General features: G+C 36.8%; 1 protein-coding gene and 1 non-coding gene across 2 annotated transcripts; both read right to left on the bottom strand.

Annotated features, from left to right (window-relative positions):
* Positions 1 to 73,606: 73,606 nt before the first annotated feature.
* Positions 73,607 to 73,677, bottom strand: TRNAG-GCC (transfer RNA glycine (anticodon GCC)). Its single transcript has one exon. It is a non-coding gene; the product is annotated as a tRNA-Gly (tRNA).
* Positions 73,678 to 87,787: 14,110 nt separating this feature from the next.
* On the bottom strand, positions 87,788 to 142,268 carry LOC149834658 (myosin-1-like). The gene is made up of 23 exons (XM_090011519.1): positions 141,094 to 142,268; positions 138,710 to 138,811; positions 138,453 to 138,596; positions 138,233 to 138,383; positions 138,059 to 138,086; positions 134,884 to 135,049; positions 134,691 to 134,754; positions 134,368 to 134,472; positions 117,372 to 117,475; positions 117,129 to 117,267; positions 115,581 to 115,699; positions 115,296 to 115,448; positions 115,120 to 115,209; positions 114,135 to 114,212; positions 113,090 to 113,248; positions 112,793 to 112,996; positions 107,055 to 107,260; positions 106,818 to 106,953; positions 105,704 to 105,833; positions 105,201 to 105,347; positions 104,995 to 105,110; positions 88,938 to 89,150; positions 87,788 to 88,678 (listed from the first exon to the last, which is right to left on the bottom strand). Exons 1-23 carry the CDS (start codon positions 141,679 to 141,681, stop codon positions 88,199 to 88,201), a joined length of 3,822 nt encoding a protein of 1,273 aa, XP_089867645.1. The 5' UTR covers positions 141,682 to 142,268; the 3' UTR covers positions 87,788 to 88,198.
* Between the last annotated feature and the right edge of the window lie 1,911 nt (positions 142,269 to 144,179).

Genomic DNA, 144,179 nt, shown 5'->3' with positions numbered 1-144,179 from the left:
GAGGCAATTTACTTTTGATACCCTTCGCTTGGTGAATATTTTCATCATAATCAACAATGTTCACTCCTAACTTGTTGAAGATGATGTTTACGCTTCAGCACAACTTCTCAGGAGTGTCAAGAAAAGCAGGATTTTCACCTATGTTGTTCACTCTCATTATCTTGGACTGATATTCATGCACTGCAATGGACTGATGGTGAATTAACTGCACATTTTTAAGTAACTCACTTGACACTTTTCTCATGCATACATAGGCTTCTTCACTTTTCGATGCCAAATTTGCAACATGCATAAATGACCTACACAGTTGTTGGTAACGGGAGGCTATGTGGTACTTCTCATCAACACCAGATTGACTGACATTATCCATATCCAGCAGTTTAATCTTTGCTTGTCTCCTTCATCTTCGCATTAAATATGACTCAGGTATTTCTTGTATCTTCTCTTGATTAAGTGCCTTTAATGCATGATGACATAAAATACCTTTGAATTCATACATTTTGCACATACATTCAACTTTTTTGTTGTCAACATTGTACATGACATGTGCTTTTTGCCTTTTCTGATGCTCTTCGCCCTCCCATAAAATATGGTATTTGTGCATATTCTCGGTTTGCATGAGTCATTCTATATTGCAATTCATGACATGTATAACATCTTTTTTAATCTATTCAAATACAGTTAGTGTATACAGATCTGCAAGTCGCATCAATATTTTCATGCCCAAAGTTACAGGGCGTGTATTGAAACATTTCAAATCTTGTTCAAGCTTATTTTGTCGTAAACCATCTACAAATAATTCATATTGTTCCATGAAGCGAAACATTGTTAAACATGAATACAAGGTTTTCTTCAGTGTGGCATGCATAGATTCAGCTCTTTGTGTGCTTATCATACCTGCACAAAAGTATTCTCTTCCATATGTCAATGCCCACTTCTCTTTTTTTGCATATAAATTTTGTAATCATAGACAGTCTTCAAGGTCGTATATCTGAATCATTTCCTCCTAATCTGACATAAATGTGACTTTTTCTATGCTCTCAAGTACACACCTTATAAACTTTTTGTCAAACCCTGTCTTCTTATTAAATATGTGTCATATGTTCTTTGCTGCATTTTGAAAGATATGCCATAAACATAGGCGATGATGTGCATCTGGCCACACATGAAACACTGCAGTCGCAATTGTGTGATCACCATCTGTAAGTACAGCTTCAGGTTGCTTCTCATTCGTTGCTTGTGTAAATACTCTGAACAACCATTCAAAGCTTTCCTTGATTTGGTCATACAAAAAAGCATCGCCTAATATATGACTTTGTGAGTGATGGTTCACTCCGACAAACTGTGCAAATAGCCACTGTTCAGTATTAATCTTCACTGTCGTATAAAAAATAAGCACATCATTAAAGCATTCATAATCTACTCTTGACTTTGAATCTGCCCAAAACATATTCACAGCATATCCATCTTTATCCAGTTGCATTGCACTAAAGAAACCAGGGTCAATGCTTGACTTCTTCTGTAAGTAATCAACCAAAGAACATATTTCTCTATTTTTCATGTTATCTGTCCTCTTCCTTTTTAAGTAGTTTCTTAGATCCATAGGTGAGAATGGCACATTCTCGCGACCACCATCTATGTGCGCAAACAAATTGTATGTCTTCCTTAGTGCAATGTCGGCGCTATCAGCTATTTCAGCCATTGCAGCATGCGCTACAGTTACTTTACGATGTGACCTTAACATAGGAGTCATAAATTAAGCAAATAAATCATGATTATGATCACTAATTAAAGTATAAACTACATATTTTCCATTCGGAAGTCTTCTTAACACCATTCTCGTTGGACATCCACATCTTGATTCTGGCATGCTCTTTGTTGGATTTTCAATTGATTTCTTCCAACCTTTTTTAGAACAAACATATGTCTTTCTCACCACAACACTCTGTGCATTTTTTGACCAAGGAAACCTTCTAACACTGAAGCCAAATTTTAAGGCGTAATCATTGTAACATTTATATGCAGCATCCTCAGTATTAAACTGCATTCCTTCTACGGGAACATAGTCAGGTGTACTATCATGTACATTCTCAGTGCCTGCACATTTATCAAGTGTATTGTTAGGATTGTCTACCTCATTATCGAATTGCATTTCTTCTGCTGGAGCATTCAAGTCAAGAGTAAATCCAATGCCTTCACCCTTGTTATCATGTGCATCATTAGTGAACGTGTTCACTTCTTTAGGTGTGTCATTAATACATATGTTCACTTCTCCATATCTTTCAAATGGTTGAGATAGATCATCTTCATTACAATCAGATGATAAGCTCACCACTGTTATAAACAAAATATCAATTTGTATTAGCAAGTGCATATGTTTACTACGATTTATTCAGGATGCATATAACAACGGATACCGATAAGGTTAAGCAAGTCAAAAAAATAATTTAATGAATCGCAGTATAAAAGCAACTACGGTTTGTTATTTGCTTATACTATGCATCGAGTTGTTGCTTACCATGCTAATAAAAGAAACAACATGTCATACATGTGTGTTGATGATAGCGCTTTAATTATATCTACGATGTTGTGAAGCGAGTTCAATAGAAATCGCTAAATGAGCAGTTATTTGAATACGAAAATCGCCACCGCAAGCGCGTAAAAATGTATTTCTACACGCACACATTTTAAAAGTCTTTCTATAAATATCTTACAAATATATACAACAAAACACATAATATCTTACAAATCGATATACATATTGCATAATATATTACAAATCGATACAACAATTCAGCATAATACCTTACAAATTGACAATACAAAATACATAATATCTTACAAATTGATAAATATATCGTAAAATATATTACAAATTGATACGGAAATTTAGCATAATAGCAAACAAATCAATATTAAAAAACAAAACAATATCTCACAAATCGGTAGTATGTTACTAAAACCGCGGTTTGAGATACAATGCATATACTGAGTGAATGGAGGATACCGGATGGGGTAGAGGCCCTTCCTCGCATTTGTAAACAAGCATTCTTGTCAACAGGTCCCAACGTTTTACAAATATCGATAAGTTTCTAAGTATCAAAAGGACAAGATCCACCTGTAATAACAAAACAACACTTTAATGGCACTCAAGATGACATACGTTTTTCAACGATAGCACAATGGCATGGAAAGGTACTCACGATGCCTTAATGACACTGGTTGGAATGTTTGTGCGTCGTTGCTTTCTTCCATAATGCCTAATGACAATGAAAAATAATAGAAAACTGTAAAAAGAGATTGCTGACAAATTTGCCTATGACGCCCACCAATGATCGAACCAGTCGATCGCGAACACAGGAATGTTTTGTAACACAAGGCAGGAACGCGAAGGCAACAATGTGTTGTAAAACAGGCTAAAAAACAAGGCGGGAACCTTGACTCGAGACGACGACAAAGTTTGCGTTGTCAAAGGGAGCTCCTGTTGCAGCAAATGGCGCAAAAGTTTACTGCTTAGGGCGAAAACGGAATGTTTGGACTTTGAAGAGTTCACATCATATTTTTTGGATTGAGGACTTTTTTTGTCCTTTTCTTGAACTATCGTTTCCCTTCTTTTGAATGGAGAATATTTTTGTAATTTTCTCAAATCGTCATTTCATGGCGAGTATAGCAGGAAAGGGTACTTAAGTCTTTGCAATCGCACCAGATTCTGATGCTAAGTGATGCCGACACACACAGGGATACGAGCTCCATGAGCTCTTATACGTGGCACTCATTGGGACCCCCGAACATGAGATGTAGCTAATAGTCGTCTTCGGGGGAGAACACACACCACCCTCTCTTCCCCTCTGGAACACGCACTGAAGCTACAGTGCGTGTTAAACATCAAGCAGGGAGCCCCTAAGGAACGAAGCTATTTATTCAAAGACATCCCTAGTCCAACATTCGGCCAACAGCCCTGGTAGTCGAATCTACAAGAAAACTCGGTTTGATGCTTGAAGCTTCAGTTCCATTCCAAGAATCCACTGGTGGGAGACCAAGGTGCATCCCACCACCTTCCAACAAGCTCGCATTGCATAATCTGCATCATCTCATCCATGTTATTCAATCTGATCAAGAACAACCCATGGTTGAGCCTAGAGAATTTGATTGGAGAAGCAAAACTCCATAGGGATCTGAGTTCTTGAAAAGCAAAGTGGTATTCCATGTATTTGTGGGGGTTGACGCCCAAAAAACCAGCCAACAAAGTCCATCGAAAAGGTTGTAGCATTTCATCATGCCTTACAGGAGAAATCTCCATAGACATGTGATCTCCATGCTTCACTAGCCTTAGGAGAGTTCCCTCCACCACACTGGCCCATGAACAGGGAGGTGTCGCTCCCGAACTATGGGAAGCATTGTGGCATTAATTGCCCTCCGGAGTGGGGCGGGGGTTGCTAGGGGAGTCACTCACTAGCTCTCAAATTCCAATCCGATGTATGAGTTCTCTAACGTTCTCCCATCTGAAAAACTTCTTTATCAACGTATTGTATGTCATGTTCATATTTTTTATGAGTGCCTAGAAATTTTAAATGATCTCGTCAATCTCAGAGGATTCCATATTTTGCAGAACAATGCAAACATTTTGACCATGATGACACTTCCTTTTTAGGGTGGTGACTTAGTGCCTCATCTTTCTTATAGCAATTCTCACCCACATGCTTTCTCTTCCTAGGCATAGCCAAAAACTTGATAGAGGGGAGGAAGATGGGATGGGGTCCAAAAATCATGCATGATTGTTGCATGTTTTATGAAGCTTTTACTAAGAACATAAAGTTTAATTAGTATGCCAATTCTCTTTCTATTTTCTCCCTCCACAAAGAAACACGATTAAGCATCACATCATCAAATCTACAAGCCAAACGATCTCTAGAACAACCAAATACAAGAAAGTTTCAAAAAAATAAGAGGGCATCTCTAACACAACAAATTGAAAACCAACATAAGCATGCATTCATAGCTGTTGGTTTGGGTACCGGGTCCACCCATGATGGGCGAGATCCGAATCCGGCCCACGTTAGAGAAAGGGGCGGTTTGAAAACCGGCCATTTTTCCCACTTCTAGGGCAATTTTTTCTAATGTGCGTAGAGTGGAGGGAAGGTAACACTGTAGCAGGATGTACACAGTAAAACAAAGAGAGAGAGGGGTTGTGTACGTTGGTGGTGATTAAGAGAAATCTCAACAAAAACAGAAAAACTGTGCACAGTGGGTGAATGTGCACTGTGAGTGTTTAAGAGAAAAGATCTCATTAGAGAGATCTTTGCACAGTGAAAAGAAAGAAGAAGAAGATGGTAAAAATTGTCTTTGTGGTGGTTCAACACAGTGGCCATTTGGACTCGTGGAATCGTCGTTCTCTCCAAGTGAGGGCATGCATCTGTTGAGCAAAAGCGAGCATCAACGATCCGATTTTTTCGCTTCAACGAAAAGGTATGTTTTCAAACCCTTTATTGGTATCAAAGCATTGGGTTTTAGATGTCATTTTTTTGCTTGCGAATATATCCTCTTGTGCCCATGGTTGGGACCTTTATGCGTTCATGGTGAACGCTTGCGACGGGCGTCATACAAGAATAAAATATATTTTTTTTATTGTTTTTTACTATGTGGGCATGGGATCGTCCGACTCTAATGCCGAGGCCAGATCCAATTTTTTGTGCCAGCCCTGTTGTAGCCAGACCGCGGACCTAGTCGGCAGGCCAGGCCATGTGGATTGCTAGAGCCGCTGGTCCCGCGGCTAGGCCATATGCCTGGCCTCTAGCCAAGCGGTCTGCTGCAAGCATAGCGACTAGGTCGCAGACCTGGGCTGCAGCCATATGGGCTGCTACGGCACAAGCCCGACCTTGGGCCAGGCCCTGCGGAACAGGTCGCAAGCCTGCCCAAGTTCTGCGGCGCAGGCCGCAGGCCTTGCTTCCAGCCCTGCGACACAAGCCGCAAGCCTGCCCAAGTTCTGCGGCGCAGGCCGCAGGCCTTGCTTCCGACCCTGCGACACAAGCCGCAAGCCTGCCCCTTCAGCCAGGCATATGCCCCCGACCAAGGGTCGAGCACTGCGGCAAAGAAAAAAATATATTTTTTGGGGGGGCCAGACCCTGGTTTTCGGCCAAGGTTCATGTGGGCTGAGAGGTCCATGACCTGCGATTGCCGCAGACCAATTTTTGTTGGGCCTTGACTGGGCTGGGAATACCCAGACCGGGTTCGGGTAACATTATTATTATTATTATTATTATTATTATTATTATTATTATTATTATTATTATTATTATTTTATTTTTTTTATTCATGAATGTGAATGACAATGATATAATCATGTTGATTATATGAAGAGTTTGAAGTACTTTGGAAGTACTTGCTCCATGTGTTAATATCTTATTTATACAGTCATAATACAGTTTAGGTAAATATAATCATCTTAGGGAAAGTGGGAGATGATTGTGAACATAGTGAGCTTTCGATTCCATGCCCTACAAAAAATTATATGTTATCTAATCATGTGATTATGACTGCATATAGATGTGCTAATTATTAGAACATAACGTGCATGAATAACATTGTTGTGCATATTTTTTATTTTTTTTAAAAGGACATGGCTGCACCAAGTAAATCCATAATGGACTTAGCACGGATTGAGAAGATGAACGGCGATAACTATGATATATGGCATAGAAAGATTCAGTTTACACTGGAGGAAGCTGAGGCCTTAGAGGCTCTCAACCATATTGTGGAATGACCTAAAATTGGTAATGGGGCACAATCTCGTAGGGACATGGAGACCTATGAGAAATGGAAGTGCATGAATACTGTTGTGTGTGTCACCATGTTGTGTTTTATGCAAGATGACATCATGTGTCAATTTGAGCATTATAAGACTGCTCAACAGATGTGGATGGCCCTTAAAGATAAGTTTGTGAGAACATCAGTCACAAAGCTTAGAAGGCTGACCATCAGGTTTGATTCCTACAGGAAGTATCCTCAGCACACTATGAGCCAGCATCTCAGGGAGATGGTGTTATCATCGCAAATTTTTCCCCCCTCTCTCTGCGAGAGTGAGAGAACGATTCTGCGAGTCAAACTCGACCAAAGTTTTGAAAATTGATTTTTGAAAATTACTCGCCTCCGTTTTGAAAATTTGTGGGAAAATTCTGTGGAATGGGATCCGCTTGTCGGTACGAGGTTCAACCATTCTTGGCGCCTTTACTAGGGGTAATTGAACCAAGGATCAAATGTGTGCTTTGACTAAGTTTAATTATCTAAATTATGCTCTATTTTTCTAAAATGCACAAAGAGTCAGGCATGTGCTATGGAATTTTAAAAAGAATGCACATTTGAGAAATATGATGTTTGCTTTAGAAATTTAAGATGTACTTGGAAAATGACTGGAAAAGTGCTTGAAAATGGAATTCTTGGGAAAATCATTGAAATTCATTGGAAATAAAAAATTTGCATTGGAAAATGGATTTTCAGAAAAACTTGAACTTTGGGAAAATCGTTTTTGAGATTTGGATTGCTTTTCTAAGGAATTGGATTTGAGAATCTTGAGAAAGTCAGGAAGTTCATTGGAAAATGATTTTTGAAATAGAAAATGGGTTCCCGGGAAAATCAGATCTTTGAGAGAATCGATTTTGGGATTTGAACATGAAATTGAGAATGTGAAAATCTTGGGAAATCATGATTTGAACTTGGAAAATACTTGGAATCTCATTTGAAAACCCAGAATTCTGAGAAAATCAAATCCTGAGAAAGACTTGGAAATTCTTGGAAAAATTGATTTTTCTGAAATAGAATTGGAACATGATTTTGAAAATGATGCAAATTGAATGAAGCAATATGAATTTGAAAGATAATTCTTTGAGGAATTGGGAAATCCTTTTGAAATTTTGAGAAATGCAGTGCATTTTTGAAGTTAGCCTAAGAGTGTAGGCTGAATGTGGCTAATACGAAGATCACAAATCTTGGTTTTCTTCATATTCTGACTATGGCCATAAATACGAATCCCACCAAATTTGTGAACTCCCTAAGAGCTTGTGCACGTGTCATTCGTGTCAACCATAGTGATTTTGGAAAATATACATATGCATCATACATCAGATATTGAATTTTTCAGAAATCAAACTATATGTAATACAATCCTATTCTAAGCTGAAAAGTAACTTTTATTCCAAATTATTACGTCTGATATTACATTGAATTGAAATAAAAGAAAATAAAAATCTTCTTCCTGGATATTCTTGCAAAACTAAAAAACATGTTAGCACAGAAATGTAGGTTTATCTGGATTTATCCAAAAATATTGGAAATTATCAGATATTGTTCAGATATAAACCCAAATTCATACCCCCTTTGATATAAACATGATAAATAAGTAATAAAATTTGAAAATAAACTTGAAAATTCGAAATTAGGGTCAAAATGACCAAAATGCCCCTGATGACCTTGAAATCAGGGTTTTCTGAAAGAATTTTATAAAATTTAAAAATCAAATGAAATAAAATCAAACTCAATATGATAAAATATGATAATATATATAGAAATTTGGAAAATTAGAAATTGGAATTTCGAAATTGAGGTCAAAATGACCAAAATGCCCCTGATAACAAGACTATGGCCTTGAAACCAGGGTTTTCTGAAATAAATTTTGCAAAAATTTGAAATATGAAATGCAAATGACATTGAAATTAATCTTAATGTGATATGATATGATTATTCACATGATAAAAACCCTAAAATGGCAAAAATATCACAAAATATTAAATTTGACTTGATTTTTGCCTCATTTTTTCTTTTGAATTTAAAAGCAAACTAACATACAAAGCAAATGAACTTGGATTTGAGCCAAATTTGGCATGGACACCTAGACTAACCCTAAAACCAGAATGAAGCTTGAAAATCTATTTTTTGTTATTTTTTTAATGTGAAAAAATAACTAAAAACTCTAAAAATCAAGATTTTGCCTAAAATGCTAATTCTAAATTGGATTTTGGATACTAAACTTTCATAAAAAATTTCTAAATTTTATGGGGTGATGGTTAGGCAATGATTTTTTCCTTTTACAGATTCTAGTTTTGACCTATGGTCGGAGCTGGACAGCTCCGGCAAGTCGGATCGGAATTCGGAGACTCTAGGATTTAGGGCAGACAGACAGGTTTCGAAAAAACTTATGGGAAAAATAGCAGACAGATGATAAAATGGCTGAAATTCTGGGAAAATGTCTCTAACAAACAGAGGCAAATTTCCTCTTTTTACAGTATTGGGATTTGGATTATGGTTTGAGAGAGAGCAGAGGATTATCAGAGACCTGGATCTCTGAAATTCTCAGAAATGGGAATTTGATAGATAGGAAAATTAATTCTGGGAAAAATACTTAGGTTATTTTAAAAATTCCCAAATTTCGGGAAACGACAAAGGGAAAGGTTAGGAACAACTTTTATATTGTAAGTTTTGACATTCGACCTATGTATTGGTCTCCATAGTCATCTCAAGTTGGTCTAGGGCTCTATTAGATTTGTAATAGGTCCTGTAGAAAGGTACAGAAAGCCTGATTTTTACAGAATAGGATAATCCATGGAAAAATCCCAAAAAATCCTATTAAACACTAGATTTAACAAGGATCACCATACTATTTTTATATTTATAATTGGATCTTCCATCTGGGAGATATCAGTTCTGAGATTCTGCAATTAGTACTTCTTGTATTTTTACAGAATCTAAAATAGGGACTAGTATTTTATTTTCTTTATGATGATAATAATTTCAAACTGACTCAAATCTTTTGCAGGAATTCTACGACACACAAACCTAATAGTCACAATATTTACAAAATTTATTGATGCAGAAACTCACATGAAATAATGTATGGACTTCGCACACAAAATCAAAACTTGTGAACTCTTAAACGAAATACTAATAAATCTGCATTATATGAATAAAACAACAAAATGAACCTACATGAACCTAAATGCGATGCTTTGAAAATATAAAAACCTATATGAAAGCTAAAAATAAAAATGATCAGGGGTATGACTTAGATCTAATATTGGCCATTAAGGTGAGAGATCCGATCCATCTATCAGACGGATCATCTCACCTACATAGCCTTAATCATAACAATTTTCAACCATGTAAAACTCAATTTTTGAACTGGTTTCAAACTATGTTCATGAGAGCATCACACGAGACATCTTATTGCTTCAGGATCACCTTGGAGTTTAACGAAATCAAGGGTGAAGATGAGGGTTTTACCTTGAAGGAGCTTACACTTGAGTCGATTGAGGGAGATGGTTGTGGTAGCTGTCACAAAAGGGGCTGGCTGGAGGTTCCCTTGTGGTGGTTGCTAGAATCTGATCCGGAGGTGGGTAAGGAGGCTGGACTTGAAGGGGCTGCAACAAGATTGGATGTGTTGGTGGCGGCTGTAGCAAGGTAACATCGATGGAGGCTACAACTGGTTTGAAAGATGGCTGAAGTGGCTGGAGGTTGCAGCCGATGGTGATGGTGTTGAATCTCCTTGGTGAAGGTGCTGGAGATTGAGGGTGCTGCTCCAAAGAAGGCTGAAGGAGGTGAATCGGTGGTTGCTGAAGGCTGACGGTGGTACTTCCAAGGTGTGGCTACAACTTGGTTGGAGTTAGAGCTTAGAGAGGAGAGAGGGAGAGAGAGAAGAATAGCTAGGGGCTTAGAGAGGTTCCAAGGGAGGGTAGTGTGAGATGTGTGTTCTCAATTGCCTCAGTTGTATGACATCCTCCTTAATTAAAACCCAAAACTTAGGTTTTAATCAAGGAGATAGTTAGGGCTTGAGAAGAGAATGAGAGGCTAAGGGAATGCTCCAGCCGTATATGGTCTTAGGGGTTTGGAAAGAGAGAAAGAAGGAAAAGAGGAAAGAAAAAAGAAAGAAAGAAAAGGAAAGAATAAGGAGAAGAGAAAGGAGGAAGAGGAAAAGAAGAAGGGAAAGGTGATACGTGAGTGGGCTGGACCAAGGAGATAGGGAAGGAAGGAAGAAAGAAAAGAAGAAAAGAGAAGGAAGAAAGGAAAGAAAGAAAAGAAAGAAAAAAAAAGGAGAAGGAAAAAAGAGGAAGAAAAAAAAGGAAAGAAGAGGAAAGGAGAGGGAGCTGGTTGACCCCTCTTGTGGGTCCCACCTCCAAAAAAAAGGAATAAAAAAAAAACAATGAAATAAGGCAAAAGAATTGTTTATATTTTTTTTCTAAAAAAAAATGTAGTTAGATAAGCTATCTCAGAGTGGGCTCACTTTCCAAATTTGAAATTCATTTTGAGAATCATAGGGGTAGAATGGTCTTTTTAGAAAATTTCTGGACGAAATGAGCTATTTTTGGTAGTTTTTTAAATGAGCTCAAAATTTGAAGTTCAATACCCCGTTGTGAAGCAAATCTAGTGTAAAATTTGAAATTTTGAGTTTGAAAGAAATCCATATTGTTTTTCTCGGAAAAATATTTCCAAATTTAAAATCATGGGGGTAAAAATGTCAATTTTGGAAACCCAGGATTTGAAATTGATTTTTGAAAACCTTTAAAACTCAATCTGGATTGGAATTTATAAAACTGGAGTTCTGGACCTCCAAAATGAAATGAAATGAAATGAAATGTGATGAAATGTTATGAAATGTGATAAAATGATGAGAAATGACATGAAATGTTATGCGAAATGCAGACCCTGAATGAAGAATTTTGGATATTGGACTTTGATTGACACTTGTACCAGTTTAAAAGTGTTAAAATTGATAAAATTTGCAAAATGGTTCGAGAAATGGTTTTCGGGTTCTACCGGGCCAAAGTGACACTGAAAATTGGGGTGTGAGCTGGATTGAACTTGAAATAAACTGGATTGAGCTGAGTTCTAGGGTTTCAAAACTTAACTGGACTGACAAGACACTGACTCAACTGAACTCCCCGAATAGATTTTCAAGAAAAACTAACATTTTTAGAGAAATGGTCACTAGAGTGAAGTGAATCACAGACCAGAGCTCGGTTTGAGCTAGAACAAATATCAGTAATACTGAGATGAACTAAAATTGAAGCTCAGACACTAGCTCAACTGACTGGACTCAACTCAATTTCAGTTGAATGAGCTGAAATGGGCTAAAATGGGCTCCTGGACACTTGGAAATGGTTCTGAACTAAAACTAGAGCACTTGAACTCCTGGTGAGCTCAAACTAGACTCTAGAGAATAGGATTGACTGTGAGTGGTTGTCTCAAAGACAATTGGCTTGGATTTAAGTGAGAAATGAGCTCATTTTTGAAGAAATGATCTCATTTTGGCAGGAATTGTCAGAAATGAAAATGACCTTCTCATTGTGAGCTCAGGTGAGATAGAAATTACTGACATCCTAACTGTTCTGAGTTTATAAATGAGCTTGGTTGACTCGAATGGCTAGGATCCGAGATGACCTAGAGGTAAAATGGTAATTTTCTTAGTGACAATGGGTAAAATGGTAGTTTTCTGACACAAACTTGGGGTTTGACTCCTACACTTGACCTACCAGGGTTGGCACTGCACAAGGGGTGTGTTCGAGAATAGATGAGGAAAAATTGGGGTGTTTATAGATGGCAAATATGATAAGAGAGCTCAATAGTGCAGGACATACCCTTACAGATGAACAACAAGTCCAGGCTGTAATTCACTCTCTGCCACACAGTTGGGAGCATATGAAAATTAATATGACTCATAACGAGAGTATTAAGACTTTTGATGACATTGCCTGTCATGTAGAGCTAGAAAATGACCGCCTTAAAGCGACTCAACAATCTAGCATGAGGGCATTGTGATCATCGCAAAATTTTTCCTCTCGTAATATTCTCTCTCTCCCTTCTCTTTTTCTTTCTAACCTTTATTCTCTCCTTTTGAAGGGAGAAAATAAAAGACATAAAGAAAGAGAGAAGAGAAATGAGAAAAGGAAGAAGAGAAGAGGAACTATTTTGCGCGGTCTCACTTGACCTTGATTTGAAAAGTTTTAAAAGATTACTCGCCTCCGTTTTTGAAATATTTGCGGGAAAACTGGGAGACGGGATCCGCTCGTCGGTACGAGGTTCGACCGTTCCTGGCGCCTTTACCAGGGGTAATCGAACCAAGGGTCGAATCTATGCCTTTTGCTTTGCCTAAATATTATCTAAGGATTTATTCTAAATCTAAATGCACAAAGAATCATGTTTGTGCAATGCAAGGATGTATGCTCTTTTTGAAAGATGTTTTTGAAAATCTCCAAGTATTTTGAGATGAACTTTGATAAGGGAGTGAAGAAATGTTTGATTTTAACTTAGAACTTGAGATAGATCAGAGGAGTTCTAAGTCTTTGAAGTTGAGAAAATGTATTTTTGATTTTGAGAATGACTTGAAGCTTTTGAAGATGAAAGGAAATGAAATTTCAAAGTTGGAAAATGGACTTTTGAATTTGAATTTTTGAATTTTAAGAAGGGAAAATGAATACTTGAAATGGAATTGAATTTGGATTTAAGTTCGGAATGGATCTGGGATAATCAAATGGTATTTAAGAATAGAAATGGATTTAAGAGATTCAGATTAGATCCGAGAATTTGAAATCTAAATTGGAATTGGATTCCGGCTCCTAAACAGAGTGGGATCCGAGATTTGGATCTAAAGTCTAAGATCCAATAGTGAATTGGGTTCTGGATCCTAGAATGGATTTGGATTTGAAGTCTGAGATCCAAAGTAGAGTTGGATTCTGGATCCTAAGAATTGGAATTTGGATCTGAATCTGAGATCCAAAGTAGAGTTGGATTCTGGATCCTAAGAATTGGAATTTGGATCTGAATCTGAGATCCAAAGTAGAGTTGGATTCTGGATCCTAAGAATTGGAATTGGAGTTAAATTCAGAAGATGAATCAAGAACTTCCAAGTTTAATTTAAACTTGGAAAATAATTTTTTAGAATTTGAATCTTGAATATACAAATGGATTTCAAAGTCAAATTGGATTTTAAATTTAAGGTAGAATTTGGAATTTGAAATACAAGATGATTCTGAAGTTTCAAAGTCAAATGGGACTTTGAAATTGAATTCTTGAATCCTTTTGAGAAATAGAATTGAATTTGAATTTATGAATAGGATTTGATCTGAGAAGTGAAGGAAAGAATTTACTTGGATTTTATGAAAAGGGATTTAGAAATATGATGCAATTCTACCTAAATAATGAATGAATTTAAATTTTTGAATTTTTGGATTTTGAAAAGCTATTCCATTCTTTAAATGAATTAAAACAAGATTGAAGATATAATACATCCTTGACTATGGTCATGTATTATATTATATAATAATCTATATTTAAATTCAAGAGAAGAATAAAATACATTTGGTGCTTTTATAGAATTCAAAATGAAATTAACTCTCAATATACCCCGACTATGGCCATTGGTATATATTTTGAGTCAATTTTAAGTTAAATTCTAATAAAAAAAGAAAATATTTTTAGGAAAATATGATGAATTTTGAAAACGGATCCAGTGTGGATCCAGTGTTATTTCGTAAAAGATAAAAATCCTAAGTTTTGTTTACATCCTGACTATGGTCATTGATGTAAATCAACTTAGGATTAATTTACCTTTTACGAAATGATGCACGTGCCATTCGTGTTTCACCATTCGTGAATTTTGAGAGAAAAAAAGGGGGAAATGATATGAAAATGAGCAATTTCTAAGATGCATGTTCATACATTCTAATCTAAAGCTGGAATATAAAATTTCCATTATATTCTAGTTATCACATTATTGAATGGGAATTAAAATCCTAGCCTAGTAAAGAAGGTAGCACTTTTCACAAACTTCCTGAAAAAAAAAAAAAAAGATTAGTATGAAAGTAGATGGAAAATACTTATGCTAAGAACTAACATTCTTATGGCTTGAGTATGACGCATATGTTAAAAGAAATGCATATGCTTGAATGATTGTACTTGGGCTAACTGAGAGACATCCATCGATAATCCAAATGATATGCTTAGGCTAACTGAAAATTACATATGAAAAACCTAGGTTATAATGGAGATGGGTGGCAGCAAGAGTTGTTGTAAATAGATGAAGGTAAGCTGGAGGTGGAAGGCTGCGATATGCAGCAGGTAGATGGTAGGTAGTGTAGTGATAAAAAAAAGTGTGAGTGTACAGGGGCTGGTGACAACACAATGAAATATGTTGGAGGTGGTCAGCACCTTGGTGGGTATTTAAACAGAACCACAAGAGTACCTATGTACTGCTATGAACCTCAAAAGGATGAGACACAGCAGTGCATCGGCACTGCTGTGAACATGTGAGAAGCTGATTTGGCATCACTGTTGTAGGCATGTTGCAGAGGCCACAGGGGATGGCCATGGAGCCGTGAGCACGGGCCACTCTTGGATTGCTGGGAATGTACAGTGGAGTGGAAATATGCAGAAAAAGTGTTGGGAAACAGGGGGTGAAATGTATACAGTAGATTGGAATGCTACAAGAAATAGAAACTACATTCCTAGGTCCAGCAAACTGGGCTAGGATGACATGCCCAGCTTAATCCTTCAATGACCAATCTAGTAGTCGGATAAATGACTACCGACATTCCATCAATTGCTTCCATTTAATGTCATCTCTTAGTTGAAATTATTTAACACACCAGAACATGAGGACAATGGTTTAATTAAATCTGTTTAATACTTAACCATAAATAATTTTGGCAGTCATGACAGTCATGGAGCAATGTAACCGTAAGAATGAATCACTATTACAGATATACATTTGGAATTTAAATAACAGGTTACAGTTTTATTTACCTGTCAAGATGACTGTTGATCTTGGGTTTTCAAAAAAAACTTTCAAGATATCTATTGTGAGCCCACCGGTAAAGAATATTTCAATCTAACTGATAAAACTAAATACAGAAACTACTCTGAATGAACAGAGTACCTTGTATTTGACAGATATTTTTTTTTTTTATCAGTAAGAATCCTTACGCAAGGCAGCAACCCCTGACTTTATGGGAAATCTCCTTTTCCCCAATTTAATGTTACCTCCAAATCATAATTACAGGAAGGAGAAAGGATCATTTCGCCAATTCATATGACACAAGATTTTCAGCAGATTTATTTCTCAGATATAAGGTCTTCAAATTCTCATAGAATTGACTAAAACAAGCATGCAGAAAGAAACAAATTGAAGATGAGCCTCTTACCGTAGATGCAAAAAAAATGGTGATCGCACACTGTCAATATGATGGTGTACTATAATGTCCTGCAGCAAACAAAGGTAGATCAAAATTAGAATGAGAAACTGGAGCAAGCAACCTGACAACAACAAAACCTTTGGTTGAGTAAGACGAGAGACAGCATTTGGCCTTGCTTCTGATTGATCCAAAACCTTCCTTGATATTAGATCGCAAAATTGTTTCACGCTGAACTTTGGTTTTCATCTAGTGAAACATGTAGTGAATCTTACACTGTTAAGGAATGCAACTTTCGTTTTCCCTATGATAGGCAAACCAAAAAAAATGGGGACCCTCTGTAGTGAAGCAAGTAAACCAACAGAGTGAATGATAGCCATTTTCAAGGCAGCAAGATCGTAATTGAAATATACAAATATACATATAGGCGTGACTTTGATTTCTCAAAACAGGAGAATAGCTTAATCTTCTCTAGTGACTAAGATAAAGACTGAAACTAAAAATAAAATTCATGTTCAATCTTGGATGATCGCAACTTAAATCCCAATCCCTTGAGTTCTTGGCAGACTGGTTTGATGTTCAACTTAGCAGATCATCTTAGCTTATTATCCAGCCCTCACCGAGAGCTTAATACCTGATTTTTAACAGGAGGATTTCCAGAGAAGTTGTACCCGATTCATGGTGAGGATTGCAGCAGGGTGATCGTGAGCATCTCTGTGCTATTCAAACAGGGCTCATGTTGGTCGCCCGTAATGGAAAAAGGGGCTGGGATGGTTTCCTATTCTAATTCCATTGGGGAGATATGGTACCCCGCAAAAACCCATTTGAAGTGCAGAGGTTAACAACAGAAGATTAAGACAGATGAATCCAAACAAAACTGGAAAATAAAGGAAAACAACTATGGGAAATTCAACTGGAAATGAAGCTGGAAACAACAGTTGGATACATCTTGTGATATTAAAACAGAGATGGAATCAAAACCAACTAATATAATCAAAATTAGATAACAATAGATGGAAAGCTTCAAAAGAACCGATTGCCAACCAATAAGATGCTCCGTTGTGCCTGTCACATATGGAATATATTCGCAGCTACCGAGAAATCAAGCAGTGAGGATGTCTTGTAATATTGAATCACAAAGTAAACACAGAAAAGACAAATCGAATGACACAAAGACAACTAGTGATGCTAGAAAATGACAATAAAACAGAGAGAACGACGATGATTGTATACAAAGCAACATACCAAAAGGGAACCAGAACAACACAGATGAACCAGAATGGGCATATATATATCAAAAATGATTATTATAACGACAGGAATGCAACTAAATTAATAAGAAAATGCGTGGTAACAAGAAAAACAAAAAAAAAAATATAACTGAGGAAAAGAAATGTCGAGATCTTCAGACTCCATTGATATTGCACAAAATGTGTGGGTCGGTATTTGCTATGTGCAAAACCGACGTCACAGTGGTGCTCTGATGAGATGATAAAAAAAAGAAAAAAAACTAAAAAAAGAAAAGAAGACAAAATCAAAAATAATAAAGAGAAATGAGAGGGAGAGGCTCTTACCCGCTTCTTGTAGAGAAGAAAATTCAGGAAGGAAAGGGGAAGGATGAAGTCAGAGCGGCAATGGAAAAACTCGATGCCAGAGAAGTTGATCCCCAGAAGAAACTGATCGATTGAGTAGATCGTGGATCGGGTGGTTCCTCTGGAGGCTGAAGATGAAAGCTCCTTTGGTCGACCCAGGAATGAAGAGATTAGCTTGCTTCACTATGTTGCAGAATTCTCCCCATTTGGTCCAGTGATGGGAAGAAGGGAAGTAGAAGGGGAAAACTCGGTGGTGAAGGAGGTCTGGGTTTGGCAGATGATGGATGTCAATAATAGATTTTGCAGGGAAAAGCTCGATCGATAATGGGGAAAAGAAGAAAAGAGGGCAGAAGCAAATGTAAGAAGGGTGGAGGGGTGAAGGCGATGGCTGGAATGGGGCTTCCTGCATGCCCTTTTAAGGAGGAAGGAGGTGATTCGAGAAGGTGGTCGGTTAGAGATTGACGGGAGGAAAGGGGGGCGATCGGTGGAAATGGAAGGTGAAAATGGAGAGAAGAGGATCGGTGGATCTCTGGAGATGGGTGGCGATGGAGAGAAGAAGAGGTATTCGTTGAAGATCAACGGTGGTCGAGGAGGTCGCACATGGAGGAGGAGGGTTTTGGAGAAGGTTTGTGAAGGCTGAGCCGAGAGTGGAAGAAGGCGGCTGGGCGATAAGGGTTTCGAGCGTGAACGAGAGGGGGGCGATTAGGGTTTACTGGGGAAAACCTTTTTTTTTTTTGTTTTTTCCAAAAAGAGGCTCCCTTAACAAAAAATTTCATAAAAAATGGTTTAAGAAGGAATTTTTTAGCAAAATCGACTTTAAAAAGTTTACACTCATTCATTTTTCTTTGAAATTTTCCATTTTTTTTTGTTTTTGTTTTATTTTTCAATTTTTTTTTGTATTTTTAGAATAAAATCCTAAAGTTTGTGAGAAAACAAAGGTTAAAACTAATTTTTTGTGTTTTTGCAAAAATATTTACAAAAAAAGAGTTTTCTGAGAATTCGGGTTTTTATTTTTGAAATTTTTCTCCAAGAGGGGTTCGGATCCGATTCGGATCAAAACTGGGTCGGAGATAAGATTTTGGGTCCGAATTCTAACGAATCCAAGAAATGAATGGAGTTTTTGGTTAAAAATTTACCCGGTTATTCAAAAGGCGGAGGTCAGGGGCAAAGAAGGAATTTTTGGATTTTTTGGAAAATTTGGGGTGTTCACAGGCATATGTGGCAGAAAGTTCAAAGAAGCAAAAATCTTTTAAGAAGAAATTTTATGGACCAAGGAAGTTCAAGAAGGGTGACAAGAAGGGACAAGACAAAGAGAAAGAAAAGAAGCCTTATCAACGCTCTGGGAAGCGTGGCAGCAAGAAAAATAAGGTGAATGCAAAATGTTTTAAGTGTGGCAATTTGGGTCACTATGCTCGTGAATGTCATGAGCAGGAGAAGGTACATTCTCTTAAAACTCCTGTGTTATATGCAAATGTTTATAGTTGTGCACTAATTATTGAATCTAATCCTATGTGGATTGTAGACTCAGGAGTCACTGACCATGTGACCAAAGACCGCACAAACTTCGTTGAATATAGGAAGATGTCATCTGGTTCGAAGTGGTTGTTTCTGGGGAACAACACTAAAGCAGAAGTCAAAGGGATCGGGACTTGCAAATTGGATTTGCGAGAAGAGCGATCCTTATTATTACATGATGTTCTGCATGTTTCAGAGATTCGACGAAATTTGATTTCAGTTTCTGCTTCATCTATGTTAAACTATAAACTTGTGTTTGGAGATGTCAATGTTGACATCTTTTGTGGACATACTTTAGTTGCTTCTGGTTTCTTGATGAATGGTTTCTAAGTGTTGGACACTGAACTTAAAAATTTGAATGTGGGTATTGAATGTTTTTCTCTTGTTTCTACTGCTAGTAATATGAATGTGGATGTATCTATATGGCATGCACGACTTGGACATATAGGGCAAAAGAGAATGGAAAGACTCGCACGAGAGGGTCTTTTGGGATCCTATGCGAAGATTGAAATGCCTATATGTGAGCATTGTCTTGCTGAAAAAGCAACTCGATTACATTTTGAAAAGGCAGTTAGAGCAACCTATCCTCTTCAATTAATTCATTCTGATATATGTGGACCAATGAATGTGGTTGGAGGCATGGGGCCTCTTATTTCATTACTTTTATTGATGATTATACACAATTTAGCCATGTGTATTTAATTTCACATAAATCTGAAGCATTTGATTGTTTTAGATCATTTATGAACATGGTAGAGAATCAACTTGATCGTAGAATCAAGGCCTTGAGAACAGATCATGGATGTGAATATCTATCCAAACAATTCAAGGAATTGTGTGATGATAAAGGGATAGCTAGACAATTGACTACTCCTCAAACTCCACAACAAAATAGTGTTGCAGAAAGGAGGAATAGGACCCTCTTAGAGATGGTCAGGTCCATGATGGCGTAAGCAAATTTACCCATTTCCTTTTGGGGTGATTGTTTGTTGACTGTAGCCCATGTATTAAATCGTGTACCAACTAAATCTATTTCTTCAACTTCCTATGAATTATGGATAGGTAGAAAGCCTGATTTGACTTATCTCAGACCCTAGGGGTCTGCTACATATGTCCATGATATTTTCCATCAATATGGAAAATTGGGTCCTAAGGGAAAGAAGTGTATCTTTATAAGATATTGTGAACATTCAAAAGGATATGTATTCTTAGGAGAGAATACAGATGGGAGTATTTCTGAGATAGATTCGAGAGATGCCACATTTATTGAGAGTGACTTTCCTAAAAGAGGAGAGATAGAGCATAATTTTTAATTCTATGAATTGGATGATATTGATCAGTCTAAAGAGATTGATCATTATGTTTTAGAGACACAAGAGGATGTGTTTATACCACTATTGGATAGTGGGAGTAACACTTAAATGGATATCGACTTTGAAGAAGATCTGGCAACTCGAAAGAGTTTAAGGAAAAGAATTCATCCCAGATATTTCAAATCGAAGGGGAAGCCTTTGTGGTCATGCCCTAAGATGATGAGATACCTAAGAGTGTTAGATATGCTCTGTCTTGTTCAAAAAAGGATGAATGGTGTAAAGCAATAGAAGAGGAAATGAAATCCATGGCATCAAATGAGGTCTAGGATCTTGTTAATCTTCCAAAAGGAAGAAAACCTATAGGGAGCAAATGGGTTCTTAATATTAAAAGGAAAGTCGATGGATCTATCGAGCAATATAAAGCTCATTTGGTTGCTAAAGGATACACACAGATGGTAGCAATAGACTATGAAGAAACATTCTCTCATGTGGTCAAATTGACCTCTATTAACCTTTTGTTAGTCATAGTGTCACATATGGATTTAGAATTACATCAAATGGACGTTAAGACAACATTCCTAAATGAAAAACTGGATGAAGAGATATATATGGAATAACCCGAGGGGTTTGTTACTGCTGGATTTGAGCGCAAAGTATGCAAACTCAAACGATCCATTTATGGATTGAAGCAGTCATCCAGACAGTGGTATTTAAGGTTTCATGAGACCATCATGTGCAATGAATTTGCCATGATTGATGAGGACCATTGTGTTTATCTTAAGCGTCAAGATCAAAAATTTGTAATTTTAACTCTATATGTGGATGATATTTTATTGGCCAGTAATCATTTAGAGTTTCTGAAAACCATTAAAGAATGGTTGTCTATTCATTTTGAAATGAAAGACATGGGTAAAGCATGCTTTATGTTGGGCATAAAGATTAAAAGAGATCATTCAAAAAGACTTCTTTCGATTATACAAGAGTCATATATAAAGGTCTTAGAACGATTTCATATGCAAGATTGTAAACCCATAGATACTCTTGTTGCAAAAGGGAATGATTTAAGTCTTAAGATGTGTCCAAAGGAGTCAAAAGAAATAAAAGCTATGTCCAAAGTCTCTTACTCCAGTGCAGTAGGCAGCCTAATGATGCCCCTCTTTGCTACTAAGCCGGTTGAAAGCCGAGCTTAATGGCAAAGATAACACTCCAAATTTTGAAAATGCCCCAATCAGCAGGTCTGAACTGGGTGTGGAAGAATTTATTTGAAAGATGGCTTCTCAGGCTTAAAACCTTATCCTGAATGGTTTTGGGGAGATGAAATCCTAGAAAATGATATGACTAAATAATAGAAATGAGGAAATCGTGATGGGACTTTGGGTGAAAATCCTGAAATGGTAAAAATGAGAATTTTGATCAAGTCTCATGGGTGAGACAAGATAAGCTTCTGGAATGATTCAGTTTTAGCCCTTAACCTGGATGGGACAAAAATATATCAAGATGTATTGGAAATGAGGAAAGGAATACATGAGAACCTTGATGGGTCATTTTTGAAAAATGCCTCATGAAATGAAACTCGAGTATGATCTTTTCTCAGATGGATATATGAAGCATGGATTCCTCGATGGGAAGAACCATGATGGGAGTGGAAGAAAACACCTCGTCAAAACGAGGAATCTCGTTGGAATGAGACTCAGGTTTAATCCAAACCTGAAAAAGAAAGATACCTCGCGAAGCGAGGTTCAGGCTTAACCCTTGACCTGAAGGGGACGACCAAATGGAATCCTCGAATGAAGAAACCATGATGGGACATTCGTAGTTTGGACGAACAAATCCAAATGGGGTTTGCGAAAGGAGGAAGATGGGGTTCCCTAAAGCTTGGGAAAAGGGATGATTTTGGGCGTCTCATTGTTCAGACTGAAATAGCTTTTGAAATCAATGACCTCTCGCAGAAAAAATCAGGTTTTGACCCTTATCCTGAGTGGGTACAACCATACGAAATTCTTAAATGAGAAAACTGTGATGGGACAGGAAGAGATACTTCTTTTGAAGGAGGCAACTCTTTTGGAAAATATAAACAACGCTAGGTTGCATCAAAATGGATATTGAATTTTTAATTCATTCTTGGAATAGTTAGAAAATTTTGCCAATAAGATAAAATTGTAGTTGACTCAAATGCTTGAAAATGTGCATGTATGTGCAAAAGATATTTTCTCCTTTTACCTAGAGTATTTCCTCCAATGATATTAACTCCTCGGTTTTAAGAGTCAAATTCAAAATTTTAGCGTTGATGATTTTCTTCAAGGAAGATATCCATTTTCTTGACATGAGAAGAGAAGAAATATTCTTAATTTCATAAAAACAAGTAGTGAAGAGATATTGATAAAAGAATTTTGCATAGAAAATATGACTTTTTGGCAACTTTGGCAGTATGATATCTGGGTGTTTTCCCGTGATAATCTTTTTGCACTCTTTTTGAGTCATTGGGATTTTACATCATCCTTTATTTTGGAGATGTCCTGACTTTTCTCTCTTTTTCGGGAAAGGGCACGTCACAAACTCCTTCATCTTGGAGATGTTCCGATCGTTCTTTTGTCTCAAGCATTATATTGATGGTATTGGCTCAAAAGGTCTTTATATGATAGCAGAAATCAAATATCTTTTAGGGTTTGTTGACAGGTTCATCACACTCGCCTTCATCTCGACGGTGATCTAAACTTTTCCTGGAAGGATCCTTCACAAACTCCTTCATCTCAGAGATGATCTAAATCTTCTTTGGCCCTGGGGGTCTAGCTCGCATATTCGTCTTCATCTTGATGACAGTTGAGAGATCCCTTTTGCCGATATTTAATTGCAGCTTAAAACGAATAAGAAGATAGTGATTGAGTGGATTTTAATAGCTCAAGATATTTCCACTGCCTGATTGCCATCTAGTCGTCTTTAAACATGCGCCATAGCCATGAGCAATATCAATTCGCTTCTGGCTTTTCAACATCATTGAAGATTTCTTTCATTGATCATATCGAGGACATTTCTTACATTCTTTGGGTTGATCAACAGGAAAAGATTTGAATTTTACCTTTTTTTGCAAAAAGTTTCACCCTTTTGGAAAGAAATACTAGAGGTAATCTGAGGTAATTCTTTCGTGTAGTAAGAATATTGGAATCAACAAGTGTTTTTAGCAAATTGGCATAATGTTCTAGAATTCTTTTGTGAAATAATCACTCAATATGAATTTTGATGAGACCTTTAGTTGCAATCTTCGATTTTGAAAATACATGACCAGCAAAAGTTGGAACCTTTGAAATACATGACTAGCAAAAGCTAGATCCTTTGAAATACATGACCAGCAACAGCTGAATCCTTTTGAAATACATTACCAGCAACAGCTGGATCCTTTTGAAATACATGACCTGCAACAGCTGGATCCTTTGAAATACATGACCAGCAAAAGATGGATCCTTTGAAATACATGACCAGCAAAAGCTAGATCCTTTTGAAATACGTGACCAGCAACAGCTGGATCTTTTGGAAATACATGACCAACAAAAGCTGGATCCTTTTGAAATACATGACCAGCAAAAGTTGGATCCTTTGGAAATACATGACCAGCAAAAGTTGGATCCTTTTGAAATACATGACCAGCAAAAGTTGGATCTTTTGAAATACATGACCAGCAAAAAGCTGGATCCTTTTTGAAATACATGACCAGCAAAAAGCTGGATCCTTTTGAAATACATGACCAGCAACAGCTGGATCCTTTTGAAATACATGACCAGCAAAAGTTGGATCCTTTGGAAATACATGACCAGCAAAAGTTGGATCCTTTTGAAATACATGACCAGCAACGGCTGGATCCTTTTAAAATACATGACTAGCAAAAGTTGGATCCTTTTGAAATACATGACCAGCAAAAGCTGGATCCTTTGGAAATACATGACCAGCAAAAGTTGGATCCTTTGAAATACATGACCAGCAATAGCTGGATCCTTTGAAATACATGACCAGCAACAGCTGGATCCTTTTGAAATACATGATCAGCAACAACTGGATCCTTTTGAAATACATGACCAGCAACAGCTGGATCCTTTGAAATACATGACCAGCAAAAGCTGAAACCTTTGAAATACATGACCAGCAAAAGCTGGAACCTTTGAAATATCAAATCTTGGGAAGTTCAAGTCAGAATTTGAATTTTTAGAAGGAAAACTTGGATCAGAAGGTTGAATTTAGGAAGTTACTGGTGCGAGGACCGGATTTTGAAAATGAGCTCAATATATGATTAAAGAATTCGAGAAGTAACCAGTGCGAGGACCGGGTTTTAAAGATGAATTCAATTTTCAAAAAGAATTTAGGAATCAAAGATCTTTGATGAAAATTCTGAATTCAATGGACCATCATACTTTAACTGTATGTGGTCTGCTTTCAGGATTTATCCTCTTATCCTGAATGGGGAAAAATAATAAAATGAATACCCCTTTGAAAGGAGGCATCAGGTTTATCCCTTAACCTGAAAGGGAAGGAAGGAAAGAAATACCTCGTTAGCAGGAGGCATCAGGTTTATCCCTTATCCTCAAAGGGTACAGAAGGATTTTTAAAGAGAATAAACCCGAATCTTGAAATTTTGAGATGGATTAGCCAGAAGGCTGGATTTTGGGAGAAGGTCCCACCTGGCAATTGGGGTTTTTTTGGAAAGAAGAGAGTTCGTTTTGGAACTCGTGTATTTAAAAAGGAAGATGGCATATATAAAAAGGAGAACCCAAGTCAGAACCCAGATGTTCAAGATAAAAGATAAGAGAGAAATTTTGAGTTTGAAAAACTTGAATTCTTGACGCAACGATTGATCCCAACATGAGCATTGGATCCAAAAGGAAGTCTTAGTCGGAACTCGGAACTTCAAACGAAATAATAGAGGGGAAAACTCGAGCCGAAACTCAGAAATATAAGAGATAAAAGAAAATTTTGAGTTTAAAGAATTCGAAATTTCGACGCAACGATTGGTTTCAATGTGAGCATTGGATCCAAAAGGAAGTCCTAGTCGAAACTCGGAACTTCAAACAAAAGATAAAAGAAAATTTTGAGTTTTGAAAAATTCGAAATTTTGACGCAACGATTGGTTCCAATGTGAGCATTGGATCCAAAAGAAAGTCCTAGTTGGAATTCAGAACTTCAAACGAAATAATAGAGGAAAAAACCCGAGTCGAAACTCGGATCTTCAAAAAGATAAAAGAGGAACCCGAGTTTTGAAAACTCGAATTTCTGAAGAAATGATTGGTTCCAACACGAGCATTGGATCCAAAAAGAGAAGCTCGAATCGAAACTCGGGTTTTGACAGAAAGTTTTTAATCAAAAGAGTGTGTTTTGAAAATTTGCCATTGCGAGCACCGGATCTAGGATTGAGAATGACCAGCTCGAGGACCGAATTATTTGCTTGTGATCTAATTGCCCCCTTATCTTGACTGAGGAGGAAATAAAATTTGAAAAGAATTGACGAGAAGAGATAGAAATTGATGGAAGATTTGACAAAAGAGAAGCATCAAGGAAATTTTATGGAAATTATCTTTGTAACAGAATTCTCACAGGTAGCATTGTTGCTCCTATGAGTGTTTTCAGGTTTATTCCTTATCCTGAATGGGAAGGGAATGAAATTTTGGCAAAAATTGATAAAAGGTTTGATAAAGAATCAAAAAAAAAATTGATAAAATTTGATAAAGGATAAAATTTTGAAAAAGATTCGGCAGAGATTAATGAAGCTTTTAAAAGATGAAGAAAGACATTCAGGACTATCCCTTATCCTGAAGAGAGAAGGACCTCGTAGGATGAGGTTTCAGGTTTATCCCTTGTCCTGAAGGGGGGAAAGAAAAGAACGAAAAGGAAATACCTCATGGGAAAGAGGCATCAGGTTTATCCCTTAACCTGAAAGGGTAATTTTTGAAATAAGAATTGACAAGAAGAATGAACAAATAAAATTTAACAAAATTTGATAAAGATGAATAAAACTGATAAGACTGAAAGAGGATTTGATAAATGAAAAATTTTGATAAAAGTTGAGAAAAAGAGTTTGTTTGATCCTGCCTGCATGTGGGATCTTTAAAGTAAGAGAGGAATATGAGAAAATCATTTTTGGAAAGAGGATTAACCATGAGAAGAATGATCAGCGTGAGAGTTGATCTTTAAAAAAGGAATCAATCACGAGAGATCATCATGAGGGTCAATTTTTTGAAAGCATGGACTTGAAAACCTAACACGATGGTTAATTTTTTAATGCAATGGTTCAAAACCAATTTTTTTTTTTTTTTTTTGAAAATATGATCAACACGAGGGTTGATCTTTAAATGCAATGGTTCGAAACCAATTTTTTGAAAAATGAGATCAACACAAGGGTTGATCTTTGAATATAATGGTTGAAAACCTATTTTTGGAAAATATGATCAACACGAGGGTTGATTTTTTAATGCAATGGTTCGAAACCAATTTTTTGGAAAATGAGATCAACACAAGGGTTGATCTTTGAATATAATGGTTGAAAATCTATTTTTGGAAAATATGATCAACACGAGGGTTGATTTTTGAATGCAATGGTTCGAAACCAATTTTTTTGGAAAATATGATCAACATGAGGGTTGATCTTTGAATGCAATGGTTCGAAACCAATTTTTTGGAAAAGATGATCAACACAAGGGTTGATCTTTGAAAAAGGTTGGAACAGAAATATTTGAACTTTTTGGTTATTATGATGAAGATTTTGTAGAAACTAAAATTTCATGATTTTTGAAAGACCCTCATAGATAATATCATTTCTTTCATGAATGATGTCAGGATTGTCCTGCATTTTGAAAAGAAAAGGAATTTAATGCCCCAGTATGGCAAAAAGAAGGAAGTATTGAATATCAAAGATATAAAGAAAATTGGCATTCCATTGATAAGCAAAGGTAGATAACAAAACTGAATATTTACAAGTATTTTGACCCAAAAGTCACAAAATACTGGGCTGACTTGCCCCTATAAAGTGACTGACAAAAAGGGGATGAAAGCGAAAAAAAACTTTTGGCATTCTCAATTCTCTGAGTGGTCTGAAAATGGTTCAGGTGGAACGGCAGGCTGCTCCTCTCCTTCCTCTGGTACCAAAAGTTCTTTGTCAATGTAGTCCTGCACAATATTTTTGAGGACGAAGCAGCGTTCTGTATCATGCCCCCTTGCTTGATGAAACTTGTAGAAGCGATCTTTCCATTTCCCCTTGGTGACAAAAGGATCATCTTTCCTCGGGAGTTTGATCATGTCTTTCGAAAGCAAATATTGTAGAACTTCTTCGATTGGATGACCTAGAGGGGTAAGCTTGCGATCATAACCTCAACCATCACGCTTTCTTTTCTTCGGCTTGCTTGACTTCTGCTGAGTGTTGGCTTCTGTCTGGGAGCTGGACTGGGCTTGCATGGTTAGAAGATCTGGATGCTTTTCTCCTTCGATTTTGACAAAGAGATTCTTATCAAGGTAGTCTTGAACTATATTCTTGAAGACAAAGCAATGCTCAGTGTCATGCCCTGTTGCCCTATGGAACCTGCAGAATTGGTCTATATATTTTCCCATGATTGTGGAAGGGTTGGCGGCCTTTGGGAGCCTGACTAATTCTCTAGACAACATGTATTCAAGGACTTTGTCTAGCGGCTCATCTAAAGAAGTGAAATCTTGATCCCTGCTCCAATCCTTGCGCGTTGATCCTTCCTTCTTCTTGCCTTTTTACTGAGGACTGTATTAAAGAAGTCTATCACGACTTTCACAACATTTCCCATTCTGGCCTTTATACTCTCCCAAGTTGTTGCCCTGGTTGCCTTGGTTGTTGCCCCTGCTGACTTTAGAGTTTCTTGCACTGATATCGTTGTGTTCATTCATGGGAAAGGTGACAGGTGCCTCTCCTTCGGTGGGAGCTTTTCCGCAACTGGCTTCAGCTTGCTCGGATAATATCTCAACCATCATCTTTTTGAATAACCGATATATAGTGGGATCAATCTCACTCTTGCTGTCCTGAACTCCCTCTCTGACAAACTTTTGAGAATCCATTCCTTACTCTCTGCTTGTAACTGGGATGTTAGAGCAGTGCAATCTTTGATCTTTGCCTGAATCAACTGACGATGCCAATGCTCCCTTTGTAGGGCAAAATGGGGTTTTAGAAAAGATCTTTGGAAGAAATTTTAATAAAGGAAGAAATCACAAACTGACAATGAAAATATCCCATTACAAAGGATCGGGTTGTCACCAAAATTTGCGACAACCGCATTGTTTTTCTATGAAAAGGATAAACAAAAAATATGAACAGATATTAATTTTGAAAAGGACATCTCCTGACAAAAGATATTTTATTGCAAAAGAGGGTAAGGAATAGAATATATCAGAGAAAAAAAGAATTTTGAAAGTAGATGGCAAAGATTTAATATTTGAAGAATTTGCAGGCAGGATCAAAAGAATTTGAAGAAATCAGAAGAAGAAAAGGAAAGTACACCTGGGTTTTAAAAACAAAGAGAAAATTTTGAATAATATATACCCAGGGTTTTGGAAAATATATAAGGAAAATATAAAATATTACATAATCACATATATACAGACAAAGATGCACAAACAGCACTCCCTAAAGGCTGACTCTAAATGCAATATTTGAAATGGCTGGTAGGACCTTAATCCTAACTCTAAGGTTTAGATCATCTGATTCCAATCAAGACATGCCGATATACTCAAGCCGAAGCTCGAAGTACGTGGCATAGAAGTATTTCTCTGGTTCTAAGGTAATGGCTTCCCAACATCCTTGAGCACCTACTGATATACCTCAGACTATGGCCTTTAGGTAAGTGGTAGGGATTACGTGAACCCAAATAAGTGGTCCAGTTGTGAGGCTCTCTCCCGAACTATGGTTCAGTGAGACAGCCCAGCAACGTGAAGACCGAGACAATATAGGTAGGGATGTTTTCAAAAATATGCTCAACATGCAAGAAATCAGATGGCTCTAATGCAAGTCCTAGAAGAGACATATTAAAATGAAAAGAAGCATACACTTGCATACATTGTTTATATTCAATCCCTAGAATTGAGGAGAGTTGTATTTCAGACATAAGTCTAATGTGAGCATGGAATAATCTCCTCAATATGGTTCTATCAAACCATACTTAAATCCTATATGTAATATTGTCAGCTTTAGGACAGAGTCTAGGCTCCTAAGATTTGCATGGGAATGAAGCTGACATTTGTAGAATAAAGACTTAGATAATATTAAAGCAAAGCAAAAGGCAAAAATTTGACCGGACGAAGACGGGTCCCATCACGATCACCAAAACTATGATCATCGCAAAAAATTTCCTCTCTTGGTGTTTCTCTCTCTTCCTTCTCTTTTCCTTTCTGACCTTTATTTCCTCCTTTTTGAAGGGAAAAAATAAAAGACAGAAAAAGAAGAGAGAAGAGAAGAGGAATTATTTTGCAGGGTCTCACTTGACCTTAATTTTGAAAACATTTAAGAAAATAACTCGCCTCCATTTTGAAATATTACGGGAAAATTGGGAGACGGGATTCGCTCGTCGGTACGAGGTTCGACCATTCCTGGCGCCTTTATCAGGGGTAATCGAACCAAGGGTCGAATTTATGCCTTTTTGTCTTACTAAAAGATTATCTAAGAATTTATTCTAAGTCTAGATGCACAAAGAATCATGCTTGTGCAAATGCAAGGATGTATGCTCTTTCAAAAAATGATTTTGGAAATCTTAAGTGTTTCTGATGAATAAAGTGAAGAAATGGTTTAGAACTTAAGATTTAAAGTTCTAAGTTTTTGGAATAATCAGAGTTTGGGAAAATAAATTTGGATTTCGAAAGGAATGATTTTAAAGTTGAGATAAAAGGAGAAGAAAGGAAGTTTCAAAGTCATAAATGGACTTTGAATTAGAATTTTGAACCTGTATGAATGTTTGAAAATGGGATTGAATTCTAGTTTTGAAGTTTGAAATCAGAATGAGATTTGAGAAATCCAAATAGAATTGAGAAACGGAATTGGTTTTTGGAATTTTGGGAATCAAGATAAACTTGGATTTTAAAATCTGGAATGAAATGGAATTGGGTTTGAAAGTTGGAATTGAGAAGAGAATTTGATTTGAAATCTGAAATTCAAGATGGAATTTGAATCTAAAGTTTGGATTCTAAACAGAAATTGAGATCCAAGATGAGATTGAATTTTGGATTTAGAATTCTAAATAGGAATTGGATCTGAAATCTGAGACCCAATCATGAAGTTGAATTATGGATCTTAAATGAAATTGGATCCAAGGTCTGAGATCCAAGATGGAGTTGGATCCGAAATCTAAAATCTTAAATGGAATTTGGATCTGAAGTCTGAGATCCAAGATGAAATTTGAATTCTGAATCCTAAATGGAATTTGGATCTGAGGTCTGAGATCCACGAGGGAATTGGATTCTGGATCCTAAAATGGGTTTTGGATCTGAAGTCTGAGATCCAAGATGGAAATTGGATTCTGGATCCTAAAATGGATTTTGGATCTGAAGTCTGAGATCCAAGATGAAATTGGATTCTGGATCCTAGAATGAATTTTGGATCTGAAGTCTGAGATCCAAGATGAAATTGGATTCTAGATCCTAGAATGGATTTTGGATCTGAAGTCTGAGATCCAAAAGTAGAGATTGCAATTGGAAATCTTGATCCAAGTTGGGATTGGGATCTAACTTTGGATTTGGATTTTGAAAGTCCAAATGGGACATTTGAAGATGGATCTGGGTTTTGAAAACCCAGATTGAATTTAAATTTTAAGAAGAGTCAAATTTTGAGATTCAGAATCAATCTCAAACTTTGATTTTGATTTTGAAGATAGGAAGATAAACTTGATTTTGAATTTGAAATCAGAAGGTGGATCAGAAACTTCGAAGTTAAATTGAATTTTTGAAGTTTCAAATTGTAAATTGGAATTTGAAGTTTTGAATACAAAATGAATTTGAAATTTCAAAGTCAATTTGGACTTTGAAATCAAATTTTGGATTTTAAAAAGGAGATAAAATTGAATTTGAAGATAAATAAGATTTGATCTGAGAAATGAAGGAAATACTCAAAATCACTTGGAGTTTTAAAAGGGAATTTTGAAAATATGATGCAATTCTATCCTAAATGATGAATGAATTTTTGAAATTGGATTTGAAAAGCATATTTCATTCTTTAAATGAATGTATATAAGATTAATGATATAATACACTCTTGACTATGGTCATTGAATATATTATATAATGATCACATTTAGATTCAGGTGAGGACTAAAATATATTTTGGTGCTTTTACAGAGTTTAGAATGAAATCAATTCTCAATATATCCTGACTATGGCCATTGATATATGTATTGAATCAATTTTAAACTAAACTCTAATAAAAGAGGGAAATATTTAAAGAAGATATGATAAATTTCGAAAAGAATCCAGTGTAGATCCAGTGTTATTCTATAAAAGATAAAAAACCTAAGTTTTGTTTACATCCTGACTATGGCCATTCATGTAAATCATGAACTTAGGATTAATTATCTTTTACAAAATGGTGCACGTGTCATTAGTGTTTCACTATTGTGAGATTTAAAAAAAAAAAAGAAGAATGACACGAAACAAGCATTTCTAAAGAAATATGCATACTCATATATTCTAATCTATGCTTTGGAAAGATAAAAATAATATCTGACTATTAAATTAAAAACAAAAAGTTCCTAATCTAAGAAGGGAAGCAGCATTTTCACGTATTTTCTGCAAATTACTGAGTTAGCATAAAATGGTAAATACATATGGCAAGAAACATTATCGTGGACAAGTGAGGTACTAACCGTGTATGGCCTAAAATGAGGAACGCATTTGATTATACCTAGATGATATCTGAAATGCTCTTTTGGAAAAAAAAAAAGAATGCATATACAAGATGAAGATACAGGAAGTAAGTATGATGACTGCTTTATAGAAATGTATAATCTACAGCAAAGTATCTAGTAATGATGATGGCATGCTATATACTGACTAAGTGTGCCTACATGATATGTTGCTACAGCAGTGAAAGGAGTCTTAAGTGTTCTGAGGAGATGGCTATGAATTACAGCAAGTAAGGCAATTATTGTGAGAGTGTCAATCAGCTACAGGGAGTGAGGTATATACACTATGGTTGGGAAAAGATTGACAGTAAGTATGCAGGTAGAGGGTAAGATGAATATCACAGGGAATGAATAGTGCAGCAACTTAGTGTTATAATGGGTTTGAAACAACAAATCACAAAAAAATGCAATAAACATTGACAGTAAAATACAGCTGCAACGTACGAAACATGCTATATAATATGTGGTGAACAGGGAATATGAAAGATACGGGAAAAGGGGCATACCTCTACTGGAATTGCAGCAAGTGCAATGGTGGGACAGCAGATGTGTTGTTGTTGTGCTATAACAGCAATAGGGATGTTAAACTTACAACCTGCTGCATTGGGCAGTGGATGATCTACAGGGCACGAACTTGTAGTGAACCTCGCTACCGCTCCAATATGACTACGATCATCTGTACTTTCTCAAACGTAAGCACACACATTCTTGTAAAAGGAGGAGTCCAGCAACTTCTAAATCTGCTGAAAGTAGGCACAGTGCCGTAGCAGTGAGGATGGTGGGCTGCTGTGAGGGTAGGTGCTGCTGAAGTAGCAATGCAGTAGTGGATGGCAAGGTTGGTGACGCATGTGGGTATTGTGATGAATGGTAATGGTGGTTTGACAGAGATTGGTTCAGCAGTGAACTGTCTCCTGCTAATGGGAAGTGGTGCTGATTTGTAGCAAGGGATACAGCGAGGTGCTGCTGGGAAAAATGAATTTGTTGTAATAGTTGTAAGTAGCACATGGTGGAAATGGACATGGTGGATGCCTTGATTATGCAACAAGATGAAGGGTGTTGTGCTAATATGATGACAATACTGTGTGTCGCTGCCAGTGCAGTGGTAGTGAAAGGGGGTACACCAAACGATGTTGGTGGGGTAGGTCTATGACAGTAGGTAGCGGGGACTGATTGGAGCTACAGTAAGGTGTAGGTATGATGCTGCATCAGAAATGATGAGGCCCCAATAACATTGATTTTAACAGTAAATTTTTACCAACAGACCTAACAATAAGCAAATTCATTAAGCAGATTAACAATTAAAACAGGTGAATGGGTTGGCAACCTGTTGGGAATTAGCTACTAACAATGAATATTTCTAATGATCAGCAACATTTCTATTGTTATTCTCTAAGGTAATGTTTAAAAGAACATAAGCCATGATGAATGAAACTCAATGAAAGGACATAACGACATTTATTTGAAGGAACTCAGTAAAACTCACAGATTAAGCTTTAGATATGAAATCCAGTAGACCACAGTCGCAATGCTTCTTGAAAACTTGCAAGATATCGACTCACTGATCCAGGTGACTGATCTTAATATTAATAATGCTCAGAAATTTCTGAGATCGCCAACAACATTCACTAATCCCCCATGATTTAAATGATCCCTCTGCCATTATACTTTCCAGATCGTCGTTTCCAATCAGGACTGGAATGATTCAGCTATGATGGTGGAGGTGCTAAGGGATTGGGAATCTGTCGCAGCAGTGTGGTTCTTCTGTCGAGGAAGAGATGGTTGGTGACCTTGTTCATCTTGGTGTCATTTGTCAACTCTTTACAACCCTTCTACACTCCAGATTTAGAATATTTCATATGTGGATCCAATTGAGATCACTGCTGGGGTGATCTGCAGTTACATCCAGCACACGACAGCTGAGTTTCAGCTTTCTCTCACAAACCTAGAGCTACAAACACCTAGCACAACGAGGTGGTCACGGTGACTCCTGCCAATGGTGCATCCAGTTCCAATATTCCACTGCAATATCGAAACCCACTTAAATACAGAAAATTTCTGGAAAGTAGAACAAATCTTTGGAAATTTCAACTTCTATGCGTATATATGAAAGAAAGCAAATTAATAGGACAATTATTACCAGAAACCAATTGCCTGGGAGAGGCTGCTAACCCCCAAACTTATGCAGGAAGCAGGGGCATGAATCAAAGATAAATTGCAGAAGAGGGATTATATGTACCTATGTTATCTGGTTTCAGACCATTAGAGACTGAATTCACCTTTGGATCAAACATAATAGGTCGATTCTGGCTACTTAGTGCACAGCAGATCGATCTCTCAAATTTCGGCGAATCACTAAACATAATCAACCAAAACGCAGCATAGGACTCGAAAATATTGACAAATCAATCAAAGCCATAAATCAGGGATTTACAAGAAAGCAGAAGGATCCCAGTATGATGTATTGAAGCTATCAACACAGGGAAATGGAGAATATAGTCGTTCAGTTAGCATTTTGTGCCCCGATTTTGGACAAGACCATATCTCTTGATATTCACTTGAATTACCAAAAAAAAAAATCTATTCAACTGTTAGCACACACAGAGATCAGATCCTACGAGCAATGAAAGTTTCATCACGTGGGGACTTCCAATTGATGTCATATTAAAAAAAAAGGAGCTAACCACTGCAGATGTTGTGACATTAAACACAGGAATGATCAAATGCTAATATATAAAGAATATCACCAACAACTCAACATGCAAGTCATGAACCATAGAACCTCAAATAGATCGGTGTGGATGAGACCAAGAGAGAAATATTGAATCGCATCAAAAGCACATAGATCTGGACTGGATCACAAGACACATTATATGACTAAAATGCATTGCACAAAGCAAAATAAAATGAAATGATGAAGAATTATCGTATCTAATACCTAAACGAGGACTTGAAGTAAGAAGATCAGAAGTAATTTGCAAATGAAAATAAGAAATCAATAATATCGACAGAAAATTTAAGATCAAAAGATAATAAAAACATGAAAAACTATGAACAAAGAAGATCGTAAATGGAAGATTAAAAGAAGGGAAAATCGGATGTAGGAATATGTAGATTCCACCAATATCGCAATGCCTAGGTCGATTTTGCTAGAGGCAAATCGATACTACGCATGCTGCTTCTTGGAAACAATAACAGGAAAATATAACAAAACAGAAATATAATGAGTGTCAAATCCTAACAAAGAGGCGTGGATGAAGAACTTTCGTTCAGAAGGGAAGAAAGGGGCGAAAATAGGAAAAATCAAGGTGGAAATGGAAGGGAAAAGGAATACCTATTGTGGTTTTACAGAGGTTCTGAGGGAGAGTCGAAACTTCTTCCCCCAACTCTTGAAGGGAAGAACTAGAGGAGGAAAGGGATCGAGAACAAGAAGGAAGACAATGGGAGGGTGAAGCGCGATTTCCCTTTTTTTCTTGCAGGACCTCCTCCTTATTGCAGGTTTTCTTTTATTCATTCGAAGGTGGGAGACGATGCAGACGAAGAATAGGGGTGCGGGGGTGAAGAGGCAGTGGAATCGGATCCGTGAAGGAGGAAATGGGGAGGTGAAACGCGATGGGTGCTTCCCCTGCGTGCTTCCTTTTTTAAAGAGGAAGAGGAGAGTTTGAGAGAGAGGTTTGTTGGGGATGAACGGGAGATGGAGGCCATGGAGGATTGAAGGGCGATGGAGAGGAGGTCACACATGGGGGGGTTGGCCATGGAGGGTTCGGGCGAGAGAGGGAGAAGGCGGTAGAGGGTGTGCTTCTGCAACCTTCTTTTTATGAAAAGTCGATTTAGGGTTTTCCTTTTTTTCCAAAACAAACCCTTCAATATTTATAAAATTTCCAAAGAAGGCTCCTTTATGAAAAAAAAATTCAAAAGATAGATTTAAAAAAAATGATTTTCAAAAAGTGGTCTCAAGAGTTTATTTTTTTTGTATTTTCTTTGTTTCTATATTTTTTGATATTTTTAGAATAAAACCCTAAAAAAAAGAATTAAAACTAATTTTTTTGTATTTTTTTGAGAAATATTTACAAAAGAGGGTTTTTCTGAGTATTCAAGGCTATTTTGGGAAATGTCTTCAGAAAATGAGTTTGGATCTGGATTTTGAGATGATATTTGAGTTTCGGACCTCGAATCGAGAAAATATCAAGTAATGAATCCAAATGAATACGAATGAGCTGTTTGAGCCATTCAGAAAATGTTTTTGGCATTTTATAATTCTAATTTGTAATTTAAGTAACGAGGCTCAAATTTGGGCCTAAAACACTGGGTTCGGCTCCGAAATCGAGTTTGAATGGAATTCAATCCAAAAAATCTGAAGAATAACTTAAATTTAGCTTTGATTTTCTCAAAAGATAGAGCCAGGGGCAAAAAGGACATTTTTACAAAACTTTGAAAAATTTGGGGTGTTCACATATACCTAATGATGTGCATCCGACCCGACATATGTTATGCAGTAGGGTTGGTGAGTAGATATCAAACTAATCCAGGACAAGTGCATTGGAAGGTTATCAAGAGGATTATGTGATATCTTAAAGGCACATCAGATTCAGTTCTTTGTTACCATGGTGGTAACATGTGTGTAGTAGGCTATATGGATGCAGATTGGGGCGGGGACCCTGATGAGCGTAAGTCTACGTCTGGCTATGCGTTCTTGATAAACAATGGTGCTATATCTTGGTGTAGCAAGAAGCAGACATATGTAGCCTTGTCCACAATGGAAGTTGAATTTGTTGCAGGCCCGTTGGCAGTGCAAGAATGTGTTTGGTTAAGGAGATTCATCAAACATTTGGGAGTCACTTCTGATGCAAAACTGCTAGTGACTTTATTCTGTGATAATCAAGCGACAATTGAGTTTGCTAAAGATCCCAAGTTTCATAGTAGAACCAAACATATAGACACGATATGCAAGTATATGTGCAACATTGTATCTAAAGGCAAGGTTGCCTTGACATATGTTAATACCCAAGATATGGTGGCAGATCCCTTTACTAAGCCAATTAATAGGGATTCTTATGTTAATCATGTAAAATCTATGGGTATTTGTAAGATTTGATATGTTAATGTTATTCATATTTCTTTTTATAATTATTGTATAGCATGTTGCACACCTATATGAGTATGCTACCAGGTTTGAGATAAATCTTCTCACACGAATTTATTGCCTCAAACGCTGCTTGTGGGCGGGCTGAGATGAGATATAACAAAATCCAAGGTTATTGAATTAATAAGCATGTCGGATTTTGAAGATATCATATGATAATAACTCAAAAGAGTGGGAGTACAATGAGTTATTATATTCGCCATATATACATATATGGGATACATCGCCCTAACTGGGTTAGGATGGGGTCTCATGTATATTTAACTATATGGAGAGACCTACCTTGCTATCTAAAAATGTCAAGGATAACCTGGTTGACCAGATCTGAGGACCTGGATAGACATTGCATGGGAATGTGCATCCTGAAGGACTCAAGTTAGTTTCTCGGGATGGAACTGAACTAGTATAGATCTGTACGACAGAGAATCTATGATGTATGCATACACTCACTGGAGTGAGATAGTCTTGCCGTAATATGTGAGTCATACTACGTATGTCGCATCATAACTATAAGTCGACCACAAAAGGAAATGAAAAATGATTTTTGCTTCTTCATTGTGTGAGTCCTTAATATATATATATATATATATATATATATATATATATATATATATATATATATATATATATATTGATGTCCTTATTGAATTTTGACCATATTTTAAGAAGAAAGATGAGTGTTGCTACTTTAGCATATTGCTTAAGGTCATGTTTAACTCGATCTAAAAGTACATGTCTGGGAAAGCAACTTATCTTGATTCAAAGAATAAGAGTTGGAAAGGAAGAACGATAAGATCCAGATCGTCACAACAAAATGCTATCATCCTTTCTTTGCCTTGATCAAGCTGAAAAAATGTGTTGAAGGATAACATATTGTTAGTTTGATCACGATGAACGATAATGACTTTGCCAAGAATGCAATCATGATGAGAGAGAGAGAGATTTAGGGATCGATTAAGCACCTGCTTATGTTTCCTTCAAAAAAAAAAGTGCCGGCTTATGTGACACAAGACAGCATTTCATGGGCCCACAGCAATTGGAATGCAAGCCCCACTCAGAATGCTGTCATGTGATCGGCATGTGTCACATAGGCTGGCATTTAACGATTTGTGTATTCCCTCTAGCAATCATGAGACCAATTTTACTCACGGTGTTCACCACCCAGGGTGAGGCCCAGTGTGGCGCAATCTTAGATGGGTTCTTCATAATCAGAGAAAAAAACTCTTCACGTTATATGCAGCATCTTTGCACGGTGGGCATGCAGTGGCTTGCCGGACAACCACTGCATCAAAAATGGCCTCAAAAGAAATTCATGAGGCTGTTCATTGATAGGGGGATTCATGAATGTCGCCAAGTTGACAGGACAACCAACCGGGTGTGCATCCCTTACTGGGAGACACAAGCAAGGTGTACTCCCTGGCGGGCAAGGAGACTTGGGGTTTTACGGAAGCAGATCCAGTGTTGGGGACAGAACACCTTATAAAGTGTTCTGCCCAACTAGGGGGCGCCACGTAGAGGCTGCCCTATAAAAAAAGTGGTGCCCGAGTATACTGCTCCTATTCAAAGGGCCGAACACTAGAGTGTTTGGCCCCCGAACACAGAACCACGCCTCGGGTTTTATGCTAATGAACTCGTTGAGCAAAGTAGTTTTTTCCTGGTTGTTCAAAAAAGAAGAAAAAAGAAAGGATAGTGATAAAAATAGCAGCAAAAGGAGAATTGTTGAGGACCAGTGGCAAAGCGACGGTGGAGGGCGTATTGGGCAGGGCTGAAAAGGTTATTCTTGTTGTTGCCTCCTCGAACAACCAAGGGGTGCAAGGTTCCGGGACTTGGATAATGTCTCTCTCTTAGCATAAGCTCCATTTGATAATCCAATATCCCTTTACATTTTCATTTTCGATATTAGTATTTCAAAGGAACCCAAAACAAAAAATTATCATCGGTCGTTCCAAGAGAACTGCATCAGTAGAAGTTCATTGCCAAATGTCAGTTGTCTATTGAGCCATTCCAGGCCGCCCAGTGGTTAGGGCAGTGCTAGGGAAGGCACTGGAACCCAAGTCAGTCACCCAAGCTTTACTAAATGACGGGGGAAGCGAAGCAGGTTATATGTCCCCCCCCCCCCCCCCCGAACACGCAGGTGCGTGTTCTCAGCTCTGATTGAGCGCCACGCATGTAAGCACGTGGGGCTCATTTCCCCGTGTGTGTCTGCATCACTTAGCATCGAAGTTTGGTGCGTTTGCAAAGATTTGAGTACCCTTTCCCGCCATTAGCGCCATGAAACAACATTTCGAGTAAAGGACAAAAATGTCCTCCCGCCAGAGTTTGCAAATACTTAAGTATCCTTTCTCGATATTGGTGTCATAAAATGATGTTTTGATTAAAGGACAAAAATGTCCTCCCACCAGAAAGAGTTAAAACCATCATCGTTTTTGCCCTAAGGAGTAAACTTATCTGCTTTAACAAGAGCTCCTCGTAATATGTCACCATAAATGTTCTGGATCACCCTTTAATGATGCACCATCTATTGTAACAGGAGCTCCCTTTGATGATGCAGCCTTTGTCGTCGTTTGCTATTGTCGAAGCACCCTTTGTCATCGTCTGCTGTCGTCGGAGCACCCTTTGTCGTCGTCTGCTGCCGTCGGAGCGTAGTCAAAGCATCGTTGTCACCATCGGCTGCATCTACCTTCTAGGTGTTTTTCCTCCACTGTCAGATTAGCAAAACTTGTGTCCTAAAAGGTGATTTTTGTGTAAGTTTTTGTTATGTAAACAAATCGATTTGTAAATCCGAATGTTAAATCTTACAAGTGGTTGTACTATACATGCTAAATAACACCTATTTTTATACTCAAACAAGAGTCGTGAAAGGCAACGATATGTACTTATGGAGGCTAAATTTCTACAATAATTTGTAAGTTTGAAATTAACAAAGAGTTATACATTTAATACAGTAGCAATTTGTTCGATGCAGCAACGATTTATATATTTGAATCAGTAGTGATTTATGATTTATGATTTATGATTTATGATTTATGATTTATGATTTATGATTCATGATTTATACATTTAGAGTTGCAACAATTTATACATTTAATGCAGTAGCGATTTATGATTTACAACGATATGTACTTATGAAGGGTTCAATTTCTACAATGATTTATATATTTGAAGGAGCGCTTTGTACGCTTGATGCACCAACGATTTATACGTTTGAAGCAGTAGTCATGTGTATTTATGATTTATGAAGTTACCACGATTTGTACTTAAGTTTGCTAAATCGTACTACGATGTTTACTTAGGAAGCAAAAATGTTACAATGATATGTACTTATGAAGGGTGTGATTTGTACAATGATTTGTACGTTTAAAGCAGCAACAATTTATATGTTTGATGCAGTAGCCATGTGTAAATATGAAGTTACCTCGATTTGTACTTAATTTTGCTAAATCATACTACGATGTTTATTTATAAAGCCAAATATTACCACGGCTTCTAATGTTGGTGATTGTGTAATGAATGTGATAATTTGTAATAATATATACTTGGGAAATAACATACAATGATGCAGTTAAATTTATGTGTTGTGCAGGTTAGCAATGTCTACAATTCGTAAGACAAGAAAGCCTTCGTTGTTTGAGGGGATGACTCTTGGAGAAATCATCCGCCAATCGGATATATATGAGGGTTATGTAAAAAACATTGAAAATGAAAAAGACAGGGACAAATTATTGGATATTTATTATACTGAGACTGATCCATCAGATATTAAAGATGGAAAGCAAACGAAGAAAAATGAGGAAGAACTAAAGATGAAGAAGATGAAGAAGGATGACGAAGAGAAGGAAAAGCAAAGGAAGAAGGAGGAGGAGAATGAAAACTATGATCACTTATGAGGCAAAAGGATTTCTTCCTGCCGACCATGTAAAATTAAATCTATATGCACATCATTCTTCATGTTATCTATCATGATCATCAGTTGTATCGCATTATACTTTGCATCAAGTTGTTATTTACCGTGCCAATGAAAGAAACGACTTAACGTATATGTGTGTTGACAATAGCGATTCAAGAGACAACAATTTAATGATATCTACGACGATGCGAAGCGATTTCAATTTTAATCGCTAAATGAACAGTGATTTGAATACGCACATCGTCACTGCAATTGTGCAACAATGTAAATGTCGCACGCACATGTTTCAATATCATAATACAAGTATCATACAAATTGACACTAGCAAACCCATAATATGTTACAAATCGATATACATATTGCATAATATATTACAAATCGATACAAAAATTTAGCATAATAGCTTACAAATCGATATTAACAAACAAAATAATATCTCACAAATCGATAGTATGTTACTACAACCACGATTTGTGTTATACTATTCCAATATTTTCTATACAAAGGCAAATCATTGTTGCTTACATAGATGTCATTGCTTAAATCCCAAACATCACAACCGGAATCCAGGTCTCACAAGGCATATCGATTTTTTACAACGAGCGGGATGTGAAACGACATTTCTTTTACAAATGAATGACACATATTTTCATAATAAAGGCAAATCGTTGTGGTGATTTATGATTTATGATTTATGATTTATGATTTATGATTTATGATTTATGATTTATGATTTATGATTTATGATTTATGATTTATGATTTGTGATTTGTGATTTGTGATTTGTGATTTGTGATTTGTGATTTGTGATTTGTGATTTATGATTTATGATTTATGATTTATGATTTATGATTTATGATTTATGATTCATGATTTACACATTTAAAGCAGCAACAATTTATACATTTAATAAAGTAGAGATTTATGATTTATAAAGTTAGCAAGATTTGTAATCAAGTTTGCTAAATCGTACAACGATGTTTAATGTCAAAGTCCAAACTTTACAACTATATGTACTTATTAAGGGTATGATTTTTACATTGATTTGTACTTTTGAAACACTGATTTGTACGTTTAAAGCAGGAACCCTAAAACCCTTAATGCCTAAAACCTAAAACCTAAATCCTATACCCTAAACCTAAACCCTAAACTCTAAACCCTAAACCCCAACCCTAAACCCTTAATATCTTACTAAACCCTAAACTCTAACCCTAAACCCTTAACCTAAACCCAAACCCTAAACCCTAAACCTTTAATATCTTACTAAACCCTAAACCCTAAACCTTAAACCCTAAACCCTAAACCATTAATATCTTACTAAACCCTAACCCTAAACCCTTAATATATTACTAAACTGTAATGTTAAACCATAAACCCTTAATATATTACTAAACCTTAAACCCTAAACCCTTAATATCTTACTAAACTGTAATGCTAAACCATAAACCCTTAATATATTACTAAACCCTTAACCTTAACCTAAACCCTTAATATCTTACTAAACCCTAACCCTTAACCTAAACCCTTAATATTTGACTAAACCCTAACCTTAAACCCTTAATATCTTAATAAACTATAATGCTAAACCATAAACCCTTAATATATTACTAAACCCTAGACCTTAAACCCTAAACCCTAACCCTAAAACCTATAAACTAAAACCTATACCTAAACCCTCGATTATGAAGATGATTCGTTATATCGATTTATAAGCTATAAACAGGAATTTCTATATCGATTTGTATGATATTTGATCATCGATTTGCATTATATTATGACAATATTTTCGTAACAAAGGCAAATTGACTAAACATTACAACGATTTTTATGATATCAATAGGATCTGCCATATCGATTTAAGAAAATATTTTGATTTTTAATATCAATTTAAGATATTGTTTTGATTCAAAATATCGATTTTTAAGATATCAAAACAAATTGTTTAAATCGATTTAAGATATTGTTCTGAATCTTAATATTGATTTTTGTGTTGATTCTTGATATCGATTTAAGTTATTGTTTTGATTCTTAATATCGATTTATAAGTTATTGTTATGATTCTAAATATTGAGTTATATGTTGATTCTGTATATCGATTTATAAGCTATCAACAAGAATTTTCATATCGATTTGTATGATGCTATGACAATATTTTTGTAACAAAGGCAAATGGACTAAACTGTTGTCACTGAACAAATCGTTATAATGATCGGCGTTCATAAATAAAAACCAAACATTCGTTTAGCGTTGTGTATAGTGAAAATGCCACTAATTTGCTTTTACGAGTTGTTTCTGTCGTGATTTACATAGTTGAGTTAATAAATGTCTGAAACAGTGAATTATGAAACGTAAAAGCAATCTACTAGTAATGAATCGCTTTGCATAAATTTTGATAAACGGCTAAAACAATTTGCACGAACATGATTTGTACTCATGCACCACGATTTTTATCCAGATGTGGTTGACATAGATGTCATTGTGTAAATCGTTATACCATCGTGATTTACACAATGACATCTGTCTTTTAGACAAAGAGCTTTGTCTAAGTGAATGACACGTACCATCACGATTTACACAATGACGTATGAAGGCTACGTGCTATTGCGATTTGCTTTTACAAACATATATCGCTCTCGCCGCAATTTCGTAACTACAAATCCACATGATTTAAAACCACATTCATATACAAAAAAATATTAGAATTTAGATACAATACATCATGACCAATGGTTTGACTTAGATACAATACATGACCATCATCAAGAAAGAAAACAGATATCATCACAAGTATGAAACCCATGTCCAAATTAGTGATGAGCTTCTAATGCAATTCAGGTGCGGGAATGTGGAAAGCTATTTATGGGAGGACATTTTCGTCAAATGCATATCTATCTTTATGAGACTCTTTTTTACAAAAGCGATCACCAAAACAACTGTATCGTTCATCATCGAGTTCATTTACTACTGCAAAGCGACTCTATTTGTAGTTGCAGATACATCCTCTTTAAGAAAATGAGCTCATTAGTAATCGCATGTCACTGCACCATTTCCCTCAGGCTGAGGCTGATAGAGACTCGAGCAATTGCAATTTTCATCCAGTTGTAACCGACATAAACGTTATTGTTTAGATCGCGATAGAACAATACATGGTATAACAACTTACAAATTGATACTAGAAAATACCTAATATCTTACACATCAATATACATATCGCATAATATATTAATCATCGATACGGCAATTCAGCATAATATTCTTAATATCGATTTAAGATATTGTTTTGATTCGTAATATCGGTTTTTAAGATATCAATAGGAATTTTCATATCGATTTAAGATGTTTTGATTCTTAATATCGATTTAAGATATTGTTTTGATTGTAAATATCGATCTTTAAGATATCAATACGAATTTTCAAATCGATTTAAGATATTTTTCTTAATCTTAATATCGATTTCTATGTTGATTCTTAATATCAATTGAAGATATTGTTTTGATTCCTAATATCGATTTAAGACATTGTTTTGATTCTAAATATCGATTTTTAAGATATCAATAAGAATTTTCATATCAATTTAAGATGTTGTTTTGATTCTTAATATGGATTTAAGATATTGACTTGATTCTAAATATTGATTTTTATCTTAATTCTGTATATCAATTTATAATCAATAGTAATTTCCATATCGATTTGTATGATATTTGATCATCGAATTGCATTATACTATGACAATATTTTTGTAACAAAGGAAAATCTTTGTGGCCGACAACGATTTCATTATAAAATCTTTTATTATAAGACGTGAACCGCCAAAAAATCTTTGGCGGGTCCCATAAGCATTAAACTCCTCGGCTATAAAAGTTCTTCGCAATATTTCCCCCTAAATGTTTCACAAAAATTCTAATGCTTCATCTTCTTTTGTCGAAGCACCCTTTGCCATCTCGGTAAGTTTTTGTGTTATGCAGGTTACCAATGGCTTGCATTCCTAAGAGAAGAAACGCTTCGTCGTCAATGGAGAAAACTCTTGATGAAAGCATCCAATAGTATGCTTTATATGAGCAATTAGAAGCGTACTAAAGAATAATGAAGATTGAGAATGATAAAGAAAGGGAGCAATTGCTAGTAAAGTATAGAGCGGAGCCTAATTCGTCAGATATTGAAGATGATAATCTAACGAAGAATGATGAGAAATAAGTAAATATGAAAAAGAAGAAGAAGGATGACGAAGAGAAGCAAAATGAAAGGAAGGAGGAGGATAACGAAAAAAAGCAAAAGAAATCAAGGCAAAGGAAGGAGGAGGTGGAGGATAGGGGAAAGCAAAGTAATAATAAGGAGAAGGAGGAAGAGAAGCGAAGGTAAAAGGAGAAAGAGGAGGAGAGGGAAAAGCAAAGGAAGAATAAAGAGAAGGAGGAGAAGCGAAGGCAAAAGAAGGAGGAGGAGAGGGGAAAGCAAAGGAAGGAGTAGGAGGACAAGGAAGAGAAGGAAAGACAAAGGAAGAAGCAGGAGGAGGAGGAGAGAGAAAAGCAATTAAAGATGAAGAAGAAGGAGGAGGAAGAGAAGGAAAGGCAACTAATGAAGCAGAAATATTTAGAAAAGCGAAAGGAGGATATGGAAAATGAAGAAGGAGGCGGAGGAGTGGAAAAAGCATAAAAAGAATAAGGAGGAGGGAGAAAGGCAATTGAAGAAGAAGAAGGAGGAAGAGAAGGAAAGCCAAATGATGAAGATGGAAGAGGAAAGGCAAAGGAAGAAGCACCAGGATAAGGAAGAGAAGGAACGGCAAAGGAAGGAGAAGATGGATGAGGAAAAGAAGGGAAGACAAAGGAAGGAGAAGGGGGACGAGGAAGAGAAGGAAAGGCAAAGGAAGGAGGAGGATGAGAAAGAGAAGGAAAGACAAAGGAAGGAGAAGGAGGACGAGGAAGAGAATGAAACAGAAAGGAAAAAGCATACAATGGACGCAAAGGATGGAAGGAAGGAAGAAGTACAAAAGCAGAGGAAAAAAGGGGATGGAGAGGAGAAAAGTATGACCAAGGTACATTAATCGCTATTGTATGTCGCGGTGTACTATTGTAGGTATTATTATATATAGCGATTACTATGAATAGTGATTACTCTGTATAGTGATTACTATGTATAGCGATTATTATGTATAGCAATTACTCTTTATAGCGATTATTGTGATAGTGATTAATGCGATAGCGATTATTTTGTATAGTGATTATTGCGATAGCGATTACTATGTATAGCGATTAACTGTGATTTGATATTTTGTGTTATAGGCAGCTCATAAGAGAAGCAGAGCAACAGGTGAAAAGCTGAGAGGGCAGTGTCAGTGGCCTGTAGTTCTTTTGTGGTTCAGAAAGCTGAGTGAATATCAAAATGATCGATTACAAAAGATACACTTTGACGGCCTTCTGGACCAACATTATTTTAAAAATTGTTGGAACACCATGACCCATCTGGTCAATAAGTGGAACCTAAGACGAACACGTTTCAGTTTGGGGTTTTGAAATCACCATGACCCTAGAAGATATGGCATGGATTACGGCTCTTAAGTGCCATGAAAGTGTTGTCCTAACACGGGATTAAAACTATAACCTAAGGGACAATTGCACGACCCTTCTAGGAATGGCGTGAGTGTATTTCTAGTGGATGCAAATCCTCAATGATGAAAGTTTATCTTTCCCGTAATAAATAGGAAGGTTGGTCTGCTGCATGTGCATCTGAAGCAGCTGACCAAGAGTTGTGTGGCTTCCTTCTTTATTTTTTTGGACTTACTTTATTTTCTGATTGTTCTGGTTCGAGAATAAGTTACTTGTGGTTGCAGTTTCTGGACGACTTAGATGAAGTCGACAACTGGGCATGGGGTGCATCTATGCTCGCACACTTGTACAGTCAACTTTACCATGCGAGTAGGGGTACAAAAACCGTCGGGGAGTTTTGGCCATTTGTTCAGGTATTTGTTTATTACATATTTAGTGCTTGTAGACTAAGCTCGTTGAAGGTTGTAGTCTTACTAATATATTGTTTTTGTAGGCCTGGACGTGGGAGCATATTGTTGCTTTGCGTCCTCATTGTGGCTCTACGGTTTGTGGTTTTCCCAAGATCGGTGAGTGGACTTCAATAAATGTCACGAAAGATAATGCTCAATTCATTTTAGATGGGTTGCAATTAAATGTCGTAAATGGTTTAAAATCGTTGTAATGTTTAGCATTCTTAAGTAATCATCACTTTAGAATTTTGTCTTCCTTAGTACAAATTGTTATCTCCTTTGCATCTAACTTTCATTAGCGTAAATCATTATATGGTTTAGCATTCTTAAGTAATCACTGCTTTAAGATTTTGTCTTCCTTATTACAAATTGTTATCGTATTTGCATCTAACTTTCATTAGTGTAAATCGTTGTAATGTTTAGCATTCTTAAGTAATCATCGCTTTAAAATTTTGTCTTCCTTAGTACAAATCGTTAACGCATTTGCATCTAACTTTCATTAGCGTAAATCATTGTAATGTTTAGCATTCTTAAGTAATCATCGCTTTACGATTTTGTCTTCCTTGGTACAAATCATCATCACATTTACATCTAATTTTTAGTACCATATATCATTGTAATGTTTAGCATTCTCAAGTAATCATCGTATTCAGCATTTTGTCTTCCTTAGTACAAATCGTTATCGCATTTGCATCTAACTTTTATTATCGTAAATCATTGTAATGTTTAGCATTCTAAACTAATAATCACAGTTAGCATTTTGTCTTACTTAGTACAAATCGTTATAGCATTCATCATTTTACATGAATAATTAAGTTTATATCTAAACCACAATCTTGATTGTACAGGTTGTGTAGAGACCTGATGGGGATGGAGACGATGAGGATGACGAGGTTGTTGCCGAGGTTGCGAGATTGTCTGTCTGCGATATTTGGCTCTTTAGCAAATGTGAAACTGAGTTACAGCATGGTAGTCGAGTACTCCTACAAGCTCGCTTGGGACAGTCGATACCAAAATTGCTTGTGGCATTGAAAAGGAAGATGAATAGTGGTGGGGCCATGTAAACACCCCAAATTTTTACCCTCATTCACAAACAACTACCCTCTGCCACTGGGACCCACTCTCTGCAGTCTTTAGGAAACCAGCTGGTCGAAATTTGAGCCAGGGCTATTCATAGCCCAAATTTGACAAAAAAAAATTAATACTTCATCCAACAATCAAGATTCAATCCTTATCTTGGCTCAATTTCAATTGCCAGCTCTCATCCTCAGATGAGAAACTCTAAATTCTTTATCTCTGCCACGGGTTCGGGATTTCGAGTCCCTTATCCAAGATTTACATTTCATGTATCATTGAATATCACTGCATACATTTGGCATATCATCTCATGATATTTCATATTATTTTGCAGCATCTTTCATATCATTTCATGGCATTGCATCTCATTTTTTAGATTTAGCACTCCTGTTTTCAAAATCTTTCAATCCAGATTTGATTTCAAAACAGTTATTTTAAAATCAATTTCAAATACCTGGGTATTAAATTAACATATTCGCATTTGCCAACCCCCCAGGATCTTATATTTCAAAAAAAAAATTAGAAAATGATCTGGATTCATTTTAAACTCAATTTTAATTGATTTTAATCCTCAGATGAGATCCATCTAGGTAGTGTCGCTTCTGGATTCCTTCACTTGTCAAATTTCTCAAAAATTTCAGAGTCTTACTTGAATCAGGACTCTGTCTTTTCATCTTTTAAACCCTTTCAAAACTCCATTTTGATTTCAAACCAGACATAACTTTATCCCTTGTCCATTTCTGTCATTTTGGCCAAAATCCCAGAGTCCTAGTTGGATCAGGACTCTTTTTTCAGAGTCTCAGTCGGATCAAGACTCTACCTTTCACTTCTATTTTCACCCATTTTCGAGAAAACCATTCAAAATCTTTTGTTTTGGCCAAAATCTTAGAGTCTCAATCGAATTAGGACTCTTTCTTAGAGTCCTAATTGAATCAGGACTCTATCCCGATTTTATCCTTTACTCTTGTTTTCGAAAACCTTCTCACCTGATTTTCAAAAGAGCCAAAATCTTAGAGTTTGAGTGGGATTAGGACTCTATCACGGAGTTTCAGTCATACTAGGATTCTGCTTTTTATCTCTATTTTTACTTATTTTCAATAAAATTTTGTCAAAATCTTTCATTCTGGTCAAAAGTCTAGAGCTCTAGCTGGATCAGGACTTTTCCTCAGAGTTTCAGTAAGATTAGAACTCTATCTTTCATTGATATTTTACTTATTTTTAACCAAATCTTTCAAAATCTTTCGAAAAGATGTCACAAAATCTCAGAGTTTTAGTTGAACCAAGACTCTATTCAAAGAGTCCCAGTTGAATCAGGACTCTGACCGTGATTTCAATTTTGAGGGAATCTTTCAAAAATCTCATTATCTGCTTTCTAGAAAACCAAAATTTCTCAGAGTTCTAGTCAAATTAGGACTCTTTCTTAGAGTCCTAGTCAGATCAGGACTTTGAACCTGACTTTAATTTCTACCTTATTTTCACTTGTTTTTTAAAATCCTCTTGTTTGTTTTCTCAAAAATCCAAAATTTTAAGAGTCCTAATCAAATTCGGACTTTGTCTCCAGACACCCAGTTGGATCAGAACTCTATTCTGATTTCATTGCTTGTTGCCATTTTCACTGGTTTTAAGGAAAATCCTTCATCTATTTTTCAAAATTGTCAAAAAGCTAGAATTTTAGTCCGATCAGGACTCTGTCTCAAAGTCCTAATCCAATTAAGACTCTATTTTGAATCTTGTTTTTACATCCATTTTTATTTTCTCCACTTGTTTTTTCCAAAATTGGTCCATTTTACAGAGTTCCAGCTGATTCAGGACTCTATTTCAGAGTTTTGGTTGAGTTAGGACTCTAACACATTATCGCCCCTCCATTATAGGATTTAAGCTTGGTTTTCATCCAAGAACCTCAAAATTGGTTCAAGAAGATGATCTAACTCTGTTTTATTGTATTTTTCAGGATTCTAATTTGTTAGAATCATTTATAAATACATTTTTTATGTTCTTAACCAATGAAAGATGTGATTTGTCCGTTAAATGGGCTAAATCCATCTTTTCAAACGTCAAATCAAATTCAACCATGAATTTTCTGTTTTTTTTTCTATCATATTAGTGTTTATTTTATATATTCTAGCATCAAATCAAATTTTGTCATGATGTTCATTTTTTTATTTCCCATGTTTAAATTAGTTTTTTAGTGTTTTATTGGATATTCGTGTGTTTTGATTCTAGGTCTATAGAAATCATGTTATTTCGTGCTTAAATATCCGTTTAAAAAATTTGTTTTTTTATGGTTGGCCCACGGATTTGTCAGTAACTCCCTGCAAAAGAATCAGAGGGTTTTAGCTTCGGGAACCTTGTTAGAAAAATACAAAGTCAAACCATGATTCTTGTTCCTTAAAATCGCTATTGAGATTCAGGTGTAACTTGCAGATGTGATATTTTTGTCATCCGAGATCCGATTCATGATCTGTAAACTGCAGTAGCTTTGTATTGGTGTCTATCATTTTATGTAATTTTCTCATAATTTTTTGTCTTTTTCTGCTTTTTTTCTTGTGTCAAAAGATAGGATCAACTTCTTAAAACTCGTTATGCTTCATTCAAACCCTAATTCAACTTGTGTAAATGTTGTAACCACACACAGTCTTCAAGGTCGTACATCAAAATCATTTGCACTCAATCAGACATAAAGGTGACCTTGTCTATGCTGTCAAGTATACGCCGTCTAAACTTTTTATCAAACCTTGTCTTCTGATTAAAAATGTGTCATATGTTCTTTGTTGTATTTTGAAATATATGCCACAAACATAGGCGATGATGTGCATATTGCCATACATGAGACACTGCAGCTGCAATTGCATGATCACCATCTGTAAGTACAGCTCTAGGGTGCTTCTCATTCATTGTCTGTGTAAATACTCTGAACAACCACTCAAAGGTTTCCTTGGCCTGGTCATACAAAAAAGTGTCGCCTAATATACAACTCCGTGAGTGATGGTTTACTCTTACAAATTGCACAAATGGCCACTGTTCTGTATTAATCTTCATTATCGTATCAAAAAGAAGCACATCATTGAAGCATTCATAATTCACTCTTGACTTTGAATCTGCCCAAAACATATTCACAGCATACCCATCTACATTCAGTTACATTGCACTAAAGAAACCAGGGTCAATGTTTAATTTTTTCTGTAAGTAATCAACCAAAGAACATATTCCTCCATTTTTTATGTTTTCTGACATCTTCCTTCTCAAGTGGTTTCTTAGATCCATAGGTGTGAATGGTACATTCTCGCGACCACCATTTATGTGCGCGCAGAAATTATATGTCTTTCTTGGTGCAATGTTGACGCTATCAGCTATTTCAGCAATTGCAGCATGCGTTGCAGTTACTTTACGATGTGACCTTAACATAGGAGTCATAAATAAAGTGGCTAATTCATGGTTATGATCATTGATTAAAGCATGAACTACATATTTCCCATTCAGAAGTCTTCTTCACACCATTCTCGATGGACAGTCACATCTTGAATCTGGCTTGCTCCTTATTGGATTTCCACTTGACTTCTTTCAACCTTGCTTAGAACAAACATATGCCTTTCTCACCATGACACCCTGTGCATTTTTTGCCCAAGAATACCTTCTAACACTGAAGCCAACTTTTAAGACATAATCATTGTAAAAATTGTATGCAGCTTCCTCATTATTAAACGACATTCTCTCTACGAGAACAGAGTCAAGTGTACTATCATGTAGACTTCAGATGCCTGCACCTTTGTCAAGTGCACTGTCATGATCGTCTACCTCATTATCGAATTGCATTTTGTCTGCTGGAATATTCAAGTCAAGAGTGAATCCAATGTCTGCACCCTTCTTATCATGTGCATCATTAGTGCACATATTCAATTTTTCAGGTGCGTCGATAGTACGAATATTGTTCCTTGCTCCATGACTTCCCGATGATCGAGATACATCATCTTTACTGCAGCTAGTTGATATGCTTAACACTGTCATGAGCAAAATATCAATTTGTGTTAGCCAGCATATACGTTTACTATGATTTATTCAAGATGAATATAACAACGGCTAGGGATTAGTTAAACATAATAGATTACAAATTGATATTAACACACAAAATCATATCTCATAAATTGACACAAGAAAACACATAATATCTTACAAATCGATATACGGCAATTCAACATAATATATTACAAATCGGTATACGACAATTCAGCATAATATCTTACAAATCGATATACGGCAATTCAGCAAAATATTTTACAAATCATAGTAACAAACAAAATAATATCTCACAAATCGATAATAGAAAATACAAAATATCTTACAAATTGATATACGACAATTCAACATAATATATTACAAATCGATATTAACAAATAAAATAATATCTCATAAATCGACAATAGAAAACACATAATATCTTATAAATCGATATACGGCAATTCAGCAAAATATATTACAAATCGATAATAACAAACAAAACAATATCTCACAAATCGATAATAGAAAACACAAAATATCTTACAAATCGATATACGGCAATTCGACATAATATATTACAAATCGATATTAACAAACAAAAAATATCTCACAAATCGATAATAGAAAACGATAATATCTTACAAATCGATATACGGCAATTCAGCAAAATATATTACAAATTGATAGTAACAAACAAAACAATATCTCACAAATCGACAGTAGAAAATACATAATATCTTACAAATTGATATACGGCAATTCAATATAATATATTACAAAACGATATTAACAAACAAAACAATATCTCACAAATCGATAATAGAAAACACATAATATCTTACAAATCAATATATGGCAATTCAGCATAATATATTACAAGTCGATATTAACAAACAAAATAATATCTCACAAATCATCATTAGAAAATACATAATAGCTTACAAATCGTTATACGGCAATTCAGCATAATATATTATAAATAGATATCAACAAATAAAACAATATCTCACAAATCGACACTAGAAAACACATAATATCTTACAAATCGATATATGACAATTCAACATAATATATTACAAATCATTATTAACAAACAAAACAATATCTCACAAATCGATATACATGTTACTACAACCGCGATTTGGTACATGCATATACTGAGTGAATGGAGCATCTGTAACCAAGCATTCTTGTCAGGAGATCTCATCGCCTTACAAATATTTTCAAGTTTCCAAGCGTTGAAACCATATAATCTACCTGCATTAACAAAACGCCTTAATGACACTCACGATGACATACGTTCTTCAACAATAACATGATGACATGGAAAGGTACTCACGACGCTTTAATGACACTTGTTGGAATGCTTGTGCGTCGTTGCTTTTTTTCATACTGCCTAACGAAAATGAAGAAGAAGAGAAGACTGTAAAAAGAGATGGCTGACAAATCCCCCTTTGACGGCCACCAATGATCAAACCAGTCGTTCGATTTATAGTTATCTCCACAAGGTAGGAACGAACCAAGAAAAGTTTTCTATCTAACACAAGGCAGGAACGAGAAGGCGGCCATGTGTTGTAGCACAAGCTAAAAACAACGGCGGAACGTGCAAATCTATATACGGGGAGCGGGAGGACATTTCCGTCCAACGCATATCTATCTTACAAGAGGACATTTCCATCAAAAGCATATCTACCTTTTTTATATGTTATTTTATTATAAAGTCAGCGTGGGCAACATTGGCATATGAATTATCGTGGGTCCCAAGATATTTCTTCGTACACACCGGAACACGCGAATTTGTGTTTCGAGGAGAACACACAACACCCTCTCTAGGGGCAGGTTATATGTTCCCTCCGGAACATGCATTGTAGCTACAGTGCGTGTTCCGGGGAGAACACGCAACACTGAGGCATGTTCTATTTATATGCAATGTGGCACCTCTCATCTGGTTTCTCATGGTTATAAAAAAAAAAGGTCCATGAAAATACCGTGTTCAATTTCATTGGCTCTCTTATTTCGGTGCATCTGCATGGAGAGAGAGAGAGAGTATATTAATAAAAAAATACATAAATTCTCTAATAAAATAATCTTAATTATTGATTGTTAAGAAATTTTCACCGGCAAATGACTCTTGACATGGCTGATACACACTCCTTTGACATTCATCACTTTCAAAATCGACTTTGTTGTGGCCCCTACACATGTAAAAAACATGATAATCATAGAACTATTTCTTTCACAAAAAAATGATAATCGTGGAATTATGAAATACTTCTTAATGAGAAACAAAGTAGAAATGACATGCATTTTCTTACGCTCTTGGCCACTGAGTCTTGCAATTGCATGAAGGAATTGAAGGTGGAGGCCTCGAGTCCACCGAAGCCTAGGCAGCATAAAACGTGTGTATTGCCTTGCAGACATAACACGGAAAGGTCTTTTTTCTTCTTCCACCATTCTGCTATTGTTACTCATCCCCTCCCCCCCCTTATTCTCTTCCACATCCTTCTCCTTTTCTTCTCCTCCTCCCAACTCTCTTTCTTCTTCTTGTGCACCACTCTTACTGCTTGATATTGCATCTCTCTTCTTCCTTCCTTGTGCTTCCCCATGCACTTTTTCCATGGTCGTCTCTCCTTTCTTCTTTTCCTCTTACTATGCTCTCTCTTTAATACTCAGCTTGTCCAACCTTCTCTCTCTCTCGATTTTATATTTCTTCAAAATAAGCGATAATGGCAGAAATGGGTCAGAATGACATGACATGCATGAGATTTCATAGTCTAAAGAATTTCTAGAGAGAGAGAGAGGAAGAGGGAGAGAGGGGGATGGTTTAAGACACGGGCATTAATGGAGTGCACTAGAATCACGGTAATTGACACTTCCCATGTTTGCTTTATATTGAGGGAGACCCTGTGCTCTTGTGCATTATATCATAAGTTATTCCATTCATAGACTATCAGTGATCTCCAAAAGATACTGCATATAATTCCATACCCATTATGCATGAAACTTCCAACCACCACCTTTCATCCCACAAAGGAACAGTGCACAATTAAAGGGTATAGGCTCAGACCAACCAACCAAGTCATCCCTCACTCATCGTCTACCGTCCATCTCTATGTATGGGCTACATTTCCAAGTCCAAGTTCAACAATCTTATGGATGTCCCTTATGTCACATGGATACGATTGTGGATACAAAGAGGACGCGCCCGTTTTTAGGAAGTTTCCATTATAACTAGCATATAAGTGGATAGGGGACGGGATCTAAAATGGAGCATATGTGTGATGTGGCCATCTTCACTCGCCTGAGTAATCATCAATCACCAAGACTTGCTCTCCAAAGATTGACCTTGTTACCTACCAAAAGGATAGCATTCTGTCATATATTCTACTGCCTAACAATGAACTAAATGCATATCTTATTTATAATAAGAAGAAATCCTGCCCCATACTGACATGTATCGTATATATATATATATATATATATATATATATATATATATATAGTTCTATGAAGTTGTTACATAGTAATGAGCAGCATATGGTACCAGAATCTTAAGAGAGGGGAAGGATTCGAAATATTAAGGTGGGCATGAATAAATTTAACTGCAAGATATTAAAAATCTTTTAGGGTTATTTTGAATTCCACCAGTCTTAAATGCCCTAAACCCCTTGTTGGAAGTTTTTGAAAGAGGTTTCCCACCATATCTGAGAGAGATCTGCTTAAGTGCCTGCCTATATGACACGGGCCAATCACATGACAGCATTTTATGTGGAGCCTACATTCTGTTGTTGTAGAGCTATTAAGGGATCAATGGATCAGACTCAATCAGATTCACCTTCAGATGGTAAAGACATCAACCACCTGGAAAGTCCTACTCAGACTACACTTTGAGAAGATAAGCACCCTGCAAAACAATTAACTTCAAGCAAGCTTAACAGAGTTCTGTAATTAATCAAGATGTTCTTACTATTTGAGAAGAACTTTATTAATGTAAATTTAGAACCCTAGGGGGTGTGTGGGACTCCTCCTTAGGGGCGTGTAACCCGATTATAAATAAATGTATAATGGAACCTCTCATCTCAATTGTGAAGAAAGAGATAGAGGGAGAAGACTTGTTTTGTCATGGATGTAGATCTTTCTTGGATCTAACTAAGTTAAAATTCATGTCTTGTGTTTACTGAGTGCTCTCTTTTAGGGGGCCATGGAAGGCTATCATGTGTTTGGCATGTGTCACATAGGCAGGCACTTAAGTGATCCTTTATCCCTTAGATTGTATCAAATATAAAAAAGTAAAAGTATTAAATAAATGACAAAGTCCAAAGAAGAAAAAACCTTAGCAACTAGAATAGTTAGAAAGTAATGTCTACATAAAATACTTCATTTAGGATGTTTTCAATATTCCTTGGCATCTAAGAACATTGATGTAGCATATGTATAAACTAGAAAACTTTCAAATAATTACGAACTCATTAACAACATTCTAAAAATGTGTTTAGTTTGATATTTAAAAAGAAAAGGTTTGACATTGGCTAGAGTTGTTGGTACTCGGAAGACTATGGAGTCAAAGTTGGCATTTGTAAATAGTATTTATTATATGCACTTTTGTTTTTTAAACACCTGAGTTTTCTTATAACTATAGTCTTGATAATGTGTTATGAGTGCCTACAAACTTAAACAAATGCCAAATAAAAGAAATCTTAATAAGTTGGTCTGGAGTCTCTGGACACAACCTATACTAGATAAGGTCGGACCTACAACTACCCACAAAGAAAGGGTGTCTTTAGAATTTTTGTCATGAGCATTATATACGAAGAGATTTGCGCGGGAGTATCGTGATTGGACCATCAATCTTGGGACCTTAAGATCTTGTAAAATTCTAAAAAAAGCACAGAATTTTTGGACCATGAACAAAAATGAGTTGAGGTGATATATGAAATTGTCATTTTTAGCTTTTTCATAGGCACAGGATCTCCTAATCTTTTTATCTCATTCTGGTTCCCAAGTATCTTCTTTCCTCGCTCTCATCCAGACACCTTTTTGGACTTTGACCCAGTTTAAGAACTTCTTACCTAAGATTCGGAAGGACTGGAGCCCAAGCTAGGTCCATCGGACACATTTACAGTACTTTCTTAAAACAATAGGGCTTTCCCCGTAGGGTCATCCTCTACTGAGCAGACTTGAATTAGACCCTGATACTCCTATACTCTATCCCGCCAAAATTGAATTTGAATATCATGTGTCATAAATTGTTCCCAACTTATCGATAACCTTTTTTCTCAGTCTTGATATAGACTACCTGTTTCAACATTGAACCAATGTAGAACTGCAAGGAACAAATTCAATAGCCATGACTCTTTAACCGCGACAAAAAAGTCGCCGCTATTGACTTAAAAATAAGGGCAACGTTAGATATCCCCGTGAGTGCCTTGGCCCTGCACAAATGTTGTCATTAAAGACATGTCTACAATGATGCCTTCATATATCACCATTATAGTTATGTTTATAACAATGACATTATATGGTCGTTAAATGTCACCATTATAAACAAACTTATATTAAAGACTTTAGATATCATAGTTATAGGCATGTTTATAATGGCGATATTATATGATCATTAATTATTGCCATTAAAAAACTTTTATGACAATATTTAATGGGAATATAATATTACCTCTATTCATATATAACGACGAGATAAAAAAGGCTACCGTTATAGCTTTTCTTTATAACGGTGACATGCTAGTCGCTTTTATAGCCTTTATTTTTTCTATAACGATGATATTTTTGGCGTCATTATAGCCTAGCATTTTAAAAAGGCCTGAAGGACTCTTTTTCTTTTTCCTCTCTCTCTCTCTCTCCCGCTCTATGCAATCTCTTGCCATCGGACAGCCATCCTCTCCTCCTTTGACTATAAGTGCAGGCTATATCTCTCTCTTTTCTTTCTCTTCATTCTCTTCTCTTTTCTTTCTTCTTTGTCTTCTTCTTCTTCTTCCTTCTGGTCTATATACAGTATTGAAAGGGTGCTTCTTTTATCTTTGCTTCTTGGCATGAGGGGTTTTAGGTGTATCTTTGCTTCTTTGATTGTTGTTGGTTGAGGGTGTAATGGAAAGGTGTGGTTCCCAAAGGTTTTGTTGGAGAATTGGGGTCATTTAGGTGGTTGATTTTTGTGGGTGCATGGTGGATTTTGTTGGTTTCTTTTGTTTTTTGGTGGGTTTGGCCTTGTTTGAGAAATTTTTACCAATTGGGTTATTTTATTTTTTCTTTTCTTTTGCTTTCTTTGGATTTTTGTGGGGTTTTGGGAGGTGAGTGTTGATTATTTCTTTGAATTGATGGTTTGCCAATATGGATGTTGATTCTAAAGTTGGGAAGAAAAAACGAAGCTGAGAATGGTGAGAAGGATGGGAAGGTTGTTGGTGAATGGATGAGTTTTGCAATGAAATACATGCGCTTGAGGAGTTGGGGAAGTAGAGAGATGTTTTTTAGGGTTGATCAGATTGATCTAAAGAGCTTGGATTAACAATTGGAGAAGCATTTGAGCAGGTTTTGGACAAGAGATAAGGAATCGCAGTGGCCCAAGGCCGAGTGGGAGATTAATTTATCGAAATCGGATGTGAAGAACATAATTGCACATGGCACGCACGGAATTGTTTATTGGGATGTTTATGATGGGCAAGATGTTGTAGGTGATCTAATCACTTGTTTGATTGTTCTGCTCATTGTAGTTTTATCTGGTTTTGAGAGTATATTTTAGATGGTTTTGTCAGATTTTATAGGTTTTGTGATCATGTGAATTGGTCTAATTTCATGATTCTTTGGCAATCTTTTTGTTTATATGTTTGTTGAATTTCATATGCACATGAATGTCATCTTGTTGTTGTTAATTTTGTGCAAATGATTAATAATTAAGAGTTGTAGGGATTTACGTATTATGGTATAAATTTTGCATAACCTGATATGTACCCCTAATTAGATCTTGTACAACCCAATTAATAATTAAGAGTTGCAGAGATTTACATAGTGTATTTATTGCAGGTTTGGAGAGGATGTAGGGCAGGGCGTTGGAGAGAATGTATGTTTGTTTTTTGAAGTATGTTTATTTTTTAAAGTATATGTTTATATTTGAATGTATGTTTGAAGTTGAATGTTTGAGAGAGGTTGGAGATGATGAATGTTTGAGGAGGTTAGAGAAGTGTATGTTTATATTTGAATGTATGTTTCAGAATTTATAAACACTTATACTAGTGGTTATACATCCTGGAACATACATTTAAATATAAACATACAGTTCAAATATATATTTAAATTTTTGTTTGAAGTGTATGTTTATATTTGAATTGATTTAATTCTCTCCGTTAACGGCAAGTTAATTCTCCCCGTTATAGGCTATAAAGGAAACACAAAAATGTCATCGTTATAAGTGGGTCACCGCTATTGGTATTCTCAGTTCCGACAAGATTCTTCACCAGTGTTGGGTCACACATTAACGATGACCTATAAATATTGTGATTATTACTCAAATGAGGCCAAAAATTGATAGCCATTTAGCGATGATAAATAGGGCAATAGTGGCTAGAAAATTTGTTGTTATTGACCTTCATCCTTGTAATATAGACAAGCGACTCAAGTAGATCAGCGAGTCAAAGTTGGACTACCTGAGAGATGTAACTATGTATCTAGAAAGTTAGCTAGCTTAGGAGTGATAGGGAATGATAGAATTTGGAAGGACAAACCTTGGAATGATTTTCTAGCCGATGTATTTCGTAATTGACTGTAATATGCAAAAAAGGAGAAAATGAGGAATCATTAGACAGCAAAGTTTCTATGTTGAAAAAAGGTTTCTTTTCTTCCGCACCTAAAAAAGTGGGTCATCCAAGAAAAGTCAAAACTCCATGAGAAACCTACACTAAGTCTTGGATCTCTTAATCTTAGATCTAGACCTGTAAATAAAAATCCATCTCGACTGTAAAACAATACTATTGGGTTTGGTTTTTAGATTTTCGTTGCGGGATTAACTCTTGAGATTTTTTTATTTATGTTCTATGGATTAGCTTCCAAATAAGAAGATCATTGTAAATTGATATTTTGATCAATGAACTGATAGGGACCTGCCTAACCCCAGCTTGCCTATTAAATAAAATTTGATTGTAATATAATATGTTGTATTCATCGTTCATAGGAGTCTCCCTAACCTTGGCTTCAAAAAAAATTAAAAATAATAAAATAAAAAATTGGCCAAGTCTTAAGTTTAGGTTTAAGCTTAGACAAGCCCCTAAGTGAACCAAAGCCTTAAGTTTTGGGCCCCCCAATCTTTGGCTCAAATCACTCACAATTTGTGACATGAAGGAAGGGGGCTTGTTTTCCATCAGCCTGTCTTTGGTGGGACCCACATTTCATTTCAAGTAGCATGACCTCACAAAAGAGTAATAGGAATGGCAACAGATTTTTGCCAATCCATGTCACGGGAGTTTCAAGCTATACATGAGAACAATTGTCCTTTTGTTATAATTCAACTGACACTAGAAATTCTCCTTAGAAAAGAAGGTGCATGACAGGTGAGCTTGGTTCTTATGCGGTTTCATTAAGCCCATCAATCGGCTCATTTTCGTACATCAACTCAAAATTTCACAATGGTACCCACACATATCCATGAGAGGTTCATGCCCATTAATTAACAAAAGGGATTTTAAAAAGAAATAAATAAAAAATGAAATTGATTTTTAAGATCAGGAACGTGGGCTCAAGCAAATTACATGAACATTGTTCATTCAAAATTTAGAGAATGAATTGATGGACCTCTTTCTTAATATTCAAAATTTGGAGAATGAGTTGTTGGACCTCTTTTTTAATATTCAAAATTTAGAGAATAAATTGTTGGACCGCTGTCTTATAGCTGCTCTTTTCTGCGGGTTTAAATTGAGATTACCTTTAACTTTTTTATGTGTATGCTTGTCTTTCTCTGTTTTGTTGTGGTGGTGACTCAGAGAGAGAGAGAGAGAAACCTTTGTTTGTTCATTGTCACCACTTTGATCCCATTGAAGAGAAACATGGTTTGGGGGGCATAATCAAATTCCAGACGGCAACCTTACTTATAATGCCAAAACCATAATCTTTACACCCATATATCAAACTCAACTAGCTAAGCCAATGGCTTGGGTGATGCAGAGCATCTTGAAGATCCGAGCTTTGAAGATGAATTGGATCCAAATCCAATTCTCAAGATCTAATCCAGGATGCGATCCAGGGCAGATCCAATTGTGCAGGACTATCAAGGTCCAATTGAATCTCTGCCAACCCAGACCCATTTTAATTATCGTGCTACAATATCTGAGATATTTTGCATCTTTCTCAGAGATTATATTTTTATTATTCGATTCTATTTTGGCATGTGAAGAATCCCGGTAAATATGTTTTTATTTATAATTTTTTTTTTTTTAGGTGTTGAATTCTACGAATCTGGATAGTTCTGGTGCCCTGTATGATTTTTTTGTGGTACTAGAGGGTGTATGGAGAACGCGGGTAGTTTTTATTTTTTTGCATTTGCATTTTTCTAATGTGTTTTGTGCAAGATTCAGTTCATTATATGTTTTGGATCTAGATCAAGATCCATTTCCAAAGTGGGTCCTAGTTGGCACCATTTTGGAGTGGACCATCTTGAACCTCATTTAAAATTCAGCATTGACTAGTCCAAGTCAAATATGTCAGTTGGTCCCTTAATAGCCTTAGCCAAAAATAGTCCAGTCAAAATTCTTTTTTTAGAGCATGGCTTGGAAAGGCCATTTGCCTCTTTAATGTGGCCTTTCCTTATGCTCTAGAGCTTTTATGAGTGGAGGTCGACCAAGGGGGAGAGGCTGCTTCTTTATTTTTGAAATTTTGGCAGTGTGGTTGATGCTTGAGAAGAGACTATCTTGGTGTGAAAGAAATCGATTTACAGTGGTGCGTGGAAGGTGATCTTTGAGAAGAACGACCTTGTCGTGGTTGTGCAAGCTTTGGTTCGTAGTTGCTGATCTTCAAAGAGGGTGTTCACCCCGCTGTTCGTGAATCTCCATTTGATGTCGATTGCTTCCCAACGACATCCCGTCGTTAATATCTTCCAGATAAAATTGTTGGTTCTTTTTTTTTTGTTATACTACATTGAAATTTTCCTGTGATTTTCTTGAAGATTACTCTTTAAAAGTTGCAAGTAAACCATTTGTTGTTTAATTCGAATGAATGTTTGAAGTATTTTTATTAAGAAGTGATTCTATTGTTCACAAAATATCTAGTTCTATCGGTTATTATATAACTCAGACTTTCTGTCAAAACCCGGATTCCTGAATCCTGAGTTGTCAGAAATGACCCCAAAGAAATGATTGTATCAGCTTTGATAGTGGTCGGTTTCTGGTGTTCTTTATCTTTTTGAAAAGCTAAGACATTTATCTACAGCTTTGTAGTTGAGACCATTTCATGAATCGGTCGTTTGAGTCCTTGAAAAGTATTGTCCAAGTCTCAGACTGACAGGAATCCATTGTCGTTTGTTTGTTTCAGAACACTCTTAGTGGTGTTCAGTATTTTTCAATTATCTAGAGATTCCCTGCATGAAAAATTGATTTGTTTAATTCTGTGGAAAGCTAGAACCTAGATATAAAACTTTCATGTTTGGAGTCTTACCTAAATATTTGTTTAACTGTCTCAAAAACATCAATCTTTGTTGTTTTTGTCGAATAGTGGAAAATTTAGTTCATTCAACAATAACTCATATTATTTCCAGAATTCAAAAATTTGTAGAGCCTCATAGAAAACTCAAAAAAAAAATTAGTTCGTTGGAAAGGTCTAGAACTGACCTTCGATTTCTTAGTTGGGAGTTTTTGCAAACTCTACTGTTTGTAGGGTCAAAAACCCCTTCGAACAGACTATATGCAGGATCCGAAAGTCTGTCATAGCCTTATCCGTCTGTCCCAGACTTGAGTTTGTGGAATAGACACCGCTAATCTAATTCCAGTTATTTTAGATTTGCTAGAAAGACATGACAGTCGCGCACAACTTTCCTTTGGACCGCCTCTATCGAAATAAAGTGCACAGGTCCTGAAAAGCCTATTTCCTCGAGTCCTATTCAGTCTCATTTTCGTAAATAGCTTCCGCACATGTCAAGACCCATTTGGATCGTGGATCAGTGTTCACCGAATTCACATCATTTTGGTATGAGAGCGAGGGTTGCCGGATTTTTCAATCTAACATGATTCCCGGTGTTGTGGGGAGTCCAAAAAAATTTAGGAACCATGGCGGGTCGAATGGGTGGTCGAGGTCAAAATAATTTTAATAGAGGAAATGATGAACGTGATCATCGATATGAGGTGCGAGATTTGCAAAGACAACTCAACGAGGCTAATCATCGAGTTAAAGATTTAACTTGTCAAATGGCCGAAAATGCTAGAGTTAATGAATGGTGAGCTGAGCGGAGTCCACACAGTTTTCGAGAAATATGTGATACTCATATGATTCTGATGAAGACTTTGAGTCACATCGATGAAGTCCAGAGAGAAGAGATAACCTAAAGCCTAGGAGATCCTATTGGGATTCGGGTTTGCGTTTTGATATCCCAGAATTCAAGGAAACTGAAACTCTTGAAAAAATTCTATATTGAATTAACGAAGTCCACAAAATCCTTGAATTTAAGGAAATCCCTGAGGATCGACGTGTGGGATTAATCTCTCTCAAATTAAAGGGTCGAGTTGCAGCTTGGTGGCGACAGCTCAAGCAAACACGTAGACATCAAGGTCGTGCCCTAATTAAGCGTTGGGAGCACATGGAGCAAAACCTCTGTGCTCAATTCCTTTCTTTGAACTATCACCGAGAACTTTATCGGAAATACCAAAGCCTTAAGCAAGGAACTCGTTCGGTGGATCAATACATCGAAGATTTCTATGATCTCATTGCACGAAATGACATTCGTGAAAGTGAAGAACAGTTAGTATCGAAATATATTGGAAGTTTAAACTTCTAATTAAAGGATATGCTTAACTCCATTAAGTGTTGGACTGTGTCCGAGGCTCATCAGAAAGCGCATCAATGGAAAATGTCTACTCAGTGAAAGACCTTGGTAAAATCTAGTCAGACTACTAGACCTCCAGTGCGGACCCCAGTAGTCCTAAGTGGAACGGTCGACCCACCCTATTGTCACCCTAATGCTTCAAACCCACCTAGGGTTATGAGCCAGAATGGTTCGATAGGAAATCAAGCAAGGACGTCTAGTTCAAGTACCCTCATCAAGTGCTATACTTGTGAAAAACTCTGTCATAAGTCCACAGAGTGTCATGGCAAGGCCCTCTTCATCGAAGGATCGCAAATTGAGGATGATTTGAGATTGGATTCAGAATCTAATCCTATATATGTTGAAGAACAAGAAGATTTTGAGAAAAATCCCCAAGAAGAGTATGTGGAAGAAGTGTTATTGCTTGATAGAGGCAAAATACTCATCTCTAGGCAGCTTTTTTTAGCCCCGCATCAAGAAACGAATGATTGATGGTTAAGAACTCACATATTTGAGTCTGCTTATACCATCAATGGGAAAGTATGCAGGTTCATCATAGACTCTGGTTGTTGTGAGAACGTGATTTTGGTCGAAGCCATGACCAAGTTAGGTTTGAGTTGTAAGACGCATCTCCGTCCATATCAGATGTCTTGGCTCCAAAAGAGCATCGATGTTCATGTCGACCGACAATGCTTGGTCAAGTTTTCTATTGTAAATACCTACTTCGATCAAGTCTGGTGAGATGTGCTCCCTATGGATGTGAGCTATCTTATTCTCGAAAGATCTTGGCAATATGACTGAAATGTCATACATCATGGTAAGTCCAATGTCTATTCCTTCACTTTTGAGGGTAGAAAGATCAAGTTGCTTCCTTTAAACGATTTCCTTCATTTGTCTTCCACTTTATCATCCGTGGTCCAAGCCACCATTCTTGTTATGGTTCCTCCATCTTCTTTTGTCATCCTCATTTCTCCTCTTGAGTCCCTTAAGATTGTTGCATCTCAAATCAAAGGACCCAGTGTGTTCATCGTCAGGCATGAACCTCAGCAGTTATTGAAATATCATGCTATCGCATAGGATTCCCTAGTGGATCCTTCTCCCAAAGTCGGTAGTGATCCTATCATTGAAGTTAAAGAGAAAATCGTGAAAGAGTCCTCACCTGTATTTGAGAATGTTCCTATGAGTGCATTCATTATTGATCCAGTCTTTAAAAAGATGTATGAAGAGATGCCTTACATCTCGTCATTTTGGGAAATAGCACCACTAGAAGACCCATCCTATGTTAGTCTTGACAATCCGGTCTTTAAAAAAATTTATGAGCTCATAGAAGGTACAATTTTGCCTCGAGATGTGTTTGACATGATTGTCAACATTGATCCATCAAGTCTCATTAGTGCATCAATTTTCGAGGATGATTTCAAAATTGAAAAGACTAATCAAAGTATTAGAAATTCTAATGAGCACTTAGATATTGAAAATTCTCTTACTGCACCATTAGAAAATTTTGAGCCTCATGTAAACCCTAAATGTGATTCGGGTAAAGCTAAATTGACAATCATGCATACCCCAAATTTATTTTGGAAATATCAAGATTTAATCGATAATGTTGATTATGTATCCTTCATAAATCCTCCTAGTAAGTTTGAATTAATGCTACATTGTCTTGCTTGTGACTTGCCTTATAATTGCCAAAATTTTAGTAAAAATTTTGAAATATTGAAAAACATGATAAATAAGCAAATTTTATCTCTGGTTGACCAAAATTTGTTATTATCTGAAAAGTGTTGATGCAAGGTAAGATTATTAAATATAATGTCTTAGATGCTTTTGAAATTCAATTTTATTATTCTGCTTTGAATTTATCTGAATTACATTTTATAAAGCATATTGCATTACATTGCATCAAATATTCTTGTCATTCTTATATAGAATTTTATGTCTTGTTTAGTTCTATTTTATTTGCCTTGAACAGATTCGGCGTTGATTACATTTTGAATGTGTGCAGGGATTATGGAGTGGCATTTGAGTAAAAATAGGCTCTGAAGATGAAGCCTTTAGACCAAGGAGGGAATGATGCAAAGTATTCTGAAGATTCGAGCTTTGAAGACGAATTGGATTCAAATCTAATTCTCAAGATCTAATCCAGGATGTGATCCAACGTAATCCAATCGTGCAGGACTATCAGGGTCCAATTGGATCTCTGCCAACCCAGAACCATTTTAATTATTGTGATACAATATCTAAGATATTTTGCATCTTTCTCAGAGATTATATGTTTATTATTCGATTCCATTTTGGCATGTGAGGAATCATGTTAAATATGTTTTTATTTATTATCTTTTTTATTTTTATTTTATTTTTTTTAGAAGTCGGATTCTACGGATCCGGATAGTTCTGGTGCTCTGTAGGATTCTTTTGTGGTACTAGAAGGTGTATGGGGAATGCGGGTAGTTTTTATTTTTTCGCATTTGCATTTTTCTAATGTGTTTTGTGCAGGATCCACTTCATTGCATGTTTTGGATCTGGATCAAGATTCGTTTCCAAAGGGGTCCTAGTTGGCACCATTTTAGAGTGGACCATCTTGAACCTCATTCAAAATCCTGCCTTGACTAGTCCAAGTCAAATATGGTTGTTGGTCCCTTAATAGCCTTAGCCAAAAATAGTTCAGTCAAAATCCTTTTTTTAGAGCATGGCTTGGGAAGGCCATTACTCTCTTTAATGTGGCTTTTCTCCATGCTCCAAAGCCTTTATAAGTGGAGGTCGACCAAGGGGGAGGGGGTTGCTTCTTTATTTTTGAAATTTTTGTTGTGTGGCTGGTGCTTGAAAAGAGACTATCTTGGTGTGAAAGAAATCGATTTACATTAGTGCATGGAAGGTGATCTTTGAGAAGATCCACCTTGTCGTGGTTGTGCAAGCTTTGGTTTGTAGTTTCTGATCTTCAAAGAGGGTGTTCACCCCACTGTTCGTGAATCTTCATTTGATGTTGATTGCTTCCCAACGACATCCCGTTGTTAACATCTTCTGGATAAAATCGGTGGTTCTTTTTTTTTTGTTATACTACATTGATATTTTCCTATGATTTTCTTGAAGATTACTCTTTGAAAGTTGCAAGTAAACTATTTGTTGTTTGATTGGAATGAATGTTTGAAGTATTTTCATTAAGAAGTGATTCTATTTTTCACAAAATATTTAGTTCTATTGGTTATTATATAACTCAGATTTTCTGTCAAAACCCGGATTCCCGAATCTCAAGTTGTCATAAATGACCCCAAAGAAATGATTGTATCAACTTCGATATTGGTCAATTTTTGGCATTCTTTATCTTCCCAAAAAGCTAAGACATTTATCTACAACTTTGTAGTCTAGACCATTTCATGAATCGGTCATTTGAGTACTTGAAAAGTACTGTCAATGTATTGGACTGACAGGAATCTACTGTCATTTATTTGTTTCAGAACATCCTAGTGGTGTTCGGTATTTTTCAATTATCTGAAGATTCCCTACATGAAAAATTAATTTGTTTGATTCTATAGAAAGCTAGAACTTAGATCTAAAACTTTCATGGTTGGAGTCTTAGCTAAATATTCGTTTAATTGTCTCAAAAACATCAATCTTTGTTGTTGTTGTCGAATAGTGGAAAATTTAGTTCATTCAACAATAATTTATACCATTTTTAGAATTCAAAAATTCGTAGAGCCTCATAAAAAACTCAAAAAAAATCAAATTTTAATTCGTTGGAAAGGTCAAGAACTGACCTTTAATTTCTCAGTTGAGAGTTTTCACAAACTCTATCGTCGAAAACCTCTTCAGACAGGCTATCTGTAGGATACAGAAGTCTGTCATAGCCTTGTTTGTTTGTCCCAGACTCGAGTCCGTAGAACGGACACCGCTAATCTGATTCTAGTGATTTTGGATTCTCTAAAAAGGCATGCCAGTTACACACAACTTAATTTTCTTTGAACCGCCTCTATCAAAACAGAGTGCATGGGTCCCGAAAAACCTATTTTCTCGAGTCCTATTCGAACTCATTTTTTTTTGAAAAGCTTTCGCGTGTGTCAAGATCCTGTGAAATGTTTCATAGTTATGATCATAATATGCATTGCTCATCTTCTCACATGATTCATAGTTATGCTCATAATATGCAATGCTCGTCTTCTCACATGGGCATGTTCTTGCAGGTCAAATTTAGGTGAAGAATATATAACACGCACAAAAGCATTTGAAGCATCTAGGGTACTTGGCCTAAGCCTATCTATGTCGCATATCCAATAACCAATATGACCCAGGTGGGGATCCATTCACCCTAGACCATCATAGGCACACTTTAAGGACCCTAGTGTAGGGCAGGGAAACGACATGAGTTGTTGGTGTTCAGTTCATAAGGAGCTTGTTCAAATTCATGAACAAGGCTTCACAAGCCAATTGTTCGGTTAATGGTATAGGCTTGTTTTTTTTAAAGAAGGTTGGTATAGGTTTGTTAACTACAACAACAACTACGCCTTCATCCCAAAACAATTGGGGTCGACGATATGAACCAAAAAAAGAAAATCATTTTAGGTCTTCTACATGAATCCTTCTCCTCCAGTCATTTCTATCCAATGCCATGTCCTCGGTGAGGTTCAAAGCATTCATATCCTTTCCTATCATCTCCATCTAAGTCTTCTTAGGCCTACCCCGACCTCTTTTAACTAATATATTTTCACATTTCTCCATCCTTCTAACTGGAGCATCGTTAGGCCTTCGCCGAATATGTCCAAACCACCATAAATGATTCTCTCTCATCTTATTTTCAATGGGTGCAACGCCTACCTTTTTACGTATCTTCTCGTTCCAAATCTTATCTTTTATTGTATTTCCACACATCCATCTAAGCATACGCATCTCAGCTACGCTCATTTTTTGAATATGATGTCTCTTGGCAGCCCAACATTCTGTACCATATAGTAAAGCAGGCCTAATAGTCGTTCTATAAAACTTTCTCTTCAACCGCAATGGCATTCTACGATCGCACAACACTCCAGTTGCACTTTTTCATTTCAACCACCCAACATTTATCCTATGATTTACATCTCCATCAATTTCTCCATACTTTTGAATGATAGATCCCAAATATTTGAAACAATCATCCACCGGTATTTCTTGCTCACCAAGCTTCACTACACTCCCATCACTACTTTGTTGCTTACTAAACTGACATTCCATATATTCTGTCTTACTCTTACTCAACTTAAAACCTCTTGCTTCCAATATCTGTCTTCATAATTCTAACTTAGCATTAACCCCAGCTCTAGACTCATCAATCAAAACAATATCATCAGCAAACAACATACACCACGACACATTTTCTTGAATTGATCTCGTAAGCTCATCCATCACTATAGCAAATAAGAAAGGGCTTAAAGCAGATCCTTGATGTAACCCAACCGTTATAGGAAAATTGGTTGTCACCCCTCCATAAGTGCGGACATTGGTTACTACTCCTTCATACATATCTTTAATTATACTAATGTACTTGAGAGAAACACCTTTCTTCGTCATTGTCCACTAGAGAACATCCCTAGGTACTCTATCGTATGTCTTCTCCAAATCAATAAAAACCATATGCAAATCTTTGTTACTCTCTCTATATCTCTCAATAAGTTGTCTAAGAAGATGTATAGCTTCCATAGTTGATCTTTTAGGCATAAAACCAAATTGATTCTCCAATATCATGGCAACCTTTCTCAACCTAGACTCAATCACCCTCTCCCAAAGTTTCATAGTATGACTCATGAGTTTTATACCACGATAGTTTGTGTAATCTTGTATATCACCCTTATTCTTATATAGAAGCACCAAAGTACTCTTCCTCCACTCATTAGGCATCTTATTTGTCCGCCAAATCTTGTTAAAAAGATTTGTCAACCATTCTAAACTTTTATCTCCCAAGCATTTCCAAGCCTCGATAGGTATACCATCTAGGCCAACTGCCCTTCTTGATTTTATTTTCTTTAAAGCCTCTGCAATTTTTTTCTTTTGAATCTTGTGCATGAAGTCACGATTCAGCTCATGAAAAGGAATAGAGAAGTCTCCAAGATCCTGAGCATGACTTCCATTAAATAGCTTATCAAAATAATCTTTCCATTTCTCCTTAATCTCCTCATCTTTGACTAAAACCCTTTGTGTTTCATCTTTGATACATCTAACCATACCCAGATCCCTCGATTTCCTATCTCGCATCTTTGCAAGCCTATAAATATCCTTCTTGCCCTCTTTGGTATTCAACTTATCATAAACCTCCTTATATACCGTATTCCTCGCATTTCGAACAACTTTTTTAGCTTCCTTCTTTGTTATCATATACTTCTCCAAATTCTCATTATCATGACTCTTACTTAGATTTCTATAACACTCTCTTTTAACCTTGATATCTAATTTGACATCCCCATTCCACCAGGATGTATCCTTACCTAGCGGTGCACTGCCTTTATACTCACCCAATACCTCCTTAGCCACCTTTCTCATGTCACCCGCTATCTTATTCCACATTGATTCAGAATCATTCTCGAGACACCAATCAGCGTCCTTAACTACTTGCTCTATAAACATTCCTTATTTAGCTCCTTTCAGTGCCCACCACTTAATTCTAGGATCTATCTTATGTCTATCCATTTTTCGGCATTGTCTAATCGTAAGATCTAAAATTAAGACTCTATGTTGTGTAGCTACACTTTCTCCCGGTATAACCTTACAATCGATGCAGCAATCCCTATCTCTCTTTCTAAGTAGAAAAAAATCTATCTGACTCATGTTAACCCCACTTTTAAATATTACTAGGTGAGACCTCCTCTTTCTAAACCAAGTGTTTGCTAAGATCATATCATAGGACAAACCAAAATCTAAAATCCTTTCTCCACTTTCATTTTTTTCTCCTATACCATAGCCTCTATGGATACTCTCAAATTCATCCCTATTAATGCCTACATGTCCATTAAGGTCACCGTCGAGTGGCTAACCTAATTTTATGTTCCAAGTAGCTAACCTACTTTTATGGTCTTGGACTAACTTATTTACCCCCACTCGTTCAACAAAGTGAGAGAACCCTTGCCTATTTGACACCACACTCGGGCGTCGGTGTGACGCGTCGCTTCTGGGCGACGACCTAGCAACCCTTGCCCATTTATCACTGCTTCCGGGCCTATAGAGTACAGCGCGTCGCTCAGTAGAGAACGCCCCAACGAAATTCTCATATTGGTTCAGATTCATAGGGTATGACTAAGTTTTTATGTTGGCTGTGACTGACCTACCGCAACCCTCCTCCTTTATCCGGGCTTGGGACCGGCAGTGTATAACTAAAGAGTTATACACAGGCGGAGTTGCTTGTTAACTATTAATAAATATGTTTTACATACTGTCTTATATCATACAGTGTAGATGGTAAGTTCCAAGTTCAAGCAATATGTTTAGAGTTTACAGCTTTATTAAGACATTAATGCATTTATTTTGTAAAAGAGCCAGTTTGAGCTTCGCTCGGTAAGTTCCAAGTTCAAATTTTGTTACTTTCAGTTTTGAAAAATGCACATTTTTATATAAGCTCGCCAGCTTGAGCTTGGCCCATCTAACTCAAAAATGCACTGAGCTCGAACTCAGCTTGGCTCATCACAAGAACAAGCCAAGCTTGAACACCCTGTGTTCGGTCTCTTCTTCTTTACCAACCCTACCCTAGTGGTTAAGGCTCTACTTATATTCAGCTTGTAAAGCGCTCGTAGAAACTTGTGAAATAAGCTCAGAAAGTCAACCGTGAACAATGTGTAGTGTTCGGCTTTATTCAACTCATATAAACTAGTAATAAATATCTTTTAAATTTTTTATATCATAGACTTTAGGTAGTTGAAGGTTTGGCTTGCAAACAATAAGTTAAGTCTTATTGTTTACAACATTGAAACAATCTATTTAATTTAGTAAATGAGCCAGTTTGAGCATAGCTCAGTAGGTTTGGAGGCCAAAATTTATTATTTTCATTTTTGAAAATTTATTTTTTATAAACACGACAGCTTGAACTCAGCTCATTTAATTCGGGCTTGCCATGAACTCGAGCTCAGTGGGCTCGAGGTAAAAATGAGCAGAGTTTGAATGCCTTTTGTTTGGTTCCTTCAGCTCGTTTACCAGTACTATGCGCACCCAGGTCACATCTGAACACAGGCTTATTGCCAACTCTGGATGGGCCAAGAACCACTGTGACTTCTATCCAATCCGATTGAGGACAGAGGCACATGGTAAAGAGAGGACCCAAATCTGCCTAATGTGTCAGATTGTTAGGATCGACTGTCCAAGCATTGGCAGGGCCGAAACCAATTTTGGTAGAGTTTAAATGTGCAAGGGGATTTGCCCAGCCAGGATTAGGGTTGCAAATGGATCGGATCGAAGTCGGATTGGTTCGGATCCGGGACAGACAATTTTTGCAAAGTTGGCTTACTGTATCCGACCCATTTGCAACCCTAGTCGGGATCCACCAGGTCATGCCCTATGTCACAAAGACACTGTCAGAAACTGTGACTCAACACAAGTTTGGCACATGAATTAATTTGACAAAAAAATCCGAATTAGAATGCAGAGACATATAAAAATAGGTATTTTAAAGGCTTCAAAAATCAACAGTTCACGCCTACGTACGCCTCATATCATATGGCTGCAGCGGAAACATAAATTGCACATGGACGGAAGCTATCATGATCATATCTTCATTGCTGAAGCTCGCTTCGAGAACTTATTCATTGTAAATTCAAATGGGATAACCTGAATGTTCCATTATTGCAGGTCCTCTTTGTTTTTACACTCAGTGACATCTAGTCACTCCATATTGTAATACTTCCTATCTGAAATGAAATAGGATCACCGGCAGGCACACGCTGTTTTCCGGTGAGAGGAGACGGCGTTCTCCGGCGGGCAAGCCACGATGGAAAAGGAGTCAACAAACGCGGACGAGTTTAAAGTATCTAAAAACCACATGCAAAATTAAACTTTTTAATAATTGCAAAATAAATGCACCAGCCGGGAATCGAACCCGGGTCTGTACCGTGGCAGGGTACTATTCTACCACTAGACCACTGGTGCTTTCCGTTAGTAGATAGTCAATTTAAATATTTATAAGTTTTTTATTTTTTCCTCTTAAATAAATATTAGTCATATGCCTAAACCGGATCCCACCATGGACCCGGTAAGGGTGATTAAGGTTAGACAAGGTGTTTTGTAGTCCTACATGGACACGTGCTAAATATGGGCATCTGCAACCCAACAAAAGAATGCATTGTCTAGATGTCATCATCATGAACCATAAGAGATGGATGCAAAACTATCAAAGATCCAGATCCGTCAATTGTTATTGTTGTCAAAACATAGATCCAACTAAATTTTCTTTCTAGGAAGGGAAACGAAAATGAGAAACGTGTTGGGAAACTAGACTTTTTAAAGTTCCTGTGAAACGGGATATATATATATACACTACCCGACTCCATCCATGACCCATACCAGATGGGGGGTTTTCAAAAAAATTGGTGTTTTTTCGAAATTCTAACCTTACATGTCTTTTACGTGCTTGTTTTCATTGAAATCGGGTCTTGGATTGTTTGTTTCCGATGCGTGGATAGGTTTTTATAAGGTTCAAAGATCAACGGTCTACCATTTTTAAATTTTTGAGGATGCAAAAACCATTTTTTTCATCCAAAATTATTGATCCAAGAGTCGATGTCTAGTGAATCAATCATGCAAAACACATCCGTGATCTGGTAGGGTTGTGTGGGGGTATATTACCACTGCTATATAAACTAGCAAAATATGTAAACTGGTATGAACAGATATTTTCATAGTTTTTTTTGCAAATCTAACCCTTTGAGTGCATTCGGCATGGTCCATTTGCTTGGAATCGACTATTGGATAATCGTAATCGGATCAAGAAATGTGATTTTTTATGCTTTGCATATTTATAAAAAATTTGAACCATTGATTTTCAAGCCTTAAAAGATCTTTCTTATACATCATAATCGGATTATCCAAGAGTCAGTTTTTATGAAACCATACATGTAGATCGCATCCGTACGGTGAAATTTTAGAAAAAAAACAAAAAAAACCTATGAAAATCTCTATTCATGCCAGTTTACCTATTTGCCTTGTTTATATATATATATATATATATATATATATATATATATATATATATATATATATATATATATATATATATATATATATAGTGTACGTGTGTGTGGAGCAAAAGTGCAATTGTTGACAACATGGATGAAAAATATTATAAGTTTACATAAAGTTTACTTTTTTACTAATATTATGATAAATAGTAAGGATTAATAATAGAATTCATAAAGTATATGAATACATTGATTACAACTAAAATATGTAATTAAAAATTTTAGTAACATATATATCTCAACTTTTGTTTGAAAAAATTCTTATTTAAGAAAAACTTGCAAAAAATGTACTAAAATATGTTTCCAAAATAAATGAAACCAGTTTGCCATATAAAGTAAGTAGGTTTCTCATGTGATGTGAAACGGGTTTCTCGCTCAATGGAAAATGGGTTATTCATGCTTTCTTGGATGTTTTTCACAAGTTCCGAAAACACGTGGTTTTTATTTCAAAAACGAGTTTCTGACATGTAAGTGGAGTTTTTGGTAACCCTAAATTGAAGGCCTTGAATCTAGTGGCACAAAAATGTTGCTCTTCCCTTTCCTCTTTTTTTTTTGTCAATTAAACTTGTTTGTCAATCAAACAATGCCTAAGTAAAGCACCTATTTTTGGATAACCAGGGAAAATCACCTCGCATGCCAACTCATTGGTGTGAAAGCCCCATGTCCCCCTTGCCCACTAAGAAGCAACGCCTAGTTTCAGACTCACTGAAAGAGGCGTTCACCCAGGTGCTTCGAACTCACGATGTTCCAACCAAATGAGGGGAGTGTTGGGATTAACCACCACGTTGGTGGTGGTTACCCACGATGTGGGTAACGCTCCCCATGAGGTGCTCCCTTCCGTTAAACCTGCATTGAAATCAGAGGGAACGGTTACTCAATCGTTCCCATTTTGAGCTTATAAAAGGGTTTCATGAGCAACCCTTTGTAATGCGAAAATACAGAAGTTCAAGGAGGGAAGAGGTTGACTTACCGTCCGCATACAGTGGTATGCGCTTGTGGTGGCTGCGGACAGGCTGAGTTGAAGATTGTCCCTCTCCGGCAAGCACAGCAGCTTCAGTAATGGCCTCCTCAGGTATGTAAGCTCTGCTTTTCTGTTTGTTATGCAGGGCCACCGCTACAGGGGATGCCGATCAGTTGCCGTCACCGAAAAATCCCCAGCCGCACCCTACATTGGGTTATGGGATCCAAATAATCCCGGGTCCGACCTGGATCCAACCTGTATCGGGTCCGACCCGGATCCGGCCTGTACCGGGTCTGACCCGGATCCGGCATGTACCGGGTCCGACCCGGATCCGGCCTGTACCGGGTCCGACCCGGATCCGGATAACCCCGGGTCTGACCCGGATCCAGTTTGCAGTCGGGTTTGACCCGGATCCAGGAGGGTCCAGGCACTATTTGGCCTAAACCGGATCAGGGACTGACTCAGCCCCTTTCCGGGACCGGTTCGGAGCCATTTTTGGCCGGTTCCTTCCAGTTTCTCACCGGTTCCGAGATGCTAAGATCCTGTTTTCTTAAATATAAGAAAATACAGGGATTTTGGCATACGGTTATAGGGTTTTAATGAACTTTTGTTCATATTTGACCCGGTTCATAAGGTTCAGAACTGGTTCGGACCCTTGGATGACCGGTTCGGGGTTGTTTCAGACTGGTTCAGAGTGCTTTAAGACTGGTTCGTAGAACATATGACAGGTTCATTCAGTTTTAGAACCATTTCAAGAGTCATATGTCTGGTCCATTCGGTTTACGGACTATTTTAATATATAATTTTGCATATTAGCATTAAGGATAGTTAGATGAATCAGTGTTTTCATGTCACCAAAGTGACTAAATACACGTGAGTCATAAATGAATTTTACACTATCATACAGTTCCTAAGCGGATATGCACATTGTACTTATATTCATGAAACGATAGACGACCCAAAGGTAGTTTTATCGTGTTTGGAATTTAAGTAGGGTAGAATAAGGTAAATGTGTCGAGATACATCACACATGTGTATCCAAAGATACCTTGTGTTGATGGTCTATCTTCACAAGAACCTTAGTTTTACCGGATATGGTCGGTAGGCGAAGTGGTTTCGCGTGTCGGAGCTCTTACCAAAGTAGGACTCCGATGACCCCCTTCACTCGCCTGGAAAGAAGCATATCAAGGGCCTTTATTATTTTGCTTTTTTCACTAAAGTTTTAGTCTCGTATGAATGCTTCCTGATACGTGTCTTTTGTCATGCAGTTTCTAGTTCTGTGATTTTAGATGGCTCTAGCTCTATACCTTTTCTAGATGGATCCAATTTTAGTGATTGGAAAGAAATTGTTTTATTTGCATTAGGGTATATGGATCTAGATATGGCACTAAGGATAGATAAACCCACTGCCCTCACTGATCAGAGTACTGCTGATCAAAAGATTGCTTTTGAGAAGTGGGAGCGCTCGAATAGACTTAGCTTGTTGCTTTTGCAATCTAAAGTAGCTAAGAACATTCGAAGTGTTATCCCACAATGCAGAACAGTGAGGGAATTCATGAATGACATTGAGGCATAGTTTGTGAGTTCAAACAAGGCCAGAGCCAGTACCCTGATGTCAAAACTGATATCTATGAAATATAATGGAGAGGGAAACATTCGTTAGCATATTTTGGAGATGAGAAACATAGTGTCTCAGCTGAATGACATGAAGCTCACTATCTCTGATTCTTTCCTAGTGCATTTAGTCCTAACATCCTTACCCTTGGAATACGGACCTTTCAAAATCTCGTACAACACACATAATGATGAATGGATATTTAATGAACTCATGTCCAAGTGTGTTGAAGAATAAGAGAGGATGAAAGGTGAGAAGGTGCAGAGTGCACATATGGCTTCTCATACGTCCAAGGTAGGACCAAGGAAGAATGCATTTAAGAGAAATGCTAGGAAGAAGTCAACTAGGGATAAGTCATCCCAAGATAAGCAATCCAACTCTGCTCCCATAAAGTGCTTCTTTTGCAAGAAGAAGGGACACATAAAGGCAGATTGCATAAAGTACAAGAAGTGGTTGGAAATGAAAGGTAATTTGTCATTTATTTCTCATGAATGTAATTTATTACAAATTCTTGAAAATAGCTGGTGGATTGATTCTGGTGCTACTGTTCATATTTTCAACTGTCTACAGTTGTTTCTGAGCAGAAGGGAACCAACAATGCATGAGAAAAGCATCTATTCGGGAAACAAGATGTGTTCACATGTGAAGGGTGTTGGAACCTACAGGATTACTCTGGATACGGGCGTAGTTTTAGATCTTCATGATGTCTTTTATATTCCATCGTATAGTAGAAACTTAATTTCAATTTCAAAGTTGGATAAATTTGGATATTGTTTTAAGTTTGAAAATTCCAAATTGTTCATATTCAGAAATTCAATTGAAATTGGTTCTGCATCAGTTTATGATGGTTTATATAGATTGAATGTGAAGATCCAAACTCAAGAGTCTTTGACTTCTGAATACGCATTGGTTGGAAATAAATGTAGCATGACAGATGATAAATCTTACATGCTTTGGCATCGAAGGTTAGGTCATATCTCTGAAAAGAGAATAAAGAGACTAGTAAATGAAGGGATCTTGCAATCTCTAGATTTTACTGACAATGACCCATGTGTTGATTGCATAAAGGCTAAGCATACAAACACATATAAAGAGGGTGCCAAACGCAGTAGTGAGATATTAGAAATAGTCCATACGGATGTATGTGGACCGTTTTCTCCCTGTTACACAGAAGAAAATTATTTCGTCACCTTTATTGATGACTATTCTCGGTATATGTATCTCTACTTGATTTTTGAAAAATCTGATGTTTTCAGATGTTTAAAGAATTTAAGAAAGAAGTAGAGAATCAAACTGATAAGGTTATTAAAATAGTCAGGTCTGATAGAGGTAGCGAATATTATGGTAGGTTTACTGAGATGGGGTCCACCATTCATTTCTATCTGACTTTTTTATACTCGGATATGAAGTATAATAAACTTGTTGAGCTTGCGAGGCTAATATGAATGGTTCATATGTTCCAAACCTGGATTTATGATTCACCTCCACAATGCCTGAAGCTTTGTCGAGTCTTGTTGCAGTTGGATCAAACCAATGACACTTGAATAAAGTTACCCTGTTATTTATGCCTAAGTAAGTCAACTCCATTATTTTCTCTATAACACTGTAGTAATCATGTTCATTTTCGTCGTAGCTGCTACCCTTGACACACACGCCACTATTCATCGTTGATTTATTTGTACTGTAATCTTTTGTATGAAATCGATAACCATTTACGATGTACCCGTTGTAGCATTGCACAATTTTGGTTGGACCATTTTCTAAATCACATATTCTTTGATCTTTAACATCACCATGGCGAACCTACGCATAGACATAAACAATGATTGTGATCACGATCAATTAAGTAACTTAGTGTTGTTTATAAGTACAAAATTTATGTTAGCTTCTTTACCAATTGTTTCAACCACTCCACAAACTTAGTTTCACGTTCTTTTTGTACTTCTGCATCAGTGAGATGTGAAACTTGTCTTTGCAACTCCAGATCAAATCGTCTGCAAACCACAAATACTTATATTACCGAGCCATGTATCCACATATAGAACATAAAAGGATTCATAATTATGTTGCGTCTACATATACTTACCCGATGTATGAGTCGATCGCTGAGCAATTAAAAAGAATATAGATGTGTGCTGCGTCTTGCTCTTGATCTGTCAAGAGCCTTGATCGACAACTACCAAATGCATGCCCAAGTGGTTGAAATATCGACAGCTCGTCAGCTACAATTACTTGTTCTCCATCATTGTTACGGGGCGGGCATGTGTAACGTGTTGGAATATGAGGTTCGAAGTACATAGATGAGAAATTTGAAATCTCTTCTAAAGTGTACGCCTCACAAATAGAGCCTTCTACTCTTGCTTTATTACAGACCTTTTTTTTGAGGTCGAATATGCATCTGGCAAAAATATATATTTCAAATTTTAAATATCTGTCATTAAAGAGACAAATATAAAAAAACATATACCTTTCAAATGGGTACATCCATTGATATTGCACAGGGCTACCAACCCTTAGTTCATATGGCAAATGTATGATCAAATGTTCCATAACATCAAAAAATGCTGGCGGAAATATCTTTTCTAACAGACAAACAATGGTGATGACAGAGTTCTTGAGATTCTTTACATCTGATACTACGACCTCTGATGCGTACAATGTTCTAAAAAATCCGCTCAACTCAGAGAATATCCCCCATATAGGTTTGTCTAACATATCATGGAATGCTAGGGGTATCAATCGTTGCATAAAGATATGACAATCATGGCTCTTCAACCCATATAAATGTTCATCGTCAATCTTCACAGCCCGAGCAATGTTAGAGACATATCCATCTGGAAATCTCAATTGTCTCAACCATTGACATACATGTTTTATTTGATCAGGTCCGAGCACATATTTGCCTTTGGTTTCAGTACTTTGCCATTATACTCTTTGAGTTCCAATTCTGGTCGTTTACATATTAATTTTAAATTCATATGAGCCTTCGGATTATCCTTTGTTTTTCCTTTAACATTCATTACTGTATCAAACACATTTTTGTCCACATGCATCACATCCAAATTATGTCGTATCAATAGGGTCGACCAATATGGTAGTTCTCAAAAAATAGATTTCTTCGTCCAATTGTGATCCTTCCCAAATCCACGGAAGGGTGTAGGACTGCGGGCATCTGTTAATACATCTGGAAAGTATTGCAATCTTCTTAGAATCTCTATGCCAGACAATTTTGAGGATGGCCCTTCCATTTTAGTTGTGCCTGTTTTAAACGTATTCTTTTATCGTCGGAACGGATGGTCGCTGGGTAGAAATCGATGATGGCACTCAAACCAGCAAGGCTTCCTTCCATGCCTCAATCTAAAAGCATTTGAATCCTCCATGCAGTACGGACATGCCAACCTCCCATGTGTGCTCCAACCAATTAGCATACCATATGCAGGGAAGTCACTGATTGTCCATAGAACAACGGCCTTCATGTTGAAATTTTGTTTTTTTTGGGCATCATACATGGTAACACCGTCATCCCATAGTACTTTTAGTTCATCAATCAATGGCTTTAAATATACATCAAGATTTTGGCCAGGTGAGGTCAAACCAGGGATCAACAAAGACAAGAAAAGATTTGAACGTTTCATACACAAGCTTGGTGGAAGGTTGTATGGAGTTACAAATATTGACCAGCATGAGTATGGAGTTGATCTACCCCCAAATGGATTAAATCCATCTGTACATATACCAAGTCTAACATTTCACACTTCCATTGCGAAGTTCTAATGAGTACTATCAAAGTGCTCCCAAGCTTCAGCGTCAACAGGATGCGTGATCTTGTTTTCATCGTGTCAAACTTTATTTACATGTCATCTCATGTGTTTAGCTGTCTTTGAAGATATATACAATCGCTGCAATCTAGGAGTGATAGGAAAGTAGTAGAGCGACTTGTATGAAACTTTATTTGATCTCGTGCTACCATTGTCTCTTGTCTTTGGCTTGAACCGAGGATGTTTACATGACAGGCATGATATGCTATTTTTCTGCTTCTTGAAATACAACATGCAGTGATTTGGACAAGCATCAATCTTTTTGTAACCCATACCTAGAGCGTTGACCATAACTTTCGCACGATAGAAATTTTGTGGCAATTTCTCATCTTTGGGCAACATACTCTTCACAATCATGCACAAACAGTCAAAACATGATCGACTCAAATTATACTCGGACTTCAAATTCATTAGTTGAATAACTGCAGACAAGATAGTGTGACTCTCGCAACCGTTCTAAAGTGGCTCATCTGCATCTGTAAGTAAATCATAAAATCTACTAGCTGCATCGTTTGGTGATTCTTCATCTACGGCAGTTTTTACATCACTAGAACTCATAGCAGAACCCAGTTCTGTTCCTGCGACATCAAATATCAAATCCGTATATGGATTATTGTGCACCACATTCACCCGTGCATCAAAATCGTTTCTAAATTCTTCTCCATGAAACGTCAGTTCTGATAATCACTCACAAAACCTTTCCTGTATAGGTGATGTCTAACGATATGAGGTTCTACAAATCGATTATTCTTACAAATCTTGCAGAGACACCTAATCTGACCTGTGGGATCCACTGTACTGACACTTGCCGTTGCAAATTCAATAAAACTGTCAACATCATCCATATATTCATGCGATAACTCATTGCCCACTATCCTACGGTACATCCATTCATGGTTTGCAGTTATTTTCTTATGATGTTACGAATAATAGCCTAACGAATTAAAAGAAAACAATCAAAATGCTACGATGAAGAAAATATCAAATTTATCATGCAATATATGATGTCATACAATAATAAGAATTTTGATGCATACATTGATAACTTAATATTTTCATGTGCAAACTATTAATGACACGATACAATCATTTAAAGCAAGCTTTCATTATACAATTTCACATGGAAGTCATAATCAAATTGAAAGTAACTACATGCAAGCATAAATACAATTACATCAAACATTGCAATACATTATAATCATTCATATCAAACAAATGGCAAACATGTACCTGCAGCAAACACACTTTAATATCTCACTAACTACTACCATGCCTAGCATGAACTCCGTGCTCCAAAAATAAGAACACTTCCATATTCATACATTAAAATCATGCTCATCATGATCTCCGAACTCCAATAAAGCAACCCTAAATATCAACAACTAAGTGAGTGTGTGAACAATAAAGTGTTACATCTAATAAATTAAATAACATGTGATACGCTTGCATCACTTACTCACCACGGGTATTTACCCAATTTGCATTGTTTTTGTCTCTTACTTACCACAGGTGGCTGAGCACGAGCTGGTTCCGTTGAAAAATCTGCACAAAAAACGCAGTTTTAAAATGAAGTCACAAAAAAAAGGTTGTTCCGGCAAGGGGTCGACTCCTCTGCTGTTTCGGCAGGGGGTCGACCCCCTTACGAAACATAGGGGGTTAATTGACCCCCTGTTCGGGCAGGGGGTCGACCACCAGCCTTTCCGCCAGTGAGTCGACCCCCTGCCAGAACAGCAGGGGGTCGCCCCCTGCCTGAGCAGACAGAGGGTCGACCCTTTGCCTGTTCCGGCAGGGGGTTAATCCTTTGCCGGAAAGGTAGGGGTTCGAATCCCTGCGGGGGTCGACCTCCTGCCTCAATATACCATGCCTGGTAGTGCCTATCAGAATGGTGTATCTAAAAGGAGAAATCATACGCTTAAAGAAATGGTCAGGGCCATGTTGAATTATTCAACACTTCCCATAAAGTTGTGGGGTGAAGCGTTAAGGACAGCTGTGCATATTTTGAATAAGGTTCCTACGAAATCTGTGCCTAAAACTCCTTACGAGCTGTGGACAGGTAGGAAACCATCACTGTCTTATATGCACATATGGGGATGTCCTGCAGAGGCTAAACTGTATAACTCTCACATTAAAGCCTTTGATCCAAGAACAACCAGTGGATATTTCATTGGTTATCCAGAAAGATCAAAAGGGTACAGGTTTTATTGTCCATCTCACTCACCACAGATTATTGAAACGGATAAGGCTAAATTCCTAGAAGATGGTTCAGTAAGATTGAGTGCACTTCAAAACATTGGTTTTGAGGAAATACAGGATCCAGTTTCATCACCTGTTAAGGAAAACATCGAAAGATACCACATTGTTATTCCTAATGATGGTGTGGTTGATCATTCGATTGTTAATGCACAAATCCAAAGTGAACCTATTGTGGACAATGCGGAAGAGCACGAACAGGATGATCAGGTTCAATCTGAGCCTGAGGAACGACCTGTTTGGAGATCCACAATGATTAGGAGATCTGTCATACATCCTGATTATGTGGTGTACCTTCAGGAGCCTGGTGATTTCATAGATATGGATGATGACCCGTTGAATTTTATGGAAGTTGTTGAAAGCAAACAATCTTCGCACTGGATTGAAGCCATGAAAGAAGAGTTAGACTCTATGGCTAAAAATCAAGTGTGGGATCTTGTCACGTTACCTAAAAGAATAAAGCCCGTAGGGTCTAAATGGGTCTTTAAGACCAAGAAGGACTCTAAAGGTAACATAAAGAGACATAAAGCAAGATTGGTTGCTAAAGGATTCACCCAGATGGAAGGCATTGACTATAATGAGACATTTTCTTTTGTCTCAACTAAGGAGTTAATGAGGATTATTCTGGCCCTCGTAGCTCATTATGACTTAGAGCTACATCAGATGGATGTGAAAACAGTGTTCCTCAACGGGGATCTGAATGAAGAGGTATACATGGAACAACCTCTTGGTTTCTCTGAAAATGATCGTTTGGTTTGTAAGCTTAACAAATCAATATATGGACTTAAACAGGCCTCCCGACAGTGGTATATTAAATTTTCCCAAGTCATTGTGACTTTTGGGTTTACAGAAAACATTATTGATCAATGTATATACCTTAAGGATAGTGGGAGTATGTTCATTATATTGATGTTGTATGTGGATGACATCTTACTTGCAACCAACGATATGAAGTTACTTTCAGAGACAAAACAGTTTCTTGCATCACATTTTGATATGAAAGATATGGGTGAGGCTGCTTACGTTCTTGGCATTGAGATTCGTCGAGACCGAGCAAAAGGTTTTCTAGGCCTCTCCCAAAGATCCTATATAGAAAAGGTGTTAAAGCGATATGGGATGGAGAATTGTTCTCCTACTTCTACACCCATATCAAAAGGTGACAAGCTGAGCCTAAAGGATTGTCCACAGAACAATATTGACAAAGCACGGATGAGTGCTTATCCATATGCATCAGTTGTTGGCAGCTTGCAGTACGCGCAGACATGTTCTCGACCAGATATTTCTTTTGCAGTAGGGGTACTTGACAGATTTCAGTCTAATCTAGGTTTACCCCATTGGAAGGTTGCCAAGAAAGTCTTGCGGTACTTGCAAGGGACAAAAGACTATATTTAACGTATCATAAAGTTGATCACCTCGAGGTCATTGGCTACTCAGATGCGGATTTAGGAGGATGCCTTGATAGTAGAAAGTCTACTACTGGGTATGTCTTCTTACTTGCTGGGGGAGCGATCTCTTGGAGGAGTGGAAAGCAGACGACCACTGCTGCCCACACCATGGAGGCAAAATTCATTGCATTGTACGAGACTACTGCGCAGGCTATATGGTTAAAGAACTTCATATCACAGTTAATGGTGGTCGATTCCATTGGAAAGCCACTGAAGGTCTACTGTGATAATGAAGCTGCGGTGTCCTTTTCGAACAACAACAAAAGTACTATGTCATGCAAGCATATAGAATTAAAGTATTTTGTTGTTAAAGAAAGGACGGAGAATCATTTAGTGCATATTGTCAATATTGGTACCAAAGAGATGATCGTTGATCCTCTTACTAAAGGGCTAGCACCGGGATTATATTTTGAACATGTAATGAGGATGGGATTGTTAAACTCTTTTTGACATATGCATATAAATAAAGTGATCACTTTCAGTCTTTTGATTCTCATTATGGTTGTTGTTAATCTCATAAGGATTAGAGATTCAACTAAGGACCTTTAGAATAGAATATAAAGGCCATTCTATTCATCAAGTTATTCCCATAAGGTTTTCTGGTTAAAGGGTTTATCGTCGGAGCAAGTGGGAGAATGTTGGGATTAACCACCACGTTGGTGGTGGTTACCCACGATGTGGGTAACACTCCCCATGAGGTGCTCCCTTCCGTTAAACCTGCATTGAAATCAGAGGGAGCGGTTACTCAACCATTCCCATTTTGAGCTTATAAAAGGGTTTCATGAGCAACCCTTTGTAATGCGAAAATACAGAAGTTCAAGGAGGGAAGAGGTCGACTTACCGTCCGCATACAGTGGCATGCGCTTGTGGTGGCTGCGGACAGACTTAGTTGAAGATCGTCCCTCTCCGGCAAGCACAGCAGCTTCAGTAATGGCCTCATCAGGTATGTAAGCTCTGCTTTTCTGTTTGTTATGCAGGGCCACTGCTACAGGGGATGCCGATCAATTGCCATCGCCGGAAAATCCCCAGCCGCACCCTACAGGGAGCCCTTGTGTTTACAGACGAAAATTTCTTAGCAGGTATCTGCTCGTCTTATTTTTTGAGGACCACAGAATCAGTTGATAGCCCATCATTATTTGTGATGAGAGTCACTGCTTATGATTTGCTTTTGTGCACCCATGCTTGTGTGCTTGCTCATGTGATTGCTTGCCAAACCGTGCCTTGTGCGCATTGCTAACTGATGCCACCCCATGCCCCATTTGGTGCCCTTGTGTGAACATGCATCGCTAACAGCCATTGTCCCCAACTTATAGGCTTGTTCAATGATCAAATGTGTTTCGCCAGCTTGCCCCGATAATGAGTAAGGTTGTCAATGTGTGGGGTTTACCCAAACCCTATAGGGTCTGGGTATGGTGATAAATAAGAAGACCTGAAGGTCCGATTAATACATGGAGTTGGGGATAGTTTGTGAAATTTTATACCCAATCCGAGGTTCGATTAAGACCTGCAATTTTCAATGTAAAAATACTAAAAAATATTATTTTACCGGGTCTAACTAATGTAGTTATTATCGAGTGCGGGTATGGTTTCTCTTATGGTGGGTTGGATTAGACTTGGGTTCAAACCCAATACCATACCCAAAAATCGGGGCTAGGTCAGGTTTCATCTGGGTCTGAACCAAACCCAACCTGTTCACACCCCTAATAGTGAGGTCGTGAGTTAATGTTGTAAGTTGACATTTAAAACCTAAGGTGATCGTCGCAACCCATCTCAATAAAACTGAATGCATAGTTTAGTGTAAGAAAATAGAAAATGATTGTACTGTTCTTGTCAAATGATGCATTTTTTGAAATGCCTCATAATTTGCATTATCCGCTCCATGTCCACAATCGTGGTTGCCTCACATTTTAAGACATTTTATCCTTCATGCTAGCGAATCTTCTGAGATACGTGTGCTACCATGCAAATCTCTTTTAAGTACTTGATAATCAAGGAGGTCTGCAAATGTGGTGACATTCGCATATATATAATATGACATTGCGAGCTATCATGCAAATCTCTTTTTAAGTAACTAATTGTCAAGGAGGTCTACAAAAATCTATTGTCTCATTATTTGGATCTTCGAATCCCTCACCAATCATTTAAGTTGTTAGTTTGATGATCAGTTGCCTAAAGGAGATTTGCATGGTAGCTTGTAAATGTTTTCATGCATTTGCAGACCTCATTGCCAATTAGTTACATGAGGGGATTAACATGGTGGCTTGCAAATGTTGTACTATACATATGCATTTGCGGACTTCCTTAACTATCACTCATTTAAAGAAGATTTGCATGGTAGTGCATGAATCTTATATTACACATTTGTACTTAAGAAGATTTTCACGGTAACTCATATATATATATATATATGTGTGTGTGTGTTTGTGTGTGTGTGACACATTTGCAAACCTCCTTAAAGATCAATTACTTAAAGAATATTGGTATGGTAGTGCATGAATAGCTTGCTAATGCAAAAGATAAAAATGACCTAAAAAAGTGAGGCATCCACGATTGTAAACATGGAGCATATAATGCAAATTATAAAGAATTTCAAAAAATGTGTCATTTTGCAAAGACAGCCCGGTCATTTTTCAGTAAAAAAACTAGACTTTTTTGTTTTTTTTATGATCAAGTTGGGGATTGGCCACCTTCTTTTCAGTAAACAAGAAGGGAAGGTGGTTATACAACCAAGTAATTATTCAACCGCCCATACCAGTGAAGTTCGTACGTGCACTGTCCCATCACATTGTGACTTGCACAAGCCGCTCCTACCAAACAGGCCCAGCCCCCATTGGGGGCAAGAAAACTTGAGACCAAAATTTCAGAGAAAAGATTTTACCTTTCAAGCATCAATCTTACCAAACAAGAACAAGATTAAAGAGCAAGAAAATTTTCAAACTTGCCAAATAGCAAGCCTGAAACGTGCATAGCTCATTTGCATTATCATTGATATTTTTTCAAATGTTTCAAATGACAAAATGCCTCTTACATTTTGACATCTATTCCCTATATACAATCTCTCTCTCTCTCTCTCTCTCTCTCTCTCTCTCTCTCTCTCTCTCTCTCTCTGGTATACACATGCTCCTACCACTATACAGTCGCAGCTCTAACAATCATGAAAGCTACATAATTTAATTGCTCCGATGAGCAAAAGAAGATCTGGATCAGAATGCGCATCCACGTCACCTGTTAGCACCATGCACATGTTGGATTCCCACCTTTTAAACATGTCGGACAACAAGCTTCACCCCAAAGATGGAAAAATAAATACCCCAGAAACCAGGGGAAAATAATATTAACATAAATTACATGCCCCATGTGTTCTTTTTACCCAAAAACCACTTCCTCCTAGCCTTGTCTCCCTCTGAATGCCCGATCTTCTGCAACATCACCTTGGTTTCATGTAAGCGAGCCTTGTAGTCCTTCTTCCATGCAGCAAACCGCAGCTTAAGCTTGCGTAGCTCGTCATCTGGATTGTGAGCAGAATCAGATTGGCTGGACTTGACCTCAAGGAGAAAATTGGCATCATCTTCGAATGTCTTTTTCCGATGTTCAAGCTCCCTCGTTAAGACTCCCACAGCATTTCGACCGGTATTGACATCTCTCACCAATCCCACATCTGATGGTTGAGGATGAGGCTTCCCTGGTGTACCATTAGTGTCCGAAGTCCTCGATCCACCAGAAGTTGCATCTTCAGAATCATAGTAATTAGCCACGTCTAACCTGGCTGCTTGGCTACCCATATCATCGGCTGCAAGGCTCTTCTTAGCTGCAGTCAGACTCATCTGTGGGGTCAACCAAGGTGAGTTACAGAGATTCTAAGCACATTCAAATAAAAATCATATATACACATGCGCGCACATGCACACACAGCATAAAAAATTGATCATGTATCCCACTTTCAGGTAAAATAATGAAACCTAACATGCTAAAAGCTCATCTAGAAATTCTGCATCAGGAATAGGAAGCAAAAGATTCTCTTATTTGGAAGTGGTCAAAACAAAAGATGGACCGACAAAGAGAAGAGGACACAAAGACTACCACCTGCAACGATGTCATCTGTTTCTGCCATGTCTCTTCCATGGACCTCATTCTTGCCTCATATTCTGTCCAGCGTCTCTCATACTGTCGAACCCGTTCCTGCAATATGGCATTCTCATCTTCCTTTTCTCTCAAAGCTACCTCAGCATTCCTAACCCGCTTTTGGAGTTCGGTTAGGACCGAAGCTCCCACCTGCACATTCTCTACCTCTGGATCCTGAAAGAGAGCATTTATAGATTTAAGTGATAATAAATTTCTAATCAAGAAAAACCCAAATGCCTGTCAGAAAGACTTGCAATAGGGCTAAATTATAGTAGATTGAATCAGGCTCACATTTTATTCACACAATCAGAATCACTTAATTGCAATTATCAATTACCATTAATAAAATGTTTTTGAAACAAAATCAATAATATTATAAATCATTGAGCTTATAGTTCAGTAATCAAAGACGAGAACCAAAAGAAAGCCTTCTTTTCGAAGTGTAAGCCAGAACAAAGGGAGACACACGAATCAGAAGAGAGATTTCAAGAATGGCAAATATGTTCACTCTATCAATAACTGAGCATGATCTGGTGTATCATAAGAGATTTGCCTTTTCTATGGATTCCTACAGGTTGGATTTAAGAAAAAAAAAGACCATGATGAATAAGGTATTCAACTCCAAGGATGAATTGAAAAAGAACTCTTTTGGTTCTACCTCATTTTTTATGAAGAGAATGAATCTTTTTATCGAAGGATCAGAACAATAGAACATGTTGACATATTCAACAGTGCAACCACCAGCAATGAAATAAATGACTTCACAGCAGGTTTTCCGTCTTTGGAAATAATATTAGCACGAGATGAAGTATTGGATGGCCCAAAATGATGAACAGGTAGCTCCTGATAGGCCATCAACTCACCTCAACCATTACATCTCCCATATTATAAATCAGTCTTCCATTCCCTGTTTCACTCTATCCTGAGTCCCTGACATTTAGTAACGTTAACATGACACATCAGACCCCCATCAGTGTTGTTCTCCTGGCTAGTAGCAGGTGGACACGAGTCCAATATCCCGAAGGTCTTGTGGTCGAATCCAGATGGAAGTGTGCTCGTGACGTTGTGCTGGTGGCAAGTTATGAGGCCCTTTCACGTTACTCAGGGTCTACTATTTGGTCTCATCATCCAAAAAAAATAAAAAACATTGACACGAGAAGTTTAATGGTACTGCATGTTTCAAACAACGCAAATACACACTAGGACTTCTATCTCCACCTTTGTTCTCCTCCTTTCCCTAATATTTCTTAAAAGCACTTAATTCCCACCAGTATTCAAACTTTTATGATCATATTTGATGTGACAACAATGGCGCCTGTGTTGAAATATAATTTGGGTTGTATTAAAATGTTCGTAATAACCATGTTAATCCACAAAAAATAGTTTAACTTTATGCAACACATGCAATAAATCTGCCACATGGATACAAATGCAGGAGTGGGGACACCAATCGGATACGCTTGGTACGATACAAAAAAATTAAAAATTAGGACATGGGAACACGGGAGTGCACACTCACAAATGTATGCATGTGTGTGAGTGTGAACTGGTTTGACTATGTCCATGCAGTGCTATATCGTGACTGTGAAGTGTCCGGGTGTCATCTCTTATCGACACGGGATATGTGCGCTAAGATAAGTGTCTGTGACATGGAATTAAATAGACAAGATTTGTCACAATTGTCTTAAAGTTTCTTCCATCAAAAGTATTGGGTCAAATGGTTGTTACGAGGGTTTCAGGTGGTAAGTTTATTTTGAAGTTGAAGTCCTGTGTTCTTCAATCATTTTCTTGATCTTTTTTATTGACAGATATTATAGAAGTTTCAAGGCTTCTTTGCAGTGGAATTTAAGTACGGGCACCAGACCTATTATTCATTTTTTATTTACATCTTCAATGTTTCTTATTATTCATATTTTTTTATATTATGTATTTCACTACTTTTTTCAAAATGCCATTGTAAGATTTTTATAAACTTCTCTTTCTCTGAAATTTCAATTCTCAATTTCCTCTTATTGATTAAAAGAGCTTTTTTCCAGCATTGATGGTTTGGTTCAATAAATGATTCACCCCTGCACTTATTTTAATAGAGTTGGTCATTAGAGCAAGAATTTAGTAGAATACAAACCCTACAACTGAAATCTCACCAAGTATAAATATAACTCTACATATGCATGCTTCAGGGATTAGTTTGCATGTTACATGCTTGCCTAGATAGGGAGAATGTGCATACAGAAAACCACAGCAAAGAATGTGCAGACTAAGCATCATTCAATAATGAATTAAGGCTTGTTGCCACTAACTCAAACCTGCTCATGCCATAGGAAAATGTAGCTGGGGCTTCGATGTGTTTGTGTGTAAGTCTGTTATTTTGTGTATTTGTCATTCCACCGTGCTCTTTGTTTCTTTGTTCGCTTTTGCTTTCGTTTGTGATTGTATTCTTGCCACTACATATCTCACTTAGGGCTACTCCAATTGGCTATGCCAAGAGTGCCACGTGAACTTCCCAAAGAACTATTGAATGTGTCATAATCTAAGTCGCAGGGACTCGGCAAAACAGGTGCCGCACCCACGTCGACGCGACGCAGGTGCGCGTGCGGCACCAAGTGCGGTCAACACAACCCTTGGTGCGGTCAACGCACCCAGGGTCACTTTTGTCCACTTTTTGGCATTAAAAAAAATCCCCGATGAAAAGGAAGATTAGGGCAAAAAAAATTGCCCTTAATCTCTCCTCTCCTCTCCCTCTGAGCTCGAGCTCTCTCCTACCGACACCCCAGCTCCTCCTCTCCTTTCGCAGGTACATACCCTCTCTCGCTCTCTTCTTGTGTCGGCAGGGGAGGGGCCGAGCCCCCCCCCCCCCCCTCTCGCTCCCTCTGTTTTCAACAGGTGAGGGGCCGAGCCTCCCCCCACCCTCTCACTCTCTTGTTGGGTCAGCAGGGGAGGGACCGAGCATCCCCTTCGCTTCTCGCTCTCTTGTTGGGTCGACAGGGAAGGGGCCAAGCCCCCCCCCCCCCCTGCTCCCTCTGTTTTCGGCACGGGAGGGGCCGAGCCCCCCCTCTCGCTCTCTTTTTGGGTTGGCTGGGGAGGGGCCGAGCCCCTCCCCCCTCTCGCTCTCTTGTTGGGTCGACAGGGGAGGGGCTGAGCCCCCCCTGCTCCCTCTGTTTTTGGCACGGGAGGGGCCGAGCCCCCCCCCCCCCTCTCGCTCTCTTTTTGGGTCGGCAGGGGAGGGACCGAGCCCCTCCCCTCTTTCGCTCTCTTGTTGGGTCGACACGGGAGGGGCTGAGCCCCCCCTATTAGACAGTGTAGTATACGTGTTTTGTATTTACAGTTTGGATTTGGATCCGGATCCAAACTACTTGTATGTAGCATGTCCACAACATAATGGCATACTTGTAAATAACCCCAGCTTATCAAGGTTATTGTGAAGGCTATGTATTAGGGCTTTTGCCTATTTATTAATGAAATAGGTCACGATTTCTGTTGTTGAGAAATCGTGACTCATTGCAGCCTCTCTCTCTTCATTCTCTTAGTTTCTCGTTCGCAGGCTCTGGAGAAAACTCACATGGTATCAGAGCATGTCTGATCCAAGGGCTGGAATTCTTCTACACAGGTACGTCCATATAAGATCTTCCTTCCTCTACTGGAATACGAGCCCCAGGTACTTCTGCCATCTTCAGATCTTCTTCCTTCAATTTGTTGGTACTTCTTCTCTACTGGAATACGAGACCCAACCTCAGGTACTTCTTCCTTCAATCTGTTCGTACTTCTTCTCTACTGGAATACGAGACCCAACCCCAGGTACTTCTTTCTTCAATTTGTTCGTACTTCTTCCTTCAATCTGCTCGTACTTCTTCCTTCAATCTATTCCTCCATCTTCACATCTCTTTACATCCAGTTTGATTGCTGAAACTGATTTGGGTTTGGGCCAAATCCATTTTCACGATATTTTTGTCCATCGAATCAGTAGATCTCTCGATTTGGATTTGCTTCTTTGGATTTGTACCAAATCAGCTTTTTCGATTTCTTTGCTTTCACGATATCTTTTGGGGTTTTATCGGTTGCTCCAGATCTGTACATCAGATTTGTCTCTCCCCTTTCCATTCAATTTCACATATTTGGGTTTTATCGGCTGCTGACAGATCTGTACATCAGCGATATTCCTTTTATTTCTACTTTATTATTGCTGTGTGCAATTTTTATATATTTTTTCAAAAAAAAAAGAAAGGAAAAGTCTTAGCTTCCTTTATCAAATCAGATTAGACCTGATAATCCGGGTATCAGTTCTGATAATCAGATTCACGCTGAATTCTCAGCTCTCTACTATTTATTTAGAAAAAAAAAGGTTGTTGCATTTATATACTGATTGCACACGCCAATAATATTCTTTTTCTTGTTCTAAGTCATGGATTCTTCTTCTTCTCAAACTTTTCTCTCATCCAACTTTCTTGGCCAACTCATTTCTGAAAAACTTACCAATTCCAATTTCTTAATCTGGAAGAGACAAATTCTTCCATTCATTAAAAGTCAAGGTCTTTCTGGACATTTAAATGGATCAATTTCAGCCCCTCCAGAATTTATCATACAAGAAACTAAGGATAGAAACGAGGTTGATTCTATACAACGAATACCAAATCCCCAATATGAAAATTGGATGAAGCGTGATCAAGCTGCAGTTGCTTTCCTTATCTCCATTATCTCTCAAGAAGTATTGGTGGGAATTCCAGATGAGTGCTCAGCAAAAGAATTATGGGACCGACTAGTGAAGACATATTCTCAGATTTCAGAGGCTAGAATTTCCTTTCTTCAGCGTGAATTTCAACTCCTCACTAAGGGTTCCATGTCTGTCATGGAATACTTGAACAAGGTCAAGAACATAAGCGATCAACTGGCTGTTGTCGAATATGAAGTGACAGACAAAGATAAAGTCAGGCAAGCCTTGAATGGATTAGGATCGGAATTCCATGTTCATTCGACCTCATTGTTATGTCTACCCAGCTTACCATCGTTTGAAGACTTGCAAGCGAAACTCCTTCAATATGAGATGACCTTAAAGGGGATGTCACATGACACTGGTGGACAGGTTCTTGCTACTAGTGTTTTCTTTGGCCAGAGACGCGGTGATAGTCATTTTGGTGCAGGCAGAGGACGAGGACGAGGTACTCCAGGGGGGCGTGGGTTACTACCCACCCCGAATGCCTCTCCTTATAATCTGAAAAACATGCCCACCTGTTATCTTTGTAACAAGCGAGGTCACGTCAAAGCCAACTGTTGGCACAATCCACAGAACAAAGGAAAGTTCCAAAAGGGTGAGAGCTCGTCAGGACGAAAGGAGAACCCTTCAAAGTTTGGTGGTGATGTGAAAGAGCTTCTTTTGGCTGCATTGTCTGAACTTGATCTGAAACGCGATGATAAAGAAGTCTGGTACATTGATTCAGGGGCAGGTACTCATGTCACAGGTAATGCGGGTAAATTCTCTACTTTAACTCCTTATTTTGGAAAAAGTAACATCGTCACTGGAGACGGGTCACACCACCCCATCACCCACATTGGAAATGTTTCTATCCCCTTGCCTAAATCCCCACTTCATCTTTCCAATGTTCTTCATGCCCCAAATATTACAAAAAATATTGTTTTTGTTTCTAAGCTTGTTGATCATACCAATTCTTCTGTTGAATTTACTTCATCTTTTGTTTATGTCAAGGATCTACAAACGAAGAAGACGTTCGCTAGAGGGGAACGTCGGAGAAATATGTATGTCTTCCAGGAGGACCCTTCTACTTGTGTTCGACCTACCTTGAAGTCATCTCCTCAGTCCATGTCGTCAAAGCATATTCATGTGTTCAATTTGCAATCTTCAAATAAATGTAATAAGTCTGATTTTTGGCATTTGCGTCTTGGTCATTGTGGTCGAGTCTTCATTGAGCGACTCGTATTTGATGGTCTTATTCTTGAGTCTGGCCTGATTCCTAGACCAGATAATAAAATGTGTTCAAGTTGTCAAATGTGTAAGAGTCATGTTCTTCCTTTTCATCCAATAAATGAGAGAGCTTCAAGGCCTTTTAAAATCGTTTGTTCCGATGTATGGGGACCGGCTCCTAATCCTTATAATTCTGGCAGCAAATATTATGTTAGTTTTATTGATAATTTCTCTCGCTTCACTTGGATATATTTCATGAAGAATAAATCGGAAGTTTTCTCTATTTTTCGTTGTTTTCATACATTTGTCAAAACTCAGTTTTCTTTTAATATTCTACATTTCCAATGTGATGGTGGGGGGGGGGGGGATACTCCTCCAGGGATTTTATCAATTATCTCCAAGATAATGGGATAAATCGTAGAGTATCTTGCCCGCATACACCCCAACAGAATGGAATTGCAGAACGGAAACACGGTCACATTGTGGAAAGCGCTATGAGCATGATGCATGGAAATCATACTCCCATAGGACTCTGGACAGAGGTCTTTCACTCTGTTGTTTACATTATTAATCGTCTACCCATGAAGCTTTTAGAAGATAAATCACCTTTTTTTGTCCTATTTGATAAGCATCCTGATTATGATGAACTAAAAATTTTTGGCTGCACGTATTATGTTCATATTGACTCTTCTCTGCGAAACAAGTTTCAGGTTAAGGCATCCAAGTGTAGATTTGTCGGATATGCAGATCACCACAAAGGGTACAGGTGTTATGATCCTGACAACAGACGAATTAAGATATTTAGGAATGTAGTTTTTGATGAGAATGATTTTGGAGATGGAGAATATGCTTCTGTCTAAACCAATATGAATACTCTATTTTATGATCCATGGCTCAGTGCAGAGCTCTTTCCTGCAACCAATGATGAGTGTTCTTCCTCCTGTGCTCAAAGAACATCCTGTCAAGATAGATACAATGGCATACAGGAACTTGAAATAGAACATCCTCCAGAGATTAACAAGTTTGCTGGGCAAGTTTATAGGAGAAGAGAAAGGGACTCACTCTTGACTTCGGATGATATTGAACAAGAAGATCCTATGTTTGATCCATCCAACGACATTACTTCTTCAATTTCTAATACAGTAGCTATTCCGATCAGACGATCTGAAAGAGCTCAGCATCCTATTGAAAGGTGGGTCAGTTATAAGAATTTCACCATGGATTTTCAGTTATTTTTGTCACAGATTGAGAAAGAGACTGAGCCTAGACATTTTCATCAAGCCATTAATTCCAAAAAATGGATTCAAGTCATGAATGAAGAGATGGAAGCTTTGTACCAGTGTCAAACATGGACTGTTGTTCCTCGACCTCCAGATAGAAATGTTGTTGGCTCACGATGGGTCTACAAGATCAAATACAAACCGAATGGAAGTGTTGAACGATACAAAGCTCGTCTCGTAGCCAAGGGATTCACTCAAGAGTTTGGACAAGACTATGATGAAACATTTAGTCCAGTTGTGAAAATGGGTACAATTCGCATTGTTCTTTCATTAGCTGTCGATTATGGTTGGAGAATAAGTCAGCTAGATGTGAAGAATGTCTTTCTTCATGGGGATTTGAAGGAAGAAGTATACATGGAACAACCGCCAAGCTATACAGAAGTAGATTCAAAGGAATATGTATGCAAATTAAATCGAGCCCTCTATGGACTGAAACAAGCATCTCGATCTTGGTTTGAGAGTTTCTCTCTAGAAATTCAAAGACATGGTTTCTATCGATCGCAATTGGATCACTCCCTCTTTATTCTTCGAGGTAAGGAGTTTACTACCTTCTTGTTAATATATGTTGATGATATAATTATTACAGGAAGTAGTGAGAATCATGTTCAAGAAACTAAAGACCTTCTGAGTCAAAGGTTCAAAATGAAGGACCTTGGAAACCTTCGATACTTTCTTGGAGTAGAAGTGGATAGTCAAGGAAATAAACTTACTTTGACCCAACATAAATACACCCTGAATCTGTTAGAAAAGGGTGGAATGAAAGATTGCAAGCCTCTTGCTACTCCTAGTGTGCTTAACCAGAAACTAAGTGTGCAAGACGGAGACTTGTATCATGATCCCACCAAATATCGGAGTCTAGTGGGAATGCTTCAATATCTTACTTTTACCAGGCCCGATATTACATATTCAGTCAATCAAGTTTCTCAATTCATGCATGAGCCAAGGACGGGATACATGGATGCAGTAAAGAGGATACTGAGGTACTTGAAGAGTACTGTTGGAGATGGACTTTTGTACACCAAAAGCAGATCCATGAATATTGCTCATGACATAATTGCTTATTCAGATGCAGACTGGGCAGGAGATCATGATGATCGAAAGTCAGTTTCAGGGTATGGCATTTTCATTGGTGCCAATCTTGTTTCCTGAAGTAGTAGAAAACAGAAGGCAGTGGCTAGATCTAGCACAGAAGCAGATTACAGGGCGATGGCTGCTGCTACGGCAGAAGTAACATGGACTAGACATTTGTTAACAGAGCTCAAAGAGTCGATTGCTAGTTGTTCTCTCTTTTGTGATAACCAAAGTGCTATTCAAATATCTCTTAATCCCATTCATCACAGCAAGACCAAGCACATTGAGATTGATCAGCATTTTATCAGGCAGAAGATTGAAGAAAAAGAGATTGAGCCCCATTATATTATAACAGAAGACCAAGTGGCTGATTTGTTCACTAAAGGACTCACAAAGTGCCGTTTTTGGTTTCTAAAGAGCAAGTTGTCCATGATCCAAAATCATGCACAACTTGAGGGAGACTATTAGACAGTGTAGTATACGTGTTTTGTATTTACAGTTTGGATCCGGATCCGGATCCAAACTACTTGTATGTAGCATGTCCACAACATAATGGCATACTTGTAAATAACCCCAGCTTATCAGGGTTATTGTGAAGGCTATGTATTAGGGCTTTTGCCTATTTATTAATGAAATAGGTCACGATTTCTGTTGTTGAGAAATCGTGACTCATTGCAGCCTCTCTCTCTTCCTTCTCTTAGTTTCTCGTTTGTAGGCTCTGGAGAAAACTCACACACACACACACCTGCCCCCTCTGTTTTCGGCAGGGGAGGGGCTGAGCACCCCTGCTCCTCTGTTTTCGGTAGGGAAGGGGTTGAGCCCCTCCCTGTTTTTGGCAAGGGAGGGACCGAGCCCCTCGCCCTACTTCCTTTGATTTCAGGGGAGGGGTCGACCCCCCCCCCCTCTCGCTCTCTTGTTGGGTCGACAAGGGAGGGGCTAAGCCCCCCCCCCCCCCCCGCTCCCTCTGTTTTCGACAGGGGAGGGGCCGAGCCCCCCTCGCTCTTGTTCTCTTGTTGGGTCGGCAGGGGAGGGGCTGAGCCCCCCTTTCGACAGGGGGAGGGGGTCGAGTATAATTGATTTGAAAATTTGAATGTATTTTTTTTTGTATTTTCAGGATAAAAATGACGGATAAAGGGAAAGGACTTGCGTCATCCTCATCCCAACATGTGAGTTATGCAGCTAGTTTTGCTGATAGTTGCAGTGGGATTGATGATGTGGGGCCACTATGGGTACATGTAGATAAACTTGCAAAAACTAGAGAAGGAGGTGGTGGAAACAAGAGATTTTGATGCAAGCTCTGCGAAAGAGATTTTGTTGGGTCTTACACAAGAGTGAAGACTCATTTGTTGAAGATACCAGGATATGGCATTTCAGCATGCAGAAAAGTTGATGAGGCAATGCGAAGACAATACAAGAAAATACAAGAAGAAAATGAGAAGAGAAGGGCAATGTCCGATTCTTCTGCAGTCAGTGTGTCATTTGCAAGCACCAAGAAGATGCTGAAAAAAAAAAGAAAAGTCAATGTAGGAGGTAGAGGAAGGATACAAGCAACATTCAATACATATGGAAGAGAAGAATTGGATAGAAAAGTTGGGAGGTATTTTTATTCTGGTTCACTCCCATTTAATGCTGCTAGAAATCCTTATTGGAAGGATTTAGTAACATCCTTGGCAAATTGTAATTTGAGTGGTTATGTGCCTCCAAGTTTAGAAAAAATACGAACCACACTTCTTGCAGAAGAGAGGGCAAATGTGGAGAGGTTGCTAGAGATTAAAAAATATTCATGGGAGCAAAATGGAGTTTCTATTGTAACTGATGGATGAACAAATATTCAAAGGCGTCCATTAATCAATTTCATTGCTTGTTCGCTTAGTGGCCCAATATTCTTGAAAGCAGTTGATGCATCTGGGAAATATAAAAATGCAGAGTATTTGAAGGGATTGTTTATAGAAGTGATAAAAGAAGTGGGTGATCAGAAAGTGGTACAAATCGTTACAGACAACACTCCAGTTTGTAAAAGTGCAGCGTTGAGTTTGGAGAGTGAGTACCCTCATACTTTTTGGACTCCCTGTATAGCACACAACTTAAATCTAGCCCTAAAGAGCATGCACAACCCCAAAGAAGAAGAAAATTCACAAGCATATGCTTTATGTTCATGGATTGAAGATTTAGAAAGAAATGTCAAAAGCATTAGGAATTTTGTTGTTAACCACCATCGTGCTAATGCTATATTTAATAGGCATTCTGATTTGAAATTGTTAAAGGTCGCTAAAACACGTTTTTCGTCCATCATTGTGATAATGAAGAGGATTAAAAGAGTGAAGAATGCTTTGATTAACATAGTGACTGATGAAAATTGGACATTCTATCGTGCTGATGATGATATGAAGGCTCAAGAAATTAAGAAATTCATTCTTGATGATGAGTTTTGGGACAGAGTGGTATACTTCCTTCAATTTACGCAACCTATTTGGGAAATGTTAAGAGAAGTTGATAAGTATGAGCCCATGCTTCACAGAGTTTATGAAATGTGGGATAATATGATTGAAAAAATACAAGCTATAGTTTTCATGCATGAAGAAAAAAATCTTGCATTGGATGATTCAAATTTTTTTAATCATATTCATTCAATTTTAGTCAGAAGATGGGATAAGAGCAACACTCCTTTGCATTGCATGACACATTCTCTTAATCCAAAATATTATGCAAATAAGTGACAGGCTGGTGGTATTGGTCATGTCCCTCCAAATTTAGACTCAGAGCTATCAAGACATAGAAATATGTGTATGACAAGACTTTTTCCAGAAGCACATCTTCTACATCAAGTTACACAAGAGTTTGGAAAATTTTCATCTTCGAGATTATATAGACCAACATTATTCGCGAGAGAAGAAGATAATATAGACCCTATCACATGGTGGTCAACATTTGGATCAGAAACACCTCTTCTGCAACGTCTTGCATTAAGATTGTTATCGCAGTCTGCTAGTTCATCTTGTTGTGAAAGAAATTGGAGCACATATTCTCAAATCCACAACATGAAGAGAAACAAACTCACCAACAAGCGTGCAGAGGATTTAGTATATGTTCATTCAAATCTTCGATTACTTTCGCGAAGCAATGAGGTACTAATTTGCTCTCTTAACATCCAAATTTTGGGATGTAAACCCAGAAGAGTGTGACTTCGAGGGAGAACATGATTTCAACATAACAAACATGGATTTAACCAAGCCCAGTATTCCTTCTAATCAGCGTTGTTAAAAACGTGTCTCAAGGCGCAAAAACGCGCCTCGCCTCAAGGCGAGGGCCTTTGTGCCTTGAGGCGCAGGCTTGAAACGCAATACCCTTGAGGCGTGCGCCTCATAGGCCTTGAAGCGAGGCGCGCCTCGGACTGAGGTGTACCCGCCTCGATTTATTTGGTCAAATGAGGGTCAAAACCCTCATTCGACCAAAAAATAAGGCTTAAACAAAGCCCTACCTACTCCTTTTATGTGTTTTGATTTTTTTTTCTCACAGCCTTCTCTCCCTCACGGCTCTCACAGGCTCACAACATTCTCTCTCGCGTGGTGGAGCCCCGAAACAGGTATGGATTTTTTTTGCTCTCTCGTTCTCCTCTTCTTCTTATCTCTTCTCTCGTCTCTCGCGTGATACAAAAAAATGCACAGATGCACAGATTTTGTCTCTCTTTTTGCCGTAGTTCATGCACAGAAATGCATTCAACTATTCTAATTTATTCTTTTTGTTTTCAGTTAATGTGTTCTGCGTTTTCAATACTCCTCTGAATGTGCTCTGCGTTTTCAAGATGCTTCCGAGTATGTTTTGCGTTTTCAATACACATCCAAAGGTGTTCTGCGTTTTCAATACACCTCTGAATGTGCTCGGCATTCTCAATATGCATCTGAAAATAAAAGAAAAACAAAAGATTAGAAACCTGCGCACTTTACTATGAGGCATGATTTTATTTATTTTTGTCCGGATGATTGTGCCAAATACATTTTGTCGTGTTTCTGCTAGGGGTCCTGCGTTTTCTTTTATGTACAGAAACCTGGTGTTATATTAAAAAATGTCTGTGTTTTATGTTTCATTAGATGGTTAATTTTTTTGTATGTTAATGGATACGATCACTACAGCTGCGTGTTTTTGCTTTTGCTGGAAATCTGCAAATACACCTGATATGCATTTCCAGCATTGGGGAAAATTTTGATACGCGTGTTTGACAGTGAAAAAGATATAATATGTTGAAATCGTGGTATCTACGTGTTTTTGTTTTTAATGAAAATCTGCAAATACACCTGATATGCATTTCCAGCATTGGGGAAAATTTTGATACGCGTGTTTGACAGTGAAAAAGATATAATATGTTGAAATTGCGGTATCTACGTGTTTTTGTTGTTAATGAAAATCTGCAAATACACCTGATATGCATTACCAGCCTAGGGAAAATTTTTGATATGCGGATTTGACATTGAGGAAAAAATATATAATAAGTTGAAATCCCTACATCTGCGTGTTTTGCTTCTGATGATAATCTGCAAGTCTCTGATATGCCTTTCCAGCATTAAAAAAAAAAAATTATAGACTTAATAATTTGATACGTGTGTTTGATAAAAAGAATAATTACGTAAAAATCCCTACTTTGCATGTTTTTGGTTTTGATGAATTTTTGTATTAAGGATATTGACAGAAATTTATTTATGTTAAGTTCCATAACAGGATATAGATGTATTAAGCCTAATGACAGTTTTGAATTTCTGTATTAAGCACATTGACATAAAGTGATCTATGTGTTAAGTTACAGAGCAGTTTTGATTCTTTTTAGAAAAGAATAATTCGTTTGTTTTTTGTCCACAAGGATGCTTACTGATATTCTATGTTGCAGTTCATACTTTTTCCGTATTTATTTGAGATTTTTTATTTTTTGTTGGTTGTTGCTTCATCAATAAAGCATTTATTATTTATTTATAATTTTAGATAATTTTTAGTCTTTTTTAAGTTTTAATAAAAAAAATTTTTGAGGCTTACGCTTTGCGCCTCGCCTCAGATTTTGGTGGAGCGCCTCGCTACGCCTCAACGCTTTTCACAACACTGCTTCTAATGATGCATTTGATGATGATGAAGAAAATTATTAGCATCCATTACTTCATCAGGATATACTTTGGTTTGGTATGTAATTTAGTTCTTTTATGCTTTACTTATTTGATTGATATTTAGGTTGATTTATGTAATTGCTTTACTTATTTGATTGATAATTTGATATTTAGGTTGATATATTGCATGCATGATGAATGATATTATGACAATGTTAACTGTTAAAACTTCAAAATTATATATATTTTTTTTTACATTTTTGCCCCTGCCGCACCCCCGCACCCGGTTTTTTTGGAAGTGCCGCATCCCCGCACCCGCACCCATGTGACATAGGTCATAATTGAATCATTTTTTCCAATAACTACAGAAAAACATGTAACCACTTTTTAGATTAATCTCCCTTCTCCCACAACACGCCAATGACAATGAAACATGTGATATTTTGCCTTTTCTCACTTACATTATGTAGATTGGCATCAAATCTTACATGAGCATTGTCGTTAAAAAGAATTTAAAAAGCAGCCTGCTTGCTAGGCTTTTGAATAGAGATTCATTTTACCTTACAATGTGGTCAATGCTTGATGGACCTGACTGGCACCAAGTCCACGGATATTAAAGATGATTCTTTTTTCATGAACAAACTATACATATTTGTTGTTATTTTTATGTATTGTTTTATATCTAATTAGCTTTCTTTCATGTATTGTCAAATCTTACCTAAGCATTGTCATTTAAGAGATTTCAAAGGCAGCCTGCTCACTAGGCTTTCGAATAGAGATTCATTTGATCTAATAATGTGGCCAATGCTTGATGGATATGACTGGCACCAAGTCCAGGGATATTAAGATGATTCACTTTTCGTGAACTATACATTTTCATTATCATTTTTATTATTGTTTAATATCTAATTTAGCTTTCTTTCAGTTTATTCTCATTTCTTTACAGAAAATATAGCACTTGTCAAAAAATCTACCTCTAGCAGGCTGTTGAACTCTTAAAACTTAAAAAAATTAGTTATTAATTTTTAAGCCTTTAAGTATAACTCTTAGGACTCTTAAAACGAAACCATCATTATTAACATTAATTACAAAATAAATAGAACCAATATCTTGAATAATTACTTTTCCTAAGTTATTAAATCCTTACCACATTGGATTGAAATCCTCTAGGTTATCCTTTAATAAAGAGCATATTTTAATAAAACTTCCTCTTGATGGCAATTTTTATGGTTTGATCATCTTGATGGCTCCAGTTAGAAGGTTGGAGAAATGGGAAAATATATTAGTTAAAAGAGGTCGGGGTAGGCCTAGGAAGACTTGGATGGAGATGATAGGAAAGGATATGAATGCTTTGAACCTCACCGAGGACATGGCATTGGATAGAAATGATTGGAGGAAAAGGATTCTTGTGGAAGACCCAAAATGAATTTCTTTTTTGGTTCATATCGCTGACCCCAATTGTTTTGGGATGAAGGCGTAGTTGTTGTTGTTTGTTGTTGTTTGTTGTTGATCATCTTCACTTTCTTAAATCCTAACCAAATCAAATAAGCATATTTCTATCCCCTTATATTTTTTATTTTGTAGACCTCATCCTTAAGTGTGGAGAGCTACATCACAGGGGCATGCCATTTTGGCTTTGTGTCTAGGGGCAACACATGACATGAGGACACAACCCTGACACATACAGACAATTTTTTTATTTTTAACAATTTTTAATAATTTAACAATATATCCAATAAATACATACATTTTTATATATTAAAATATCAAAAATTTATTTTTATTGATTAAAAATAATTCAAAAATCCATGTCCACTTGCCCTATTTCTCAAAATTTGCAAACTTACATGATGAACGTGTACCATCTGAAATGAAATAATACATATACAATAGAATGACACTAAGGGCTACAAGAGAGCACTATTACAATAGGGCCACTAATGGGCCAACCACAATCTCAACAAAGGAGATAATCACCAAACACAAGTCACAAAAAAAAGACAATGTAAAAACATAAAATGTATTGAACCACAACAATGCTTAGACAATAATACAAGGGAGAGCTCTATTTATAGAGCCAAAGAGGAGAGAAAAAGGGAGACAGTCCAGTTCGTAGTTGAACTGCCTCCAACTGTCATAAATATGACTGCTGGGAACAGTCCAGCAGCTATTTGGACTGCTCCAACAGTCAAAAAATAAAATTACAGAAAATAAAGACCCTAAAAAGTCTATGCATCCCCTACTAGGATGTCCTTATTACATGATGTGAAATGACCAAAAAAACTCTAATATATATATATATATATATATATATATATATATATATATACACATACAACATATTTTAACACCATCACAGTATGTGTCCATGTTAAAGAGCAGAGAGAATAAAACTGTAACCTTATAAATTTTAGTTTTATTGAAACTACATTTGAAATCCCATTATATTAGGCTATTTTAAAGGAAAGATAAGGAAAATATATAAACATATCCAACTTTTTGGTAGTTTCTAATACTAATAAAAAATATAACTATTTGTGTCAAATATTTTATTTCCCTTATTTTGTAGGGTCACAAGCCAATACAGTAGTAATGACCTAAAAAAACTAAAATTTAATGCAACCAATTTCTCTATTTCTAAGAAAGACAATTTATTATAAACTTACCATTGTTATATGGTGCCTCTTGTCTAATTTTCGCTCTGATTTTAGAGACTGTACATTTGACTTTCTTAAATCATGTGTTGCTGCAAACTGCCTTCTTGCAAGCCAACCACGAACAACTACAGAAGATAAAAAGGAGAAAATAGATTATATATGATTTACCAGTGGACATTGTCTAAATCTAAAATAGCCAATAAACATGATTTTACCAGATTGTACAAGCATTACAGCTTTAATCGTATCTTTGTATTTCCTCCTAGCAACAAGTAGTCTGAACTGTTTCTGTATAGTGATAGCTGCCCTCTGCCATTTTATTAGAGTACAGAACACCTTTCTTGCTCTTTCACCCCTTGTGTCTGCACAAACCAATCCAAAAAATTGTTATCAAAATAGTAAGCACATTGAAGGATATCATATCCACCTTAATATCAAATGCACATTGAAGGTATGCATATGCATATTAATTAATAAGTGTCACAAAACTATGTAGATTAATAGTTGCCAAGAGTGTCAAATTTTGAAATATATAAGTCTTTGCTTAGGTGGGAGAAAGGTGTTAAGGAGGCTTTTGTGGAATTAAGGAGGTAGTTATGGTGTTTCCTGGCAAATAACTGCTCGAGAAGACAGGTATTTACCAATTCCAGGAATTGGAGGGTTTTCTCTTTTCGATTCCCCAACTCCCTACTATGCTTAGCATTATAACATAACTTACATGACTGCAAAGAAATTATTGCACTCCTCAGTTCCTGGAAACGGCGACGAACTTGGAAACCTCGAAAGCACTTCTGTATGCCAACAATGCCTAGCAAAGCACGGTTTCTTGTATCCTCCAAAGCACCAATCTGGATGTTCTCAAACAAATAAATAATCAGGCCAACAAGTGTGGACACACACACACACACTTTATTTAGTTAGTTAGTTATGCATGCATGCATGCTTACATACACACATACATGTTTACATGTATCTCTAAAGGTAAGTAAATAACACATTTTCTATTTTTTCAAACTTTTTAAGATCAAAAACTACAACATGATCTATGTGGTTTGTTTAGTAAGGGTTCAAAAAATCAATGGCCCACAATGTACCAAAATTTGATGGCTCAAAAAATCATGTTTTTATATTGGAAAAACACAACCTAAGGTCCAATTCTTAGCAAACAAAACATGTTGAACACATCTATACGGTCACATTGAGTTGATACAGCTTGCGTTTATGATTTACACCTCAATAAGTTTTGTACCTTCATTAATACAAAATATTTATTCATATATGGGTCTATATAACCTCAAGCCTTCATATTGACATTAGCAGCACTGAAATAATTGAAATGACCAAAAAACCCACAAAGCAGTGTAATTTTAAAAATAAAGGCCACTCTCATTTTTTAAGCTAAAATGACTAAAGCAGCCTTTGCTAATTTTGACAAGTTTTTCTGTTTGCCTGCAAAATAAAAGACATAATCTACCCCTAAAGTAATGTAACTAGATGTTTCAAAAAAAAGTTTTGATAATTTCAACTAATGCAAGTTGCTAATTTTAATATGAAGGGTATAAGATTACCTCTCTCATATGTGTGCATATGTGTGTGTTTGTGTGTTTGTGTGCATGTTTGGGTCATTGTCAGACACTGTATCACTTAATTTCCACAAGAAAAAACTTAAAAACTATTCTACCAACAAAAGAAAGAAAGGAAGCAACCACCATCTCATCCAACGCATAGAATAAAAAATGATTCAATAAGAATCATCTATATATAACAAGATTTCTTAAAGCAGCCGTGAATCAAGAAACAACCTATGAGAAAATGCAGCTAACAAAAGTTACCTGGCCTGTTCGGAAAAACAACTTCGTATAGCCAACTTGATACATATCAGGCAGAATATTGAACTGTTGAAGAAGTGCAACTGAAACACTGAGTGGGTCCTGAGATGCGACATGGTCCAAAAGAAGAAAGCCATACCTAAATGTATTTTTGCAGCAGAAAAGTAAGAAACATTAAAGTCATGATAGTCACATTAAAACTTCTATCGAAGAATTTTTTCAAAGATGTGAACATTTTACCTCCTTGCAAAATATTGATGTGTCATTCTGGTTGGATATCCAGACCTTGAAATCCGCACAACCTCCAAGACTCCACAACATCTTAGTTGTTGCAAGACAAGATCCTTCTCATATAAACCTGGAAGCTGGAGGCTATTTGGCTTTATGCAGCGAATGAAGTGTGGTGTGGTGTTCTCAAGACGTTGCATCAATTTAAAAAGTTGGCCCTGCAAGCCATTGAAATAATCGTCAACTTGTCTAATAAGACAATCACCTCAGCAGTATCAAACTGCAAATTTAAGCAAGAAAAATAAAAACAAGCTATTTCTCCCAGTCAACATCTTAAACATAAGTCACATCCCACTCAACAACTTCAAGCTATGTCACAGGGATTCGGCCAACCAGGTGCCGCACCCGCGTCGACGCGACACGGGTGCGCATGCAGGTATGGCACCCAGTGCGGTCAACCCGACCCTGGGTGCAGTCAACACACCCAGGGTCATATATGTCCAGATTTTGGACTTTAAAAAAAAAAGCCCGATGAAATAGGCTGAGGATTAGGGCAAAACATTTTTGCCCTCTCCTCTGTCTCCTGACCCCAACGCTGCGAGTCTGCGACCTGTCTCCCGACCCTAACGCCGGCGATGCCTACGAACTGCCACCGGGTTGAGCAGAATGCTCTCAAAGTTTTACGCCACTAAGACAGCGACCATAGGTTCAGCCGGCTGAGACCAGTTCCACCATGTCTTCAATTTTTGGTGTAGTTGAAAAAAAGAAAGAAAAACTCAAATGTAAGGTATGCAATGCTAAATCTGAAATCTACCCTAGACCAGGTCTAACATATTTCTCTAGTCTTGGCCAAAACAATGAATTGTGCCAAAAGTGAGTACCGGTAAACACAATTGCAATATCATCGTGGTGGTTACCCATGTGGTCAGCATGGTCATGTATCAAGCTGAAGGCTTAGGATCGAATCCCATTGGCTTATGGGTGATGCCGGTTCTTTATCATGTTCGGGGCACGTAAGACTGTCGTGTCCTCAACCTGGAGTTTTACCTTGCAGGGAGGCCGGCCCACTAAGTGACCTTGGTCTCAGTGAGGTTTCATCATCATAAAAAAAATTACAACTGTATTATGAATCATTTCGAACGACCTGAGTCTTTCTGGATCTGGAACCAATATTCAAGACTCACAGTGTGCACCAATAGTGATGCAGAGCACAAGCAGGTCGCAATATGAGTCTATTAGGTCCATTTGCATCCATTTGGTGTTATTAGTCTTTTGGTATTTGGGTTAGATTAGTGGATCATTTTGGATCCATTTTACATTTTGGATTGTTTTAGGTTTTATTTAATAGATATCAGATCCATGTAACAAATCCATATTTACATTTAGTAGTTTCATAGAATTAGGATGCTATTTTTATTTGGGTGTTTATCAAAAATTTGAATCATCATGATTGTAATCTTTCATCTATATAAAGATGAGGGGTAGAATCAAGATGAGAGTTAGATATGATATTATTTTCAGTTTTATTGAATTTCTTATTATTTCAATTATTTTTTGCACTTCTTTCTAATTTCCTGCATTTTCTTAGAAATTCCTAGATAATATATATAATTTTATATATATACCTTCCCGTACCCCCGCACCCAAAGTTTTTTTAAAGTGCCGCATCGCTGCACCTGCACCCGCACCCATGTGACAAAGACTTCAAGAAATTATCTACTTTCGCTTTCAGAGCTTGTAAAAGGTATATCTACTTAAGTTTTTCACAGGTAACAGTCACAAATATGAATTTTCTCTAAGTGAGAAGACATGATAAGTCATACACAGTCACAAATATTGGTACCGGCTATATCTCGGTGAGGTTATTTCTCGCAATATTATAAGTTTGGTGATAAATTTCGGAAAAAATCTTGGTGCTTAAAATATATATACATATATATATATATAACAAAAAAGTAAGTAAGAAAATATCATGTTCAGATAATAAAATACATATATAATAAAAAAATAAGTAAAAATGCAAAATAAAGAAAAAAACACATTTAAGATGTAGAAAATAAATAAAAACAGTAACAATAATTGATAACATTGTGATATTATCACGAGAATATTGAGATATCAATTTGACAATATTTACAAAATATCGTGATATTTTACCTATAATATCGTTCGCTGAAAATACAGCGATAATATCGCGATATTTTGAAAACATCACTGATATCTGTGATTATGGTCATACATGGTATCAATGTATTCATCTCATAAATGCTTCCATTATCATTAAACCAGCATTCAAGAGATTATTTAAGGATTCAACATAGCAATGCAAGCTGTTATGATGGCATAAAGAAGAATATTGCTGATTGATGATTCATTGTTGTCAGTAACAAGAAAAGTAAACGTGGAAGCAATAACATCTAACCAAACAGTACGTTAGCAAAATGTGATCATCGAATCCAAACAAAGTGACTTCAAAAATAAGGAAATATTTGTAGCTATGCATGGTATGGACAACTTGTGCCAACCTACTGGCAGATATTTACATGATTTTTCATGTAATGATGCATAATCACGGACTCACTGTGTGATCAACAAAGGACCAGCTAGAGACCAAAGTTGAACAGTAGTATTATTCACTCATCAGTTCTGCACATTGTATATGCTCATATGGTAAATGGAAATAACGACCATAACTAGTGCCTTAAATGTTAACACCCATGCACACAAAGACACGAGCACGTGCACACACACATACACTCACTAATAAATAAATAAATAAATATAAATATAAATAAATATAAATATAAATAAATAGAGAAGGGCATAAGTTCGAACTCTGCGAAACAATGAACAAAAATGGGTGCACGGCCGCTCACCACGCATCTGTTTTTAGACCCTTTAGTGGCCACTCACAACCATTGCTAAAGGGTTCCAAGCATGAATTTTTTTGTGTGCCTGCTGATTGCGTGCGTGATCAGCAGCGTAAAAGCAGCTGCCCGCTTTTTCATTGAGAAGGGTGTTGAACATACCTCTCTCTCTCTCTCTCTCTCTCTCTCTCTCTCTCTCTCTATATATATATATATATATATATATATATATATATATAGGGAGCAGCATAATGGTGGATGCAGTTGTATTGAGATCTCCAAGAATCAAAAAGCAAATTCTACTAGGGCAAGAACCAGTGTTGTTAAAAGCATGCCTCGCCTTGAGGCGAGGCCCTCTGCGCCTCAAGGCGCTGGCCTAAGGCGTGCTTCATAAAAAACATTTTTTTAGTATTTATTATAGATTTTCTATTTCTTATTGCGTGTGTAGCTTCCTCAATAATGCATTTTTTATTTATTTGTATTTTTAGATATTTTTATAGTTTAATCCTTAGTTTTTTTTTCTAAGTTATATAATCGGTTTCATGTTAATCTCTCATATTTTTTAGTATTTATTTTAGATTTTTTTGTATTCTATTTTAGATTTTCTATTTCTTATTACTTGTTGCTTCATCAATAAAGCATTTTTTATTTATTTATAATTTTAGATATTTTTATAGTTTTTATTTAGTTTTCAAAAAAATTGAGGCTTACGCTTTACAATCAGTTTCTCAGTTACTTTTACATGTTAATCTCGTTTTTTTTAGTATTTATTTTAGATTTTCTATTTCTTATTGCTTGTTGCTTCATCAATAAAGCATTTTTTTATTTATTTCTATTTTTAGATATTTTTTATAGTTTTTTTAAGTTTTCAAAACAAAATTGAGGCTTATGCTTTACGCCTCACCTCTGTTTTTTGTGGAGGGCCTCGCTATGCCTCAACAACTCTTTTCACAACATTGGCAAGAACACAACACAACCATGCTCTCACGAGGTACAAAGGCACACACAAAATATAAAATAATTATTTTATTTTCATAAAATGCATAAAATATGCATAAGGGAATAGGGACCACAAGTCCCATATATATACATGAAAGAGAGAGAAGAGAGAGACCTACAAGCCGTTGGGAGGCCCCTACGGCTAGTTGGACAAAAAGACCAAACTGCCCATGGAAAAAACAAAAAATACAAAAATAAATCCTAACTACATTTTATAAAATAAATAAACATATATATATATATATTAAATACAAAATATATATGTGTATACTATATGTATTCATATACATACTATAGTCATAAATATCGGTATCGGCTATATCTCAACAAGGCTATTTCTTGTGATATTATAGGTTTGGTGATAAATCTCAGGGCTTACAAAATATAAAAAATAAGAAAATATCATGTTTAAACAAAAAATATATAAATGATAAAAGAAATAAGTAAAAAATGTAAAATAAAGAAGAAAAACATATTTAAAATGTAAAAAATAAATAAAAACAGTAAAACTAATTGATAATATTGTGATATTATCAAATTGGTGATATTTTCAAAATATCGTGATATTTAACTTATATTATCATTTGCTGAATTTACAGCAATAATATTGCGATATTTTGAAAATATCGCCGATATTTGTGACAATGATATATATATATACAGCTCTTAAGCAGTAAATGTTGGATGCGCTACAGCGCACCTCTTGTATCCAAAAACGCTCTTTAGTGGCGGGTCTTCAACCGCCGCAAAATAGCTGGGTGGAAAAAAAAACCTTTACCGGCGGTTGCGACCACCGCTAAAGAGGGTTTTTTTATGTTAATGCACACGCAATCAGCAGTGTATGCGAGTCCGAGTAACAGCGGACGAAAACGCCATCCACTGTTACTCACATCCCTATATATATATATATATATATATATGCGCGCGTGTGTGTAGGGTCTCTAGAATATGAGATCCAAAGTGTGAACTGACATTTTCATGGGTTTTTTATTTATTTTTTCTCCATAAAGATGCAATCTACATGTTTGGTTTTATAAAGACCAGCACTTGGATCATCTGATTACGATGCATAAGCAAAAATTTGTAAGGCTTGAAAATTTGGGAATTGGTTCTTGGATCGTTTGATTACGGCATGTAGGCATGAATTTATGAGCCTCCAAAAATCAACATCCTACAAAGAGCAATATTTTCTTGGCTCATAAAACTGTGATTTTTCATCAAAAAGCATGATCCAACAGCAGATCTCTAGCATTTGGACCATTCTTAATACATCAATGAGGTCTGATTGGGTCAACACGACCCGTGGATATTTGTTTCAAGTTTTCAACTCATTCGGAGGTCAAGTCGCCATGACCAAATCTTACCCAATATAAATAAATAACATATATACATATATATCCTTATGCATGTAAATATACACTTTTATCCAGATTGTAAAACTACCAATATCCCAAATGATTGACAGCAACTAAGCAATTTAACAAGGAAAACAAGAGAGCAGATCAGGTGATCCGTCAAATCACTTTAAGTGATTTGACATCATCATCGTCCATTGCTTCATCCCACAAGGATCCCACGGTCGTTATGCAATTTGTGGACGGTGATGATGCCAAATCACTTTCCTTAAAGTGATTTGGCAGATCACCTGATCTGCTCTTGGAAAACAATATCAACAGTTTAAAATGAAATAAGCCAAAAAAACTCAGATGCATATGAAGCAGTCACATAGAGATTGAATTTGCTACTGTTCTAAACAAAATCATATGTCTCTAGAAAGTTCAGTGGTGCTTATTTTACCACAACCAGCTTTCAGATTAACAAATCTCACAATCTCTTGACTCAAATTTGCTCTCTGGTAAGACAAATCATGTTAAAAAATCATACCTTGAACTTTGTCCCCACACTTTGCTTTTGGGTGCCCACACCATTTTGCCGCCAAAAAGGACTTACAGACTTCTCAGAATTATTAACAATGTTAGAAGCAAACAACTGTGGCAGGTAGCAGTTGCAAGATGAGAGAAGTTGGATAGGATCAGAATGAAGCAAGTCCCTGTTCTTCTCCAAGAATCCAGTTGTATCATACAAAACCTGGTTGGATTCTCAAGGGTTAACATTTGTCATATTAAACCAATATCAAAAACTCAAAGAGGTAAGAGAGAAAAAAAATCTACAACAACCCACCTTTCCAGTAGAATGACACACACTAAAAGCTGGACCTCTTTCTTCTTTGAAGCAAGAGTTATGATTTAAGTGTTGTTTAAGTTTAGCTGCAAAGGTCAAATCAGTGCCATTGGGAAAAGTTGACTCTTCATCCAACAAAGATAATAGACCCAGTGGTTTCTGCAAAAAATAGAAAGGGTGAATATGAGCTAAACAGTGAAAAAAATCAATCTAACGACATCTAAACAAAGGTGACCAATAATATGAACCATCACGATGTCATTAACCGATTCAACACAATGCCTAAATGCATAGCATATGGTAGAAGAAAATGAAAGTGGCTACCAGGTGAAATACTTTAAGTTTTAAAAAATCAACTAATAAGACCCTTGATCAAAGAAGCACCAGTGCAGGAGATGTTTTTATAAACTTTAGAAAAAGAATATATAAATTTTGTATGGCAATCAATGCAGGAAAAGCTAAACTTTCAGAAAATACTACCATCTCTGCAGTTGAACTTTTTCACAAAAAAAGATAGCTAATAAATAGAAGAACAAAGTGTATGAGCTATAGTTGACGGAAGTGACTTCCTAGGGGGGAAGCACCCTTTTCCAAAGCGGGACGCATGGGGGAGACTCACTTCCCATTTGAGGGAAGTGTGTTTCCCAAATCACTTCCCTCTGGCATCCTTTTTGTTTCCCACTTGTTTCCCCTTCGCTTCTCACTCACTTCTCCCTCGTCTCCGTATTTTTTTGTGTTTTTCATGCTATTATTTGTTTTTTTTCACTTCCCCCATGCTCGCCCCTCACTTCCAACTTGTTTCTTCATGTTTCCTTTTTCGCTTTGCTTCCAAAACGAATCCTGCTTCACGGTTCATACCATTTAACAGTCACTTCCCCTCTTCAGATTCATGCATTGCATCCCATATCCATTTCACATCCTGGTAACTATTGCTGAGCCAAAAACATGTCTCATTGGCCTAACAAGCAGATCGACTAAATAGTAGCTCCAAACATGAAAGGAGCAGAAAACAAGAAAAGAAGAAAGAAATAAAGAGAAAGAATACCTTCTCAAAGAGACTCAAGCACTCTTGGTTGTCCTCAAAATCAACTTTTGTCCAATCAATTCCATCCTGGGCATATTCCTGTAACAAAATTTTCTGGTAGGTCAAATTTGCTATTCTAGTAAGGCAGAAAACGCAACAGATTAAATGGAAAAAATCTTTTATCCCAAAAATAGGTAGCAAAATAGAATAAGTGTGTTACAACAGACAAACAAATCCTAGTAACAGGCTTATTTGTTGTAGAAAACTATAGATATCAAAGTAAGTACTTTGATAGGTTGAATGCCTTTTAGTAGCCACTGTCCCATTCAATATGCACAATTCTTTCTGTCTTCTTGACACAATTCTTAACAAGAATTCCACGAAAATGCTGTATCCCCATACTTTTTGCCGCATCCTTGTGATATAGCCTTACAGGAGCCTTGGTCATGCAAAAGAAATTATTGACATGACTAGAGTTTTCCAGAAAGCCAGATTCCCATGTTTCTCTAAAGGTGAACATGTTGCAAAAATAGCCCAATAAACTGGGCATCTTGTACATTTCATATGGTATCACTCATCAAGTTTTTTACTGAAAATTTCCTCATTATGATTAATATTAAATCTCTAGGCTTTTAAACCTTTTCTACTGATACCTGGCAACTTCTAGTTGTACACTTGAACATCGGGTTTTGAGTCTACTAACATGCAGTAATCACAGCCATCATCCCAAAGTACAAATCTAGTTATAATTTGTAACCTTAGCACTGTATGTTTTTATAATCTAACTAGTTGCATACTTATTAGATGAAGATGCCCAATTTACATTACTTCATCATTTGCATGGCATATGTGCAATACAGTCAGGATTGTAGTTATTATGGCTAAACCTCATTAGATTAATAACCATTGTGCCATGTCAACATTGAGAGACAAATAAAACCTCCTAAGCCTGAATGTCATGAACTTTGGTGAAGTAAATATGAAAGACTTGAACATGAAAACTCACCTCCTGTTCAAGCTTGAATAGATGACGATTGAAGTGCTGCTGCAGCCTTTCATTTGCATAATTTATACAAAATTGTTCAAAGCTATTTTTCTGGATATCAATTAAAATTGTTAAAACAAAATCTCATGTATTTTGAACTTAGAATTATCTCGAAACCATAATAGAAAACCACATACATGAAATGACTCGAAGCCGTAGATATCTAATATACTTATCGATCTCCCAGTACGCCGTTTACCCACTTCAAGTGACTTATTAATTTGTTCTACCAGCCATTCAAATAAGCTAGCATAGATTGATTTTGCCAATGCATCCCTAGTGTCGGTGGCCTTCATTCAGAAAGTAGAAACACAAAAACAAGGAAAGTGTGATAAGAGTTCATGTATTTAGTTTAGATAAAAGGAAAAAGAAGAGAGCAGGCAAAAAAGAGAAAGGAGATCATAAATTCATATTTTTCTAACCTGTGACATTGTTAGCTTTTGCACTATATTATCATTGCCAGCTCGTATTTTACGAGTCGACAGTGCTAACATGAGGTCCTCAACCTTGCACCCTAACAATTTTGCAGCATTTGATACACCTGAGGCAATAAAAAATGAAACAAAAGAAAGGCCAACTTAAGATAGCAGAATTGCCAATTACAGCAGATCTATCTACTAAGGTATCTACTCACTGCTCATCATAAGCTGTCTGCATCATGTTTTCAATACATAAATTAATGCCTCCAATGTCGAGCAATATGTTAAGTGAACATATTTCAGTGACTTTTTCTGAAGTTCACATCTGGTAGCTGATGAAGACTGAACCATTAAGTTTACTTTCAATAAAAGTCCAACATCCCACCAACTCCCACCCCCCCCCCCCGCGCCCGCCCAACACATGCAAAAAACGTGTGTGCATGCACATAGTTGTTTACTGAAGTGTTCTATGCACACTTTCAATGCAGGAAGCACCACGCTTCCCCCAAAAGGAGGAAGCATGGGGAAAACTCACATCTTTTTCATTTTGCTTTGCTTCCCACTAGCTTCCCCCTTGTTTCCCCCTTGGTTTTTGTGTTTTTCATGCTTTTTTTTTTTGCTTCCTCCTCGCTTCTCCTTCACTTTCCACTTGTTTTCCCCTCGTTTCTTTTTTTTCTTCTCACACACTTCCAAAATGAATCCCACTTCCTGCTTCATACTACTTTTTAACACTTGCTTCCCTGCTTTTGCTTCATGCTGCATCCCGTATCCATTTCACTATTTGGTAACCGTGGTTCTACCAACATTCTCACAATTATTCATTCAAATGCATTTTTTATACACACATTGGTATCTAGGCCTTCATCTGGTATTTCAAAATTCTGAAAGGAAAATGGTGGACTTGACTAATATATTGATGGACTAGATCAAAAATCAGCTATGGTGAACCTTTGGATGAACCATTAGAGACATTGAATGAGTCCAACTACCAGCTCAACCCTCTCATACACTTTGGCAAGTCTTTGCATAATTTGGATTGGTCAATAAAGCAGTTAATGGCCTAATCAAATATATTGACTGTTGTGTTTGACTATGCCTGGTTTTGGCATTTGGTCAACTCAACTCTTCCAGGTCTTGTGCAAGAAAGGTAGATGGCTTAGCATTTTTTTTGCTTTTTGGGCAGCTGTCAACTCCACAGAATCTTTGATTAGTTAGGAAGATTTAGCAGGATATCCAAGTCATCTCCATGTGTGTGTGCATGTACGTGTGCTTGTGTTGGGTGTGCATGAGAGAAAAGGAACAAAGTAAATTTTTACATAGACTACCAATATTTAAATACAGAACCATAAGAATTATCAAGCACTATGATAAACAGTTAAGTTGAAAGTTGAAACAGATCTTGTGGGAACAGGACAAAATAAAAGTTTTGTTTTTAAGAGTAAACTATATCAGAAGAAAAGTTTTAAAATTTTAATAGAAGGACCACAAGAATTATCAAGCACTATGATAATTACAAAAATATGAGGCAAATCAACTTTACATAGAATTTACCTTCATCATCCACAACCTCCACATGATTTTCATTATCAATCACTGAAAATGATATGTTCCCAAGCCACAGCACTGCAGCTAGCATTGCAAATGCATTCTCTTGGTCATCTTTGGATATTTGGACTACATTTAAAGCATCCTGGTCACATAAAAAGGTTGAGTCAACACAAATGAATGCAAGGAAGAAATCCATTGTTTGATGATACTATGTCCAAGTAAGTTTAAGATGAATCATAAACTTACTAGCAGCGTATGAAACCGCCTAGCATCATCAACATCATCAATTGTCAAGCAATCACTCTGGTTCAGATAATTATACTCACAGGCTGCTTTGAGATTCAACCTCTCTGAAAAGGAAAGGTATTCCATCAATCGATATCAGTAGTATATATGATCAATTCTATCAGGTGGCCTGATTATGACATCAAAAAAAATATAAAATATATGTGCTTTTAAACAAGGCCGAGTGATGAAAGAATGCAAATTGACATCCGTAAATTTAATGATAGCTGCTTACCCACCACCTGAACAAGGTAACAACAATGTTAAACTGGCAAGCAGCAGGCCTTCTATTCAAGTTTAAACCAATAAAGCAATGATCTTTTCAAATAAAAGCACTTTTTATACTGAAGCCCTAAGTGAAAGATGGTAAATGAATTTGACTGGCTTGCTCATAAAAGTCACAAAGGCGTCATGATGGAAAAAATATTCACAATAGTTGGAGAAACCATACCCTATACCACTAGAATAAGACTGCATGATATGATATGGATAAAGCCAGCTTTCAGAGTACAGTCCTTATAATTAGAGTGAATACTATAAGTGCTTGTGGCATATCCTCTTGTATGTCAGCTCTTAGTATTTTAGACGCCTTTCTTTTGACTCACTTTATCTCTAGTCATTGAATAGTTACATCATAAAATAGTAATTAATAAACAAAGAAAACTTCTAAAAGAAAATAATAATAAAAAATGAAATGTGAAAGTGTACTTACTAACTATAACCACCTGAAAAAAGAGAAGAAAATGCAGAATACAGTCAAATGTAGTCTTTTTACAGTCCAAGCTTCAGGAAAAGGGAAAAAATCTGGTTTTACAAGAGAATCTTGATGCAGGCCCTTCTCAGAAAAGTAATCTGTTTTTAGAAGAGAATATTGACACAGGCCCTTCTCGTCCAAAAGGGAACTACAGGAGCAAAAAGATGAAACGCACTATATGGCTTGAGTTATGAGAGCGGATTGAATAAAACACGGGGTGACATTAGCAATGTCACCCAACGTTCACAACCACAAACCCCACCCCTCTGTGGGTCCCGCTTGTACTGAGCTACAGGAGAAAGGGGCAGGGATTGTGGTTGTGAACGCTGGGTGACATTGCTAATGTCACCCAGAATTTTATTGAATCTGCTCTCTTGAGTTACAATCCATCATGTGGCACTGAAAACACATAGGGCTGTTAATGGGTCATTTTAAAGCTGTGTTTTAACCCAACCATTATCCAGAACTGGATTTGAGTTTGACCATGTACGTTTTTGGATTCAGATTCAGTCAAGAACATATACTAATTTAAATCCAGACCTCAACCCATATATCATATGTGGAGACCCTGATATGACCCAGATCTGACTTGTTGAAGCCGTATAGATGCTGCAGTTGACAGTTTAAGCACAGTCTTTTGAAAAGCATGCTTTGTTTTCAAGTATACATTATGTTAACCATAAAGAAGATTCTTCATTTTTCTGATAAGACCTAGTCAGGGATGTAAGCACCAGAAATACAAGATATTAAGTGGACTTACCAATGTTGTAAGTACCCTACCACATTGTACAATACGATATGTATCATAACTATGACCAAACTCGATACGATACCATATGCAATTTAATCAAACGAAAAATATATATACATGAAAATTTTATGTCTCAATTATTTTAAACTTTACTAGGTTGGATTGGACCCAATTGGATTGGATCCAATTGGGGATCCAATGTGAAGTGGTGTAGGAGTTTCAAAAAAAATATAATAAAGCAACTGAAGAAAAAAATAAATAAAACATTAATTAAGGCTTTGGGGGGTGGTTTGGAACTAGACCAACCAAACCTAGTTGGTTACTCCAAGGAGACCTTGGAAAACACCCAAGGTGGGGGTCGACCTCCCATGTGGAGTCCTCCCCTATGCCTTTCGTGCACATGGGGAGGGGAGTAGCATTGAGAAATGCATGAGATGATCTTCCTCTCATGCAAATTCCAAGGGTCCTAGGTAGAAGATCCCAAGGATCATCCCAAAGTGGATAACGCCTTTTTCAAAACATGAAACAATTTTTCATTTTTGTGAAATATGTAAAAGTGGTTTTTGACTTGGAAAATGGCATTTTTGAAAGGAGGGTTTAACCTCATCTCAACCCCCCATCTCACACTTGTAATCTTGGCCACACATTTACCTCAAACCCTAGGCTAACTCTATAAATATGGGTCAAAAAGGTGAAGAGAAGTCATTCTCTCCCCATTTTCGAAAATCTCTCTCCCCTTGCTCTCTCTTCCCCTTCCACGAGTTTTCTTGGAGCATTTGTGGAGCTTTCAATCTCCTTCTCTAGTGTGTAGTGTGAGGTACCATCAAGGGACTTCAATCTACATGATTTTGAGGAAGAGGTTTAACTCTCTCTTATGCTTGTGCTCTTGTGAAGTAGTGTTCTTCAAACAAAGTAAGTGAATCTACCAATAACTATTTTTGTTCATGTTTTAACTTTCATCCACATATCCATATGCAAGTATGTATTGTATCTGTATTGGTTGTATCATACGATACAACCATGTATCATACCATACTAGGTGTATCGTACGATACAGGGTATATCATGTATTTATAATACATGTCTGACGCACTTTAAATGGGCCGAAACTCGACTTTTTTAATTTTGGGTTTTAAAGACCTCCCTAGGGCCGATTCTCTCCTTTGTGTAGAGCCCTTTAGAGAAGAACCCACGCACCCTAAGAGGCGTGAGAGCGATTTGAGGGGCCAATTCGTACGCAAGATAGAAGGATTTTGCGGATTTCTCACATAAAAGTGCATTTTCATCATTTTTTCACTCACGGGAGTGGGTTAAGGTAACAAATTCGTATTTTTTTTCATTGATTTTTTTGTGAAAAATAGCATCAAATGATCCACCATGGAAATGGGGCACTCAAGTAATGAGTAAAATCGATTGAAAATCAAGTGCATGTGTTGAAGAAGAAGCAGGCATTTTGAATGAAGACATTTAGTGGATCAAACGTGGAAGGAGCACAGGAGGTAGATGATAAAGAGCCCATGAATATTGGAAACCACTAGTTTTTGTGTTTTCTTAGGTGAATCATTGGTTTTTTGGAGGTGCAAGAAGCAACAAAAGGTCTCTTTGTCCTCCACCGAAGCTGAGTATAGAGCCATGGCATCTACAACCATGAAAATAGTATGGATTCGACGTATGCTAGAAAATATGAGAGATCATATTCAAGAACCAACAAAGCTATGTTGTGACAATAAGAGTGCGATATACATTGTCAAGAATCATACCTTTCATGAGCGCACAAAGCACATAGAGATGGGTTGTCATTATATTCGAGAAGAATATTTGAAGAAGGTTATCGATCTTTCATATGTGACATCTGAATATCAACTAGCATACTTCTTCACCAAGGCGCTTTGCTCGCCCAGATTTAATTTTCTTTTGGGCAAACTTGCGGTCATCACACCGTAAGTTTGAGGGGGTGTTAAAATGAAATCTCATATTTGTATAAATATATAGAGAGAGAGAGAGAGACATTTACATATATACCATGTATATATGCAAATATATCTCTATATATATATATAAATATATATATATATAATAATTCTTGTAAAACCCGACAAGGGTATTTTCAGCTTTTTTGTTTTGCGCATATTCCAATAGGAACATGTTGTACTTTTATTCTTTTATTCTTTTATTTCTTTTTTTCTTTATTTTGTTTTTCTTTTTATTCTTTTTGGTCAAACCTTGGGGGGGGGGGGGGGCAATATAGTCGTTGGGCCCCTCCAACGGTCACATTTGTGACCATTGTGTTAAAATATATGTAATTCATATATATGTATATATTTATATACATATATATTTGTATTATCTAAAATACCCGATAGGGGTATTTTAGTCATTTCACAAGTACCCGATAGGGGTACTCGTTTCTTTTCTTTCTTTTTGTAAATTCCTTTTTTATTTTTTTACTTTTTATTTTTGGGTTTTTTGCCCACCTAAAAGGGGCCCCACCATGGAGTCGATGGGGCCCCCAACGGTCACATTTGTGACCGTTGGGGGCTCCCAACGACTCCATGGGAGCCCCTAGGTGGCTCTTCTTTTAAGGCCATAAGGCCACTCCTCCTCTCCTTTTGTGTATAAATAGGGGTGAACCCCTCTTGTATTCTCCACTCTTGAGAGCTCTCTCTCTTTTCAAAAAGAGACATTTATATTTTTATGTTGTGTTGTCTCTTGTGGTTTTGGGTGTTAGCCCTTTTGTTTGTTCATTAGTGGATGTTGTAAGTGCTTAATGCACTCTTTGTTTTTCCGCATATTTCATTACATGGTATCAGAGCCTTGTGTATGCTCTTCTTCTTAATATAGCTAGTTGTGTAGCTATATTTTTTTCTTGTTGTATCTCTCTTCATTTATCCTCTTGTGAGTGATTAACATGGAAGGAGAACAAAAGATTGATCTCTCCTTCAAGCTCAATGGCTCCAACTACATGATGTGGGCCGCCGCCATGGAGAACAACCTCAAAGGTAAAAAACTTTGGGGATACGTTATGGGCACCATTCCGGAACCACAACAACAACTAACTAAGATGGATGGTGATCAAGAAAAAGCTCTTGAAGGAAATGCCCGCATGAAGGCCATTGAAGATCACCAATCTAAAGTAGAAGATTGGGAAAGTAAGCATGCCAAGATTCTTGCTTGGTTCATGAACAATGTGGAGCTCAAGATTTGCGCCAACATTGCCAAGTTTCGGATGGCGAATGAAGCATGGTTTTTCATGAAAGGTATGTTTACTCAAAAAGACCTTGCTCGTCAATTCTTTCTTCAAGAAAAAATCCGGACTATCAAGAAAGGAGAAATGAGTGTAAGGGATTACTTTAGCACTCTTGGTCCTCTATGGGATGAACTATCTTTACTAGAACCAAAATGGGTTTCTAGTGTGGATGTGGAATTAAGGAGAGAACAAATGGAAAAAGAGCACTTTTTTCAATTTTTACATAGGCTTAGGCCCGAATATGAACAAGTTAGATCTTCCCTCCTACATAGATCTAAGCCTCTTCCCTTGGAAGATGCCATAGCCGAAATATGCCAAGAAGAAACTCGTCTTGGCATGATTAAAGGAGGAGATGATGTCTTGGCCGTATCAAAACCCGACAACCATATGAAAGCTTACAAACCTCCACATTTTGGAAGGCAAAATAATTATAATGGCAACTATAGAAAAGTCATTTGCCATCATTGTCAAGAGTCGGGTCATATAAGACCTAATTGCCCTAAGTTGAATGAAGCACCTAAAAATAAGGTTGCTTCCGTTGAAGAAGCTACTCAAAAGAAAGAGAAAGTCATCAAAGGGAAGGAATCTTTTTCTCTTGCTCAACTATCGGAAGCACTACAAACTCTACTCAAGATACCATCAACCTTGGGTGCCGCCATAGCTTCTTCCTCTCCTCCAGGTATGTCGTCTTGGATCCTTGACTCTGGAGCTTCCTTTCATATGACCCCACTTGAAAATGAGCTTTCCGATTTATGTAATAATTATAAAAACTCATATGTTTCAACTGCCGATGGTACATCTTTACAAGTAAAAAGTTTTGGAACTTTAAACTTTTCAAAAGATTTCTTTGTGCCAAACGTGAGAGTTGTACCTCAACTTAATTTAAATCTTCTCTCTGTTGCTCAAATATGTGATCATGGATGTGAAATCTCCTTCTCAACTAAGGATTGCTTTATACAGGATCTCCGGTCCGGGAAGCAGATTGGGCAAGGCCATAGGAGGGGAGATCTCTATTATATGAGCAACTTGAAACTCCCCACTAACTCTTTTTGTAACCATGTCCAAGATAAAAATATTGATATTTGGCATCAAAGACTTGGACATCCAAGTTTCTCAAAAATATACTCCTTTCCATTTGGAAAGAAATTTTGTAATGAGAAACATTTTGTTTGCAAGAATTGTATTTTTGGCAAAATGAAATCTACTCATTTTCCAAACCGAACTTTTGTGTCCAAAAGACCTTTTGAGTTAGTCCATTCGGATGTTTGGGGTCCTTCCCCGGTCATGTCTAAAGGAGGGTACTCCTATTACGTTACTTTCATCAATGACTACACTAGGTATGTATGGATCTACTTTCTCAATTTAAAATCCGAAGTCTTTGACTTCTTCAAAAACTTTTATATGATAGTTAAAAATCAATTTTCAAGTAATATCTCTACTCTTAGATCTGATTCGGGTGGAGAATATTTATCAAATGAATTTCAAAACTATTTAGAAGTAAATGGAATTTGTCATCAAAGATCGTGTCCTAGGACTCCCCAACAAAACGGCTTGGCCGAAAGAAAGCATAGACACATCATGGAAACCACTAGGACACTCCTTATTTCCAAAGAAATTCCAAAGAGTTTTTGGGCCGAAGCGGCCTTAACCTCAACTTATTTAATAAATAGAATGATATCTTCATCCTTACAAAATACATCTCCATATGAAAAACTATTTGAAAGAACACCCGATTTCAATAGATTAAGAATTTTTTGATGTAAATGTTTTGTCCTTACACATAAACGGGACAAATTATCTCCTAAAGCTATTGAATGTATTTTCTTGGGATATGGAGAAAATCAAAAGGGTTTTAGATGTTTTGACTTGAAAAATATCAAACTCTATGTATCCAAAGATGTAACCTTTTTGGAAAATGAAAATGGTTCTGTGAAAACTAAAGATATTGACGAAAGTGAATATGCTTTTTTATTTGATCTTCTATCTCAAGAAGATGAGACTTCTCAAGAAGAGGAAATCTCTAATGAGTCTTTGAATGACTTAGAGGATATTCCTCTTGATAATGTTATAGATGAAAGTGATAGACCAATCCAAACCTATGTTAGGCGTGGTCAACAAACTCAGATGAGCGCCTTAGAAAAATACTCTCAAGGATCCAACATAGAAGAAACCTCTTTAAGGAGATTCGGTCGGATCTCCAATCCTCCTAATAGGTTTGTTTCCTATGAGTCACTAACTCCAAGATATAGAGCGTGTCTAATTGCGTTGCATTCATTTCATGAACCTTCACACTATAATGAGGCCAAAAATATTCCCCAATGGGTTGAAGTCATGAACTTAGAGCTTAGTGCTCTTGAAAAGGCAAAAACTTGGGAAATAACTTTGTTACCCACTGGAAAGAAATCAATTGGATGTAGATGGGTCTTCAAAATTAAAACTAAGAGTGATGGTTCATTAGAACGTTATAAAGCACGGTTAGTAGCTAAAGGATATGCTCAAGAATATGGTATAGATTATGAAGAAACCTTCGCACCTGTTGCTAGAATGACTAGTGTTAGGACTCTTATTGTCATTGCGTCAGTGAAAAAATGGCCTATCTATCAATTAGATGTTAAGAATGCATTTTTAAATGGCGAATTAAATGAAGAAGTTTACATGGATCCCCCACCAGGAGTATGTATTGGTAAAAATAAAATTCTCAAACTTAAAAAGGCATTATATGATTTAAAACAAGCCCCAAAGGCTTGGCATGATAGATTTAGTAATGTAATGACAAGTTTGAATTTTCGTTCATGTTATACTGACACTGCTTTGTTTGTGAAAAGTGCAGGGTCTTCAGTAGTTATTTTACTACTTTATGTTGATGATATGATCATCACTGGAAGTGATGAGCAAGGAATTTATGATATTAAGAAAGTTTTAAAAGAACATTTTGACATGTCTGATCTTGGCTTCTTAAGATACTTTTTAGGGATTAAAGTGGCGTACTCTCCTCGAGGGTACATATTCTCTCAGATGAAACTGGCTGCTGACATTTGTTCTAAATCTGGTATCTCTGATGATAAGAAGACAGAAACCCCTGAAGTCATCAATGCAAAGTTAAGGTTGGAAGATGGAACACCTCTCGAGGATCCTACTCCCTACCGGCAACTTGTTGGGTCTCTAACCTACTTATCCATTACTCGGCCAGACATAGCTCATGTTGTCCACTCTGTCAGTCAGTTTCAACATGCACCTACAACCGTGCACATGAGTGCAGTCTTAAGGATCGTCAGATATATCAAAAACACCATAACTAAGGGAGTTTTTCTTTCCTCTTCCTCATCACTTGATTTAATTGCTTATATTGATGCGGATTGGGGAGGAAATCCCAATGACTGAGTCTCAACTACGGGTTTCTGTGTTTTCATAGGTGACTCTATGATTTCTTGGAGGTGCAAGAAGCAGCACAAAGTATCCTTGTCCTCAACGGAAGCGGAATATCGTGCTATGGCCACTACAACCATGGAACTTGTATGGCTAAGAAGTCTCCTCAGCGATATGGGCATTGTCATCTCTACTCCTTCGAAAATGTGTTGTGACAACAAAAGTGCAATTTATATTGCAAACAATCACACCTTCCATGAGCGTACTAAGCATATTGAGATGGACTGTCATTACGTCCGTGATGAATACCTGAGAGGAACCATAGCACTACCTTACGTCACATCTGAGTACCAGTTGGCAAACTTCTTCACTAAGGCCCTTGCTGCTCCTCGTTTTTTGTTTCTCCTTAACAAGCCATCGGTTATATCCCCGTAAAGCTTGAGGGAGGGTGTTAAAATATATGTAATTCATATATATGTATATATTTATATACATATATATTTGTATTATCTAAAATACCCGATAGGGGTAATTTATGATATTAAGAAAGTTTTAAAAGAACATTTTGACATGTCTGATCTTGGTTTCTTAAGATACTTTTAGGGATTGAAGTGGCGCACTCTCCTCGAGGGTACATTCTCTCTCAGATGAAACTGACTGCTGACATTTGTTCTAAATCTGGTATCTCCGATGATAAGAAGACAAAACCCCCTGAAGTCATCAATGCAAAGTTAAGGTTGGAAGATGGAACACGTCTCGAGGATCCTACTCCCTACCGGCAACTTGTTGGGTTTCTAACCTACTTATCCATTACTCGGCCAGACATAGCTCATGATGTCCACTCTGTCAGTCAGTTTCAACATGCACCTACAACCGTGCACATGAGTGCAGTCTTAAGGATCGTCAGATATATCAAAAACACCATAACTAAGGGAGTTTTTCTTTCCTCCTCCACGTCACTTGATTTAATTGCTTATACTGATGCTGATTAGGGAGGAAATCCCAATGACCGAGTCTCAACTACGGGATTTTGTGTTTTCTTAGGTGACTCTATGATTTCTTGGAGATACAAGAAGCAGCACAAAGTATCCTTGTCCCCAACGGAAGCGGAATATCGTGCTATGACAACTACAACCATGGAACTTGTATGGCTAAGATGTCTCCCCAGTGATATGGGCATTGTCATCTCTACTCCTTCGAAGATGTCTTGTGACAACAAAAGTGTAATTTATATTGCAAGCAATCACACCTTCCATGAGCGTAATAAGCATATTGAGATGGACTGTCATTACGTACGTGATGAATACTTGAGAGGAACCATAGCACTACCTTACGCCACATCTGAGTACCAGTTGGCGGACTTCTTCACTAAAGCCCTTGTTGCTCCTCGTTTTTTGTTTCTCCTTAACAAGCTTTCGGTTATATCCCCGTAAAGCTTGAGGGAGGGTGTTAAAATATATGTAATTCATATATATGTATATGTTTATATACATATATATATATGTATTATATAAAATACTCGATAGGGGTATTTTAGTCATTTCACAAGTACCCGATAGGGGTACTTGTTTTTTTTCTTTATTTTTTGTAAAAAAAAAAATTCTTTTTCTTTTTACTTTTTTTTTATATTTTTGCCCACCTAAAAGAGGCCCCACCATGGAGTCGATGGGGCCCCCAACGGTCACATTTGTGACCGTTGGGGGCTCCCAACGACTCCATGGGAGCCCCTAGGTGGCTCTTCTTTTAAGGCCATAAGGCCACTCCTCCTCTCCTTCTTTTGTGTATAAATAGGGGTGAACCCCTCTTGTATTCTCCACTCTTGAGAGCTCTCTCTCTTTTCAAAAAGAGACATTTATATTTTTATGTTGTGTTGTCTCTTGTGGTTTTGGGTGTTAGCCCTTTTGTTTGTTCATTAGTGGATGTTGTAAGTGCTTAATGCACTCTTTGTTTTTCCGCATATTTCATTACACATTGGAGGGGCTCCAACGACTATGTTGGAGGCCCCTCCAAGGCCTCCTTTGGTTCCTTATAAATAGGGGTATTTCCCATTGTTGTATGCAAGCTTGTGAGCTCAAGCACTTTTTCCTTTTTCAATATATTTCATTTTCATGCCCTTGTGCATGATTATTTTTCTTACGCCTTTGTGTGTACTTGTTCAAGTGTTATTTGAGTGCCTTTGTGCACATCTCTTGTGAGGTATTTGTGCTTGTATGGGTATTGTCTCTTCGTAGACATTTTCACATTGTATCAGAGCTTGGTTAAAGATTGAAGATCGTGTGATTCTTTGTTTTTTGGGTGCCTTAAAAAATGTGCCTTTGGCTTCTTGGAGATTGGAGTGGGGGCTTCTCTTTCTTCTTTATTTTAGAAGGGTATTACGACAAATAAGACTTAAAAATCTTATTGCGGTACGTATTTTTTCTTCCATCTTTCCTCTCTAATGGGTGAAAAAGAGTCTCATTTCTCTCTTAGATTTAAACTAAATGACTCCAACTATCACGTTTGGGCCGGAAACATAGAGGCTCGCATAAAGGGGAAAGGTCTTTGGGGTTATGTACAAGGCACAATCCTGAAACCGGAACCAAAAATCACCTTGATAGAGAAAGGTGAAATTAAGATTCTTGAATGGGAGGAAAGAACCAAAGCCTTCGAGGAATATTCGAAAAAGCATGATGAATGAGAAATGAAGAATTTCAAAATATTGTCTTGGATTTTTTCTTCCATTGAGACCAAAATCAACTCAAATATTATCAAATTCAAAAAAGTTTCTCAAGTATGGGAGTATCTTGAGAAAATGTATACTTCTAGGGATTTGTCCCATAAATATTACCTTCAAAAGAAGGCTCTAACTCTTCTTCAAGGCGAAATGACCATTAGAAAATATTTTTCCGAACTTTCTTTCATTTGGGATGAGTTTTCTATGCTCGAACCAAAATGGAGTGGAGATGCAATTGAACTTCGTCACAAACAATTAGAAGAAGATCGGTTCTTCAATTTTTTGAATGGGCTAAAGCCCGAATTTGAGCAAATAAGGTCTTCTCTTTTGTCATCTTTCACTCTCTCTTCTCTTGAGGATGTTCTCACAAAATTAAGTGGGAAAGAAACTCGTATGGGTCTAAGTAAGCAAGGGTCTAATGTGCTTGCGGTTCCATCCAATTCAGAAGACAATGATGGGGTCAATGCGGTGTCTAGGCTCGAAAACAATTTAAGATTCTATCATCCCTCTCATTTTAAAAATCAAAATCAAAGAGGAAATGGTAGACAAGGTGAAAAAAGGATGGGACTTCTCTTTCCGAATATTCAAAAAATTGTTCTCCATCTTTTGTTTCTACTGCGAATGGGACTTCTCTTGAAATTAAAGGTGTTGGGAATTTTGAAACTCAAAATTTTTTCATCCCCAAAATTAGATTTATACCAAAATTAAACTTGAACCTTCTCTCTGTTTCTCAACTCTCAGACCATGGATATGATATTAAATTTTTCTATGATAAATGTTTAATACAGGATCGCCGGTTCGAGAAATTGAATGGGGAAGGCTCTAGAAAGGGAGACTTATGTTATATGGACTCTCTTCAAGTTCCTAAAAATTCTTTTTGTAATGTTGCCCAACATAAAGATATAAATGTTTGACAGAAAAGACTTGGTCATCCCATTATCAACAAGTTATCTTATTTGTATTTTGCTAAAAAACTTTGTAAAGATATTTCTCTTGTAATGATTGCATTCTTGAAAAAATGAGAAGTATGTCTTTTGAACAAAGATCCATGTTTACTTCTAAACCTTTCGAAATTGTTCATTCAGATGGCACATGTTGTTTCAAATAGAGGATTTGCTTATTATGTGATTTTTTTAGATGATTTTTCTAGATACTCTTGAATATATTTTCTTAGACATAAGCAGAAAGTTTTTTCATGCTTTAAATCATATCATGCGATGATTAAAAATCAGTTTAATAGCGACTTAAAGATATTTAGAACTGATTCTGGAGAAGAGTATCTCTCAAATGAATTCAAGAAGTATCTTGAAGATAGTGGTATTGTTCATCAAAGGTCATGTCCTAAAACCTCTCAAGAGAATGGGTTGGCCGAAAGAAAACATAGGCATATCATTGAAACCACTCGAACTCTTCTTATAGCTCAAAATATTCCAAAAAAATTTGGGCCGAAGGAGCTCTTGTATCTGTCTATCTTATCAATCGTTTACCATCTAGAAATTTGGGTAAAATCTCTCCTTTTGAAACAGTACATAAAAGGGAACTTGATTATAACATATTGTGAATTTTTGGTTGCAAATGCTTTGTTTTTACAGATAAAAATGACAAACTTTCACCTAAAGCTACTCCTTGTGTCTTTCTTGGATATTCCGAGACTCAAAAAGGCTTTTGCTGTTACGATTTTAAAAATGATAAGTCATATGTTTTAAGAAATGTGACATTTTTGGAAAATGGGAGTGGTTTTGAAAAAAAATGACTCTCACCACGAAAATGTTGACTATTCTTTCTTATTTGACCTATTATCTAATAATGATGATATGTCTAGTGATGATGAAACATCATCAAACCATGATAATGAAGTAGACATTAACGATTTCAACTCACCCAGTGCTCAAGAAGACAGAACAACAAATGACCCAATAACATATTCTCATAGAGATAGAAATACTTTTAAAAGTGCAATTGAGCAATATAGTGATTCTATTCTCACACATGATCTCAGACGATCTGAAAGAAATAGGAAGCCTCCAACAAGATTTGTCTTTTTTGACTCTTTTTCACCAGGGTATAGAGTTTGTCTTAGTGTCATTCACTCTTATTTTGAACCAAGAAATTTTGAAGAAGCCAAAAAATGTGTCGAATGGCAAGAAGCTATGGAAAATGAACTCAAAGCTCTTAGGAAAGCTAACACATGGGAATTTTAAACTCTACCTTTTGGAAAGAAAACTATAAGTTGTCGTTGGGTGTTTAAAGTTAAGACTAAGAGCGATGGATCTCTGGAGAGGTATAAAGCTCGCTTAGTCGTGAAAGGTATGGTCAAGAATATGGGATTAACTATGAAGAGACATTTGCACCCGTAGCACGAATGGTTACAGTCAGATGTCTCATCATTATTGCGTCTATTAAAAAATGAAACATTTTTCAAATGGATGTTAAAAATATTTTTTTAAATGGTGATCTTAATAAAGAAGTTTATATGGATGCCCCACCAGGTATGAAAGTTCCTAAAGATAAAGTTCTTCGTATTCTGAAAGCTCTCTATAGCTTGAAATAGGCACCCAAAGCCTGGTACGACAGATTTAATAATGTTATGTTAGAAAATGGATTCTCTTCCTGTTATACAGATAGTGCAGTATTTATCAGAAAATCCAATGCAGGTATTGTGATATTATTATTATATATTGATAATATATTAATAACAGGTGATGATGTCAAAGGAGTCAAAGATATCAAATTCGTCTTGACTCCGAAATTTGAAATGTCAGACTTAGGGTTTCTGACATATTTCTTGGGAATTGAGGTTGCTTACTCCCAACGTGGTTATTTTTTATCTCAAACTAAACTTGCTTGTGAGATTATTGACAGGTCAGGAATCTCAGATGACAAAATTTGTGAAACTCCTGAAATAGTGGGCTCAAAAATGAAGATCGATGATGAGATTCCTCTGACCGATCCTACTCCTTACAGACAATTGGTAGGCTCGCTGATGTATCTTAGCATCACACAGCCTGATTTGTCACATGCGGTCCATATTGCCTGTCAATTTCAACATGCTCCTACAACGATTCACATGAGTGTCGTTCTTCACATCGTCAGATACTTAAAGGGAACTGCAAATAAAGGAGTATTTTTGTCTTCATCTTCTGAATTAAAGTTAATTACCTATACTGATTCTGATTGGAGAGGTGACCCCAATAACCGTCACTCCACCACTGGTTTATGTGTTTTCTTAGGTGAATCGTTGGTCTATTGGAGGTGCAAGAAGCAACAAAAGGTCTCTTTGTCCTCCACCGAAGCTAAGTATAGAGCCATGACATCTACAACCATGGAAATAGTATGGATTCGGCATCTACTAGAAAATATGAGAGTTCATATTCAAGAACCAACAAAGCTATGCTAGGACAATAAGAGTGTGATATACATTGCCAAGAATCATACCTTTCATGAGCGCACAAAGCACATAGAGATGGCCTGCCATTATGTTCGAGAAGAATATTTGAAGAAGGTTATCGATCTTCCACATGTGACATCTGAATATCAACCAGCAGACTTCTTCACCAAGGCACTTTGCTCCCCCAGATTTAATTTTCTTTTGGGCAAACTTGCGGTCATCACACCGTAAGTTTGAGGGGGGTGTTAAATTGTAATCTCATATTTGTATAAATATATATATTTATAGAGAGAGAGATACATTTACATATATACCATGTATATATGCAAATATATATATATATATATATATATTAATTCTTGTAAAACCTGATAAGGGTATTTTCATCTTTTTTGTTTTGCGCATATTCCAATAGGAATATGTTGTACTTTTATTCTTTTATTTCTTTTTCTTTATTTTCTTTTTCTTTTTATTCCTTTTTTTTCTTTTTGGTCAAACCTTGGGGGGGCAATATAGTCGTTGGGCGTCACATTTGTGACAGTTGGAGGGGCTCCAACGACTATGTTGGAGGCCCCTCCAAGGCCTCCTTTGGTTCCTTATAAATAGGGGTATTTCCCCTTGTTGTATGCAAGCTTGTGAGCTCAAACTCTTTTTCCTTTTTCAATATATTTCATTTTCATGTCCTTGTGCATGATTATTTTTCTTACGCATTTGTGCGTACTTGTTCAAGTGTTATTTGAGTGCCTTTGTGCACATCTCTTCTGAGATATTTGTGCTTGTATGGGTATTGTCTCTTTGTAGACATTTTCACAAGATATGCATGTAATATTATCCATATTAGTTTATGTTTAATGATGTCTTGTGCATCTCATAGAGATATAAATGCTTAGTTGTATTTTGTGTAATTCATCACTTTTTCATATGGTAGAATTTTGTTAATTTTTTTGCTAATTTTTTTTAGTTTTTATTTTTTTGAATATTTAAAAAAAATTATGATTTTTTACGATACGTATCTAACTTTAGGCCTGACCGAAACGGGTAACGATACGCTACTTACAACCTTGGGACTAACCCTTATTTTTAAAAAACTTGAGTAAGGTTTTTCTAACTTGCTTTGTTATATCTCACATAGTTTCTCAACAAAAACCAAAAATAAAAGGGAAAGTTTCATTTAGGGGCCAAGATTTTGCCCTTAATTCCAAATATGGGCCTCAAATTTTGAAGTGGATGTTGAAGGAGGAGAAGAAGAAAATAATGATGATGATGATTGAGGTTATATTTTCAAAAAACTTGGTTATTTAACACTTAAGTGTTTATAAACTTATTTTATTTTTTTAATGTAATATAAAAGTACGAGTCTTGTGGCATGTTCTTAATTGCAGGATATTTAATATTTTGCATTGTTCTTGTGAGATATGCATGCAATATTATCTATATTAGTTTATGTTTGATGATGTCTTATGCAGCTCATAGATATATAAATGCTTAGTTGTATTTTGTGTAATTCATCACTAACTTGCTTTGTTATATCTCACATAGTGTCTCAAAAAAAAAACAAAAAATAAAAGGGAAAATTTCATTTAGGGGCCAAGATTTTGCCCTTAATTCCAAATATGGCCTCAAATTTCTGAAATTTCAAATATGGGCCTCTATTTTCCTAAAAACTGTCAAATTAGGGCCTGCATTTATTTTTGTCCTTTTACTCAGGTAAAATCACAAGCCAAATCAACAATGACCTTTATCATTAAGAGTTCAAATTGGTTAAATTTTCTTTTCTATGTGGATGAATGAGTACTTTTCATTTCTCAAGGGACACAACACAAGAAACCGAAAAAAATCATGTTTTCCAAGATGATAGATATTGACCTGAGGTCCCTATTTGACTGTTTTCAGGAAAACATTGGCCCACAATTAGAATTTCAAAAACCTGAGGCCTGTATTTGGAATTATTGCAAAACGTTGGCCCCTAAATGGAATTTTCCCAAAATAAAAATATGATAGAATATAACAGAACTTTCACATGCAGAATTTTAGGGCTGGTAAGTGAGCCGAATGAACCAAACACAGCTTGTTTGGGCTTTGGCTAGTTTACGTGGACCCAGCTTAGGCTCAGCCTTGGGTCTTAGGTTAGCCAAGCCCAAGTCAGGCAACTGAGTTTGAGCTAACTCATGTAAAAAAAAAAATTGCCACTTTTTCAAAGGCATGCCAGCACTATGATTTATACACCAAACCTCTTGAATACAAGCCATCACATCTGACCACCCTTCCAAAACCACTTTTTATGACTTATAAACGAGCCGAGCCAAGATGAACACCTGTTTTTTGTGCTCGACATGTATATGTCAAACAAGCAGTTCAAGGCTCAGCACTCCATCTAAGCCGATCGTGAAGGATTCCTGGATGAGCCAAACCGAGACAAACCATGAGCTACTCGGTTCATTTCCCATCCCCACAAAATTTCCATTTTTCAGGAAGCCAAATCATCTGTTTCAGTCAACTAAGGGTACATTTTTCTTCAAAGTTCAAACTAAAGTCTTCAAACACATTAAGTTCATGAATTAGTTACTTTTATTCCACAGAACATACATGATATATTTCTTTCATGAATATATTCTTCAGCATGAATGCTCGAAAACACAAAAAGGCATCCTTCTTCAAATGTCTGTTTCATTCTAATGATCGTACCATGCTTCAAAGAAACAGTTAAACACAGGAAAGTTGCAAACCATGAGAATAACCTTTAAGGGAGACAGGAGATCCAGCACAAAGTTGATAAAAGATGTGATATGACCGCTCTCCCATTGCTCGTTGGACTACTCTAGACTGGAAAAGATAATTTGTTACTAAAATTCATGAGAGAAAAATTTCAATGACAAAAGAGATGCATAAAAAGGTTACCTTTTCCAGCAAAACTTCAAACATGTGCAAGTATGAGTTTGAGATCACCAAGAAAAGAAAAGAAAATGTCAGATATAAACAGTAGAATTTTAAGAAATTGATCACTTATCTATGAAAATGGGCTTTTGCATTTGACAAACTAATGAGTTCAAAGCATGCTTACAAGTCTGAATCTTGGCACCGCAGATTTTTCCAGTTGAACTAAAATGAATTTCAATGAGTTTTCCCTATGAGTGATAGAACAAAAAACAAATAAACAGAAGTCAGACCATATTTTTATTATTCATAAAAATTATGAAATGAAATTGACAATTTTCTTCTTCAGGAGCCTAAAAACTAGAGCAAAGTGTACTCACAAATCGGCTAGAGTTGTCATTTCTTGAAGTTTTGGCATTACCAAAGGCTTCTAATATAGGGTTTGTCTCCATAACTTCATACTCTACCCCACTTCCACCTCCAAGTGCAGCCAAGTATTTCATTGCGATCTTTGCAGTTTCTGTTTTCCCAGCTCCACTTTCACCACTGTCAAGCATGCCAGTAAGCAAATTTTTTGCAAGAAAGAAAGATAAAAGGCAGAGAGAAAAACCCAAAGTAATGAACAAACACTATTCATACCTATATGAATACATGAATGCAGATGTTCTCAGATACACGGATGAATATACGCTATGTACTTATATACTATAGATACCATAACCTTGAGTAGACATTTATAAATAGACAATTCTTTGCCCCTAGAAATTTTGGAAAACCATGAACTGTCACCACAGTAGTTAGGTATGTGTGTCTATGTGTGAGAATGTGTGTATGTTTGTGCAGGTAAAGGAGGGAGAGAAGGGTGGGAAGGCAGGAGAGGGAGAGAGCTCTGGACAAAGTTTAAGTCAGGAATCCAAGACAAAGATAATGTTTGAAAAAGAAGTGGTTAGACATGCATACATACATGACACTTACTGGAAAATATTCACTGGAGTGACAAAAAATGATTTTTTACTCACACATGTACACACCTATGTCACAGGGACACTCCATTTTGCCCACCACACACATGTCGACATGGTGTGCCCATGTCGACATGCGGCAACACCTGGACAGGCCATTTTACCTTCCGTACATACAAGTTTGTATTCAATTTATAATTTATAATTATATTTTCAGTTTATAACTTTATATTTTCAGTATATAATATATATTTTAGATATAGCATATATGTTTAGATTATATTCAGTTTATTTTGAATTTATTTTGTATTTATGTGATATTTAATATATATATATATAGCTGTGTCCCCGTACTCACATTTTTTGAAATTGCCGTGTCGTACCCTCCGTACCCTTACCCGGACCAGCACCCATACCCATACCCATACCCATACCCATACCCATACCCGTACCCATGTGACATAGGCACACACGCTTCACTCACACATGCACACACACACGCATAACAGAAAAAGAAGTTTACTGTTAAGTTCAGATTAATTTTAGAAAGAACTGAAAGAAACCAATATCAACCACAACTAGGTCTAGAGGCCCTAATAGCATAACTAAATAAATGATAAGAATAAACTTTGGTTTCTTTCAAGAAATGCAATGTACATATTGTCACCAATGTGCCCCTATACAAATCATATCCCCTTAGCATAAGAAAAGTGCTTATGGAATTGCACTTGTTATAAAAATACATGATGACTCTGCATCTAATCGAACATGGTTTAATGTATTCAAATTTCAAAACCATAACTGATAACCTGTAATACAAGTACGTAAACGATATGAGAACTTCATTATGATGGACATACCGATAAATAAGGAACCCTACTTAACAAGCATGGTCCTATGGATAATGAGTTAAGCAGACAAAGTAGGAGTTAAGTGAGCCAACAATATCAAATATAAGGAAGAGCCAATCTATTCCAATGCCCAAATAGACTCTTACAAAAAAATGAAGTTCTAAAGAGACAGAATCTTGCCAGACCATATTAGGAGAGAAATGGAGAAAAATACAAAAAAAAATAGAAAATTCTACAAGCTAAAAGCTGGAAAATAAATTTTAAAGCAAAGAATAACTTGGTATAATAAGAAATCAAGACAAGCTTAGAAAGATTTTAATTTCGTAAAATTTTTCATTCACTATTGAAAAAGTGGTACCTTGAAGCTTTTGATAGTAATGACAATATATTCCAATAAACATTATATGATTAACTGGTAGTTGGGATAAGGCTTCATGATGACGACATTCATGATTATGTGATCAACTGCTATAGTCAGAAATTCAAAAAATCAACAGAAATTTGTGATGATTATATGATTAACTGCTATAGTAAGAAACTTCAAAATTTAGATACTAGGAAGTATGAACCTTTTTCTCATTTTTCCTTATGGGCAAAAACATAGTCATAGATATCGGCGATATTTTCAAAATATCATGATATTATCTCTGTAAATTTAGCAATTGATAATAAAGGTAAAATATTGTGATATTTTGAAAATATTACCAATTTCATAATATCATGAGAATATCACAATATTCTCATGATATTATCAATTAGTTTTACTGTTTTTATTTATTTTTTGCATTTTAAATATGTTTTTCTTATTTCTTTTACATTTTATACTTATTTTATTATTATTTTTGTACTTTTTGTCTAAACATGATAATTTTTTATTTCTTTTTTATATTTTTTAAGCTCCGAGATTTTTTCGAGATTTATCACCAAACCTACAATATCGCGATAAATAGCCTCGCCAAGATATAGCCGATAGCGATATTTGTGACTGTCAGGAATAGACCCCTGGTATACTTCAAACCCAAGAACAGAGCTGAAATTTTCAAAGCAGGTGAGAGTTCAGAAAGAAACAAATTCAAATAGAGCCACCTTATCCGATAGAAGTGGCATGTGAAAACTTGATGTCAACAGTAGATATATACTTGAAAAAGGAATGAAGACACATTCCTTGATGAGAAAAAAAATTACTTATTTGGAGAGTATAAAAAACTAGAGTCTGCTTGTCATGAGAAATTGCCAAAGCCAAATCTAGAGAAAATCTAAAAAATACTGGTATTTGTGCATGAGCCACATGGCAGAATCTATATACATGTTTTGGAAGTTTAACCAAACAGCAAGAACAAGTTGCACGGTATCATCTCCATTAGGAAACTGTTTGAACTTTAACCCATAAACATAGGCTAAACTATTGATATTTTTGGCACAGGAAAAGAAGGCTACTATGACAATCTAAAGCTTGAACATGACATATTAAATCATTAATATCTGCTAAGCTTTTTATTAGATCATTAAACCTAGAAGTGTTCAATGTTTAGTCCTTCATGCCTATAACTAGAAAATTACATGTTGAAAGTTAGTTGAACATTAAGCTTGCATGACAGGTAGAGTAAGGAGTCTTTCTGATACGTCTTCTGCAACTAACCAAGGTTGTGTCTGATGCGATATATGTCTAGCACAAGCACTAAATTAAAAATGGATTGTCCATGTGACAGAGCTTCAAAAGAAAATGTTGGTATTTAACTTACCTTATAATGATTGACTGGTTCACTCCATCTGCAGAATGCCAAAATAAAAAAATAAAAAAAAAAATTGTTTTGACAATGAGAATGCATCCAGAACAGCAATAGAAATTGAACAAAATAGACCAACATTACATGCAAAATGCTGCAACTTCTTTCAATATGAATCAGCACTTTTACCTCGCATCATCTCATTGAAGGCATTATCTGATATCGCATATACATGAGGACTGTCCATAAGTTTCTGCCGATAAGCTGAAACATATTCACTTCCATAAAGTGGTATTTTCTTGAAGGGGTTGACTGCAACCAACACAGGCCCAGCTCTAGTCTGCAAAGCAAACAGGAAATAAAATCCATTGCCAGTTCAAATGTCAGGATATAATTTCTTTAAACTTACATATATCATGTCCTGAGAATATCTGTGCTGAAGGTTGTGAAGAACAGAAGGTTCATTCAGGTAGCTCAACTGTATGAGATCATTTGTGCCCTCCAAGATATCTGGATTTGCAGGCAACAGGTTTTCCTTTTTCACGTTTGCTGTCTAAAATTGAAATGATGGAAAACAAAGAGCAAAAGGGTGAATATTCTTAGCTTAAGCTATTCAGCCTAGGGAGATGTGGATTGGGGAAAAATAGTATGAGGGGACAATCTTACTCTGTCATCTAAAAACAGCACTATAGCATCTCCATCTGTTGTAGATTGTATTTTTCCTAGCTCCCACTGGCCATCTGCAAGACGGCACCAGACACACAAGTTCTGAAAGGAAAAGAAAAAGAATCAATACTGAGTAACTGAGGTATCAACAACAAAAACCATGACACTAAAAATCAAACCAATTCATAACAACTTCGGAGGAGAGATTTGTCAAAAGCTCAAAGAATCACCAGTTTTTCTGTATAAAGCATTTGTTTTGTTAGCATATATTCTTAAGGTTTTCAAGGGTCAGGTATTTTTGGAAAATATAAGCAAGGAATAAGCCTTTAGGCACATCAAGGCAAGGTTGTCAGACTAAGAAGCGGAAGTGGGAAATGATACGGGAAACGGAAGCAAGAAGCGATGTATTTAAAAATGTATAGGAAGCAGGAAGCGAGGAATAAAAAAAGCAATATAAGAATTGAATGAGAATCAAAATGGAACACAAATAAAAACTAAAATAAATGTGACTATTCTTAAATTTCATGATTTTTAGTATAAGAATTAAAATTTTAACAAAATCTAAAAATGATGTCTGCCAATTTAGAGAAAGCACATGAAAGTGAGTGAGAAGCATGAGAGGAAACACATAAAAAACATGAAAAGTAGAGTGAGAATATATAAAAAGAATAGATGAAGTGTGTGGAAAGCATAGGAGAAGCGTGGGAGAATCGAGATTCTCATCAAGTTTCAGAAGCAAGGAGTATCGTGCTTCCGAAGCGAGTTTCCGGGAAGCGGGCTTCTCACCTATCTAAGAAGCTTCCGGAAACTATACATCAAGGCATAAGCCTCAAAATCATTTTGAGGCATGAAGTTTAAAAATATTCATAATTTTTAAAATATTAAAGATTGTTTTCCCATAAAATACAGTTAAATAAAAAATAGTTGTGAATAGCCACACAACCAATATCGGATTCTCATTCCTTAATGTTTTGAAAAATCAAATACTAGTACAAAACTGAATTGTTTCCATTTATTCAGTCTGAGAAGGATTTCTACATCGAACTCTAACTCGTGATTACTGATTTTTCATAAAATTTATAAAGCCAATCCTACAAGAACATGGTTAATAGTATAAAATCGTGGAGCAAACACTTTGTTATGTATCGTTTTTACATCTTTTGCATCTACTTATTTTTTATCTTATTTTGAATTTTTTTATTTTTATTATATATGTCATTGAACTAAATGGCTACAGTTTTATATAATCATGGTGGAAATGCTAAGAAATTTTATTCTTTGCAATAGTACTTGGCATGAAATTGATAATTATTAGGTTTATGCTTTGCTTATTTGCTTCACTCTAACCGATTTTCTTATAGAATGGGAGTTGAGAACGTTTTCAAGAGTTGTCCACTCAAATAGATATCTATTTTCATTATTTACAGTTTAATATGCAAAGTTCTTTTTTGTCCCTCCCATATTTGTGCTTAAAATGAGATTTTTCATTTTTTCAAAGAGCTTTATTTTCAAGTGAAAGGAAAATTTATGAAAGTAACTAGATTATATGATGACATGTAATGAGAAACTCATTTTTAAGAGGCTTAAGCCTTTCCATAGAAGTGTAGGCCACATGTAGAGGCTCAAGCCTCTTTTAAGTAAGAGGGCATAGACCTCACTAAAGATTCTTATGCCTTTGAGGCAGGCAAATTCGTGAGGCATTAAAGGTGTAAGCCTCTAAAGCCTCAACTATAGCCTCTTAAAACCATTTACCAAAATGTACTCGCAAATAGCAGGCATGGGTTTATGACGATCACATATAATGTGCAATGCTTCATAAGGATAAAAACTGCATCTTTTTTGCAAGGTATCCATCAAGATGCATTGAAGTTAAATGTGATTTGTCAACTTTGCAATAAAATTCCCCTTCTTTTCCATGACAAATGAGAACATGCCACCCTTCCATTATAAACACCACAAAAGCATCTTAATACGTTGCTGCTCAACAGACAGCTGATTACTAATTACATGAGTAATTTCTGTGATTCCCTTCTGTTGTTATTCAAATGACAGCCGATCGCTAATTACATGAGCAATTTCTTGTTTTCATTTTTCAAAAGGCAAACACAATGGTGCCATCATAAGTTGGAAAATCACTCTAATGGTAGGCTAACCGTGTCATTCGGCATCTAAGCAACCACATAATCAACAGAATGTTCTTAGTACATATTAGTTAAAGCTACCGAAAGATGAACTAAGCTGTGAATAATCTAACTTTTCCAACTTCATGGCAGCAAATCATTGAATCAAACCACAACTTTTATAGAACAAGTAGGCACAAGCAAATTGCACGTATATGATTTATAGAATGTAGAAGCCAGAAGGAAAAGCAAGAAAAAACATACCTTCTTCAGAACATAACCACCATCGGCATCCCACTCAGATTCATTCACAGGCAACGGTGATACTGAATCTTCTCCCGCATCAAAACCACGAGAGCTATCATCCAATCCCTCTGCACCGTCCTCCCTCACAACAGGCTTGATATAGGGAGATTCAATCCCGGGCTGTTCCGGTAAGCTAACATTCGACCCTTTCCTGCTATGTCGACCACCCAACTTTTTCTCATTATCGACGGCACGAATGTTCAACTCGCCAATCCAATCGGGTTTCTTCAAGCCGGGGCGCGTTTTCCCACCATTTGAGCTCTTCGATTTTGAATCGTCGTTGCCACTGGAGGTCTCCGTTTTCCCACGATTCGAGCGCTTTGATTTCGAAACACCACCGCAGGAACGCTCTTTCGAATTAGGAATCTTACAATTAATTGGCAACGATCTTCTGGCCTGAACTAAAGAGGGCAACCTTCCCTTCGAAGTCGGCCGAACCGGCAATGCTGGAGGGACATCCTTCGGTCGCTCGTCCCGGCGCCTTATGGAGTCCAGCATTTCCTCCAACGAGCTCCGGTGAGCCGACGGAGCCATCGTGGACAGCATTCTCTTGCTCAGAAACGGAAACCACAAACACTCCTCTCAGAAATTTCTCGAATAGACAGCCAATCCAATCGGCGACATTGCATCAAAGCCTCAACTTCTCACCTGCCCATCAAAGAAACCACCGAAAAAACCCTAATTCCTACAGGAAATCGCCCAAAACCCGAACACCCACAAGATTTATCCGCTCCCTGAATCGAAATTTCCAATCAGAGATCATCAAAATCGCCCAAAAACGCCCACCAAATGAAAAGCAACGATATTTTCCGAACGAATTCCGAAAACACACCAGAACGATCACCATGAAAACGACGAAGAAATCGCCCACTTTGCATAACCAACAAAACCCATTCGCTCAACGCATAGGAAACGAAGGAAGGAATCGAGAAGCGACCACCAACAACGCGAATAACGAAGATGGCAGGGGAGAGACCGCACAAAAAGGAGAGAACACGGATTTCTTCGCAGGATTTAACGAACGATAAAGGCGGGAGGAAATGCGAAGGCGTCGTTTTCATGAGAAACGTATCAGAGAGGAAACCAAACAAAAAAAGATATTTCAAATCCAGAAAGGAAATAACGGACGCCTTCCGTTCAACAAAATCGCATCAGATACACCAGGATTTATCCAGAACTTTGAAGTTCCTCACCGGCACCATAATTTCTCGTTTTCAGTAAAAGAAAAATGGAAAAAGGAAAAAGAAAAAGAAAAGGACGTTACTAAAATGTAGAAAATGACAATTAGGCGAATTCGGCTTTAGATCAGAGCGTTTTCAGACCAAATGATAGTTGGCCCAAAAACTCAAAAAGCTTAGCTTGGAGAAATTTGTTTCAAAAATGCCCCTACTCTTGGAGAATATTGCAGTCTTGCCTTTATGTCATTCTTTTGCTTGTTGGTTGGACAAACTACAAAGTTCCTTTTTTTTAATTTTCAGTAATTAAAAGCACGGAAAATATTTTAAAGTTTTTTTTTCCTTTATGGTAGCAATGCTCTTTGAAAAGTGCTTTAAAAAAAAAAAGGTTCACATGAGATGGTCAATAAGGTTTTTATAGGGGTAATATGACAATATCAACAATACGTGACAAGAATACCATCAACTTTTGGATTGGCTTTGCTTCTTGCCAAGAGAGAAAACAGTTTATTTTTTGCGGATATTTTGGCTAGTTAGAAGCATAAATAATTCAGTTCAGGTGGAGGATACATGTTCAGAAGTTTTTGCAACTCAATTATGTATGATGGGGTCATTAAAATTTTGATCTTTTTGAATTATGTTTGTAACTCATTAGAGATTCGAGAAATAAACAGAAGATGCATACTAGCAAGATATCCAGCAACAACAAAAAAGGAACACGAAGGTCGATTGCATAAAATTGAGAAGTTGCCTCAAGCAATGCCTTTCATGTTTCAATAAAAATGAAAAAAAAAAAAGGACTGCTATCAAATTATGATTAAAGAACACCCGTTATTTACATTTGAGGGACATGGATTATATTTTTCAGGCTATTTTAAGAAGCCCAACTTTTTCATCACGTTGAGTGTGCATTCAAATCTTCAACAAATGTCATATGATTGAGCATCTTAGGATATTCCTTGCTAACCACAGAAATGAAAGAGTGAAAGGTTCTTCTAATACAAATATCCAAGTTATTGCTTGAATATTATTTTCCCTTTTAGCACTTGGTGCACTAAACCGTTTTGCTAATCCTCTTTTGTTTACTTAGTTTTACAAAACTAATGATGCAATTATTAGTGGGAGTTCAAGCAAAAGAATTTGAGTACCATCTTTTAATCTTCGTGTGGTAAATCATATTCGATCAGCTGAGTTCATGAACACAAAAGTTTTTACTAAAAGTATAACTAGTTCATGAACTTGACTCATGGACATAAAATATTTCTACTACCACTTAAAAGTCAGTTCGCGGACTTGCCACTTAAAATGCTCACCTCACATTATGATATGCACCCTCGAATTCACAAGATTAATTGGAGGCTTTTTTTCCGTTTGTTTGTTTTTTTTTTTTTTTTTTTTTTGGGGGGGGGGGGGGTAACAACTTAGTAAAAGAGAAGAAACCAGAGGGGTTGTTAAGGGATTTCCAGCTAGGCCGAACGGGCGCGTTAGCCCACCCGATCGCGACTTTTGACCAACAAGCCAAACGGTGTCTAACAATTTCCTTTGTGAATTGTGATAGCTACGAGGCCCCTATCTCTCGGGGGGCTACCTCTTCATCTCAGCCGTTGCTTCCGAACTAAACTACGGGATCCCCAAGACTCCATACCCGTATCCTAAATGAATCATATCCGTGTTATTAGACACGGTTAGTTCATACCCCAATCCGGGTTGAATCTATAACATGTATAGCTGCTGGTTCTTATCAGATCAGACATGTAACTGGATGGGTACATAATATTGGATCCAGGTCAGGCATGCATAAACTGAACCGTTTTGTATATATATAAAAAGGTACGAAACTATTGAGCTAAAAATCATAGGTTCGAGCTA

Source organism: Nuphar pumila, chromosome 6, assembly GCF_984573655.1.
Source record: "Nuphar pumila chromosome 6, dmNupPumi1.hap1.1, whole genome shotgun sequence".
Taxonomy (NCBI): Eukaryota; Viridiplantae; Streptophyta; class Magnoliopsida; order Nymphaeales; family Nymphaeaceae; genus Nuphar; species Nuphar pumila.
Note: the sequence above shows the minus strand (reverse complement) of the source record. Positions and strands in the feature narration are given on the sequence as shown.

What these genes read in the sequence shown, in the direction of transcription:
- LOC149834658 (XM_090011519.1), bottom strand. Translation starts at nt 141,681, where the DNA reads ATGCTGTCCACGATGGCTCCGTCGGCTCACCGGAGCTCGTTGGAGGAA. An exon ending in TGCTGTTTTTAGATGACAGA is followed by an intron (nt 138,597 to 138,709) that starts GTAAGATTGTCC and finishes TTTCAATTTTAG; the next exon opens with ACAGCAAACGTGAAAAAGGA. An exon ending in CATCAATATTTTGCAAGGAG is followed by an intron (nt 106,954 to 107,054) that starts GTAAAATGTTCA and finishes AAATACATTTAG; the next exon opens with GTATGGCTTTCTTCTTTTGG.